The sequence below is a fragment of the Pristiophorus japonicus genome, unplaced genomic scaffold (assembly GCF_044704955.1).
Source record: "Pristiophorus japonicus isolate sPriJap1 unplaced genomic scaffold, sPriJap1.hap1 HAP1_SCAFFOLD_932, whole genome shotgun sequence".
Taxonomy (NCBI): domain Eukaryota; kingdom Metazoa; phylum Chordata; class Chondrichthyes; family Pristiophoridae; genus Pristiophorus; species Pristiophorus japonicus.
Genome location: NW_027254860.1, coordinates 20,342 through 154,536, shown reverse-complemented (window position 1 = coordinate 154,536; position 134,195 = coordinate 20,342). Strand labels below are relative to the sequence as shown.

At 48.5% G+C, this 134,195-nt stretch overlaps 2 protein-coding genes across 2 annotated transcripts; both read right to left on the bottom strand.

Annotated features, from left to right (window-relative positions):
* Window positions 1–13,412: 13,412 nt before the first annotated feature.
* On the bottom strand, window positions 13,413–99,612 carry LOC139257934 (zinc finger protein 271-like). The gene is made up of 6 exons (XM_070874680.1): window positions 99,562–99,612; window positions 95,885–96,607; window positions 76,528–77,028; window positions 57,375–57,888; window positions 21,214–21,468; window positions 13,413–13,595 (listed from the first exon to the last, which is right to left on the bottom strand). Exons 1-6 carry the CDS (start codon window positions 99,579–99,581, stop codon window positions 13,413–13,415), a joined length of 2,196 nt encoding a protein of 731 aa, XP_070730781.1. The 5' UTR covers window positions 99,582–99,612.
* Window positions 99,613–114,492: 14,880 nt separating this feature from the next.
* On the bottom strand, window positions 114,493–114,831 carry LOC139257933 (zinc finger protein 239-like). The gene has a single exon (XM_070874678.1). It carries the CDS (start codon window positions 114,829–114,831, stop codon window positions 114,493–114,495), a length of 339 nt encoding a protein of 112 aa, XP_070730779.1.
* Window positions 114,832–134,195: the final 19,364 nt, after the last annotated feature.

Sequence of the window (134,195 nt, the reverse complement as noted above, 5' to 3'; positions counted from 1 at the left end):
AACCCCTCCTTCACCCCTACTCTCCAACTCCTCACACCAACCCCTCATTCACCCCTACTCTCCAACTCCTCACCCCAACCCCTCCTTCACCCCTACTCTCCAACTCCTCAACCCTACCCCTCCTTCACCCCTACTCTCCAACCCCCCTCACCCCAAACCCTCCTTCACCACTACTCTCCAACTCCTCACCCCAACCCCTCCTTCACCTCTACTCTCCAACTCCTCACCCCAACCCCTCATTCACCCCTACTCTCCAACTCCTCACCCCAACCCCTCCTTCACCCCTACTCTCCAACTCCTCAACCCTACCCCTCCTTCACCCCTACTCTCCAACCCCCCTCACCCCAACCCCACCTTCACCCCTACTCTCTAACCCCTTCACCCCAACCCCTCCTTCACCCCTACTCTCCAACTCCTCACCCCAACCCCTCCTTCACCCCTACTCTCCAACCCCCCTCACCCCAACCCCTCCTTCACCCCTACTCTCCAACCCCCCTCACCCCAACCCCTCCTTCACCCCTACTCTCCAACACCCCTCACCCCAACCCCTCCTTCACCCCTACTCTCCAACTCCTCACCCCAACCCCTCCTTCACCCCTACTCTCCAACCCCTCACCCCAACCCCTCCTTCACCACTACTCTCCAACTCCTCACCCCAACCCCTCCTTCACCTCTACTCTCCAACTCCTCACCCCAACCCCTCCTTCACCCCTACTCTCCAACTCCTCACCCCAACCCCTCCTTCACCCTACTCTCCAACCCCTCACCCCAACCCCTCCTTCACCCCTACTCTCCAACTCCTCACCCCAACCCCTCCTTCATCCCTACTCTCCAACCCCCTCATCCCAACCCCTCCTTCACCCCCGCACCCCAACCCCTCCTTCACCCCTACTCTCCAACCCCCTCACCCCAACCCCTCCTTCACCCCTACTCCTCACCCCAACCCCTCCTTCACCCCTACTCTCCAACTCCTCACCCCAACCCCTCCTTCACCCCTACTCTCCAACTCCTCACCCCAACCCCTCCTTCACCCCTACTCTCCAACCCCCTCATCGCAAACCCTCCTTCACCCATACTTAGAAACATAGAAACATAGAAAATAGGTGCAGGAGTAGGCCATTCGGCCCTTCTAGCCAGCACCGCCATTCAATGAGTTCATGGCTGAACATTCAACTTCAGTACCCCATTCCTGCTTTCTCGCCATACCCCTTGATCCCCCTAGTAGTAAGGACCTCATCTAACACCTTTTTGAATATATTTAGTGAATTGGCCTCAACAACTTTCTGTGGTAGAGAATTCCACAGGTTCACCACTCTCTGGGTGAAGAAGTTCCTCCGCATCTCGGTCCTAAATGGCTTACCCCTTATCCTTAGACTGTGACCCCTGGTTCTGGACTTCCCCAACATTGGGAACATTCTTCCTGCATCTAACCTGTCTAACCCTGTCAGAATTTTAAACGTTTCTATGAGGTCCCCTCTCATTCTTCTGAACTCCAGTGAATACAAGCCCAGTTGATCCAGTCTTTCTTGATAGGTCAGTCCCGCCATCCCGGGAATCAGTCTGGTGAACCTTCGCTGCACTCCCTCAATAGCAAGAATGTCCTTCCTCAGGTTTGGAGACCAAAACTGTACACAATACTCCAGGTGTGGCCTCACCAATGCCCTGTACAACTGTAGCAACACCTCCCTGCCCCTGTACTCAAATCCCCTCGCTATGAAGGCCAACATGCCATTTGCTTTCTTAACCGCCTGCTGTACCTGCATGCCAATCTTCAATGACTGATGTACCATGACACCCAGGTCTCTTTGCTCCTCCCCTTTTCCTAATCTGTCACCATTCAGATAATAGTCTGTCTCTCTGTTTTTACCACCAAAGTGGATAACCTCACATTTATCCACATTATACTTCATCTGCCATGCATTTGCCCACTCACCTAACCTATCCAAGTCGCTCTGCAGCCTCACAGCATCCTCCTCGCAGCTCACACTGCCACCCAACTTAGTGTCATCCGCAAATTTGGAGATACTACATTTAATCCCCTCGTCTAAATCATTCAGGTACAATGTAAACAGCTGGGGCCCCAGCACAGAACCTTGCGGTACCCCACTAGTCACTGCCTGCCATTCTGAAAAGTACCCATTTACTCCTACTCTTTGCTTCCTGTATGACAACCAGTTCTCAATCCATGTCAGTACACTACCCCCAATCCCATGTGCTCTAACTTTGCACATCAATCGCTTGTGTGGGACCTTGTCGAACGCCTTCTGAAAGTCCAAATATACCACATCAACTGGTTCTCCCTTATCCACTCTACTGGAAACATCCTCAAAAAATTCCAGAAGATTTGTCAAGCATGATTTCCCTTTCACAAATCCATGCTGACTTGGACCTATCATGTCACCTCTTTCCAAATGCACTGCTATGACATCCTTAATAATTGATTCCATCATTTTACCCACTACCGATGTCAGGCTGACCGGTCTATAATTCCCTGTTTTCTCTCTCCCTCCTTTTTTAAAAAGTGGGGTTACATTGGCTACCCTCCACTCCATAGGAACTGATCCAGAGTCAATGGAATGTTGGAAAATGACTGTCAACGCATCCACTATTTCCAAGGCCACCTCCTTAAGTACTCTGGGATGCAGTCCATCAGGCCCTGGGGATTTATCGGCCTTCAATCCCATCAATTTCCCCAACACAATTTCCCGGCTAATAAGGATTTCCCTCAGTTCCTCCTCCTTACTAGACCCCCCGACCCCTTTTATAACCGGAAGGTTGTTCGTGTCCTCCTTCGTGAATACCGAACCAAAGTACTTGTTCAATTGGTCCGCCATTTCTTTGTTCCCCGTTATGACTTCCCCTGATTCTGACTGCAGGGGACCTACGTTTGTCTTTACTAACCTTTTTCTCTTTACATATCTACAGAAACTTTTGCAATCCGTCTTAATGTTCCCTGCAAGCTTCTTCTCATACTCCATTTTCCCTGCCCTAATCAAACCCTTTGTCCTCCTCTGCTGAGTTCTAAATTTCTCCCAGTCCCAAGGTTCGCTGCTATTTCTGGCCAATTTGTATGCCACTTCCTTGGCTTTAATACTATCCCTGATTTCCCTTGATAGCCACGGTTGAGCCACCTTCCCTTTTTTATTTTTATGCCAGACAGGAATGTACAATTGTTGTAGTTCATCCATGCGGTCTCTAAATGTCTGCCATTGCCCATCCACAGTCAACCCCTTAAGTATCATTTGCCAATCCATCCCAGCCAATTCACGCCTCATACCTTCAAAGTTAGCCTTCTTTAAGTTCTGGACCATGGTCTCTGAATTAACTGTTTCATTCTCCATCCCATTGCAGAATTCCACCATATTATGGTCACTCTTCCCCAAGGGGCCTCGCACAACGAGATTGTTAATTAATCCTCTCTCATTACATAACACCCAGTCTAAGATGGCCTCCCCCCTAGTTGGTTCCTCGACATATTGGTCTAAAAAACCATCCCTTATGCACTCCAGAAAATCCTCCTCCACCGTATTGCTTCCAGTTTGGTTAGCCCAATCTATGTGCATATTAAAGTCACCCATTATAACTGCTGCACCTTTATTGCACGCACCCCTAATTTCATGTTTGATGCCCTCCCCAACATCACTACTACTGTTTGGAGGTCTGTACACAACTCCCACTAACGTTTTTTGCCCTTTGGTGTTCTGCAGCTCTACCCATATAGATTCCACATCATCCAAGCTAATGTCCTTCCTAACTATTGCCTTAATCTCCTCCTTAGCCAGCAATGCTACCCCACCTCCTTTTCCTTTTATTCTATCCTTCCTGAATGTTGAATACCCCTGGATGTTGAGTTCCCAGCCCTGATCATCCTGGAGCCACGTCTCCGTAATCCCAATCACATCATATTTGTTAACATCTATTTGCACAGTTAATTCATCCACCTTATTGCGGATACTCCTTGCATTAAGACACAAAGCCTTTAGGCTTGTTTTTTTAACACCCTTTGTCCTTTTAGAATTTTGCTGTACAGTGGCCCTTTTTGTTCTTTGCCTTGGGTTTCTCTGCCCTCCACTTTTCCTCATCTCCTTTCTGTCTTTTGTTTTTGCCTCATTTTTGTCTCCCTCTGTCTCCCTGCATTGGTTCCCATCCCCCTGCCATATTAGTTTAACTCCTCCCCAACAGCACGAGCAAACACTCCCCCGAGGACATTGGTTCCGATTCTGCCCAGGTGCAGACCGATCAGCAGCCAATCACTTACCACGTTGGCTGTGACGTCACCTTTTGTTTTCTTTCTACTTCTTTTTTGACTTCTCTCGGCTGGAGCTGCACCGGTCCCCGGACTGCTGAGCCTTTTATAGGCCGCTGCCTCTCTCCACTCCCGCCTCACCCCAACCCCTCCTTCACCCCTACTCTCCAACTCCTCACCCCAACCCCTCCTTCACCCCTACTCTCCAACTCCTCACCCCAACCCCTCCTTCACCCCTACTCTCCAACTCCTCACCCCAACCCTTCCTTCACCCCTACTCCTCACCCCAACCCTTCCTTCACCCCTACTCCTCACCCCAACACCTCCTTCACCCCTACTCCTCACCCCAACCCCTCCTTCACCCCTACTCCTCACCCCAACCCCTCCTTCACCCCTACTCTCCAACTCCTCACCCCAACCCCTCCTTCACCCCTACTCTCCAACTCCTCACCCCAACCCCTCCTTCACCCCTACTCTCCAACCCCCTCACCCCAACGCCTCCTTCACCCCTACTCTCCAACCCCCTCACCCCAACCCCTCCTTCACCCCTACTCTCCAACCCCCTCACCCCAACGCCTCCTTCACCCCTACTCTCCAACTCCTCACCCCAACCCCTCCTTCACCCCTACTCTCTAACTCCTCACCCCAATCCCTCCATCACCCCTACTCCTCACCCCAACCCCTCCTTCACCCCCGCACCCCAACCCCTCCTTTACCCTTACTCTCCAACCCCCTCATCCCAACCCCTCCTTCACCCCTACTCCTCACCCCAACCCTTCCTTCACCCCCGCACCCCAACCCCTCCTTCACCCTTACTCTCCAACCCCCTCATCCCAACCCCTCCTTCACCCCTACTCCTCACCCCAACCCCTCCTTCACCCCCGCACCCCAACCCCTCCTTCACCCCTACTATCCAATCCCCTCATCCCAACCCCTCCTTCACCTCCGCACCCCAACCCCTCCTTCACCCCTACTCTCCAACCCCCTCACCCCAACCCCTCCTTCACCCCTACTCTCCAACCCCCTCACCCCAACCCCTCCTTCACCTCTACTCTCCAACTCCTCACCCCAACCCCTCCTTCACCCCTACTCCTCACCCCAACCCCTCCTTCACCCCTACTCTCCAACTCCTCACCCCAACCCCTCCTTCACCCCTACTCTCCAACTCCTCACCCCAACCCCTCCTTCACCCCTACTCCTCACCCCAACCCCTCCTTCACCCCTACTCTCCAACTCCTCACCCCAACCCCTCCTTCACCCCTACTCTCCAACCCCCTCACCCCAACCCCTCCTTCACCCCTACTCCTCACCCCAACCCCTCCTTCACCCCTACTCTCCAACCCCCTCACCCCAACCCCTCCTTCACCCCTACTCCTCACCCCAAGCCCTCCTTCACCCCTACTCTCAAACACCCCTCACCCCAACCCCTCCTTCACCCCTACTCTCAAACCCCCCTCACCCCAACCCCTCCTTCACCCCTACTCCCCAAACTCCTCACCCCAACCCCTCCTTCACCCATACTCTCCAACTCCTCACCCCAACCCCTCCTTCACCCCTACTCTCCAACTCCTCACCCCAACCTCTCCTTCACCCCTACTCTCCAAACTCCTCACCCCAACCCCTCCTTCACCCCTACTCTCCAACTCCTCACCACAACCCCTCCTTCACCCCTACTCTCCAACTCCTCACCCCAACCCCTCCTTCACCCCTAATCTCCAACTCCTCACCCCAACCCCTCCTTCACCCAAACTCTCGGAGCGGGTGCAGGACATTTTGAAATGGGAGGGAGAACAGCCAGTTGTCGTGGTGCACATTGGTACCAACGACATAGGCAAAAAAAGGGATGAGGTCCTACGAAACGAATTTAAGGAGCTAGGAGCTAAATTAAAAAGTAGGACCTCAAAAGTAGTAATCTCGGGATTGCTACCAGTGCCACGTGATAGTCAGAGTAGGAATCGCAGGATAGCGCAGATGAATACGTGGCTTGAGCAGTGGTGCAGCAGGGAGGGATTCAAATTCCTGGGGCATTGGGACCGGTTCTGGGGGAGGTGGGACCAGTACAAACCGGACGGTCTGCACCTGGGCAGGACTGGAACCAATGTCCTAGGGGGAGTGTTTGCTAGTGCTGTTGGGGAGGATTTAAACTAATATGGCAGGGGGATGGGAACCAATGCAGGGAGACAGAGGGAAACAAAAAGGAGCCAAAAGCAAAAGACAGAAAGGAGATGAGGAAAAGTGTAGGGCAGAGAAACCCAAGGCAAAGAACAAAAAGGGCCACTGTACAGCAAAATTCTAAAAGGACAAAGGGTGTTAATAAAACAAGCCTGAAGGCTTTGTGTCTTAATGCAAGGAGTATCCGCAATAAGGTGGATGAATTAATTGTGCAAATAGATGTTAACAAATATGATGTGATTGGGATTACGGAGACGTGGCTCCAGGATGATCAGGGCTGGGAACTCAACATTCAGGGGTATTCAACATTCAGGAAGGATAGAATAAAAGGAAAAGGAGGTGGGGTAGCATTGCTGGTTAAAGAGGAGATTAATGCAATAGTTAGGAAAGACATTAGCTTGGATGATGTGGAATCTATATGGGTAGAGCTGCAGAACACCAAAGGGCAAAAAACGTTAGTAGGAGTTGTGTACAGACCTCCAAACAGTAGTAGGGATGTTGGGGAGGGCATCAAACAGGAAATTAGGGGTGCATGCAATAAAGGTGTAGCAGTTATAATGGGTGACTTTAATATGCACATAGATTGGGCTAGCCAAACTGGAAGCAATACGGTGGAGGAGGATTTCCTGGAGTGCATAAGGGATGGTTTTCTAGACCAATATGTTGAGGAACCAACTAGGGGGGAGGCCATCTTAGACTGGGTGTTGTGTAATGAGAGAGGATTAATTAGCAATCTCATTGTGCGAGGCCCCTTGGGGAAGAGTGACCATAATATGGTGGAATTCTGCATTAGGATGGAGAATGAAACAGTAATTTCAGAGACCATGGTCCAGAACTTAAAGAAGGGTAACTTTGAAGGTATGAGGCGTGAATTGGCTAGGATAGATTGGCGAATGATACTTAGGGGGTTGACTGTGGATGGGCAATGGCAGACATTTAGAGACCGCATGGATGAAGTACAACAATTGTACATTCCTGTCTGGCGTAAAAATAAAAAGGGGAAGGTGGCTCAACCGTGGCTATCTAGGGAAATCAGGGATAGTATTAAAGCCAAGGAAGTGGCATACAAATTGGCCAGAAATAGCAGCGAACCCGGGGACTGGGAGAAATTTAGAACTCAGCAGAGGAGGACAAAGGGTTTGATTAGGACAGGGAAAATGGAGTACGAGAAGAAGCTTGCAGGGAACATTAAGGCGGATTGCAAAAGTTTCTATAGGTATGTAAAGAGAAAAAGGTTGGTGAAGACAAACGTAGGTCCCCTGCAGTCAGAATCAGGGGAAGTCATAACGGGGAACAAAGAAATGGCGGATCAATTGAACAAGTACTTTGGTTCGGTATTCACTAAGGAGGATACAAACAACCTTCCGGATATAAAAGGGGTCAGAGGGTCTAGTAAGGAAGAGGAACTGAGGGAAATCTTTATTAGTCGGGAAATTGTGTTGGGGAAATTGATGGGATTGAAGGCCGATAAATCCCCAGGGCCTGATGGCCTGCATCCTAGAGTACTTAAGGAGGTGGCCTTGGAAATAGCGGATGCATTGACAGTCATTTTCCAACATTCCATTGACTCTGGATCAGTTCCGATGGAGTGGAGGGTAGCCAATGTAACCCCACTTTTTAAAAAAGGAGGGAGAGAGAAAACAGGGAATTATAGACCGGTCAGCCTGACCTCAGTAGTGGGTAAAATGATGGAATCAATTATTAAGGATGTCATAGCAGCACATTTGGAAAGAGGTGACATGATAGGTCCAAGTCAGCATGGATTTGTGAAAGGGAAATCATGCTTGACAAATCTTCTGGAATTTTTTGAGGATGTTTCCAGTAAAGTGGACAAAGGAGAACCAGTTGATGTGGTATATTTGGACTTTCAGAAGGCTTTCGACAAGGTCCCACACAAGAGATTAATGTGCAAAGTTAAAGCACATGGGATTGGGGGTAGTGTGCTGACGTGGATTGAGAACTGGTTGTCAGACAGGAAGCAAAGAGTAGGAGTAAACGGGTACTTTTCAGAATGGCAGGCAGTGACTAGTGGAGTGCCGCAAGGTTCTGTGCTGGGGCCCCAGCTGTTTACATTGTACATTAATGATTTAGACGAGGGGATTAAATGCAGTATCTCCAAATTTGCGGATGATACTAAGTTGGGTGGCAGTGTGAGCTGCGAGGAGGATGCTATTAGGCTGCAGAGTGACTTGGATAGGTTAGGTGAGTGGGCAAATGCATGGCAGATGAAGTATAATGTGGATAAATGTGAGGTTATCCACTTTGGTGGTAAAAACAGAGAGACAGACTATTATCTGAATGGTGACAGATTAGGAAAAGGGAAGGTGCAACGAGACCTGGGTGTCATGGTACATCAGTCATTGAAGGTTGGCATGCAGGTACAGCAGGCGGTTAAGAAAGCAAATGGCATGTTGGCCTTCATAGCGAGGGGATTTGAATACAGGGGCAGGGAGGTGTTGCTACAGTTGTACAGGGCCTTGGTGAGGCCACACCTGGAGTATTGTGTACAGTTTTGGTCTCCTAACTTGAGGAAGGACATTCTTGCTATTGAGGGAGTGCAGCGAAGGTTCACCAGACTGATTCCCGGGATGGCGGGACTGACCTATCAAGAAAGATTGGATCAATTGGGCTTGTATTCACTGGAGTTCAGAAGAATGAGAGGGGACCTCATAGAAACGTTTAAAATTCTGACGGGTTTAGACAGGTTAGATGCAGAAAGAATGTTCCCAATGTTGGGGAGGTCCAGAACCAGGGGTCACAGTCTGAGGATAAGGGGTAAGCCATTTAGGACCGAGATGAGGAGAAACTTCTTCACCCAGAGAGTGGTGAACCTGTGGAATTCTCTACCACAGAAAGTAGTTGAGGCCAATTCACTAAATATATTCAAAAGGGAGTTAGATGAAGTCCTTACTACTCGGGGGATCAAGGGTTATGGCGAGAAAGCAGGAAGGGGGTACTGAAGTTTCATGTTCAGCCATGAACTCATTGAATGGCGGTGCAGGCTAGAAGGGCTGAATGGCCTGCTCCTGCACCTATTTTCTATGTTTCTATGTTTCTCCAACCCCCTCACCACAACCCCTCCTTCACCCCTACTCTCTAACCCCCTCACCACAACCCCTCCTTCACCCCTACTCTCTAACCCCCTCACCCCAACCCCTCCTTCACCCCTACTCTCCAACCCCCCTCACCCCAACCCCTCCTTCGCCCCGACTCTCCAACCCCCTTCACCCCAACCCCTCCTTCACCCCTACTCTCCAACCCCCCTCACCCCAACCCCTCCTTCACCCCTACTCTCCAACCCCTCACCCCAACTCCTCCTTCACCCCTACTCTCCAACCTCCTCACCCCTACTCTCCAACCCCCTCACCCCAACCCCTCCTTCACCCCTACTCTCCAACCCCCTCACCCCAACCCCTCCTTCACCCCTACTCTCCAACCCCCTCACCCCAACCCCTCCTTCACCCCTACTCTCCAACCCCCTCACCCCAACCCCTCCTTCACCCCTACTCTCCAGCCCCCTCACCCCAACCCCTCCTTCACCCCCTCACCCCAACCCCTCCTTCACCCCTACTCTCCAACCCCCTCACCCCAACCCCTCCTTCACCCCTACTCTCCAACCCCCTCACCCCAACCCCTTCTTCACCCCTACTCTCCAACCCCCTCACCCCAACCCCTCCTTCACCCCTACTCTCCAACCCCCTCACCCCAACCCCTCCTTCACCCCCTCACCCCAACCCCTCCTTCACCCGTACTCTCTAACCCCCCTCACCCCAACCCCTCCTTCACCCCTACTCTCCAACCCCCCTTGCCCCCAACTCCTCTTTAATCCCTACTCACAGCCCCATCTCATCTTCCATTGACTTCAATTGAAAGGAATCCAACAGTTTATACTGGTCAGAATTTGAAAGATATTTACAATTGGTTTTAGAGGTTCTTCGAGTTGAGATCTTTCTTTATTCTGTCCACTCAATGAGTTAGATAAGACTTTTCCTGTGAATATAGAGCTGGAGTATTGGGTCGTGATATGTTTACTTGATAATCTTGTTGCCTCTAAACCTTTGCCAATTATGTGTTTATCTTTTGTTAAATACATTTGCTGAGTGGATTCAAATTTAAAACCTGGTTTGCAGGTGTGATGCTCCGTTCACACATTGAAGGGGAGAGAGATGCTGTGGGGCACATGCTAAGTCCAGTAGATGAAAGTGATCAACAAGACTGTGTTTTGTATCCCAGGAGTGTTATCAATACCTTCCCTGGAAACCAAGGCTCGGAGAGGCACAGTGGAAGGTAGGGGGAGCTGGGACTTGTCCCTGAGAGTAACCAAAGGTCTGAGAACTGAAATAATCCAGAGTTAGAAAGGAAAAAAGGCCCAAAATGGAGCAGTCGGTAACAGGACATTAATTCATCTCCTCTTATCTTGAGAAATTAGGGACGCAGTGTGTTTAATGCAACGCTGATTTATTTGACACATATCAAAATATTAATCTCCAGCCCAGTTTTAGGAATTATTAACATCAGCAGAAACAAACTCCAACTGTCAGAAGGAACATGGTTCAGTCCTGGATGTGATTTATCTTCATCATGGGCAGTGCCTCAGAGTCGAGGATGACTTGCTTCCACATTAAAAATGAGGTCTCAGATGTCTGTTAAGTCCAATGCGGGAGCTACAGTCTCTGTCGCAGGTTGGACAGACGCTGGTTGAAAGTACGTTGGTTGAAGTGCCGGTTTGTTGAAGTGCTTGGGTTGTTGTGCGCTCCTTCCGCCATATACGCCTGGTCTCCACTTGCTGCAGGTGGAGAGACTCGAAGTGTTCGACGCCCTCACGGATTATTCTCTCCACTTTGAGCGATCTTGCGTGTTGGTGATGGTTTGGAGTGCATCCTCCGAGTGAGCACAGACGCAAGCATCATCTGCGTATTGTAATTCGAGGACAGAGGATGGCACCACCTTGGATCTGGTCTGAAGGTGATGGAGGTTGAACAGTTTCCTGTTTGTTCTATAGATTATCTCCACTCCAGCGGGAAGCTTACTGAGGGTGAGATGTAGCATTGCAGCAAGGAAGGTCGAGAAGAGCGTTGGTGCAATGACACAGCCTTGCTTCTCCCCGGTCTGTACATGAACTGGGTCTGTGGTGGTCCATTGGTCAGGATCACGGCTTGTCTGTTATCATGAAGCAAGAGGAGGATGGTGACACATTTGAGGACAGCCGAATTTGAAGAGTACGCTCCATAATCCCTCACGGTTAACAGTGTCAAAGGCCTTGGTCACATCAAAGATGACCATGTACATAGGTTGGTGCTGTTCCCTGCATTTCTCTTGAATCTGTCGCGCGATGAAGGTACTGTCCATTTTTCCTCATAGTGGCCAGAATCCGCATTGCGACTCTGGGAGGAGCTCTTCTGCCACAGGGAGATGACAGTTGAGGAGGATTCTTGCGATAACTTTCCCTTTGGTACAGCAGGGAAATTCTTCTGTAGTTATCGCAATCGGACTTAACTCCTTTCTTGAAGATGGTCACGATTACGGCGTCTCTGAGATCCCCTGGCATGCTCGCCTCCTTCCAAATAATAGAAATGACCTCATATATTCGCACCAATAGTGCTTCTCCGTCATGTTTTAGTGCTTCGGTGGGTATTCCATCCACTCCTGAGGCCTTGTTCCTCAATTGTCCAATGGCCTTTTCAAACCTCGTGCAAGTTTGGGGCTGTACTGAGATGGTGGCATGTAGCATGCTGTGGGATGGGGTCGAGTACACTCACATCGAAGACAGAGTCTCGGTTAAGGAGATCTTCAAAGTGCTCCTTCCAGCGAGCATTGACTGCCTCTCTGTCCTTGATGAGAACTTCTCTGTTCTTGGCCCGCAATAAGCCAGGACCTTGGGTGCTTGGGCCGTAGGTGGTCTTTACTGCACTGAAGAATCCTCGCACGTCGTGGTTGTCGGCTCATTGCTGGATCTCCTGCGCTTTCTCCACCCACCATCTGTTCTTTAGGTCGTGAGTTTTTGTTGGACCTCGGCCTTCAAACATCTATAGTGCTGCTTTTTTGCACTCGAGTTGCCTTGCTGTTTCCAATTCAAGAATGCTTTGTGCTTGCAGGGTATTAACTCCTGGATCGCCTGGTCATTCTCGACGAACCAGTCTTGGTGTTTCTTGGTCAAGTGACCGAGCGTCTCCTCACAGGTCTTAAATATGGAGGCCTTGAGGGCAGACCAGGCGCGATGAGCGCCCTGTGTCTCTGGATCACCGAGAGTTGCCAGGTTGGTAGTGAGATGCTGCCTGAATAGTACTTTCTCAGCATGGTCTCCGAGTGCTCCAGCGTTGATTTTCCTGTGGCATTGTTTCTGTTGCCGCCGTTGTATTTGGGCAACATTGATGGATATCACCGAGCGCATTGGGTGATGGTCCATCCAGCAATCATCGGCTCCTGTCAGGACACGGGTGATGCGCATGTCCTTGCAGTCCCTCGCTCAGACAATAATGTAGCCCACCCCATGGAGGCGGCATTCTTCTTCTAGTTTACCTCTCCAGAATAATATGTAACCACCACCTTGTTCCCGGAGCGGCTCTTCCCCTTCTCGCTGAGTCTCACTTACGGCTCCAACGAGCAGTGTCCTATGTATTCCAGGGAGAGAGGTTCTGTGGGAAGGAGGATGGTGGACAGTGGGAGTATGTTTGTGTTTATATGTAGGTACTAGGCTAATGCAGCAGAGCCTGGTCTCCAGTGGTCTTGGATCCCCTTGACCAAGACCTTGCTCTGTGAAGCCCGTGTGGTGGCTGATGTGCAACGGCCACCCCACGTTAAAATAATTCACGCACAGGCATCTTCCACCACTTAGAATGAAGTTCGGGACCTGGAACATCAGGACCCTCATGGACCATGGACAATCCCAACAGCAACAGACCGGAATGTCGTACTGCCATCGTTGCCCAGAAACTCAGACGCTTTGATATATGTGATTCACAGCAGCAATAACAGCAGAATCCAACCCCTGCAGTCACTTGTGAACTCGCTGGTGTGTCAGCAGGTGGGATGACCGAGTGAATCCCTTCCCACACACGGAGCAGATTAATGGCCTCTGCCCGGTGTGAGTGCGTTGGTGTGTCAGCAGATCCCTTATGCATTTAAAGCTCTTCTCGCAGTCAGAACATTTAAAAGGTCTCTCAACAGTGTGAACAAGCTGGTGTTCAGTGAGGGTGGATGACTGCCCGAATCTCATCCCGCAGTGAGAGCAACTGAACGGCCTCTCCCCAGTGTGAACTCACTGGTGTGTCAACAGGTGGGATGACTGAAACCCTTCCCACACGGAGCAGGTGAACGGCCTCTCCCCGATGTGACAGCGTCGACAAGTTTCCAGCAGGGACGGGTATGTGAATCCCTTCCCACAGTCACCACATTCCCACGGTTTCTCCATGGTGCAGTGTCCTTGTGACTCTCCATGTTGGATGATCAGCTGAAGCCTCGCCCACACACACAACACGTTTACAGTTTCTCCCCACTGTGAATGGTGTGATGTGTTTTCAGGCTGTGTAACTGGTTAAAGCTCTTTCCACAGACAGTGCACTGGAACACTCACTCGGGTGTGTGTGTCTCGGTGCTTTTCCAGTCACACTGATGTTTGAAATCTTTTCCCACAGACAGAACAGACAAACATTCCTCCTTCCACTTTCAAAGGTCAGCTCCTGTTGAATGGAGTGACTGTCACTTGAGTTTCTGATCTGTAAATCCTCCCCTTCTAACACCCTGTAAAAGGAGTTTACAAAAGTCATCAGTAAGTACAGGACAGAAGTTCAGAACAGACAATTCTAGCTTCTAGGGAACATTCTTTCCCCTCTTGTTCCCCCAAAGCCATGGTCCAATCAAAGTAAACTCAGCCAGTGGCTCAGTTCGTAGCACTGTCGCCTCTGAGTCAGAAGGTTGTGGGTTCGAGTCCCACTCGAGATTGAGCACAAAACTATAAGCTGACACACCAAGCATTGCTGAGGGAGTACTGCACTTTCAGATGTTATCCCTGGTGTCTTGGCCAATATTTATCCTTCGACCAACATAACAAAAACAGATTATCTGGTCATTATCACATTGCTGTTTGTGGGAGCTTGCTCTGCTCAAATTGGCTGCTTCGTTTCCTATGTTACAACAGTGAATTACTTCATTGGCTGTAAAGTACTTGGCTTATCCAGTTGTCATGAAAGGTGCTATATAAATGCAAGTCTTTATTTTCCTCTATCTAAAAGAATCCAAAATAAGCAACAAAAACAAAGTGCCCCTTCCCAACTAAACCAGAATGTTATTATCAGTGTCTGAGACGCTCTGTATCCCGAGGTTCCCACCGCTCATAGAAGGTATCAAACATACCGATGGACACCGCATGCTCCCTCTCCAGGGCCACCCAGGCATGGACAAGACTGTGAGAGAGAGGCAGGCAGCCAGAGTGTTCCCCCTCGTCCCCCGGGCCTGCCCTTCCTGGACCTACAACTTGCTGTTTTAGCCAGGCCCAAGAGCAGGTCCAGGAGCAGATCCTTCGACTTACCCAACCGCCTCTACACGGCCGGCCAAAGATTAGGAGCATGGGGCCAAAGTGTAACCCTTCCATTTCTGGTATCAGCCGTGTCAATCTTCTCTGCACCCTCTCCACTGCCCCTTTTATAATATGGCAACCAGAATTGTACGCAGTACTCGAAGTGTGGTCTAACCAAGGTTCAATACAGGTTTAGTATTACCTCAGTACTTTTCAATTCTATACCTCTAGAAATAAACCCGAGTGCTTGATTTACTATTTTTACGGCCTTGCTAACCTATGTCGCAACTTTTAATGATTTGTATATTTGTAGTCCGAGGTCCCTTTGCTCTTCTACCCCACCCAGACTCCACCCTCCAAGTAATGTGACCTCCGTACTCTTCCTATCAAAATGTAATACCTCACATTTACCTGTGTTGAATGTCATTTGCCCATTATATGCCCATTCTGCAAGTTTATTAATGTCCTCTTGCAATTTTTTGCAATCCTCCTCAGTATTGACTAGCCCACCCACCCAATTTAGTGACATCCGCAAATTTAGATATTGTGTTTTTGATTCCAAAGTCTAAATTGTTAATATAAATTGTGAACAACTGTGGTCCCAGCATTGATCCTTGTGGAACACCACTACCCACCTTCTGCCACTGTGAATAGTTACCCTTTACCCCCATTATCTGCTTTCTGTCTTGAAGCCAGCTAGCTATCCATTCTGCTACTTGTCCCCTGACTGTGCATTCTCTGACCTTGTTCATCAGTTTATTATGGGGTACTTTATTTAAGGCCCTTTGAAAATCTAGATAAATAATATCTACAAAGCAAGTGTTTATATCGGCTAATCACTCAATAGAAATTCCTACAAGCAAAGTTGGATGAGTTATGTCATCGGGTGTGTTAGCCTGGATTATGTGCTCAATTGTCTGGAATGGGACTTGAACTCACAACCTTCTGACTTAGAGGTGAAAGTCTGACTCATTGACACTTGCTCAAATATAAGATGGGCAGATTCTTTGTCCTTTACCGTACCTTATACTGATCCACCAATCAGAGTCAACATGCAAGTCCCGCGTGTCCACAGTAACTGACACCAGGTCAGCCCGCTGGATGGAACCTCGGGGGCCCTGAGCTTGATCTCCGGTGTCTCCAGTCCCGACTGCCCCCTTACATCAGTCTCCCCTCACTTTTATACCCTGCACTGATCCACCTCTGGCACCGGACTCCTCTTTGTCTTCTCTGCTGGGTTTGGGCAGGAAGTGAGGAAAAGACAGCTGGAACTTCTCTAATCTGTGATTTACAAGGTCACTTTCCCTGGTTCCTAGCAGTTACTTTTCTTCAATAATTTTCGCAAAATCCCTAAACTCCCCCGCCTGCTGTTAGTTGTTATTTCTTATAGTTTCACAATTATAGGTATAAACATCACACATTATAATCTAATCTATTGTGTTACTCACTCTGGTTTAAGCTTATATTGTGGTTACTAACAGACAAACCCTGTTCTTTCCCCTGATCTGATTACAGATTCCAACAGTGGGTTCAGTGAATGGAACGTCTGATCAGTGTTGCCATGGCAACCTGTCTGCAGTGAATCGATTGTTTGAGTTTCTAACTTAGACTAAACTTCTCTTTCCCATGATGCACATTATATCAGACATTAGAGATGTCACTGTGTTTTAGCCAGGTTGTGTTACTATCTCTAAAACATACAAGGGCTTCAGTTACATAAATCTTTAAAAGTAGGAGAACAAGTTGATAAAGTGGTTAAAGAAGCACATGGGGTCCTAGGTTTTATAAATAGGGGTGTGAAGTAAAAAAAAGGGACAGAGGTCATGTAACCTGAACAAATCATTGGTTAGGCTGCAGTTACATAGAAACATAGAAACATAGAAAATAGGTGCAGGAGTAGGCCATTGGGCCCTTCGAGCCTGCAACACCATTCAATAAGATCATGGCTGATCATTCCCTCAGTGCCCCTTTCCTGCTTTCTCTCCATACCCCTTGATCCCTTTAGTCGTAAGGGCCATATCTAACTCCCACTTGAATATATCCAATGAACTGGTCCCAACAACTCTCTGCGGCAGGGAATTCCACAGGTTAACGACTCTCTGAATTAAGAAGTTTCTCCTCATCTCAGTCCTAAATGGCCTACCCCTTATCCTTAGACTATGTCCCCTGGTTCTGGACTTCCCCAACATCGGGAACAATCTACCCACATCTAACCTGTCCCATCCCGTCAGGATCTTGTATGTTTCTATGAGATCCCCTCTCATCCTTCTAAACTCCAATGTATAAAGGCCCAATTGATCCAGTCTCTCCTCATATGTCAGTCCGGCCATCCCAGGAATCAGTCTGTTGAACCTTCGCTGCACTCCCTCAATAGCAAGAACATCCTACCTCAGATTAGGAGACCAAAACTGAACACAATATTCCAGGTGAGGCCTCACCAAGGCCCTGTACAACTGCAGTAAGACCTCCCTGCTCCTATACTCAAATCCCCTAGCTATGAAGGCCAACATACCATTTGCCTTCTTCACCGCCTGCTGTGCCTATATGTCAACTTTCAATGACTGATGAACCATGACACCCAGATCTCGTTGCACCTCCCCTTTTCCTAATCTGCCGCCATTCAGATAATATTCTGTCTTCGCGTTTTTGCCCCCAAAGTGGATAACCTCACATTTATCCACATTATACTGCATCTGCCATGCATTTGCCCACTCACCTAACCTGTCGAAGTTACCCTGCAGCCTCCTAGCGTCCCCCTCACAGCTCACACTGCCACCCAGCTTAGTGTCACCTACAAACTTGGAGATATTACACTCAATTCCTTCATCAAAACCATTGATGTATATTGTAAAGAGCTGGGGTCCCAGCACTGAGCCCTGCGGCACCCCACTAGTCACTACCTGCCATTCTGAAAAGGACCCATTTATCCCGACTCTCTGCTTCCTGTCTGCCAACCAGTTCTCTATCCATGTCAGTATATTACCCCCAATAACATGTGCTTTGATTTTGCACACCAATCTCTTGTGTGGGACCTTGTCAAAAGCCTTTTGAAAGTCCAAATACACCACATCCACTGGTTCTCCCTTGTCCACTCTACTAGTTACATTCTCAAAAAATTCCAGAAGATTTGTCAAGCATGATTTCCCTTTCATAAATCCATGCTGACTTGGACCGATCCTATCACTGCTTTCCAAATATGCTGCTATTTCATCCTTAATAATTGGTGCCAACATTTTCCCCACTACTGATGTCAGGCTAACCGGTCTATAATTACCCGCTTTCTCTCTCCCTCCTTTTTTAAAAATTGGTGTTACATTAGCTACCCTCCAGTCCATAGCAACTGATCCAGAGTCAATAGACTGTTGGAAAATGATCACCAATGCATCCACTATTTCTAGGACCACTTCCTTAAGTACTCTGGGATGCATATTATCAGGCCCCAGGGATTTATCGGCCTTCAATCCCATCAATTTCCCCAACACAATTTCCCACCTAATAAGGATTTCCTTCAGTTCCTCCTTCTTACTCGACTCTCGGTATCCTCGTAATTCCGGAAAGTTATTTGTGTCTTCCTTTGTGAAGACAGAACCAAAGTATTTGTTCAATTGGTCTGCCATTTCTTTGTTCCCCATTATAAATTCACCCGAATCCGACTGCAAGGGACCTACGTTTGTCTTCACTAATCTTTTTCTCTTCACATATCTATAGAAGCTTTTGCAGTCAGTTTTTATGTTCCCGGCAAGCTTCTTCTCGTACTCTATTTACCACCTCTTAATTAAACCCTTTGTTCTCCTCTGCTGAATTCTAAATTTCTCCCAGTCCTCAGGTTTGCTGCTCTTTCTGGTCAATTTATATGCCTCTTCCTTGGATTTAACACTATCCTTAATTTCCCTTGTTAGCCACGGTTGAGCCACCTTCCCTGTTTTATTTTTACTCCAGACAGGGATGTACAATTGTTGAAGTTCATCCATGTGATCTTTAAATGTTTGTCTTTGCCTATCCAACTTCAACCCTTTAAGTATCATTTTCCAGTCTATTCTAGGCAATTCACGCCTCAAACCATCGAAGTTACCTTTCCCTAAGTTCAGGACCCTCGCTTCTGAATTAAGTGTGTCACTCTCCATCTTAATAAAGAATTCTACCATGTTATGGTCACTCTTCCCCAAGGGGCCTCGCAAAACAAGATTGCTAATTAGTCTTTTCTCATTACACATCACCCAGTCTAGGATGGCCAGCTCCCTAATTGGTTCCTCGACATATTGGTCTAGAAAACCATCCCTAATACACTCCAGGAAATCCTCCTCCACCGCATTGCTACCAGTTTGGGTAGCCCAATCAATATGTAGATTAAAGTCACCCATGATAACTGCTGTACCTTTATTGTATGCATCCCTAATTTTTTTGTTTGATGCTGTCCCTAACCTTACTATTACTGTTTGGTGGTCTGTACACAACTCCCACTAGCTTTTTCTGCCCATTGGTATTCCGTAGCTCCACCCATACCAATTCCACATCGTTCAAGCTAATGTCCTTTCTTACTATTGCATTAATTTCTCTTTAACCAGCAATGCCTCCTTTTCCTTTCTGTCTATCCTTCCTAAATGTTGAATAACCCTGGATGTTGAGTTCCCAACCTTGGTCACCCTGGAGCCATATCTCAGTGATGGCAATTACATCATACCCGTTACCTGCTGTCTGTGCAGTTAATTTGTCCACCTTATTCCGATTAATCCTCGCATTGAGGCACAGAGCCTTCAGGCTTGTCTTTCTAATACACTTTTCCCCTTTAGAATTTGGCTGTAATGTGGCCCTTTTTGCTTTTTGCCTTAGGTTTCTCTGCCCTCCACTTTTACTTTTCTTCTTTCTATCTTTTGCTTCTGCCCCCATTCTACTTCCCTCTGTCACCCTGCATAGGTTCCCATCCCCCTGCCATATTAATTTAACTCCTCCCCAACAGTACTAGCAAACACTCCCCCTGGGACATTGGTTCCGATCCTGCCCAGGTTATATCGAAGGAGGAGTTTTCCCCGGTGTCCTTGCTCATAGTTATCACTCGACCAACATCATTAAAACAGATGATCTGGTCATTATCACATTGCTGTGTGTGGGAGCCTGCTGTGCGCAAATTGGTTGTTGCATTTCCTACATTACAGCAGCAACTGCAATTAAAAGGTATGTCATTGGCTGTAAAGGGCTTTGGGATATCCTGAGGTGGTGAAATGCACTTTATAAACACAAGTCATCCTTTAACAAAGGAGAAAAATGGAATAGTCATCAATTAGTCTCCTTTTGGAGACATCAAAGAATTGACTCACTGTATGTAGGAAACAACGTTGATTTATTTGACAGTTGTTTGACAGAGGGTGCAGAAAAGATTTCGAAGAATGTGTCCAGCGATGAGGGACTTCAGTTACGTGGATAGACTGGAGAAGCCGGGGTTCTCCTTCGAGCAGAGAAGGTTGAGAGGCGATTTGATAGAGGTGTTCAAAAGCATGAGAGGTCTAGACAGAGTAGATAGAGAGAGACGGTTCCCATTGGTGGAAGGGTCGTGAACCAGAGGACACAGAGTTAAGATGATTGGCAAAGGAACCAAAGGTGACATGAGGGAAAACCTTTTTGTGCAGCGAGTGGTTAGGATCTGGAATGCATAGCCTGAAAGGATGGTGGAGACCGATTCAATCGTGGCTTTCAAAAAAGGAATTGGATAAATACCTGAAGGAAAAGGATCCAGGGAAAGGGTGGGTGTGTGGGATGAGCTGAAGTGCTCTTGCAGAGCTGGCACAAGCTTGACAGGCCGAAAGGCCTCCTTCTGTGCTGTAACCATTCTATGATTCGATGATATCCAGAAAATTAAACTCCAACCCAGTTATAGGGATTAATTACACGAGCATCAACAAACCCCAACTGTCAGGGAGTGAACATTTTTCAGTCCAGGATGTGATTAACAGCAGCAATAACAGCAGAATCCCACCCCTGCAGTCACTTGTGAACTCGCTGGTGTGTCAGCAGGATGGATGAACGAGTGAATCCCTTCCCACACACGGAGCAGGTGACCGGTCTCTCCCCAGTGTGAACCCATTGATGGTTCATCAAATTATTTCTCCTATTAATGCTCTTCTCACAGTCAGAACATTTAAAGGGTCTCTTATTGGTGTGAACAAGTTGGTGTGCAGTGAGTTGGGATAAACGAGTGAATCCTGTCCCACACATGGAACAGGTGAAAGGACTCTCCCCGGTGTGAAGTCGCTGGTGAGCCAGAAGCTCGGGTGAATTAGTGAACTCGCTGGTGTTTTAGCAGGTTGGATGACTGAGTGAAGCCCTTCCCACACACAGAGCAGGTGAACGGCCTCTCCCCAGTGTGAACTCGCTGGTGTTCAGTGAGTTTGGACGACTGAGTGAATCCCTTCCCACACACAGAACAGGTAAATGGATTCTCCCCAGTGTGAACCCGCGGGTGTTGTATTAGTTCCGGAGAGGTTTTAAAGCTGTTCCCACAGTCAGAGCATTTAAATGATTTCTCCCCAGAGTGAACTCGCTGGTCTCTCAGCAGGCTGGATGCCGAAGGGAATCCCTTCCCACATACGGGGCAGGTGAACGGCCTCTCCCCGGTGTGACTGCGTTGATGAGTTTCCAGCTGGGACGGGAATGGAATCCCTTCCCACAGTCCCCACATTTCTCCATGGTGCAGATACCCTTGTGTCTCTCCATGGTTGGACGATCAGTTGAAGCCTCCTCCACCCACACAGAACACGTGTACAGTTTCTCTGCGCTGTGAATGGTGCGATGTTTTTGCAGGCTGTGTAACAGTTAAAGCTCTTTCCACAATCGGTGCACTGGAACTCACACTCGGGTGTGTGTGTGTGTCTCGGTGCTTTTCCAGTCACACTGATGTTTGAAATCTTTTCCCACAGACAGAACAGACAAACATTTCTCCTACTTTGAAAGGCCGATGATAGTCAGGTCCTGATGAATGGAATGACTCTGTCAGATCTTGACATCATGTTTGGTTCGAGTTTCCCGTCTGCAAATCCTCCTCATCTAATATCCTGTAAAATGGGTTTACAAGAACTCAGCACTGGAAGTGCAGGATAGAAATTGAGGACAGATAATTCTAGTTTCTATGGACCATCCTTTCCTCTCTTGTTCCCCCAAAGCTGTAAATCTCCATCCCACGCACTCTCCCTCCTCTCTGAGCTGAAATCCAAACCCATCGCACCATCTCCAACATTTCTTCCCTCCATCCCCAGTTTTCTCGCCCTCTCTGCTCTGGTTGTGTTCAATTCTTCTCCCGCTGTGTGCAAAGTGAGAATAAAATCAATGAGTCGATGATTTTCTCTCCTGGTCACTGGGATCCTGAAGCCCCGCCCACTCTCTGCTCTTGTAGCAAGAGGGCCACACAGGCACCCTGATCCATCCCTGTCCAAGATGGCGGTCAGTTACCCCAGGCGGCTGGGCCTATCACCACAGACCATTAACGGCTTCTTTGAACATCAATAAAGACAGACGTGCATTTATATAGCGCCTTTCAAAACCACTGGACGTACCAAAGCACTTACATCCAATTTTGAAGTGCAGTCATGGTTGTAAAATCAGAAACACGGCAGCCAATTAGCACAATGTGATAATGACCAGATAATCTGTTTTAATGATGTCCATGGAGGGATAAATATTGGCCCCAGAACACCAGAGATAACTCCCCTGCTGTTCTTCAAAATTGTGTCACGGTATCTTTTACATCCACCTGAGAGCAGACACGACCTCGGTTCAACGTCTCGTCTAAAAGACGGTACCTCTGACAGAGTGGCACTCCCTCAGTACTGCACTGGAGTGTCAGCCCAGATTTTGTGTTCAAGTCTCTGGAGTGTGTCTTCAACCCACAACATTCTGACTCAAAGAGACGAGAGTGCTACCCACTGAGCCATGGCTGACTTACACAGACATAGGAGGGGAGGAGACGGGGAAAAAGAAAAACACATTCCCATATTTGCCTGTGGGACCCACCAACTGAATCATGTCTACATACACCCATGACATTTTCTACCCTCCCACCCAAAATAATGTTGCTTTCTACAAAGTTGCTCTATTTTCATAAAAAGTATTAATTTTGGGCGGAAATTCCCAAACGACCCAGCATCAGAAACTTAAAAATATTGTCTCAAGTCGCCCTTTCCCAGCCCAGCGGCAGTGAAGCTGATTTTCAGGCCCCAGCGGCTACACAGGTTGGACCAACAGTAATGGCGGCTGCAATATCCACAAGCACCCGCGTCGCAGAAAGCGCTCCGGCCGCCGCGCTGAGTCGGGGCGGACATCGCGCACGTGCCCCTGGCCCAGCCCACAGCCGCGCGGCCCACACCCCGCCTGAGAGCCCGGATCACAGGCGGAAAGTGAGTTTAATACTGTTTTTTTTTACATAAATAGCGGAGTGAAGCGCGGGGGAAAAAATAAATACAAATAAAATAGACACCAGAGCGTCCGAGCATCCGCAGCACGGGGTCTCCTGCAGGGAGCTGGGCTGGGCCACGTGATCAACGCCACGGCAGTGACAGACATGAGCTCGGACCAATAGGGAGAGGGCAGGCAGGGCTGAGAGGGCTGAGGCGGTGTGTCCTCCAACCAATCGGGGGGCCCGAGGGGCGGGACTCAGGCACAGCATCAGGGAATACATAATACATCAGAACATAAGAATTAGGAACAGGAGGAGGCCATCTAGCCCCTGGAGCCTGCTCCGCCATTCAACAAGATCATGGCTGATCTGGCCGTGGACTCAGCTCCACTTACCCGCCCTCTCCCCGTAACCCTTAATTCCCTTATTGGTTAAAAATCTATCTGTGATATAAGAACAAGATATAAGGAATGGTGACGTCACAGAGTGGTGACATCACAGAGGGAGGTCACTGGGCCCGTGCCGGCTCCCTGCCAGAGCATCTCAGGGAGTCCCAGTCCCCACAATTGTCTCTCCTTCACTCCCTGATCCCACTCCCTCTCAACACCACAATTGTCTCTCCTTCACACCCTGATCCCACTCCCTCTCAACACCACAATTGTCTCTCCTGCACTCCCTGATCCCACTCCCTCTCAACACCACAATCGTGTCTCCTTCACACCCTGATCCCACTCCCCCTCAACACCACAATCGTCTCTCCTTCACACCCTGATCCCACTCCCTCTCAACACCACAATTGTCTCTCCTTCACACCCTGATCCCACTCCCTCTCAACACCACAATTGTCTTTCCTTCACTCCCTGATCCCACTCCCTCTCAACACCACAATTGTCTCTCCTTCACACCCTGATCCCACTCCTTCTCAACACCACAATTGTCTCTCCTTCACTCCCTGATCCCACTCCCTCTCAACACCACAATTGTCTCTCCTTCACACCCTGATCCCACTCCCTCTCAACACCACAATTGTCTCTCCTTCACACCCTGATCCCACTCCCTCTCAACACCACAATTGTCTCTCCTTCACTCCCTGATCCCACTCCCTCTCAACACCACAATTGTCCCTCCTTCACTCCCTGATCCCACTCCCTCTCAACACCACAATTGTCCCTCCTTCACACCCTGATCCCACTCCCTCTCAACACCGCAATTGTCTCTCCTTCACACCCTGATCCCACTCCTTCTCAACACCACAATTGTCTCTCCTTCACACCCTGATCCCACTCCCTCTCAACACCACAATTGTCCCTCCTTCACACCCTGATCCCACTCCCTCTCAACACCACAATTGTCTCTCCTTCACACCCTGATCCCACTCCCTCTCAACACCACAATTGTCTCTCCTTCACTCCCTGATCCCACTCCCTCTCAACACCACAATTGTCTCTCCTTCACACCCTGATCCCACTCCCTCTCAACACCACAATTGCCTCCCCTTCACACCCTGATCCCACTCCCTCTCAACACCACAATTGTCTCTCCTTCACACCCTGATCCCACTCCCTCTCAACACCACAATTGTGTCTCCTTCACACCCTGATCCCACTCCCTCTCAACACCACAATTGTCTCTCCTTCACACCCTGATCCCACTCCCTCTCAACACCACAATTGTGTCTCCTTCACACCCTGATCCCACTCCCTCTCAACACCACAATTGTCTCTCCTTCACACCCTGATCCCACTCCCTCTCAACACCACAATTGTCTCTCCTTCACACCCTGATCCCACTCCCTCTCAACACCACAATTGTCTCTCCTTCACACCCTGATCCCACTCCCTCTCAACACCACAATTGTCTCTCCTTCACACCCTGATCCCACTCCTTCTCAACACCACAATTGTCTCTCCTTCACACCCCGATCCCACTCCCTCTCAACACCACAATTGTCTCTCCTTCACACCCTGATCCCACTCCCTCTCAACACCACAATTGTCTCTCCTTCACACCCTGATCCCACTCCCTCTCAACACCACAATTGTCTCTCCTTCACACCCTGATCCCACTCCCTCTCAACACCACAATTGTCTCTCCTTCACACCCTGATCCCACTCCCTCTCAACACCACAATTGTCTCTCCTTCACACCCTGATCCCACTCCCTCTCAACACCACAATTGTCTCTCCTTTACACCCTGATCCCACTCCCTCTCAACACCACAATTGTCTCTCCTTCACACCCTGATCCCACTCCCTCTCAACACCACAATTGTCTCTCCTTCACACCCTGATCCCATTCCCTTCTCAACACCACAATTGTCTCTCCTTCACACCCTGATCCCATTCCCTTCTCAACACCACAATTGTCTCTCCTTCACACCCTGATCCCACTCCCTCTCAACACCACAATTGTCTCTCCTTCACACCCTGATCCCACTCCCTCTCAACACCACAATTGTCTCTCCTTCACACCCTGATCCCATTCCCTTCTCAACACCACAATTGTCTCTCCTTCACACCCTGATCCCACTCCCTCTCAACACCACAATTGTCTCTCCTTCACACCCTGATCCCACTCCCTCTCAACACCACAATTGTCTCTCCTTCACACCCTGATCCCACTCCCTCTCAACACCACAATTGTCTCTCCTTCACACCCTGATCCCACTCCCTCTTAACACCACAATTGTCTCTCCTTCACACCCTGATCCCACTCCCTCTCAACACCACAATTGTCTCTCCTTCACACACTGACCCCATTCCCTTCTCAACACCACAATTGTCTCTCCTTTACACCCTGATCCCACTCCTTCTCAACACCACAATTGTCTCTCCTTCACACCCTGATCCCATTCCCTCTCAACACCACAATTGTCTCTCCTTCACACCCTGATCCCATTCCCTTCTCTACACCACAATTGTCTCTCCTTTACACCCTGATCCCACTCCCTTCTCTACAACACAATTGTCTCTCCTTCACACCCTGATCCAACTCCTTCTCAACACCACATTTCAGGAGTATTTAAACTAATATGGCAGGGGGATGGGAACCTATGCAGCGAGATAGGACGAAGTAACATGGAGTCAGAAACAGATGGTAGAAAGGTAAAAAGCAATAGTGGAAGGCCGAGTAAACAAAGGCAAGAAACAAAAAGGGCCACACTACATCATAATTCTAAAAGGACAAAGGGTGTTAAAAAAACAAGCCTGTGTCTTAATGCAAGGAGTATCCTTAATAAGGTGGATGAATTAACTGTGTAAATAGATGTTAACAGATATGATGTGATTGGGATTACAGAGACGTGGCTCCAGGATGATTAGGACTGGGAAGTCAACATCCATGGGTATTCAACATTTAGGAAAGATAGAATAAAAGGAAAAGGAGGTGGGGTAGCATTGCTGGTTAAAGAGGAGATTAATGCAATAGTTAGGAAGGACATTAGCTTGGATGATGTGGAATCTATATGAGTAGAGCTGCAGAACACCAAAGGCAAAAAACGTTAGTGGGAGTTGTGTACAGACCCCCAAACAGCAGTAGTGATGTTGGGGAGGGCATCAAACAGGAAATTAGGGGTGCATGCAATAAAGGTGCATCAGTTATCATGGGTGACTTTAATATGCATATAGATTGGGCTAACCAAACTGGAAGCAATACGGTGGAGGAGGATTTCCTGGAGTGCATAAGGGATGGTTTTCTGGACCAATATTTCGAGGAAACAACTTGGGGGAGGCCATCTTAGACTGGGTGTTGTGTAATGAGAGAGGATTAATTAGCAATCTCGTTGTGCGAGGCCCCTTGGGGAAGAGTGACCATAATATGGTGGAATTCTACATTCGGATGGAGAATGAAACAGTTAATTCAGAGACCATGGTCCAGAACTTAAAGAAGGGTAACTTTGAAGGTATGAGCCGTGAATTGGCTAGGATAGATTGGCGAATGATACTTAAGGGGTTGACTGTGGATGGGCAATAGCAGACTGTAGAGACTGCATGGATGAACTACAACAATTGTACATTCCTGTCTGGCGTAAAAAATAAAAAAGGGAAGGTGGCTCAACCGTGGCTATCAAGGGAAATCAGGGATAGTATTAAAGCCAAGGAAGTGGCATACAAATTGGCTAGAAATAGCAGTGAACCCTGGGACTGGGAGACATTTAGAACTCAGCAGAGGAGGACAAAGGGTTTGATTAGGGCAGGGAAAATAAAGTACGAGAGGAAGCTTGCAGGGAACATTAAGAGGGACTGCAAAAGCTTCTATAGATATGTAAAGAGAAAAAGGTTAGTAAAGACATACGTAGGTCCCCTGCAGTCAGAATCAGGGGACATCATAACGGGGAACACAGAAATGACAGACCAATTGAACAAGTACTTTGGTTTGGTATTCACTAAGGAGGACACAAACAACCTTCCGGATATAAAAGGAGTCAGAGGGTCTAGTAAGAAGGAGGAAATGAGGGAAATCATTATTAGTCGGGAAATTGTGTTGGGGAAATTGATGGGATTGAAGGCCGATAAATCCCCAGGGCCTGATGGACTGCATCCCAGAGTATTAAGGAGGTGGCCTTGGAAATAGCGGATGCATTGACAGTCATTTTTCAACATTCCATAGACTCTGGATCAGTTCCTATGGAGTGGAGGGTAGCCAATGTAACCCCACGTTTAAGGGAGAGAGAAAATAGGGAATTATAGACCGGTCAGCCTGACATCAGTAGTGGGTAAAATGATGGAATCAATTATTAAGGATGTCATAGCAGCGCATTTGGAAAGAGGTGCCATGATAGGTCCGAGTCAGCGTAGATTTGTGAAAGGGAAATCATGCTTGACAAATCTTCTGGAATTTTTTGAGAATGTTTCCAGTAGAGTGGACAAGGGAGAACCAGTTGATGTGGTATATTTGGACTTTCAGAAGGCTTTCGACAAGGTCCCACACAAGAGATTAATGTGCAAAGTTAAAGCACGTGGGATTGGGGGTCGTGTGCTGACATGGATTGAGAACTGTTAAGCAGACAGGAAGCAAAGAGTAGGAGTAAATGGGTACTTTTCAGAATGGCAGGCAGTGACTAGTGGGGTACCGCAAGGTTCTGTGCTGGGGCCCCAGCTGTTTACATTGTACATTAATGATTTAGACGAGGGGATTAAATGTAATATCTCAAAATTTGCGGATGACACTAAGTTGGGTGGCAGTGTGAGCTGCGAGGAGGATGCTATGAGGCTGAAGAGTGACTTGGATAGGTTAGGTGAGTGGGCAAATGCATGGCAGATGAAGTATAATGTGGATAAATGTGAGGTTATCCACTTTGGTGGTAAAAACAGAGAGACAGACTATTATCTGAATGGTGACAGATTAGGAAAAGGCGAGGTGCAACGAGACCTGGGTGTCATGGTACATCAGTCATTGAAGGTTGGCATGCAGGTACAGCAGGCGGTTAAGAAAGCAAATGGCATGTTGGCCTTCATAGCGAGGGGATTTGAGTACAGGGGCAGGGAGGTGTTGCTACAGTTGTACAGGGCATTGGTGAGGCCATACATGGAGTATTGTGTACAGTTTTGGTCTCCTAACCTGAGGAAGGACATTCTTGCTATTGAGGGAGTGCAGCGAAGGTTCACCAGACTGATTCCCGGGATGGCGGGACTGACATATCAAGAAAGACTGGATCAACTGGGTTTGTATTCACTGGAGTTCAGAAGAATGAGAGGGGATCTCATAGAAACATTTAAAATCCTGATGGGTTTAGACAGGTTAGATGCAGGAAGAATGTTCCCAATGTTGGGGAAATCCAGAACCAGGGGTCACAGTCTAAGGATAAGGGGTAAGCCATTTCGGACCGAGATGAGGTGAGTGGTGAACCTGTGGAATTCTCTACCACAGAAAGTTATTGAGGCCAATTCACTAAATATATTCAAAAATGAGTTAGATGTAGTCCTTACTACTAGGGGGATCAAGGGGTATGGCGTGAAAGCAGGAATGGGGTACTGAAGTTGCATATTCAGCCTTGAACGCATTGAATGGCGGTGCAGGCTCGAAGGGCTGAATGGCCTGCTCCTGCACCTATTTTCTATGTTTCTAACACCACAATTGCCTCTCCTTCACACACTGATCCCACTCCTTCTCAACACCACAATTGTCTCTCCTTCACACACTGATCCAACTCCTTCTCAACACCACAATTGAGTCTGCCTCCACCACCCTTTCAGGTCGTGCATTCCACATCCTAACCACTCGCTGCGTAAATGTTTTTTTCTTACATTGCCTTTGGTTCCTTTGCCAATCACCTTAACTCTGTGTCCTCTGGTTCTCCACCCTTCGGCCATGGGAACAATATCTCTCTATCTACTCTGTCCAAACCCCTCATGATTTTGAACATCTCGATCAAATCTCCTCTCAGCCTTCTCTGCTCCAAGGAGAACAACCCCACCTTCTCTAATCTATCCATGTAACTGAAGTCGCTCCCCTGAAACCATTCTCCTCAGTATTTTCTGCACCCTCTCTAAGGTCTTCACTTCCTTCCTAAAATGTGGTGCCCAGAATTGGACTCCAGTTAGGCTGAACATAAGAACATCAGAAATAGGAACAGGAGTAGGCCATATGGCCCCTCGAGCCTGCTCTACCATTTAATATGATCATGGCTGATCGGATCATGGACTCAGGTCCACTTCCCTGCCCGCTCCCCATAACCCCTTAATCTCTTATCGGTTAAGAAACTGTCTATCTCTGTCTTAAATGTATTCAGTGTCCCAGCTTCCTCAGCTCCCTAAGGCAGCAAATTCTATAGATTTACAACCCTTTGAGAGAAGAAATTCCTCCTCAGCTCAGTTTTAAATTGGCGGCCCCTTATTCTAAGATTATGCCTTCTAGTTATAGTCTCCCCCATCAGTGGAAACATCCTCTCTGCATCCACCTTGTCACACCCCCTCATAATCTTATACGTTTCGATAAGATCACCTCTCATTCTTCTGAATTCCAATGAGTAGAGGCCCAACTTACTCAACCTATCCTCGTAAGTCAACCCCCTCATCCCTGGAATCAATCTAGTGAACCTTCTCTGAACTGCCTCCACAGCAAGTATATCTTTTCGTAAATATGGAAACTAAAACTGTACGCAGTATTCTAGGTGTGGCCTCACCATACCCTGTATAACTGCAGCAAGACTTCCCTTTGCAATAAAGGGCAAGATTCCATTGGCCTTCCTGATCACTTGCTGTACCTGCATACTAACCTTTTGTGTTTCATGCCCAAGTACCTCCAGGTCCCACTGTACTGCAGCACTTTGCAATTTTTCTCCATTTAAATAATAACTTGCTCTTTGATTTTTTTCTGCCAAAGTGCATGACCTCACATTTTCCAACATTATACTCCAGCTGCCAAATTTTTGCCCACTCACTGAGCCTGTCTATGTGCTTTTGCAGAATTTTTGTGTCCTCCTCACACATTGCTTTCCCACCTATCTTTGTATCATCAGCAAACTTGGCTACATTAAATTCGGTCCTTTCTTCCAAGTCATTAATATAGATTGTAAATAGTTGGGGTCCCAGCACTGATCCCTGCGGCACCCCACTAGTTACTGATTGCAAACCCGAGAATGAACCATTTATCCTAACTCTGTTTTCTATTAGTTAGCCAATCCTCTATCCATGCTAATATATTACCACCAACCCCGTGAACTTTTATCTTGTGCAGTAACCTTTTATGTGGCATCTTGTCAAGTACCTTCTGGAAGTCCAAATACTCCACATCCACTGGTTCCCCTTTATCCACCCTGTTCATTACATCCTCAAAGAATTCCAGAAAATTTGTCAATGCTTCTTTAATAATGGACTGCAACATTTTCCCAACCACAGATGTTAGGCTAACTGGTCTATAGTTTCCTGCTTTTTGTCTGCCTTCTTTTTTAATTAGGGGCATTACATTTCCAGTTTTCCAATTTGCTGGGGCCTCCCCAGAATCCAGAGAATTTTGGTAAATTACAACCAATGCATCCACTATCCCTGCCGCTACTTCTCTTAAGACCCGAGGATGCAAGCCATCAGGTCCAGGGGATTTATCCGTCTTTAGTCCCATTATCTTACTGAGTACCAACTCCTTAGTGAATATGTTTGTGGTAAGTTCCTTTCCCCCTTATAGCCCCTTGACCATCCACTGTTGAGATATTTTTAGTGTCCTCTACCGTAAAGACTGATACAAAATATTTGTTCAGAGTTTCTGCCATCTCCATGTTCCCCATTACTAATTCCCCGGTCTCGTCCTCTAAGGGACCAACATTTACTTTAGCCACTCTTTTCCTTTTTATATACCGATAGAAACTCTTGCTATCTGTTTTTATATTTTGTGCTAGTTTACTTTCATAGTCTATCTTCCCTTCCTTAATCATTTTTTTAGTCATTCTTTGCTGGCTTTTAAAATCTTCCCAATCTTCTGACCTCCCAGTAGTTTTGGCCACTTTGTATGCCCTTGTTTTTAATTGGATACCGACCTTTATTTCTTTAATTAGCCACGGATGGCTCTCTTTTCTTTTACCCTTTTCTCCTCACTGGAATATATTTTTCTTGAGAGTTGTGAAATATCTCCTTAAATGTACGCCACTGTTAGTCAACTTTCCTACACTAATCTATTTTCCCAGTCTACTTTATCCTACTCTGCCCTCATACCTTTGTAGTCTCCTTTATTAAGCTTAGTGCGCTGGTTTGAGATCCAACTTTCTCACCCTCCATCTGAATTTGAAATTCAACCATGCTATGATCACTCATTCCAAGGGAATCCTTTATAGGAGATTGTTTATTAATCCTGTCTCATTACACAGGACCAGATCTAAGATAGCCAGCACTTCAGAGGAGGAGAGGGAGAGGAAAGCAGTGATTGTAGCACCGAACCTAGCCAGAGTCTAAATCTTCAGGGGAGGAGAGGGAGGGGAACCAGTGAGTGCAGAACTGAACCAGGTGCAGACAGCGTCTTCAGGGGAGGAGAGGGGAACCAGTGAGTGTAGAACTGATCCCAGCCAGAGTCAGCACCTGCGGGGTGGAGAGGGGGGGGAACTAGTGAGTGTAGAACTGATCCCAGCCAGAGACAGCACCTACGGGAGAAGAGAGGGGGATCAATGAGTGTAGAACTGAACTCAGCCAGAATTGGTGATGAAAACTGGGAATGAAGGTGAAACAGTCCAGAAATGTGTGATGGGTTTAGATTTCAGCACAGCAGGAGGGACAATGTGTGGGACAGGGATTTACAGCTTTGGAAGAGCAAGAGAGGAAAGAATGTTCTATGATAACTAGATGTGTCCATTCTGAATTTCTGTCTTGTACTGACAGTGATGAATTTTGTTATCTCCTTTTACAGTGTATTAGAAGGGGAGATTTTCAGGCAGGAAACACAAACTAAACATCGCATCAAGATCTAACGGAGTCAATTGATTCATCAGGACCTGAATATCATCGGCCTTTGAAAGTGGAAGGAGAAATGTTTGTCTGTTCTGTCTGTGGGAAAAGATTTCAAATATCAGTGTGACTGGAAAAGCACCGAGACACACACACCCGAGTGAGAGTGTTCCAGTGCACTGTCTGTGGAAAGAGCTTTAACCAGTTACACAGCCTGAAAAAACATCGCACCATTCACAGCGGGGCCAAAGTGTAAACGTGTTGTGTGTGTGTGGGCGAGGCTTCAACTGATCGTCCAACCTGGAGAGTCACAAGGATACCCGGACCATGGAGAAACCGTGGGAATGTGGGGACTGTGTTAAGGTATTCAGATTACCGTCTGAGCTGAAAATTCATCGACGCAATCACACTGGGGAGAGGCCGTTCACCTGCTCTGAGTGTGGGAAGGGATTCACTGGGTCATCCCACCTGCTGAGACACCAGCAAGTTCACAAGTGACTGCAGGGGTTGGAACCTGCTGTTATTGCTGCTGTTAATCACATCCCGACTGAACCATGTTCATTCTGACAGTTGGGGTTTGCTTCTGCTGATGTTAATAACCCTATAACTGGGCTGGACTTTAATATTCTGGATATATTGCTGATTGTGTTCTCGGGTGCAGTGTCCATTTAAGAAACACTGTGTGTTATCTTTCCCCTTAATTCAGCGACCTTCAACAGAAATTCAGTTTGCAATAAAATTATGAATTTTTACTTTAATCCTAAATTGATCTTTGGTACAAAATCTGAGTAGTGTCAAAATTTCCACTGAATAAAATCTCCAATTAGTAAGAGTTTGCTGACAATTCTTACCGACTTGCACATTACACACAGTGGCCCCTCCACCAGAAAGAAGGGGAATGGGAATTTGTGGGGAATCAGTGTCCCCAAATGTTGCCCCTCCCGTCTGGTGTTGCAATCCCCTCGGCACGGGAATGGAGACAAGTCCAGACCAAAACTGTGTGCAGTACTCCAGGTGTGGTCTTACCAACGCCCCGTACAGTTGTAGCAGGACTTCCCTATTTTTATACTCTATCCCCCTTGCAATAAAGGCCAGCATTCCATTTACCTTCCTGATTACTTGCTGTACCTGCTTGTTAACTTTTTGAGTTTCATGTACAAGAACCCCCAGATCCCTCTGTACTACAGCATTTTGTAATAGTCCCATGTTAATAATAATTTGCTTTTTTATTTTTCCTACCAAAGAGAATAACCTGACATTTTACCACATTATAGTCCATCTGCCAGATTTCTGCCCACTCACTGAGCCTATATATATCCCTTTGTAGATTCTTTGCATCCTCCTCACAACTTACTTTCCCACCTATCTTTGTATCATCAGCAAATTTGGCTGCGTTACACTCGGTCCCTTCATCCAAGTCATTAATATAAATTGTAAATAGTTGAGGTCCCAGCACTGATCCCTGTGGCACTCCACTAGTTACAATTTGCCAACCTGAAAATGACCCATTTATCCCGACTCTCTGTTTTCTGTTAGTTAGCCAATCCTCTATCCATGTGAATATATCAGTCCCAACCCTGTGAGCTCTTAGCTTGTGCAGTAACCTTTTGTGTGGTACCTTATCGAATGCTTCCTGGAAATCCAAATATACGACATCAACTGGTTCTCCTTTATCCACTCTGCTCGTTACATCTTCAAACAACTCTAGCAAATTTGTCAAACATGATTTCCCTTTCATAAAACCATGCTGACTCTGCTTGACTGCAATATGATTTTCTAAATGTCCTGCTACTACTTTGTTAATGATTTACTCCAGTATTTTCCCAATGACAGATGGTAGGCTAACTGGTCTATAGTTTCCTGCTCTCTGTCTCCCTCCTTTCTTCAATAGGAGTGTTACATTTACAGTTTTCCAGTCCGCTGGGACCTTTCCAAAATTCAGGACATTTTGGTAGATTACATCCACTATCTCTGCAGCTACTTATTTTAAGACCCTAGGATGCATGTCATTGGGTCCAGGGGACTTGTCCACCTTTAGTCCCATTAGTTTACTTAGTACTTTATCTCTAGTGATAGTGACTGTTTTAAGGTCTCCACCCCCACCCCCCCTCCCCTCCCCTCCATGAAATAGCTCCTTGATTTTCAACTGTTGGGATGTTTTTAGTGTCCTCTATCGTGAAAACATACAAAATATTTGTTCAAAATCTCTGCCATTTCCATGTTTCCCATTATTAATTCTCCAGTCTCATCTTCTAAGGGACCAATGTTTACTTTAGCTACTCGTTTCCTTTTTATATACCTGTAGAAACTCTTACTGCCTGCTTTTATATTTCATGCTAGTTTGCTCTCATATGCTATTTTCCCTGTCTTTATCATTTTTTTTTGTCATCCTTTGCTGGTTTCTAAAAATTTCCCAATCCTCTGGCCTTCCACTGTCCTTTGCAACATTGAATGCTTTTTTTTGCCAATTTGATACCATCCTTTACTTCCTTAGTTAGCCAGGGATGGTTCATCCTTCTCTTAACATCTTTATTTCTCACTTGAATAAATCTTTGCTGAGAAGTTATGGAATATCTCCTTAAATGTTTGCCACTGCGGTTCTACAGTCTTACCCTTTTACATATTTTCCCAGTGCACTTGGTGTCAGTGACAAGGGTTGGTTGATATTCCATGGGAGGAGCTTGGTGTCAGTGACTGTGGGGTCGGCTCAACCTTCTTTGACCTGACCAAGGCCTTTGACACTGTTAACCGTGAGGGATTATGGAATGTACTCTTCAAATTCGGCTGTCCTCAAATGTGTCACCATCCTCCTCTTGCTTCATGATAACAGACAAGCCGTGATCCTGACCAATGGATCCACCACAGACCCAGTTCATGTACGGACCGGGGAGAAGCAAGGCTGTGTCATTGCACCAACGCTCTTCTCGACCTTCCTTGCTGCAATGCTACATCTCACCCTCAGTAAGCTTCCCGCTGGAGTGGAGATAATCTATAGAACAAACAGGAAACTGTTCAACCTCCATCACCTTCAGACCAGATCCAAGGTGGTGCCATCCTCTGTCCTCGAATTACAATGCGCAGATGATGCTTGCGTCTGTGCTCACTCGGAGGATGCACTCCAAACCATCATCAACACGTTCACCGTAGTGTCTGAGAGCATAGGCATTACACTAAACATCCATAAAACAAAGGTGATCTGTCAACCTGCCCCTGCCACACAGCACTGCCTCCCGATTATCAAAATCCATGATGAGGCTTTGGACAACATAGACCATTTTTCATACCTCGGGAGCCTACTGTCAACAAGGGCAGATAGTGATGACGAGATCCAGTATCGCCTTCAGTTCCCAGCGCAGCCTTTGGTTGCCTAAGGAATAGAATGTTTGAAGACCAGAACTTTAAAACTGGCACAAAGCTCATGGTCTGGAGCAGTAGTAATAGCTGCCCTCATACATGCTTCTCAGACATGGACTATATACAGCACGCACATCAAAGCATTAGAGAAGTACCATCAATGCTGCCTCTGGAAAATCCTGCAAATCCATTGGCAGGATAGGTGCACCAACGTCTGTTCTCACGCAGGCCAACATCCTCAGTATTGAAACATTGACCACGCTCGATCAGCTACAATGGACGGGCCACATTGTCCATATGCCTGATACGAGACTCCCAAAGCAAGCGATCTACTTCGAGCTTTGACATGGAAAGTGAGCCTCGGGGGGGTGCAGAGGAAACGCTTCAAGGGCACCCTCAAGGCCTCCTGGAAGAAGTTCAACAACCCCACCGACTCCTGGGAATCCCTGGCGCATGATCGCTCAAAGTGGAGAGAATAATCCGTGAGGGCGTCGAACACTTCGAGTCTCTTCACCTGCAGCAAGCGGACACCAAGCGCATACAGCAGAAGGAGCGCACAACAACCCAAGCACTTCAACAAGCCGGCACTTCAACCAACGTACTTTCAACCACCGTCTGTCCAACCTGTGACAGAGACTGTAGCTCCCGCATTGGACTTAACAGACATCTGAGACCTCATTTTTAATGAGGAAGCAAGTCATCCTCGACTCCGAGGGACTGCCTATGATGATGATGGTTAGTTTATATCAGACAGAGATTGGTATCATGGAATCGTAGCAGTTTACAACACAGAAGGAGGCCATTTGTCCCATTATAGAAACATAGAAACATAGAAAATAGGTGCAGGAGTAGGCCATTCGACCCTTCGAGCCTGCACCACCATTCAATGAGTTCATGGCTGAACATGCAACTTCAGTATCCCATTCCTGCTTTCTCGCCATACTCCTTTATCCCCCGAGTAGTAAGGACTTCATCTAACTCCTTTTTGAATATATTTAATGAATTGGCCTCAACAAATTTCTGTGGTAGAGAATTCCACAGGTTCACCACTCTCTGGGTGAAGAAGTTTCTCCTCATCTCGGTCCTAAATGGCTTACCACTTATCCTTAGACTGTGACCCCTGGTTCTGGACTTCCCCAACATTGGGAACATTCTTCCTGCATCTAACCTGTCTAAACCCATCAGAATTTTAAATGTTTCTATGAGATCCCCTCTCATTCTTCTGAACTCCAGTGAATACAAGCCCAGTTGATCCAGTCTTTCTTGATATGTCAGTCCCACCATCCCGGGAATCAGTCTGGTGAACCTTCGCTGCACTCCCTCAATAGCAAGAATGTCCTTCCTCAAGTTAGGAGACCAAAACTGTACACAATACTCCAGGTGTGGCCTCACCAAGGCCCTGTACAACTGTAGTAACACCTCCCTGCCCCTGTACTCAAATCCTTTCGCTATGAAGGCAAACATGCCATTTGCTTTCTTAACCACCTGCTGGACCTGCATGCTAATCTTCAATGACTGATGTACCATGACACCCAGGTCTCGTTGCACCTCCCCTTTTCCTAATCTGTCACCATTCAGATAATAGTCTGTCTCTCTGTTTTTACCACCAAAGTGGATAACCTCACATTTATCCACATTATACTTCATCTGCCACGCATTTGCCCACTCACCTAACCTATCCAAGTCACTCTGCAGCCTCACAGCATCCTCCTTGCAGCTCACACTGCCACCTAACTTAGTGTCATCCGCAAATTTGGAGATACTACATTTAATCCCCTCGTCTAAATCATTAATGTACAATGTAAACAGCTGGGGCCCCAGCACAGAACCTTGCGGTACCCCACTAGTCACTGCCTAGCATTCTGAAAAGTACCCATTTACTCCTACTCTTTACTTCCTGTCTGCCAACCAGTTCTCAATCCACGTCTGCACACTACCCCAAATCCCATGTGCTTTAATTTTGCACATTAATCTCTTGTGTGGGACCTTGTCGAAAGCCTTCTGAAAGTCCAAATACACCACATCAACTGGTTCTCCCTTGTCCACTCTACTGGAAACATCCTCAAAAAATTCCAGAAGATTTGTCAAGCATGATTTCCCTTTCACAAATCCATGCTGACTTGGACCTATCATGTCACCTCTTTCCAAATGCGCTGCTATGACATCCTTAATAATTGATTCCATCATTTTACCCACTACCGATGTCAGGCTGACCGGTCTATAATTACTTGTTTTCTCTCTCCCTCATTTTTAAAAAGTGGGGTTATATTGGCTCCCCTCCAATCGATAGGAACTGATCCAGAGTCTATGGAATGTTGGAAAATGACTGTCAATGCATCCGCTATTTCCAAGGCCACCTCCTTAAGTACTCTGGGATGCAGTCCATCAGGCCCTGGGGATTTATCGGCCTTCAATCCCATCAATTTCCCCAACACAATTTCCCAACTAATAACAGTTGAATCCAACTGTGAGTGACTGTGCAGCCAAAAAAGAGCTATCAAGCCTCATCCCATTTTACAGCTCTTGGTCCGTAGCCCTTTAGGTTACGGCACTTCCAGTGTATATCCAAGTACTTTTGTCAATGCAATGAGGGTTTCTGCCTCCAGTACTCTTTCAGGCAGTAAGTTCCAGACTCCCACCTCCCTCTGGAGGTTATACTAGAACTGTGTAAAACACTAGTTAGGACACAGCTGGAATACTCGCACAGTTCTGGTCATCACATCACCCTATTGGGCCAGCCCTGGGCTCACTCTATTGGGCTAGCCCAGGCCCACCCTATTGGACCAGCACAGGCTCAACCTATTGGGCCAGCCCTGGGCTCACTCTATTGGGCCAGCCCGCCCTCACCCTATTGGGCCAACACATAAGGCCCAGTGTTGAGCAGAGAAAATCAGCAACTCATTGATTTTATTCTCACTCTGTGCACAGCGGGTGTAAAACTGAACCAAACTTTAGAAGCTAGAAATGCATCATCGCAGTCACACTGGGGAGAGGCTGTTCACCCACTCTGAGTGTGGGAAGGGATTCACTCGGTCACCAGCGAGTTCACAAGTGACTGCCGGGGTTGGATTCTATTGTTATTGCTGTTAATCGCACCCTCACTGAATCGTGTTTGTTCTGTCAGTTGGGGTTTGTTTCTGCTGATATTAATAACCCCTATAACTGAGCTGGACTTTAATATGTTCATATTTCAAATAACAGAGTGTGTCGATATTTGATGTCTCCAAGATAAGGGGAGACTAATTGATGTCCTGTTAGTGACTGCTCCAGTCTTTTCTACCTCTGAATTATTTCACTTCTCATACCTTGGGTTACTCTCAGGGACAAGTCCCAGTTTCCCTTACCTTCCAGAGTGCCTCTCCTAGCCTTGGTATGGAGGGAAGGTGTCAGTAACATGCCTGGGATCACTAAACACAAAACCCAGTCTGTTAATCATTCAGATACTGGACTTAGCGTGTGTCCCACAGCATCCCTCTCACCATCGATGTGTGAATGGAGCATCATGTCTGGAAACCTGGTCTCAATTTAAATTTGAATCTACTCAGAAAATGAATTTTTTAAATATGTAACTGTAAACCAATCACATTAAATAATTATCAAAGATTTACAGTCAACAAGATGACTAAGTAAACACATCACGGCCCAATAACCCAGCTCTATATTCACAGGAGAAAGTCTGGTATCTAACTCCTCGAATATCGGTTGGCGACTGAATCACTTCCACGTGCAACAGTAGTCGGGAGAGCAGAGTCAAAGTGCGAGGTCCCATGGAGGGACAAAGCCGGGGTAAGCAGGCTGGGGCCGGCACGGAGCATCGACCGACCGCTGTCCAAATTCAGAGACAGGTGCAGCAGGCGAGGGAGGTCCAGAGGCGGTTTGAGGAGCAGGGAGTTTGAGGGGGAGCTTATTGCCGCAGGAATGAGAGTCGGGGGCAGGAAAGGAAGCTGATGGTGAAATAGAAGCAAATTGGAGGTCACCGGAGATCAAAGCGGCGGAGAAAAAGTCAAAGCAGAAGCCAGCGAGAGGAAAGCTGGAAACCGGTAGAACGAGTCAGCGGACAGCAAGTGAAAGAGCAGGAGTTATAGCTGGAGACAAGCAGTGCTGAGAGACCACAGCAACCAGTCCAGCTCACACAGCCGCACTTTCAATGATTTTAAACTTTTGTTTTTAGCAGCAGAGATAGAGACACAGCAGGAAAATCTGAGTGCAATCCAATGTCGTGCAGTGCAGACATGGAATGGAAATGTCCGCTGAAGCCCAGCAGATCGGACCAGGAGTGAGAACTGAATTCAGCAGCTGAACACATTGAAGCGACTGAACAGCAGAGCAGAGACACAGCGGCTGAGACACACAGTGTGCTCAGGACAGCAGCGCAGTCCTGTGGCGAGGAATCCAGCTGATGGAATCAGCTTTCAGCACAGTTCCTGCAGGTCAACGGCTCACTGACAACAAAGACACACAGGGTCGGGGGATGGGCGGCACACACAGCAGCGACAGCTTTAATCCCGCAGTTTGCTCTGAAATGCCTTCACCATCAGCGCCTGGATCTTAAACAACAGCAAAAAGGAGACTGGGATAAGAAAGGGCAATGGATGGAAATGGATGGCCAAACATACCGTTGAAGACAAGAGAAGCTCAGGAAGGAGCTGACATCCAAGGTGACAGCTTCAATCCATTATTAATCAATCACAGTCACTGACACCAATCCCCTCCTGTCTGATATAAACCCACCCCACAGTCACTGACACCAATCTCCTCCTGTCTGATATAAACCCACCCCACAGTCACTGACACCAATCTCCTCCTGTCTGATATAAACCAACCCCACAGTCACTGACACCAATCCCCTCCTGTCTGATATAAACCCACCCCACAGTCACTGACACCAATCCCCTCCTGTCTGATATAAACCCACCCCACAGTCACTGACACCAATCTCCTCCTGTCTGATATAAACCCACCCCACAGTCACTGACACCAATCTCCTCCTGTCTGATATAAACCCACCCCACAGTCACTGACACCAATCTCCTCCTGTCTGATATAAACCCACCCCACAGTCACTGACACCAATCTCCTCCTGTCTGATATAAACCCACCCCACAGTCACTGACACCAATCCCCTCCTGTCGCATATAAAACCCCCCCACAGTCACTGACACCAATCTCCTCCTGTCTGATATAAACCCACCCCACAGTCACTGACACCAATCTCCTCCTGTCTGATATAAACCCAACCCACAGTCACTGACACCAATCTCCTCCTGTCTGATATAAACCCACCCCACAGTCACTGACACCAATCTCCTCCTGTCTGATATAAACCCACCCCACAGTCACTGACACCAATCTCCTCCTGTCTGATATAAACCCAACCCACAGTCACTGACACCAATCTCCTCCTGTCTGATATAAACCCACCCCACAGTCACTGACACCAATCTTCTCCGATCCGATATAAACCCACCCCACAGTCACTGACACCAATCTCCTCCTGTCTGATAGAAACCCACCCCACAGTCACTGACACCAATCCCGTCCTGTCTGATATAAACCCACCCCACAGTAACTGACACCAATCCCGTCCTGTCTGATATAAACCCACCCCACAGTCACTGACACCAATCTCCTCTGATCCGACATAAACCCACCCCAAAGACACTGACACCAATCCCCTCCTGTCTGATATAAACCGACCCCACAGTCACTGACACTAATCTCCTCCTGTCTGATATAAACCCACCCCACAGTCACTGACATCAATCCCCTCCTGTCTGATATAAACCCACCCCACAGTCACTGACACCAATCTCCTCCTGTCTGAGAAAAACCCACACCACAGTCACTGAAAACAATCCACTCCTGTCTGATATAAACCCACCCCACAGTCACTGACACCAATCTCCTCCTGTCTGGAATAAACCCAACCCACAGTCACTGACATCAATCCACTCCTGTCTGATATAAACCCACCCAACAGTCACTGACACCAATCCCCTCCTGTCTGATACAAACCAACCCCACAGTCACTGACACCAATCTCCTCCTGTCTGATATAAACCAACCCCACAGTCACTGACACCAATCCCCTCCTGTCTGATATAAACCCACCCCACAGTCACTGACACCAATCCCCTCCTGTCTGATATAAACCCACCCCACAGTCACTGACACCAATCTCCTCCTGTCTGATATAAACCCACCCCACAGTCACTGACACCAATCTCCTCCTGTCTGATATTAACCCACCCCACAGTCACAGACACCAATCTCCTCCTGTCTGATATAAACCCACCCCACAGTCACTGACACCAATCTCCTCCTGTCTGATATAAACCCACCCCACAGTCACTGACACCAATCTCCTCCTGTCTGATATAAACCCACCCCACAGTCACTGACACCAATCCCCTCCTGTCTGATATAAACCCACCCCACAGTCACTGACACCAATCTCCTCCTGTCTGATATAAACCCACCCCACAGTCACTGACACCAATCCCCTCCTGTCTGATATAAACCCACCCCACAGTCACTGACACCAATCCCTTCCTGTCTGATATTAACCCACCCCACAGTCACTGACACCAATCTCCTCCTGTCTGATATAAATCCACCCCACAGTCACTGACACCAATCTCCTCCTGTCTGATATAAACCCACCCCACAGTCACTGACACCAATCCCCTCCTGTCTGATATAAACCCACCCCACAGTCACTGACACCAATCTCCTCCTGTCTGATATAAACCCACCCCACAGTCACTGACACCAATCTCCTCCTGTCTGATATAAACCCACCCCACAGTCACTGACACCAATCCCCTCCTGTCTGATATAAACCCACCCCACAGTCACTGACACCAATCTCCTCCTGTCTGATATAAACCCACCCCACAGTCACTGACACCAATCCCCACCTGTCTGAATATAAACCCACCCCACAGTCACTGACACCAATCCCCTCCTGTCTGATATAAACCCACCTCACAGTCACTGACACCAATCCCCTCCTGTCTGATATAAACCCACCCCACAGTCACTGACACCAATCCCCTCCTGTTTGATATAAACCCACCCCACAGTCACTGACACCAATCTCCTCCTGTCTGATATAAACCCACCCCACAGTCACTGACACCAATCCCCTCCTGTCTGACATAACCCCACCCCACAGGCACTGACACCAATCTCCTCCTGTCTGATATAAACCCATCCCACAGTCACTGACACCAAGCTCCTCCGATCCGATATAAATCCACCCCAAAGTCACTGACCTTAATCTCCTCCTGTCTGATATAAACCCACCCCACAGTCACTGACACCAATCTCCTCCTGTCTGATATAAACCCACCCAGTCACTGACACCAATCTCCTCCTGTCTGATATAAACCCACCCCACAGTCACTGACACCAATCCCCTCCTGTCGCATATAAAACCCCCCCACAGTCACTGACACCAATCTCCTCCTGTCTGATATAAACCCACCCCACAGTCACTGACACCAATCTCCTCCTGTCTGATATAAACCCAACCCACAGTCACTGACATCAATCTCCTCCTGTCTGATATAAACCCACCCCACAGTCACTGACACCAATCTCCTCCTGTCTGATATAAACCCAACCCACAGTCACTGACACCAATCTCCTCCTGTCTGATATAAACCCACCCCACAGTCACTGACACCAATCTTCTCCGATCCGATATAAACCCACCCCACAGTCACTGACACCAATCTCCTCCTGTCTGATAGAAACCCACCCCACAGTCACTGACACCAATCCCGTCCTGTCTGATATAAACCCACCCCACAGTAACTGACACCAATCCCGTCCTGTCTGATATAAACCCACCCCACAGTCACTGACACCAATCTCCTCTGATCCGACATAAACCCACCCCAAAGACACTGACACCAATCCCCTCCTGTCTGATATAAACCAACCCCACAGTCACTGACACTAATCTCCTCCTGTCTGATATAAACCCACCCCACAGTCACTGACATCAATCCCCTCCTGTCTGATATAAACCCACCCCACAGTCACTGACACCAATCTCCTCCTGTCTGGAATAAACCCAACCCACAGTCACTGACATCAATCCACTCCTGTCTGATATAAACCCACCCAACAGTCACTGACACCAATCCCCTCCTGTCTGATAGAAACCAACCCCACAGTCACTGACACCAATCCCCTCCTGTCTGATACAAACCAACCCCACAGTCACTGACACCAATCTCCTCCTGTCTGATATAAACTCACCCCACAGGCACTGACACCAATCTCCTGTCTGATATAAACCCACCCCAAAGTCACTGACATTAATCTCCTTCTGTCTGATATAAACCCACCACACAGTCACTGACACCAATCTCCTCCTGTCTGATATAAACCCACCCCACAGTCACTGACACCAATCTCCTCCTGTCTGATATAAACCAACCCCAAAGACAATGACACCAATCTCCTCCGCTCTGATATAAACCCACCCCACAGTCACTGACACCAATCTCCTCCTGTCTGATATAAACTCACACCACAGGCACTGACACCAATCTCCTGTCTGATATAAACCCACCCCAAAGTCACTGACATTAATCTCCTCCTGTCTGATATAAAGCCACCCCACAGTCACTGAAACCAATCTCCTCCTGTCTGATATAAACCAACCCCAAAGACAATGACACCAATCTCCTCCTTTCTTATATAAACCCACCCCACAGTCAATAACACCAATCTCATCCTCTCTGATATAAACCCAACCCAGTCACTGACACCAATCTCCTCCTGTCTGATATAAACCCACCCCACAGTCACTGACATTAAACTTCTCCTGTCTGATATAAACCCATCCCACAGTCACTGACACCAATCCACTCCTGTCTGATATAAACCCACCCCACAGTCACTGACATCAATCCCCTCCTGTCGGACATAACCCACCCCAAAGTCACTGACATTAAACCTCTCCTGTCTGATATAAACCCACCCCACAGTCACTGACACCAATCTCCTCCTGTCTGATATAAACCCACCCCACAGTCACTGACACCAATCCCCTCCTGTCTGATATAAACCCACCCCACAGTCACTGACACCAATCTCCTCCTGTCTGATATAAACCAACCCCAAAGACAATGACACCAATCTCCTCCTTTCTTATATAAACCCACATCACGGTCAATGACACCAATCTCCTCCTGTCTGATATAAACCCAACCCACAGTCACTGACACCAATCTCCTCCTGTCTGATATAAACCCACCCCACAGTCACTGACACCAATCCCCTCCTGTCTGATATAAACCCACCCCACAGTCACTGACACCAATCCCCTCCTGTCTGATATAAGCTCACCCCACAGTCACTGACACCAATCCCCTCCTGTCTGATATAAACTCACCCCACAGTCACTGACACCAATCTCCTCCTGTCTGATATAAACCCACCCCACAGTCACTGACACGAATCTCCTCCTGTCTGATATAAACCAACCCCAAAGACAATGACACCAATCTCCTCCTGTCTGATATAAACTCACCCCACAGTCACCGACACCAATCCCCTCCTGTCTGATATAAACCCACCCCACAGTCACTGACACCAATCTCCTCCTGTCTGATATAAACCAACCCCAAAGACAATGACACCAATCCCCTCCTGTCTGATATAAACCCACCCCACAGTCACTGATACCAATCTCCTCCTGTCTGAAAAAACCCACCCCACAGTCACTGACACCAATCTCCTCCTGTCTGATATAAACCCAACCCACAGTCACTGACCCCAATCTCCTCCTTTCTGATATAAACTCACCCCACAGGTACTGTCACCAATCTCCTCCTGTCTGATATAAACCCACCCCACAGTCACTGACACCAATCCCCTCCTGTCTCATATAAACCCACCCCACAGTCACTGACACCAATCTCCTCCGATCCGATATAAATCCACCCCAAAGTCACTGACCTTAATCTCCTCCTGTCTGATATAAACCCACCCCACAGTCACTGACACCAATCCCCTCCTGTCTGATATAAACTCACCCCACAGTCACTGACACCAATCTCCTCCTGTCTGATATAAACCCACCCCACAGTCACTGACACCAATCTCCTCCTGTCTGATATAAACCCACCCCACAGTCACTGACACCAATCCCCTCCTGTCTGATATAAACCCACCCCACAGTCAATGACACCAATCTCCTCCGATCCGATATAAACCTACCCCAAAGTCACTGACATTAAACTTCTCCTGTCTGATATAAACGCACCCCACAGTCACGGACACCAATCCCCTCCTGTCTGATCTAAACCCACCCCACAGTCACTGACACCAATCCCCTCCTGTCTGATATAAACGCACCCCAGAGTCACTCGCACCAATCTCCTCCTGTCTGATATAAACCGACCCCACAATCACTGACACCAATCTCCTCCTGTCTGATATAAACCCACCCCACCGTCACTGACATCAATCTCCTCCTGTCTGTTATAAACCCACCCCACAGTCACTGACACCAATCTCCTCCTGTCTGATATAAACCCACCCCACAGTCACTGACACCAATCCCCTCCTGTCCGATATAAACCCACCCCACAGTCACTGACACCAATCCCGTCCTGTCTGATATATACCAACCCCAAAAACAATGACACCAATCCCCTCCTGTCTGATATAAACCCACCCCACAGTCACTGACACCAATCTCCTCCTGTCTGATATAAAACCACCCCACAGTCACTGACACCAATCTCCTCCTGTCTGATATGAACTCACCCCACAGGCACTGACACCAATCTCCTCCTGTCTGATATAAACCAACCCCAAAGACAATGACACCAATCTCCTCCGCTCTGATATAAACCCACCCCACAGTCACTGACACCAATCCCCTCCTGTCCGATATAAACCCACCCCACAGTCACTGACACCAATCCCGTCCTGTCTGATATAAACCAACCCCAAAAACAATGACACCAATCCCCTCCTGTCTGATATAAACCCACACCACAGTCACTGACACCAATCCCCTCCTGTCTGATATAAACCCACACAACAGTCAGACACCAATCCCCTCCTGTCTGATATAAACCCACCCCACAGTCACTGACACCAATCTCCTCCTGTCTGATATAAACCCACACCATAGTCACTGACACCAATCTACTCCTGTTTGATATAAACCCACCCCACAGTCACTGACACCAATCCTCTCCTGTCTGTTATAAACCCACCCCACAGTCACTGACACCAATCTCCTCCTGTCTGATACAAACCCACACCACAGTCACTGACACCAATCCTCTCCTGTCTGTTATAAACCCACCCCACAGTCACTGACACCAATCTCCTCCTGTCTGATACAAACCCACACCACAGTCACTGACACCAATCTCCTCCTGTCTGATATGAACCCACCCCACAGTCACTGACACCAATCTCCTCCGATCCGATATAAATCCACCCCAAAGTCACTGACCTGAAACTCCTCCTGTCTGATAGAAACCCACCCCACAGTCACTGACACCAATCCCCTTCTGTTTGATATGAACCCACCCCACAGTCACTGACACCAATCTCCTCCTGTCTGATAGAAACCCACCCCACAGTCACTGACACCAATCCCCTTCTGTTTGATATGAACCCACACCACAGTCACTGACACCAATCTCCTCCTGTCTGATATCAACCCACCCCACAGTCACTGACATCAATCCCCTCCTGTCTGATATAAACCCACCCCACAGTCACTGACAACAATCCACTCCTGTCTGATGTAAACCCAACCCACAGTCACTGACACCAATCCCCTCCTGTCTGATATAAACCCACCCCACAGTCACTGACACCAATCCCCTCCTGTCTGATATAAACCCACCCCACAGTTACTGACACCAATCCCGTACTGTCTGATAGAAACCCACCCCACAGTCACTGACACGAATCTCCTCCTGTCTGATATAAACCCACCACACAGTCACTGACACCAATCCCCTCCTGTCTGATATAAACCCACCCCACAGTCACTGACACCAATCCCGTACTGTCTGATATAAACCCACCCCACAGTCACTGACACTAATCTCCTCCTGTCTGATATAAACCCACCCCACATTCACCGACACCAATCTCCTCCTGTCTGATATAAACTCACCCCACAGGCACTGACCCCAATCTCCTCCTGTCTGATATAAACCCACCCCACAGTCACTGACACCAATCCCCTCCTGTCTGATATAAACCTACCCCACAGTCACTGACACCAATCACCTCCGATCCGATATAAATCCACCCCAAAGTCACTGACCTTAATCTCCTCCTGTCTGATATAAACCCACCCCACAGTCACTGACACCAATCTCCTCCTGTCTGATATAAACCCACCCCACAGTCACTGACACCAATCCCGTCCTGTCTGATATAAACCCACCCCACAGTCACTGACACCAATCTCCTCCGATCCGATATAAATCCACCCCAAAGTCACTGACCTTAATCTCCTCCTGTCTGATATAAACCCACCCCACAGTCACTGACACCAATCCCCTCCTGTCTGATATAAACCCACCCCACAATCACCGACACCAATCTCCTCCTGTCTGATATAAACCCACCCCACCGTCACTGACATCAATCTCCTCCTGTCTGACATAAAACCACCCCACAGTCACTGACACCAATCTCCTCCTGTCTGATATGAACTCACCCCACAGGCACTGACACCAATCTCCTCCTGTCTGATATAAACCAACCCCAAAGACAATGACACCAATCTCCTCCGCTCTGATATAAACCCACACCAGTCAGACACCAATCCCCTCCTGTCTGATATAAACCCACACAACAGTCAGACACCAATCCCCTCCTGTCTGATATAAACCCACCCCACAGTCACTGACCCCAATCTCCTCCTGTCTGATATAAACCCACCACACAGTCACTGAAACCAATCCCCTCCTGTCTGATATAATCCGACCCCACAGTCACTGACACCAATCTCCTCCTGTCTGATATAAACCCACCCCACAGTCACTGAAACCAATCCCCTCCTGTCTGATACAATCCGACCCCACAGTCACTGACCCCAATCTCCTCCTGTCTGATATAAACCCACCACACAGTCACTGAAACCAATCCGCTCCTGTCTGATATAAACCCACCCCACAGTCACTGACACCAATCTCCTCCTGTCTGATATAAACCCACACCACAGTCACTGACACCAATCTACTCCTGTTTGATATAAACCCACCCCACAGTCACTGACACCAATCCCGTCTTGTCTGATATAAACCCACCCCACAGTAACTGACACCAATCCCGTCCTGTCGGATATAAACCCACCCCACAGTCACTGACACCAATCTCCTCTGATCCGATATAAACCCACCCCAAAGTCACTGACACCAATCCCCTCCTGTCTGATATAAACCGACCCCACAGTCACTGACACTAATCTCCTCCTGTCTGATATAAACCCACACCACAGTCACTGACAACAATCTCCTCCTGTCTGAGAAAAACCCACACCACAGTCACTGACAACAATCCACTCCTGTCTGATATAAACCCACCCCACAGTCACTGACACCAATCTCCTCCTGTCTGATATAAACCCACCCCACAGTCACTGACACCAATCTCCTCCTGTCTGATATAAACCCACACCATAGTCACTGACACCAATCTACTCCTGTTTGATATAAACCCACCCCACAGTCACTGACACCAATCCTCTCCTGTCTGTTATAAACCCACCCCACAGTCACTGACACCAATCTCCTCCTGTCTGATACAAACCCACACCACAGTCACTGACACCAATCCTCTCCTGTCTGTTATAAACCCACCCCACAGTCACTGACACCAATCTCCTCCTGTCTGATACAAACCCACACCACAGTCACTGACACCAATCTCCTCCTGTCTGATATGAACCCACCCCAGAGTCACTGACACCAATCTCCTCCGATCCGATATAAATCCACCCCAAAGTCACTGACCTGAAACTCCTCCTGTCTGATAGAAACCCACCCCACAGTCACTGACACCAATCCCCTTCTGTTTGATATGAACCCACCCCACAGTCACTGACACCAATCTCCTCCTGTCTGATAGAAACCCACCCCACAGTCACTGACACCAATCCCCTTCTGTTTGATATGAACCCACACCACAGTCACTGACACCAATCTCCTCCTGTCTGATATCAACCCACCCCACAGTCACTGACATCAATCCCCTCCTGTCTGATATAAACCCACCCCACAGTCACTGACACCAATCCCCTCCTGTCTGATATAAACCCACCCCACAGTTACTGACACCAATCCCGTACTGTCTGATAGAAACCCACCCCACAGTCACTGACACGAATCTCCTCCTGTCTGATATAAACCCACCACACAGTCACTGACACCAATCCCCTCCTGTCTGATATAAACCCACCCCACAGTCACTGACACCAATCCCCTCCTGTCTGATATAAACCCACCCCACAGTCACTGACACCAATCCCGTACTGTCTGATATAAACCCACCCCACAGTCACTGACACTAATCTCCTCCTGTCTGATATAAACCCACCCCACATTCACCGACACCAATCTCCTCCTGTCTGATATAAACTCACCCCACAGGCACTGACCCCAATCTCCTCCTGTCTGATATAAACCCACCCCACAGTCACTGACACCAATCCCCTCCTGTCTGATATAAACCTACCCCACAGTCACTGACACCAATCACCTCCGATCCGATATAAATCCACCCCAAAGTCACTGACCTTAATCTCCTCCTGTCTGATATAAACCCACCCCACAGTCACTGACACCAATCTCCTCCTGTCTGATATAAACCCACCCCACAGTCACTGACACCAATCTCCTCCTGTCTGATATAAACCCACCCCACAGTCACTGACACCAATCTCCTCCGATCCGATATAAATCCACCCCAAAGTCACTGACCTTAATCTCCTCCTGTCTGATATAAACCCACCCCACAGTCACTGACACCAATCCCCTCCTGTCTGATATAAACCCACCCCACAATCACCGACACCAATCTCCTCCTGTCTGATATAAACCCACCCCACCGTCACTGACATCAATCTCCTCCTGTCTGACATAAAACCACCCCACAGTCACTGACACCAATCTCCTCCTGTCTGATATGAACTCACCCCACAGGCACTGACACCAATCTCCTCCTGTCTGATATAAACCAACCCCAAAGACAATGACACCAATCTCCTCCGCTCTGATATAAACCCACACCAGTCAGACACCAATCCCCTCCTGTCTGATATAAACCCACACAACAGTCAGACACCAATCCCCTCCTGTCTGATATAAACCCACCCCACAGTCACTGACCCCAATCTCCTCCTGTCTGATATAAACCCACCATACAGTCACTGAAACCAATCCCCTCCTGTCTGATATAATCCGACCCCACAGTCACTGACACCAATCTCCTCCTGTCTGATATAAACCCACCCCACAGTCACTGAAACCAATCCCCTCCTGTCTGATACAATCCGACCCCACAGTCACTGACCCCAATCTCCTCCTGTCTGATATAAACCCACCACACAGTCACTGAAACCAATCCGCTCCTGTCTGATATAAACCCACCCCACAGTCACTGACACCAATCTCCTCCTGTCTGATATAAACCCACACCACAGTCACTGACACCAATCTACTCCTGTTTGATATAAACCCACCCCACAGTCACTGACACCAATCCCGTCTTGTCTGATATAAACCCACCCCACAGTAACTGACACCAATCCCGTCCTGTCGGATATAAACCCACCCCACAGTCACTGACACCAATCTCCTCTGATCCGATATAAACCCACCCCAAAGTCACTGACACCAATCCCCTCCTGTCTGATATAAACCGACCCCACAGTCACTGACACTAATCTCCTCCTGTCTGATATAAACCCACACCACAGTCACTGACAACAATCTCCTCCTGTCTGAGAAAAACCCACACCACAGTCACTGACAACAATCCACTCCTGTCTGATATAAACCCACCCCACAGTCACTGACACCAATCTCCTCCTGTCTGGAATAAACCCAACCCACAGTCACTGACATCAATCCAGTCCTGTCTGATATAAACCCACCCCACAGTCACTGACACCAATCCCCTCCTGTCTGATACAAACCAACCCCACAGTCACTGACACCAATCTCCTCCTGTCTGATATAAACTCACCCCACAGGCACTGACACCAATCTCCTGTCTGATATAAACCCACCCCAAAGTCACTGACATTAATCTCCTTCTGTCTGATATAAACCCACCACACAGTCACTGACACCAATCTCCTCCTGTCTGATATAAACCCACCCCACAGTCACTGACACCAATCTCCTCCTGTCTGATATAAACCAACCCCAAAGACAATGACACCAATCTCCTCCTTTCTTATATAAACCCACATCACAGTCAATGACACCAATCTCCTGTCTGATATAAACCCACCCCACAGTCACTGACATTAATCTCCTCCTGTCTGATATAAAGCCACCCCACAGTCACTGACACCAATCTCCTCCTGTCTGATATAAACCAACCCCAAAGACAATGACACCAATCTCCTCCTTTCTTCTATAAACCCACCCCACAGTCAATAACACCAATCTCCTCCTGTCTGATATAAACCCACCCCACAGTCACTGACACCAATCTCCTCCGATCCGATATAAACCTACCCCAAAGTCACTGACATTAAACTTCTCCTGTCTGATATAAACCCACCCCACAGTCACTGACACTAATCCCCTCCTGTCTGATCTAAACCCACCCCACAGTCACTGACACCAATCTCCTCCTGTCTGATATAAACCCACACCACAGTCACTGACACCAATCTACTCCTGTTTGATATAAACCCACCCCACAGTCACTGACACCAATCCCGTCTTGTCTGATATAAACCCACCCCACAGTAACTGACACCAATCCCGTCCTGTCGGATATAAACCCACCCCACAGTCACTGACACCAATCTCCTCTGATCCGATATAAACCCACCCCAAAGTCACTGACACCAATCCCCTCCTGTCTGATATAAACCGACCCCACAGTCACTGACACTAATCTCCTCCTGTCTGATATAAACCCAACCCACATTCACTGACACCAATCTCCTCCTGTCTGATATAAACTCACACCACAGGCACTGACACCAATCTCCTGTCTGATATAAACCCACCCCACAGTCACTGACATTAATCTCCTCCTGTCTGATATAAAGCCACCCCACAGTCACTGACACCAATCTCCTCCTGTCTGATATAAACCAACCCCAAAGACAATGACACCAATCTCCTCCTTTCTTCTATAAACCCACCCCACAGTCAATAACACCAATCTCCTCCTGTCTGATATAAACCCACCCCACAGTCACTGACACCAATCTCCTCCGATCCGATATAAACCTACCCCAAAGTCACTGACATTAAACTTCTCCTGTCTGATATAAACCCACCCCACAGTCACTGACACTAATCCCCTCCTGTCTGATCTAAACCCACCCCACAGTCACTGACACCAATCTCCTCCTGTCTGATATAAACCCACACCACAGTCACTGACACCAATCTACTCCTGTTTGATATAAACCCACCCCACAGTCACTGACACCAATCCCGTCTTGTCTGATATAAACCCACCCCACAGTAACTGACACCAATCCCGTCCTGTCGGATATAAACCCACCCCACAGTCACTGACACCAATCTCCTCTGATCCGATATAAACCCACCCCAAAGTCACTGACACCAATCCCCTCCTGTCTGATATAAACCGACCCCACAGTCACTGACACTAATCTCCTCCTGTCTGATATAAACCCACACCACAGTCACTGACAACAATCTCCTCCTGTCTGAGAAAAACCCACACCACAGTCACTGACAACAATCCACTCCTGTCTGATATAAACCCACCCCACAGTCACTGACACCAATCTCCTCCTGTCTGGAATAAACCCAACCCACAGTCACTGACATCAATCCAGTCCTGTCTGATATAAACCCACCCCACAGTCACTGACACCAATCCCCTCCTGTCTGATACAAACCAACCCCACAGTCACTGACACCAATCTCCTCCTGTCTGATATAAACTCACCCCACAGGCACTGACACCAATCTCCTGTCTGATATAAACCCACCCCAAAGTCACTGACATTAATCTCCTTCTGTCTGATATAAACCCACCACACAGTCACTGACACCAATCTCCTCCTGTCTGATATAAACCCACCCCACAGTCACTGACACCAATCTCCTCCTGTCTGATATAAACCAACCCCAAAGACAATGACACCAATCTCCTCCTTTCTTATATAAACCCACATCACAGTCAATGACACCAATCTCCTCCTGTCTGATATAAACCCAACCCACATTCACTGACACCAATCTCCTCCTGTCTGATATAAACTCACACCACAGGCACTGACACCAATCTCCTGTCTGATATAAACCCACCCCACAGTCACTGACATTAATCTCCTCCTGTCTGATATAAAGCCACCCCACAGTCACTGACACCAATCTCCTCCTGTCTGATATAAACCAACCCCAAAGACAATGACACCAATCTCCTCCTTTCTTCTATAAACCCACCCCACAGTCAATAACACCAATCTCCTCCTGTCTGATATAAACCCACCCCACAGTCACTGACACCAATCTCCTCCGATCCGATATAAACCTACCCCAAAGTCACTGACATTAAACTTCTCCTGTCTGATATAAACCCACCCCACAGTCACTGACACTAATCCCCTCCTGTCTGATCTAAACCCACCCCACAGTCACTGACACCAATCTCCTCCTGTCTAATATAAACGCACCCCAGAGTCACTCGCACCAATCTCCTCCTGTCTGATATAAACCGACCCCACAATCACTGACATCAATCTCCTCCTGTCTGACATAAAACCACCCCACAGTCAGACACCAATCTCCTCCTGTCTGATATGAACTCACCCCACAGGCACTGACACCAATCTCCTCCTGTCTGATATAAAGCCACCCCACAGTCACTGACACCAATCTCCTCCTGTCTGATATAAACCCACCCCACGGTCACTGAAACCAATCCCCTCCTGTCTGATATAATCCGACCCCACAGTCACTGACACCAATCCCCTCCTGTCTGATATAAACCCACGCCACAGTCACTGACACCAATCCCCTCCTGTCTGATATAAACCCACCCCACAGTCACTGACACCAATCTCCTCCTGTCTGATATAAACCAACCCCACAGTCACTGACACCAATCTCCTCCTGTCTGATATAAACTCACCCCACAGGCACTGACACCAATCTCCTCCTGTCTGATATAGACCCACCCCACAGTCACTGACACCAATCTCCTCCTGTCTGTTATAAACCCACCCCACAGTCACTGACACCAATCTCCTCCTGCCTGATATGAACCCACCCCACAGTCACTGACACCAATCCCGTCCTGTCTGATATAAACCAACCCCAAAAACAATGACACCAATCCCCTCCTGTCTGATATAAACCCACACCACAGTCACTGACACCAATCTCCTCCTGTCTGATATAAACCGACCCCACAGTCACTGACACTAATCTCCTCCGATCCGCTATAAGCCCACCCCAAAGACAATGACACCAATCTCCTCCGCTCTGATATAAACCCACCCCACAGTCACTGACACCAATCCCGTCCTGTCTGATATAAACCCACCCCAGAGTCAGACACCAATCTCCTCCTGTCTGATATAAACTCACCCCACAGGCATTGACACCAATCTACTGTCTGATATAAACCCACCCAAAGTCACTGACATTAATCTCCTCCTGTCTGATATAAACCCACCCCACAGTCACTGACACCAATCTCCTCCTGTCTGATATAAACTCACCCCACAAGCATTGACACCAATCTACTGTCTGATATAAACCCACCCCAAAGTCACTGACATTAATCTCCTCCTGTCTGATATAAACCCACCCCACAGTCACTGACACCAATCCCCTCCCGTCTGATATAAACCCACCCCACAGTCACTGACACCAATCTCCTCCTGTCTGATATAAACCCACACACCAGTCACTGACACCAATCCACTCCTGTCTGATATAAACCCACACCACAGTCACTGACACCAATCCACTCATGTCTGATATAAACCCACCCCAGTCACTGACACCAATCCCCTCCTGTCTGATATAAACCCACACCACAGTCACTGACACCAATCTCCTCCTGTCTGATATAAACCCACCCCACAGTCACGGACACTAATCTCCTCCTGTCTGATATAAACCAACCCCAAAGACAATGACACCAATCTCCTCCGCTCTGATATAAACCGACCCCACAGACACTGACACCATTCCCCTCCGATCCGATATAAACCCACTCCACAGTCACTGACACCAATCTCCTCCTGTCTGATATAAACTCACCCCAGTCACTGACACCAATCCCCTCCTGTCTGATATAAACCCACCCCACAGTCACTGACACCAATCTCCTCCTGTCTGATATAAACCCACCCCACAGTCACTGACACCAATCTCCTCCTGTCTGATATAAACCCACCCCACAGTCACTGACACCAATCCCCTCCTGTCTGATATAAACCCACCACAGTCACTGACACCAATCTCCTCCGACCCGATATAAACCCACCCCAAAGTCACTGACACCAATCCCCTCCTGTCTGATATAAACCCACACCAGTCACTGACACCAATTTCCTCCTGTCTGATATAAACCCACCCCAGTCACTGACACCAATCCCCTCCTGTCTGTGCCGAGTGGATTGTGACACCAGATGGGAGGGGCAACATTTGGGGACATTGATTCACCATCAATTCCAATTACCCTTCTTTCTCGTGGAGAATGAAGGGGCCTCTGTGTGTCACGTGCAAGTCAGTAAGAATTGTCAGCAAGCCCTTTCCAATTGGAGATTTTATTCAGTGGAAACTTTCACACATTACTGTAATTTTGTACCAACGATCAATTTAGAATTTAAGTAAAAGTCCATAATTATATTCCAAACTAAATTTCTGTTGAGAGTTGCTGAATTAAGGGGAAAGATAACACACAGCATTTCTTAAATGGACACTGCAGCCCCGAGAACACCATCAGCAATATATCCAGAATATTAAAGTCCAGCCCAGTTATCGGGTTATCAGCAGAAACAAATCCCAAATGTCATAATGAACATGGTTCAGTCGAGATGTGATTAACAGCAGCAATAACAGCAGGTTCCAACCTCTGCAGTCACTTGTGAACTCGCTGGTGTTTCAGCAGATGGGATGACTGAGTGAATCCCTTCCCGCACTCAGAGCAGGTGAACGGCCTCTCCCCAGTGTGAACTCGCTGGTGTTTCAGCAGGTCAGATGACCGAGTGAATCCCTTCCCACACTCAGAGCAGGTGAACGGTCTCTCCCCAGTGTGAACTCGCTGGTGTTCCAGCAGGTGGGATGACTGAGTGAATCCCTTCCCACAGTCAGAGCAAGTGAACGGCCTCTCCCCAGTGTGAACTCGCTGGTGTTTCAGCAGGTCGGATGACCGAATGAATCCCGTCCCACACTCAGAGCAGTTGAATGGCCTCTCCCCAGTGTGAATTCGCTGGTGTGTCAGCAGGTTGGATGACACAGTGAATCCCTTCCCACACACGGGGCAGGTGAACGGCCTCTCCCCAGTGTGACTGCGTCGATGAATTTCCAGCTCAGACGGTGCTCTGAATACCTTCTCACAGTCACCACATTCCCACGGTTTTCCCATGGTCCGGGTAACCTTGTGTCTTTCCAGGTTGGATGATCAGTTGAAGCCTCGCCCACACACACAACACGTTTACAGTTTCTCTGCGCTGTGAATGGTGCGATGTTTTTTCAGGCTGTGCAACTGGTTAAAGCTCTTTCCACAGGCAGTGCACTGGAACACTCACTCGGGTGTATGTGTCTCGGTGCTTTTCCAGTCACACTGATGTTTGAAATCTTTTCCCACAGACAGAACAGACAAACGTTTTTCCTTCCACTTTCAAAGGCCGATGATATTCAGGTCCTGATGAATCGATTCACTCCGTCAGATCTTGACGCGATGTTTGGTTTGTGTTTCCTGTCTGAAAATCTCCCCTTCTAATACGCTGTAAAAGGAGATAACAAAACTCATCACTGTCAGTACAAGACAGAAATTCAGAATAGACACATCGAGTTTCCATGGAACATTCTTTCCTCTCTTGTTCTTCCAAAGCTGTAAATCCATGTCCCACACATTGTCCCTCCTGCTGTGCTGAAATCCAAATCAACACACATTTCTAGACTGTTTCTCCTCCACTCCCAGTTATAACCACCAATTCTGGCTGGGTGCAGTTCTACACTCACTGGTTCCCCTCCCCTGAAGGTGCTGACTCTGGCTGGGTTCAGTTCTACACTCACTGGTTCCTCTCCCCTGAAGGAACTGACTCTGGCTGGGTGCAGTTCTACACTCACTGGTTCCTCTCCCCTGAAGGAACTGACTCTGGCTGGGTTCAGTTCTACACTCACTGGTTCCTCTCCCCTGAAGGAACTGACTCTGGCTGGGTGCAGTTCTGCACTCACTGGTTCCTCTCCCCTGAAGGAACTGACTCTGGCTGGGTGCAGTTCTACACTCACTGGTTCCTCTCCCCTGAAGGAACTGACTCTGGCTGGGTACAGTTCTACACTCACTGGTCCCTCTCCCCTGAAGGAACTGACTCTGGCTGGGTACAGTTCTACACTCACTGGTTCCCCTCCCCTGGAGGTACTGACTCTGGCTGGGTACAGTTCTACACTCACTGGTCCCTCTCCCCTGAAGGAACTGACTGGCTGGGTGCAGTTCTACACTCACTGGTTCCTCTCCCCTGAAGGAACTGACTCTGGCTGGGTTCAATCCCAGACAATGACATAATTCACTTTGTTCCTGCACCAAGATTGCCGCGCATCCGCTATGCTACTCACTATACCAAGACGACGGAGCGCTGAACCTGCCTTCCTGCACCAAGATGGCCGCTGTTAGCCTGGGCCTGGGACCGGGAGAAAGCCTCGAAGCTGCAACCGCCGATATTCCGGTTATTATTCCGGGTTGCGGCGGGCACCAGTTGTTTATGAAGCTTCCCCGGCTCCCCGCTGGTCCATTACTCGCCTCCGTCCCGCTGAAAAGGACACTTCTGTGGAGCTTGTTCAAAACGTGTCTCCTCCGCTATTACACGCACCACGCATGCTCCAAACACAGCCAGGGCCCGTGTCTGCGCACGGAGCTCCAACAGTCTGGGTGCGGCACATTCTCCCCCCCCCGGGGCATGCTGGGTACATCAGACCATGAGAAATAGGAGCAGGAGTGGGCCACCCGGCCCCCCCCGAGCCTGCTCCCCATTCAGTAAGATTTGATGGGACAGTTTAGAGGCAGCTTTACTCTGTATCTAACCTCGTGCTGTCCCTGCCCTGGGAGTGTTTGATGGGACAGTGTAGAGGCAGCTTTACTCTGTATCTAACCCCCTGTACCTGCCCTGGGAGTGTTTGATGGGACTGTGTAGAGGGAGCTTTACTCTGTATCTAACCCCCTGTACCTGCCCTGGGAGTGTTTGATGGGACAGTGTAGAGGGAGCTTTACTCTGTATCTAACCCCCTGTACCTGCCCTGGGAGTGTTTGATGGGACAGTGTAGATGGAGCTTTACTCTGTATCTAACCCGTGCTGTACCTACCCTGGGGATGTCCGATGGAACAATGTAGCGGGAGATTTACTCTCTATCTCACAAATGCTGAAACTGCCCTGGAATAGTTGGGACAGGGTAGAAGGAGATGTACTCCGTATCTAACCTGTGCTGTACCTGCCCTGGGAATGTCTTGTGGAACAGTACAGAGTGAGCTTTACTCTGTATTTAAACCATGTTGTACCTGCCCTGGGAGTGTTTGATGCGGCAGAGTAGAGGGAGCTTTATTCTGTGTCTAGTATCTATTTTGGAATGCTTGGGACAGGGCAGAGGGAGATATACTCTGTATCTAACCTGTGTTGTAACTGCCCTTGGAATGTCTGGTGGGACAGTGTTGAGGAAGCTTTACTGTGTATCTAAGCAAGGCAAGTATATCCTTCCTTAGATAAGGAGGGCAAAACTGTGCACAGTAGTCCAGGTGTGGTCTCACCAGGGCCCTGTACAATTGTAGAGTGAGGTTTGAGAGGGTTACCCTTGATCAAAATTATGCAGTACTTGCCCTAGGACTGTTTATTTGAAAAGTGTAGAAGGAATTTTACTCTGTATCTAACCAAAGCAGTACTTGCCTTGAGAGTTTTTGATGGAACAGTGTAGAGGGAGCTTTACTCTGTATCTAACCTGTGCTGTACCTGCCCTGGCAGTGTTTGATGAGACAGAATAGAGGGAGCTTTACTCTGTATCTAACCCGTGCTGTACCTGCCCTGGGAGTGTTTGATGGGACAGTGTAGAGGGAGCTTTACTCTGTATCTAACCTGTGCTGTAGCTGCCCTGTTTACACTGTACATTAATGATTTAGACGCGGGGATTAAATGTAGTATCTTCAAATTTGCGGATGACACTAAGTTGGGTGGCAGTGTGAGCTGCGAGGAGGATGCTATGAGGCTGCAGAGTGACTTGGATAGGTTAGGTGAGTGGGCAAATGCATGGCAGATGAAGTATAATGTGGATAAATGTGAGGTTATCCACTTTGGTGGTAAAAACAGAGAGACAGACTATTATCTGAATGGTGACACATTAGGAAAAGGGGAGGTGCAACGAGACCTGGGTGTCATGGTACATCAGTCATTGAAGGTTGGCATGCAGGTACAGCAGGCGGTGAAGAAAGCAAATGGCATGTTGGCCTTCATAGCGAGGGGATTTGAGTACAGGGGCAGGGAGGTGTTACTACAGTTGTACAGGGCCTTGGTGAGGCCACACCTGGAGTATTGTGTACAGTTCTGGTCTCCTAACTTGAAGGACATTCTTGCTATTGAGGGAGTGCAGCAAAGGTTCACCAGACTGATTCCCAGGATGGCGGGACAGACATATCAAGAAAGATTGGATCAACTGGGCTTGTATTCACTGGCGTTCAGGAGAATGAGAGGGGATCACATAGAAACGTTTAAAATTCTAGCGGGTTTCGACAGGTTAGATGCAGGAAGAATGTTCCCAATGTTGGGGAAGTCCAGAACCAGGAGTCACCGTCTCAGGATAAGGGGTAAGCCATTTAGGACCAAGATGAGGAGAAACTTCTTTACCCAGAGAGTGATGAACCTGTGGAATTCTCTACCACAGAAAGTTGTTGCGGCCAATTCACTAAATATATTCAAAAAAGGAGTTAGATGAAGTCCTTACAACTAGGGGGATCAAGGGGTATGGCGAGAAAGCAGGAATGGGGTACTGAAGTTGCATGTTCAGCCATAAACTCATTGAATGGCGGTGCAGGCTCGAACGGCCGAATGGCCTACTCCTGCACCTATTTTCTATGTTTCTATGTTTTCTATGTGTGGTCTCACCAAGGCCCTGTACAATTGTAGAGTGAGGTTAGAGAGAATTACACTGTATCTAAATTATGCTGTACCTACCCTAGGAGTGTTTATTTCGGCAGTGTGGAGGGAGCTTTACTTAGTATCTAACCCATGCTGTACCTGCCCTGGGAATGTCTGATGGGACAGTGTAGTGGGAGAAATTACTCTGTATTTAACCCGTGCTGGAGCTGCCCTCTGAATTTTGATGGGACAGTTCAGAGGGAGCTCTACTCTGTATCTGACCCATGCTGTATATGCCCTGGGAGTGTTTGATGTGACAATGTAGAGGGAGCTTTACTCTGTATCAAACCCCGTGCTCTACCTGTCCTGGGAGTGTTTGATGTGACAATGTAGAGGGAGCTTTACTCTGTATCTAACCCCGTGCTCTACCTGCCCTGGGAGTGTTTGATGGGACAGTGTAGAGGGAGCTTTACTCTGTATCTAACCCCGTGCTCTACCTGCCCTGGGAGTGTTTGATGGGACAGTGTAGAGGGAGCTTTACTCTGTATCTAACCCGTGCTGTACCTGCCCCGGGAGTGTTTGATGGGACAGTGTAGAGGGAGCTTTACTCTGTATCTAACCCCCTGTACCTGCCCTGGGAGTGTTTGATGGGACAGTGTAGAGGGAGCTTTACTCTGTATCTAACCCCCTGTACCTGCCCTGGGAGTGTTTGATGGGACAGTGTGGAGGGAGCTTTACTTTGTATCTGACCCGTGCTTTACCTGCCCTGGGATGTTTGAAATATTGCAGACTGAGATTTACTCGCTCAACCCTGGTAGTGTTTGGGACAGGATGGAGTGAGATTTATTCTGTATCCGTGCAGTACCGGTAGTCCTGACATCAGTAGTTGAGCCCGTGCCTGCTCTCTGCAAGAGCACCTCAGCTAGTCCCACTCCCCCGCCCTTACCCCACAGCCCTGCTAATGTTTTTCTTTCAGATACTTACCCAACTCCCTTTTGAAAGCCATGATTCAGTCTGCCTCCACCACCCTTTCAGGCCGTGCATTCCAGATATTAACCACTCGCTGCGCTAAAAGGTTTTTTCTTGTGTCGCCTTTGGTTCTTTTGCCAATCGCCTTAAATCTGTGTCCTCTGGTTCTCGACCCTTCAGCCAATGGGAATAGTTTATCTCTATCTACTCTGGCAAGACCCCTCATGATTTTGAACTCTATCAAATCTCCTCTCAATCTTCCCTGCTCTAAGGAGACCATAAGAAATAAGAGCAGAAGTAAGCCATTTGGCCCCTCAAGCCTGCTCCGCCATTCAATAAGATCATGGCTGGTCTGATCATGGACTCAGCTCCACTTCCCTGCCCGCTCCCCATAACCCCTTACTTCCTTATCGCTCAAAAATCTGTCTTTCTCTGCCTTAAATATATTCAATGACCCAGCCTCCACAGCACCCTGGGGCAGAGAATTCCACAGATTTACAACCCTCTGAGAGAAGAAATTCTCCCTCATCTCAATCTTATATGGGTGACCCCTTATTCTGAAACTGTGCCCTCTGGTTCTAGATTCCCCCATGAGTGGAAACATCCTCTCTGTATCTACCTTGTGAGCCCCCTCAGTATCTTATATGTTTCAAATAAGATTACCTCTCATTCTCCAATGAGTACAGGCCCAAACTACTCAACCTTTCTTCATAAGCTATCCCCTTCATCTCAGGAATCAACCAAGTGAAGTTTCTCTGAACTGCCTACAATGAAAGTATATAGTTCCTTAAATACGGAGACCAAAACTGCATGCAGTACTCCACCTGTGGCCTCACCAATACCTTGTACAGCTCTAGCAGGACTTATCTGCTTTTATACTCTATCCCCCTTGCAATCTCAGCTTCTCCAGTCTGTCCAGATAACTGAAGTCTCTCATCCAAGGAATCATTCTTGTAAATTTTTTCTGCATCTTCTCCAAGACCTTCACATCATTCCTTAAGTGTGGTGCCCAGAATTGGGCACAATACTCCTGTTGAGGCCAGATCAGTGTTTTGTACAGGTTCATCATATACTTCCACGCTTTTGTACTCTTATACCTCTATTTATAATCAGAGATAGGGTCGAGTGTAATATAAACAGAGACAGGGTCGAGTGTAATATAAACAGAGACATGGTCCAGTGTAATATAAACAGAGACAGGGTCCAGTGTAATATAAACAGAGACAGGGTCCAGTGTAATATAAACAGAGACAGGGTCCAGTGTAATATAAACAGAGACAGGGTCCAGTGTAATATAAACAGAGACAGGGTCCAGTGTAATATAAACAGAGACAGGGTCTAGTGTAATATAAACAGAGACAGGGTCTAGTGTAATATAAACAGAGACAGGGTCTAGTGTAATATAAACAGGGACAGGGTCCAGTGTAATATAAACAAAAACAGGGCCTGGTGTAATATAAACAGAGACAGGGTACAGTGTAATATAAACAGAGACAGGGTCCAGTGTAATATAAACAGAGACAGGGTCTAGTGTAATATAAACAGAGACAGGGTCTAGTGTAATATAAACAGAGACAGGGTCTAGTGTAATATAAACAGAGACAGGATCCAGTGTAATATAAACAGAGACAGGGTCTAGTGTAATATAAACAGAGACAGGGTCCAGTGTAATATAAACAGAGACAGGGTCCAGTGTAATATAAACAGAGACAGGGTCCAGTGTAATATAAACAGAGACAGGGTACAGTGTAATATAAACAGAGACAGGGTACAGTGTAATATAAACAGAGACAGGGTCCAGTGTAATATAAACAGAGACAGGGTCTAGTGTAATATAAACAGAGACAGGATCCAGTGTAATATAAAGAGAGACAGGGTCTGGTGTAATATAAACAGAGACAGGGCCTGGTGTAATATAAACAGAGACAGGGTCCAGTGTAATACAAACAGACAGGGTCTAGTGTAATGTAAACAGGGACAGGGTCCAGTGTAATATAAATAGAGACAGGGTCTAGTGTAATATAAACAGGGACAGGGTCCAGTGTAATATAAACAAAAACAGGGCCTGGTGTAATATAAACAGAGACAGGGTACAGTGTAATATAAACAGAGACAGGGTCCAGTGTAATATAAACAGAGACAGGGTCTAGTGTAATATAAACAGAGACAGGGTCTAGTGTAATATAAACAGAGACAGGGTCTAGTGTAATATAAACAGAGACAGGATCCAGTGTAATATAAACAGAGACAGGGTCTAGTGTAATATAAACAGAGACAGGGTCCAGTGTAATATAAACAGAGACAGGGTCCAGTGTAATATAAACAGAGACAGGGTCCAGTGTAATATAAACAGAGACAGGGTACAGTGTAATATAAACAGAGACAGGGTACAGTGTAATATAAACAGAGACAGGGTCCAGTGTAATATAAACAGAGACAGGGTCCAGTGTAATATAAACAGAGACAGGGTCTAGTGTAATATAAACAGAGACAGGGCCTGGTGTAATATAAACAGAGACAGGGTCTAGTGTAATATAAACAGAGACAGGGTCTAGTGTAATATAAACAGAGACAGGATCCAGTGTAATATAAACAGAGACAGGGTCTAGTGTAATATAAACAGAGACAGGGTCCAGTGTAATATAAACAGAGACAGGGTCTAGTGTAATATAAACAGAGACAGGGTACAGTGTAATATAAACAGAGACAGGGTACAGTGTAATATAAACAGAGACAGGGTCCAGTGTAATATAAACAGAGACAGGGTCCAGTGTAATATAAACAGAGACAGGGTCTAGTGTAATATAAACAGAGACAGGGTCTAGTGTAATATAAACAGAGACAGGATCCAGTGTAATATAAAGAGAGACAGGGTCTAGTGTAATATAAACAGAGACAGGGCCTGGTGTAATATAAACAGAGACAGGGTCCAGTGTAATACAAACAGACAGGGTCTAGTGTAATGTAAACAGGGACAGGGTCCAGTGTAATATAAACAGAGACAGGGTCTGGTGTAATATAAACAGAGACAGGGTCTGGTGTAATATAAACAGAGACAGGGTCTAGTGTAATATAAACAGAGACAGGGTCCAGTGTAATATAAACAGAGACAGGGTCTCGTGTAATATAAACAGAGACAGGGTCCAGTGTAATATAAACAGAGACAGGGTCTAGTGTAATATAAACAGAGACAGGGTCCAGTGTAATATAAACAGAGACAGGGTCTAGTGTAATATAAACAGAGACAGGGTCCAGTGTAATATAAACAGAGACAGGGTCTAGTGTAATATAAACAGAGACAGGGTCCAGTGTAATATAAACACAGACAGGGTCTAGTGTAATATAAACAGAGACAGGGTCTGTTGTAATATAAACAGAGACAGGGTCTAGTGTAATATAAACAGAGACAGGGTCCAGTGTAATATAAACAGAGACAGGGTCTAGTGTAATATAAACAGAGACAGGGTCTAGTGTAATATAAACAGAGACAGGGTCCAGTGTAATATAAACAGAGACAGGGCCTCGTGTAATATAAACAGAGACAGGGTCTAGTGTAATATAAACAGGGACAGGGTCCAGTGTAATATAAACAGAGACAGGGTCTAGTGTAATATAAACAGAGACAGGGTCCAGTGTAATATAAACAGAGACAGGGTCTAGTGTAATATAAACAGAGACAGGGTCTAGTGTAATATAAACAGAGACAGGGTCTAGTGTAATATAAACAGAGACAGGGTCGAGTGTAATATAAACAGAGACAGGGTCCAGTGTAATATAAACAGAGACAGGGTCGAGTGTAATATAAACAGAGACAGGGTCCAGTGTAATATAAACAGAGACAGGGTCCAGTGTAATATAAACAGAGACAGGGCCTCGTGTAATATAAACAGAGACAGGGTCCAGTGTAATATAAACAGAGACAGGGCCTGGTGTAATATAAACAGAGACAGGGTCTAGTGCAATATAAACAGAGACAGGGTCTAGTGTAATATAAACAGGGACAGGGTCCAGTGTAATATAAACAGAGACAGGGTCTAGTGTAATATAAACAGAGACAGGGTCCAGTGTAATATAAACAGAGACAGGGTCGAGTGTAATTTAAACAGAGACAGGGTCTAGTGTAATATAAACAGAGACAGGGTCTAGTGTAATATAAACAGAGACAGGGTCCAGTGTAATATAAACAGAGACAGGGTCCAGTGTAATATAAACAGAGACAGGGTCTAGTGTAATATAAACAGAGACAGGGCCTAGTGTAATATAAACAGGGACAGGGTCTAGTGTAATATAAACAGAGACAGGGTCTAGTGTAATATAAACAGAGACAGGGTCTAGTGTAATATAAACAGGGACAGGGTCCAGTGTAATATAAACAGAGACAGGGTCTAGTGTAATATAAACAGAGACAGGGTCTAGTGTAATATAAACAGAGACAGGGTCTAGTGTAATATAAACAGGGACAGGGTCCAGTGTAATATAAACAGAGACAGGGTCTAGTGTAATATAAACAGAGACAGGGTCTAGTGTAATATAAACAGAGACAGGGTCTAGTGTAATATAAACAGGGACAGGGTCCAGTGTAATATAAACAGAGACAGGGTCTAGTGTAATATAAACAGAGACAGGGTCTAGTGTAATATAAACAGAGACAGGGTCTAGTGTAATATAAACAGAGACAGGGCCGAGTGTAATATAAACAGAGACAGGGTCTAGTGTAATATAAACAGAGACAGGGTCCAGTGTAATATAAACAGAGACAGGGTCTAGTGTAATATAAACAGAGACAGGGTCCAGTGTAATATAAACAGAGACAGGGTCTAGTGTAATATAAACAGAGACAGGGTCCAGTGTAATATAAACAGAGACAGGGTCCAGTGTAATATAAACAGAGACAGGGTCTGGTGTAATATAAACAGAGACAGGGTCCAGTGTAATATAAACAGAGACAGGGTCTGGTGTAATACGGTGCGAACTGGTTTAAAAGCTCTGCAGATCTGATTCAACACCAGTGAGTTCACACTGATGGGAAACAGTTCAGTCGCTCTCACTGTGGGAAGAGGTTCAGTCATTCACCCTCACTGCACACCGACACACTCACACTGGGGAGAGACCATTTACCTGCTCCGTGTGTGGGAAGGGATTCACTTGCTCATCCATGCTGCTGAATAAGGGATCAGACATTTAGGACTGAGATGAGGAGAAATTTCCTCACTCAGAGGATGGTGAATCTTTGGAAATCTCTGCTCCAGAGAGCTGTAGGTGCTCAGCCGTTGAGTAGATTCAAGACAGAGGGTGATCATTTTTTGGAAACTAAGGGAATTAAGGGATATAGGGATAGTGCGGGAAGATGGAGTTGAGGTAGAAGATCAGCCATGATCTTGTTGAATGGCAGAGCAGGCCTGAAGGGGCAAAATGGCCGACTCTGGCTCCTATCTGTTATGTTCTTTTATACCGGTGGACACGGCCTGCTCCTGCTCCAGGGCCACCCGGCACAGACCAGACCGCAGGAAGAGAGGCAGGCAGCCAGAGTGACCCCCCCGGGCCCTGTCCATCCTGGGCCTACAAATTGCTGTTCTAGCCAGGCCCAAGAGATGATCATCTGACTTACCCACACCCTCCACACCAAAGATTAGGAACATGGGGCTAAATTGTAACCAAACATCGAAGAGCAAGTTATTATTTAAATGGAGAAAAATTGACAAGTGCTGCAGTACAGCAGGACCTGGGGGTCTGGTGCATGAAACACAAGGTTAGTATGCAGGTACAGCAAGTGATCAGGGAGGCCAATGGAATCTTGGCCTTTATTGCAAAGGGGATAAAGTATAAAAAGCAGGGAAGTCTTGCTCCAGTTATACAGGGTATTGGTGAGGCCACACCTGGAGTACTGCGTGCAGTTTTGGTTTCCATATTTAAGAAAGGATATACTTGCTTTGGAGGCAGTTCAGAGAAGGTTCACTAGGTTGATTCCGGAGATGAGGGGGTTGACTTATGAGGAAAGGTTGAGGAGGTTGGGCCTCTACTCATTGGAATTCAGAAGAATGAGAGGTGATCTTATCGAAACGTATCAGATTATGAGGGGGCTTGACAAGGTGGATGCAGAGAGGATGTTTCCACTGATCGGGGAGATTAGAACTAGAGGCATAATCTTAGAATAAGGGGCCGCCCATTTAAAACAGAAATGAGGAGAAATTTCTTCTCTGAGAGGGTTGTAAATCTGTGGAACTCGCTGCCTCAGAGAGCTGTGGAAGCCGGGTCATTGAATAAATTTAAGAGAGATCGACAGTTTCTTAACCGATAAGGGAATAAGGGGAGCGGGCGGGGAAGTGGACCCGAGTCCATGATCGGATCAGCCATGATCGTATTAAATGGCGGAGCAGGCTCGAGGTGCCGTATGGTCTACTCCTGCTCCTATTTCTTATGACCTTATGTAAAATACTGACAAATGTTAAACTGTTTTGCTGACAAAAGAAATCTCGATTTAACTTTTAAAAGATGAATTGTTTAACAAGGGTTCACACAGACTCACCTGATTGGCCGACTCAGGATTCACCCCTCAAGCACCGCGATTGGTTGCAGAACACGCTGCTCCCTGGGCCCTCCGGCCTCTGAGCTCTCTTCCTGTTGGTTCCCAGAGCAATCAATCATCACTCGCCAACATTACGCTGTTAGATGTAGTTGAGGGGCTCAGAGGAAGAAATAAAATGAGGCCGTGAATCTGAGTTAAGTAAAATTAGAGAAGCATGAGTAAATTTATAAACAAAACTATTTAAAGTCAAATCAAATGAATTGTTGCATTTAATATATTCCTTTTGGGCCAAGTGGGAAACAAGTGATGTGTGGGCTGTGCAGTGTCTGTGCCCGGTTACACAGCGTGTCCCTGGCTCTCCGCTCCAAGTGCACATGTTTCAGCTCACATCCAACTGACTGGATAAACCTCGGCCGTCTAAACCCATCACACAAATATCAGCATTTGATGTAAGTTATGCTAAACCTTTATAAACACTGGTTAGGCCTCAGCTGGCACATTGTGTTCAATTCTGGGCACCACACTTTCAGAAGGATGTCTACACCTTAGAGAGGGTGCAGAAGAGATTTACTAGAATGGTACGAAGGATGAGGGACTTCAGTTATGGGGAGATACTGGAGAAGCTGCAGTTATTCTCCTTGGAGCAGAAAAGGTATAGAGGAGATTTGATAGAGTGTTCAAATTCATGTTTTAATAGACTAAATAAGGAGAAACACTTTCCAGTGGCAGAAGGGTCGGTAACCAGAGGACACAGAGTTCAGGTGATTGGCAAAAGAAGCAGAGGCGACATGAGGGAACATTCTATAAGCAGCAAGTTGTTGTAATCTGGAACGCACTGCCTGATAGGGCGGTGGAAGCAGATTCAATAGTAACTTTCAAACGTGAATTGGATAAATACTAAAGGGACAATATTTGCAGAGCTATGGGGAAAGATCAGGGGAGTGGAATTAACTGGATAACTCTACCATAGAGGTAACAAGGAGGATCGATGAGGGGAGTGCATTTGATGTAGTGGATATGGATTTTAGCAAGGCTTTTGATAAGGTCCCACCTAAGAACAGAAGAAATAGGAGCAGGAGTAGGCCATACGGCCCCTCGAGCCTGCTCCACCATTTAATATGATCTTGGCTGATCCAATCATGGACTCAGGTCCACTTCCCTGCCCGCTCCCCATAACCCCTTATTCCCTTATTGGTTAGGGCAGACTGTTCACAAAAACAAAAGCCCATAGGATCCAAGGCAAAGTAGCAAGTTGGATCCAAAATTGTCTGAGAGGCAGGAAGCAAAGTGTAATGGTTGATGGGTGTTTTTGTGACTGGAAGGCTGTTTCTAGTGGGGTTCCGCAGGGCTCAGTAGTAGGTCCCTGGCTTTTTGTGGTATATATCAATGATTTTGACCTGAGTGTAGGGTATGATTAAGAAGTTTGCAAATTATTAAAAAATTGGCCATGTGGGTTGATAATGAAGAAGAAAGCTGCAGACTGCAGGAAGATATCAATGCACTGGTCAGGTGGGCAGAACAGTGGCAAATGGAATTCAACCCAGTGTGAGGTAATGCATTTGGGGAGGGTGAACAAGGCAAGGGAATACACAATAAATGGTAGGGCACTGAGAAGTGTAGAGGAACAGAGCGACCTTGGAGTGCTTGTCCACAGATCCCTGAAGGGAGCAGGAGAGGTAGATAAGGTGGTTATGAAAGCATTTGGGATACTTGCCTTTATTAGCTGAGGCATAGAATATAAGAGCTTGACACTAAAACACTAGTTAGGCCACAGCTAGAGTACTGTGTGCAGTTGTGGTCACCACATTACAGGAAATATGTGATTACACTAGACAGGGTACAGAGATTTACGAGGTATTGCGTGGACTGGAGAATTTTAACGAAGAGGAAAGATTGAATAGGTGGGGTTGTTTTCTTAGGAAAAGAGACACTGAGGGGAGACCTGATTGAGGTGTATAAAATTATGAGGGGCCCAGATAGAGTGGATGGGAAGGATCTATTTCCTTTAACCGAGGGGTCAATAACTGGAGGGCATAGGTTTAAAGTCATTGGAAGAAGGTTTAGAGGGGAGACCTAATTGAGATATATAAAATTATGAGGGCTCTGGATAGAGTGGATAGCAAGGACCTATTTCTCTTAGCAGAGGGGTCAGCTGTGGCTCAGTGGGTAGCACTCTCGCCTCGGAGACAGAAGGTTGTGGGTTCAAGTCCCACTCCAGGGACTTGAGCACAGAAAGTGTAGGCTGACACTGCAGTGCAGTGCTGAGGGAGTGCTGCATTGTCGGATGAGACGTTAAACCGAGGCTCTGTCTGCTCTCTCCCTCTGATGGCTGTAAAAGATCCCATGGCACTAATTCGACGAAGAGCAGGGGAGTTATCCCCTGTGTCCTGGCCAATATTTATCCCTCAACCACATGGCTGTCTGTGGGATCTTGCTGTGCACAGATTGGCTGCCACATTTCCCACATTACAACAGTGACTATGCTCCAACAGAACTTCATTCTCTGTAAAGAGCTTTGCGACGTCTGGTGGCGGTGAGAGGCGCTATATAAATGTAAGTCTTATATCAATGTAAGCCGAGAGCTGTGCAGTGGGATCAGGCTGGAGAGCTCTGTGCCGGCCGGCAGGGACACGATGGGCCGAATGGCCTCCTTCTGTGATGTCACTGTCTGGGCTTCTATGATGTCACACATCACACCAGCAGCCGCACTGCCTGATGGGTGATTGACAGGCCAGAGTCCGCGCCTGCGGAACGGGAACAGCGCCCCCTCTAGGGCGCCATGGGTAATAACCGCGCATGCCCAGAAGACACAGACCGCCCCCTCCCCCCACACTTGGAGCTGCGCCTGCGCGATCATAAGAACATAAGAATTAGGAACAGGAGTAGGCCATCTAGCCCCTCGAGCCTGATCCGCCATTCAATAAGATCATGGCTGATCTGGCCGTGAACTCAGCTCCACTTACCCACCCTCTCCCCGTAACCCTTACTTCCCTTATTGGTTAAAAATCTATCCATCTGTGACTTGAATACATTCAATGAGCTAGCTTCAACTGCTTCCTTGGGCAGAGAATTCCACAGATTCACAACCCTCTGGGAGAAGAAATTCCTTCTCAACTCGGTTTTAAATTGGCTCCCCCGTATTTTGAGGCTGTGCCCCCTAGTTCTAGTCTCCCCGACCAGTGGAAACAACCTCTCTGCCTCTATCTTGTCGATCCCTTTCATGATTTTAAATGTTTCTATAAGATCACCCCTCATCCTTCTGAACTCCAACGCGTAAAAACCCAGTCTACTCAATCTATCATCATAAGGTAACCCCCTCATCTCCGGAATCAGCCTAGTGAATCGTCTCTGTACCCCCTCCAAAGCCAGTATATCCTTCCTTAAGTAAGGTGACCAAAACTGCATGCAGTACTCCAGGTGTGGCCTCACCAATACCCTATACAGTTGCAGCAGGACCTCCCTGCTTTTGTACTCCATCCCTCTCGCAATGAAGGCCAACATTCCATTCGCCTTCCTGATTACCTGCAAACTAACTTTTTGGATCATACACAAGGACCCCCAGGTCCCTCTGCACCACAGCATGTTGTAATTTCTCCCCATTCAAATAATATTCCCTTTTACTGTTTTTTTCCCCAAGGTGGATGACCTCACACTTTCCGACATTGTATTCCATCTGCCAAACCTTAGCCCATTTGCTTAACCTATCTAAATCTCTTTGCAGCCTCTCTGTGTCCTCTACACAACCAGCTTTCCCACTAATCTTTGTGTCATCTGCAAATTTTGTTACACTGCACTCTGTCCCCTCCTCCAGGTCATCTATGTATATTGTAAACAGTTGTGGTCCCAGCACTGATCCCTGTGGCACACCACTAACCACCGATTTCCAACCGGAAAAGGACCCATTTATCCCGACTCTCTGCTTTCTGTTCGCCAGCCAATTCTCTATCCATGCTAATACATTTCCTCTGACTCCGCGTACCTTTATCTTCTGCAGTAACCTTTTGTGTGGCACCTTATCGAATGCCTTTTGGAAATCTAAATACACCACATCCATCGGTACACCTCTATCCACCATGCTCGTTATACCCTCAAAGAATTCCAGTAAATTAGTTAAACATGATTTCCCCTTCATGAATCCATGCTGCGTCTGTTTGATTGCACTATTCCTATCTCGATGTCCCGCTATTTCTTCCTTAATGATAGTTTCAAGCATTTTCCCCACCACAGATGTTAAACTAACCGGCCTATGGTTACCTGCCTTTTGTCCGACCCCTTTTTTAAACAGAGGCGTTACATTCGCTGCTCTCCAATCCTCAGGTACCTCCCCAGAGTCCAGAGACCGGGTCCTGTGGCCCAGAGAGAGACCGGGTCCTGTGGCCCAGAGAGAGACCGGGTCCTGTGGCCCAGAGACCGGGTCCTGTGGCCCAGAGACCGGGTCCTGTGGTCCGGAGAGAGACCAGGTCCTGTGGCCCAGAGAGAGACCGGGTCTTGTGGTCCGGAGAGAGACCGGGTCCTGTGGCCCGGAGACCGGGTCCTGTGGCCCAGAGAGAGACCGGGTCCTGTGGCCCAGAGAGAGACCGGGTCCTGTGGCCCAGAGAGAGACCGGGTCCTGTGGCCCAGAGAGAGACCGGGTCCTGTGGTCCGGAGAGAGACCGGGTCCTGTGGCCCAGAGAGAGACCGGGTCCTGTGGTCCGGAGAGAGACCGGGTCCTGTGGTCCAGAGAGAGACCGGGTCCTGTGGCCCGGAGACCGGGTCCTGTGGCCCAGAGAGAGACCGGGTCCTGTGGTCCGGAGAGAGACCGGGTCCTGTGGCCCGGAGACCGGGTCCTGTGGCCCAGAGACCGGGTCCTGTGGCCCAGAGACCGGGTCCTGTGGCCCAGAGAGAGACCGGGTCCTGTGGTCCGGAGAGAGACCGGGTCCTGTGGCCCAGAGAGAGACCGGGTCCTGTGGTCCGGAGAGAGACCGGGTCCTGTGGTCCGGAGAGAGACCGGGTCCTGTGGCCCGGAGACCGGGTCCTGTGGCCCAGAGAGAGACCGGGTCCTGTGGTCCGGAGAGAGACCGGGTCCTGTGGCCCGGAGACCGGGTCCTGTGGCCCAGAGACCGGGTCCTGTGGCCCAGAGACCGGGTCCTGTGGCCCAGAGAGAGACCGGGTCCTGTGGCCCAGAGAGAGACCGGGTCCTGTGGTCCGGAGAGAGACCGGGTCCTGTGGCCCGGAGACCGGGTCCTGTGGCCCGGAGAGAGACCGGGTCCTGTGGCCCGGAGAGAGACCGGGTCCTGTGGTCCGGAGAGAGACCGGGTCCTGTGGTCCGGAGAGAGACCGGGTCCTGTGGTCCGGAGAGAGACCGGGTCCTGTGGCCCGGAGACCGGGTCCTGTGGTCCGGAGAGAGACCGGGTCCTGTGGCCCGGAGACCGGGTCCTGTGGTCCGGAGACCGGGTCCTGTGGTCCGGAGACCGGGTCCTGTGGTCCGGAGACCGGGTCCTGTGGCCCGGAGACCGGGTCCTGTGGTCCGGAGACCGGGTCCTGTGGTCCGGAGAGAGACCGGGTCCTGTGGTCCGGAGACCGGGTCCTGTGGCCCAGAGACCGGGTCCTGTGGCCCAGAGACCGGGTCCTGTGGCCCAGAGAGAGACCGGGTCCTGTGGTCCGGAGAGAGACCGGGTCCTGTGGTCCAGAGAGAGACCGGGTCCTGTGGTCCGGAGACCGGGTCCTGTGGTCCGGAGAGAGACCGGGTCCTGTGGCCCGGAGAGAGACCGGGTCCTGTGGTCCGGAGAGAGACCGGGTCCTGTGGTCCGGAGACCGGGTCCTGTGGTCCGGAGAGAGACCGGGTCCTGTGGTCCGGAGACCGGGTCCTGTGGTCCGGAGAGAGACCGGGTCCTGTGGTCCGGAGTCGGGTCCTGTGGCGCGGGGCCTTCCGGGGAAAGGTGTTTGTGTCCGTTAAAGAGCCGCGATCGGTGACGTAAAGTGAGTTTTCTCCGCTCCGATTGGGTAGAGAATGGCGCGGGGGGGGAGGGGGAGAATAAAGGCAAATCCAAACCTGAGAGTCCGCACATCCGGGTCCCCGACACACGTCACACAGTCTGGCGGAGCGCGCTCGAGGGACACGTGACCCGGGCCCACGGCCTGATTGACGGGAGCTTCCGACCAATGGGGAGCGAGCGGGGCGGGGCTGGAGGAGCGAGCTGGCGGCGGGTCCTCCAACCAATCGGGGAGCCAGAGGGGCGGGACCTGTGCCGCTGATTGGCTGAGCCGCAACAACAACAACTGGTATTTACACACGTCACAAAAGGCGGGAAGGCGCTTCCCAGCGCGCGGTGTGAGAGTGTTCCAGGACAAACACATTGGGCCCCGAGACACAACAATCAGTGAAGGCCGGGGAGCGACAGGCCGCTCACAGAGGCGGCTTTTAAACAGCGGCTTGTCGGGGGACACAGAGGGAGAGCTTCAGGGAGGGACTTCCCGAGCCTGGGGCCCAGGCAGCTCAAGGCACGGCCACCGCTGGTGGAGCCATTCTAATCCGGGATGGTCAAGGCCAGAGTTAGAGGCTGTCTCAGGGGGAGGGATGGTCAAGGCCAGAGTTAGAGGCTGTCTCAGGGGGAGGGAGGGTCAAGGCCAGAGTTAGAGGCTGTCTCAGGGGGAGGGAGGGTCAAGGCCAGAGTTAGAGGCTGTCTCAGGGGGAGGGAGGGTCAAGGCCAGAGTTAGAGGCTGTCTCAGGGGGAGGGAGGGTCAAGGCCAGAGTTAGAGGCTGTCTCAGGGGGAGGGAGGGTCAAGGCCAGAGTTAGAGGCTGTCTCAGGGGGAGGAGGTCACAGAGATAGGGAGGGTCAAGGCCAGAGTTAGAGGCTGTCTCAGGGGGAGGGGGGTCACAGAGATAGGGAGGGTCAAGGCCAGAGTTAGAGGCTGTCTCAGGGGGAGGGAGGTCACAGAGATAGGGAGGGTCAAGGCCAGAGTTAGAGGCTGTCTCAGGGGGAGGGAGGGTCAAGGCCAGAGTTAGAGGCTGTCTCAGGGGGAGGGGGGTCACAGAGATAGGGAGGGGCGAGGCCGTGGAGGGATTTGTAAACCAGGAGGAGAATTTTGAAATCGAGGCGTTGCTTAACCGGGAGCCAATGTCGGTCAGTGAGCACAGGGGTGGTGGGTGATCCTGACCAACGGATCCATTACAGACACCCTCAAAGCCTCCCTGATAACCTGCAACATCCCCACCGACACCTGGGAGTCCCTGGCCAAAGACCGCCCTAAGTGGAGGAAGTGCATCCGGGAGGGCGCTGAGCACCTCGAGTCTCATCGCCGAGAGCATGCAGAGACCAAGCGCAGGCAGCGGAAGGAGCGTGCGGTAAACCTGTCCCACCCTCCCTTTCCCTCAATGACTATCTGTCCCACCTGTGACAGGGACTGTGGTTCCCCTGTTGGACTGTTCAGCCACCTAAAGACTCATTTATAGAGTGGAAGCAAGTCCTCCTCGATTGCGAGGGACTGCCTGTGATGCTCCTTCAGGATCTGTCCTTTCCCAACACTCTCCAGTTGTGACCAACCATTAACTGTGTTGCTGCCCACAGATGTTGCTTGAGCCGCGGACACTTGCAGCATCTTGTGTTTGTGTGGCCACAGACACTTTCCCTTCAGCACCGCGCGCCCTGGATTGTTCACTGATTGATTGATTGGTGCCGCGGCCCCGGCCCCCGCCGCTGATTGGTGCGGAGCAGCGTGCGCTGGTGCCCCGTGCCGCCCCGCCATTGGCTGCGGGCTGAGTGTTGCGCGGGTTGGAGGTTTGTTGGCGGCTCCGCTCGTGGCCTTTGAGCTCGGTGGCCCGGGTGAGGCGGGGCGGAGTTGTGTGCAGGCGCGGGGCCAGCCTATTGTGGGAGATGACCCGCGGAGGATGGAGGAGCGGCCCGGGCAGCGCGCCCAGCCTCCCTGCGGACTCACGTACACGCGCGGGCGGCCAGATTCCGTCGCCGAGTCGGCAGCGGCCGTGGGACACCTTTGGGCGGGGACGGGACTTGGTTACTGTCGGGGGTTGCGGGCGTTCGGCCGCCATCTTTGGGCAGCACGGGTCCGCCCACCGCGGGGAGCAGGGAGCGACAGGGGCGGGGCTTCCCCCACGTCACAATGTGTTCCATTGTCCCGCTGCAGGATGGAGGCCAGTGACATGAACACATGAGAACATCAGAAATAGGAGATGAGTCGCCATTTGGCCCCTCGGGCCTGCCGCCATTCAATAAGATGATGGCTGCAGCATCTGGGGTGGTTCTCCTTGGAGCAGTGAAGGTGCAGGGCAGGTTTAACAGGTGCTCACTGTCAGGAAGGCTTTAGATTGAGTCAGGGAACAGAGTGGTTCTGCTCACACAATCAGAGAATGGTTACAGCACGGAAGGCCATTCGGCCCCTCGAGCCCTTGCCGGCTCCCAGTGAGTCCCACTGCCCCGCCCTTTCCCCCAGCCCAGATACTTATCCAATTCCCTTTTGAAAGCTGTGATTGAGTCTGCCTCCAACTCCCTTTCAGGCCGTGCATTCCAGATCCTAACCACTCGCTGCGTAAAATAGATTTTTCTCATGCAGCTTTTGGTTCTTTTGCCAATCACCTTAAATCCGTCTCCTCTGGTTCTCGACCCTTCCACCAATGGGAACAGTATCTCTCTATCTACTCTGTCCGGACCCCTCCTGATTTTGAACACTTCTCTGCTCCAAGGAGAACAACCCCAACTTCTCCAGTCAATGCACGGAACAAGTCCCTCATCTCGTGAATCATCCTTGTAAATATTTTCTGCACCCTCTTTGAGGCATCACATCCTAATGTGTGGTGCCCAGAATTGGACACAATGCTCCAGTTGAGGCCGAGCCAGTGTTTTACAAAGGTTCATCATAACCTCCTTGCTTTTGTACGCCACGCCTCTGATGCCCAGGATCTGCAAGCTTTTTAAACTGCTTTCTCAACCTGTCCTGCCACCTTCAGCGATTTGTGCCCCTAAACCCGCAGGTCTCACTGTTCATGCACCCGCTTTAGGAATATGCCCTTTAGTTTATGCTTCTCTAATTTTATTTCGTAATTCAGATTCACAGCCTCATTTTATTTCTTCCTCTGAGCCTCTCAACTTCATCTGGCAGCGTAATGTTGGCGAGTGGTGATTGATTGTCCTGGGAACCAACAGGAAGAGAGCTCAGAGGCCGGAGGGCCCAGGGAACAGCGTGTTCTGCAACCAATCGCGGTGCTTGTGGGGTGGATCCTGAGTCGGCCAATCAGGTGAGTTTGTGCTTTTAACAATTAATTTTTTTAAAGTTAAGTCGAGATTCCTTTTGTCAACAAAACAGTTTAACATTTGTCAGTATTTTATTTCCCTGGAGTTCCTATTATGAGTTTCAGACACTTCAGTGCCAAGTGGACCAGGTGTTTAAAGGTCATTCATTTCCCTCTTTCCATGTTGCTGTTAGTTAAAGGGACAGAGATTGATTTCCCCTCATTATGTATTTGTAGAAGTTAAAGTAACATCCTTCCTGTTGGTACTGAGTCACATTCTGTGCTGGGCGCGATGGCTGGTGGCATCAGCCTTTAAAATACTCAATCCTTTTGTTCAGATGGAATACAATGTCGGAAAGTGTGAGGTCATCCACCTTGGGAAAAAAAACAGTAAAAGGGAATATTATTTGAATGGGGAGAAATTACAACATGCTGTGGTGCAGAGGGACCTGGGGGTCCTTGTGCATGAAACTCTTTTTGAGTTTATCTATAAAAAACATTAAACCGTGCCACCCGGCCTGGATGACACACCAGACATTTACAAGGCCCCTTTTTATCCTTTTTTTGGTTTTTCTTTGTGTTTTTTCTTTTTTTTGTTTTTCTTTTGCGCACTAAAATCACATTTTTCCCCAGTGCCCCCTATAAAAGGGAAGGGGGACACTAAAAGCACTGGCAATTAAAACAAATTAAACTTTAAAACGTAAAATCAAATTAAAATTTGGTTGCCGGGCGTGATGATGCACTCCAGTCCCTCCGGTGCCCACCTCTCGCGGAAGGCCGCGAGCGTACCGGTGGACACCGCGTGCTCCATCTCCAAGGACACCCTGGACCGGATGTAAGAGCGGAAGAGAGGCAGGCAGTCAGGTTGAACGACCCCCTCGACCGCCCGCTGCCTGGACCGGCTGATGGCACCCTTGGCCGTGCCCAGGAGCAGTCCTACGAGGAGGCCTTCGGACCTACCCGCTCCCCTCCGCACAGGGTGCCCAAAGATCAGGAGAGTGGGACTGAAGTGCAGCCAGAATTTCAGGAGCAGCCCCTTTAAATAATGGAACAGGGGCTGCAACCTCGTGCACTCAATAAAAACATGGAACACGGACTCTTCCAGACCGCAGAAATTGCAGGCGGCCTGGGAGTCCGTGAACCAGCTTAAAAATTTGTTGCTCGGCACTGCTCCGTGCACCACCCTCCAGGCCAAGTCCCCGATGAATAGTGGGAGGACCCCTGCGTAGAGTGCCCTCCATCGGGGACCACCGCCTCCTCCGGACGGCAAGATGGTACGCCATGGCGTGTCCGGACGGCCGGCGAGGATGGCAAAGTTGAGAGTGTGCAGGAGCAGCCCGTACAGGAAACCCCTCCGCGCGGAACTGAAAGGCACGGAGGGGACTTCCTCGAGGCGGCTCAAGTTGTGAGGCGCAGGCCCCCGAGGGAGGTTCCGTGATTTGGCGCCGATGAGGAATTCCGTCCGGACGGGGGTCAGTTCGGACGGGATCTCCCCACGTGCTTGAGCCTCCTCGATGCACCTAACGGAGTCAGGGCCCAGAGCTGTTTTTAGCGACTCGATGGCATCGGCCGCGTGACGGACGTTGGCAGAGTTTAGGCGCCGCGCCAGCGTGCCTGGCGCCATCCAGCCCGCTCCTCCGCCATCGAGCAGGTCCCTGACCCTAGTCACCTCACCAGCCACAGCCCTCTCTTACGACCACCACATAAAACCTCGGTCGTGGAGGTACGGATTCCCGAGCAGCGGCTCCTGCAGGACGGCCGCCACTCCAGCCGGCGGAGAGCTGCGCTTGGTGGAGACTTTGTTCCAGACCCTGATGAGGTCCCTGTAAAAGACAGGCAGCTCCCGGAGGGTGGTCCTGACACCCCCCAAGTTCACAAACAGGAGCTGCGTGTCGTAGTTGAGGTCGCGCTGCTGGCGGAAGAAATACGTCGCCAGAGCACACCACCTAGGAGGGGGCTCGACGTAAAGGTATCTCTGCAGGGTCTGAAGACGGAAAGTCGCGAGCTGGGCGCTGACGCACACCAACGACTGACCGCCCTCCTCAAGCGGGAGACTCAAGACCGCGGCAGAGACCCAGTACTTCCTGTTGTTCCAGAAAAAGTCCACCAGCTTCTTCTGTATCTTGGCGACAAACGCAGGGGGAGGGGTCAAAGTGACCAGCCGGTACCACAACATTGCGGCCACCAGCTGGTTTATGACTAGCGCTCGACCCCTGTAGGACAGCACTCTGAGCAGTCCTGTCCAGCGCCCTAGGCGAGCAGCGACCTTGGCCTCCAGCTCCTGCCAGTTCGCCGGCCAGGCTCCCTCGTTGGGGCTAAGGTAGACTCCCAGATAGAGGAGATGGGTCGTGCTCCAGGCAAAAGGCCTGAGCTCCTCTGGTGGGTCAGTGGCGGGTGGACTCCCTGCCGGGAGTCCGGAACATTTCTCCCAGTTGATCCTGGCGGAGGACGCGGCCGAGTAAATCTCCTGGCACTCACGCATCCTCCGCAGGTCAGCGGGATCCTCTACCGCGAGGAGCACGTCATCGGCGTAAGCCGAGAGGACGACCTCCACGCCCGGCCCTTGCAGAGCCAGTCCCGTCAACCTCGTCCGCAAGAGGCGCAGGAAAGGCTCCACGCAAACGGCGTATAACTGGCCGGACATGGGGCATCCCTGGCGCACCCCTCTCCTAAAGCGAAGGGGCGCCGTCAAGGACCCGTTAACCTTAATCAGACACTCCGCGGCGGCGTACAAAAGTCGGATCCGGGCGACGAAATGCGTCCCGAACCCGAAAGCGCGCAGAGTTCCGAGCAGATAGTCGTGATCCACCCTGTCGAACGCCTTCTCTTGGTCGAGGGATAGGAAGGCGACCGACAGACCAGCCTCCTGGGAACAATGGATGAGGTCCCGGACCAGATGGATGTTATCGTGGATTGTCCGGCCCGGGACCGTGTAGGACTGGTCGGGGTGGATCATGTGGTCCAGCACGGCACCAAGGCGAGCAGACATCGCCCTGGCGAAGATTTTGTAGTCCGTGCTGAGGAGGGAGAATGGGCGCCAGTTCTTAAGGAGGCGGAGATCGCCCTTCTTAGGCAGCAGGACGATGACTGCCCTGCGCCAAGAGAGGGGCATCTCCCCGGTCGCCAGACTTTCCCCCAGGACCCGCGCGTAGTCGCTCCCCAGGACGTCCCAGAATGCCCTGTGGAACTCCACGGTCAGCCCGTCCAGCCCCGAGGCTTTTCCCCTTGAGAGCCGGGCGAGGGCACCGGTCAGCTCCGCCAGGCTTAGCGGAGCTTCCAGATTTTCGTCGCCCTCCGGGCTGACCTTCGGCAGGTCCTCCCACAAAACTCTACACGCTTCCTCGCTGGACGGATCCGGAGAGAACAGAGCCCCGTAATATTCACGGGCCCTGTTGTTGACGCCCTCCGGATCCGAGACGAGAGAGCCGTCGTCGGCCAGCAGCGTCAAGAGCTGCTTACGGACACTCTGTCTTTTTTCCAGCGAGTAGAAGAAGGGGGAGCCGCGGTCCAGATCCCGCAGGAACCGGATCCGCGACCTCACGAACGCACCTCGGGACCCGACGAGCTGCAGGTCCTTCAGCGCGGCCTTCTTCGCTTCGTACACCGTCCGCAGGGCCGGGTCCTGGACGACTTGACCGAGACGGGACTCTAGGTCGACCCCCTCACGTACTCTTGACAGAAGACGCGGACGTGAGCCTTGCCCACGTCCCACCATAGCCTCAAGGAGGGGAAGCCCCCCTGCTTCCTTCTCCAGTCGGACCAGAATCGACGGAACGAGTCCTGGAACCGCACGTCCTCCAGCAGCCGGTTGTTAAAGTGCCAGTACGCGAACCCCGTCCTCGCGCGGAGCGAAGCGAGCTCCGCCCACACCAGGTGGTGGTCCGAACACGGCACCGGCCGCATGGAGGCCGCCGGGACGCAGGAAACATACGCCCGAGACACGTAAAGGCGGTCGACTCTGGACCATCCTACTCCAGGCCTCACCCAAGTAAAGGCGCTGGAGTCGGGGTGGAGATTTCGCCAGACGTCCACCAAGTCGAAGGACCCGACCAGGTCCCTCAACTTCTCCATCGCCGTCATGCTCTGCGGGGCACCGGAGTGGTCCCTCGCCTCGAGGGTGCAGTTAAAATCCCCCCCGAGGACAATGCAGTCGCCGACGTCAACGGAGCCAAGAAGAGCGGACACTTCTTCGAAGAAGCGCGTTTGCTGCGGGCCGGGATGAGGGGCGTACACGTTCACGAGATGGAGCAGCACGTCCCCCAGGCGAACCGTTACGTGCAGCAAGCGGCCTGGCACGGGCTCCTCGACCCCCAAGATCTCCGGCTGAAAATGCGGGGCCAACAAGATGGCCACCCCACTAGAAATGGCGGTGAGGTGGCTCATGCGGACCTCTCCTTGCCATTCCAGGAGCCACGTGGCTTCGTCTCCCGGAACGGTGTGGGTTTCTTGCAGGAAGCACACCGCATATTTCCCCTCCACCAGGAGCGAAAAATTGTTAAATCTACGGTGTGCCCCTCTGCCGCCGTTGATGTTGAGGCTGGCTCTGGTTATCTTCATGGCAAAAGCATAGTGCAACCTCTACCTAACCTATTGTGGGGGAGGGAGTGGAGTCGTTTGTTGACCTCCACTCCATCAGCAGCCCAGCGAGGAACCTTTTGAGCCGGCGCAGCTCAAGACCTTGCGCCTTTGATAAGGGCCCGCCCGCGGCCATGGTTTTAGCGGCGGTGCGGACGGACGCGATGAGCAGCCCCGGCTCGGACCATCTTTCCCGGGCCAGATGGGCTCAGTTGCGGCGACCCTGGCTCTGGACCAAAAAGTCCCGGAGTTCCTTTGCAGGAATGAGGGGGGACTCAGCGGCGGGCACGAGGAGATCCACTGCCTCACTGGCGATGGACTCGAGATCTTCTCCCGAGTCCCCCACCGAGTCCCCGTCCCCCTCCGGGAGGTCGCCGCCAGCAGCCGGCCCGTCGACCGCACGAGGTACGGCAAACGGCCCGGCCGCTCCATCCGACCCTGGCTCTGCCCCGATCCCACCCCCAGGATCGTCGGCAGAGGAGTCCCCACTGGGCTCTTTTAAAACCGGTGCTGCGTCAGGAAGCGACAGCGGAAGGGGTTCCTCCTCCGCCCCAGGAGCCGGGGAACACGGAGAGACCTGGTCAAAGAAATGTTCCAGGTCCTCCAAGTACCTCAGCTCCAAAGTAGGGGGCGAGGGTTGTTGTTCTTCCCCCTCCCCGCTGCCACCCCCCGGCCCAGCGTGTACAGAATCATTAAAATTGCTAATACTTTCTGCCGGGCCGAGCGACTCCCGGGGGAAGTTGGTTAATAGCTGGGCGGGCTCAGGTTCGGCCTTTTCGGCCCCACCCGCCTCAGTCCCCGGGACGCTCGACCCGGCGGCAACGCATTCCTCCACTGGCCCCACGCCCCCCACGACAGGCAGATCTTCCACGCCATCCCCGGGAGGCAGAGGCTGGGCAGCCTCGACTGTCTCACCCTCCCCGGGGACAGACTCCTCTCGCCTACGGCGCAGTTTGGGGGCACTGGTGGGGGACGCGGGACACGCGGCGGGCACCGACTCCTCCGCGGAGGGATGTTGTTCCCCCTCCGCCTCATTGGAGCGGCGCCTCCTTTTGTTCCTGGGGGGGCGCGGAGGCAGGGAGACCTCCATGTCTGCCGAGGCCTCCCGCTCCACTCCCCCCTTTTTCTTATCTTGCCCGCGCCCGAGCCCCTCTGCGGTATTGGTCAAGGGCACGGGCTCAGGGCACCCCGCGCTCGTCGGTGACAGGGTTGGGCCGAGTGCAGTGATTGGGCTGTCTGGCGCACTGAGGGAACCCGCCTCTAGATGTTTCACCTTGTTCCGCGCCTTCCTTCCGATCGGACGCTCTCCCTCCCCCCCCGCTGAAGGCCGTGAAAACAAAGGCCTCCGACGATGCCCGCGCACCTACGGCTCCCGGCACGCGGACGCAAATAGGGGGAGGGGTGGCGGCGGCGCCAGCCTTGGCCGCCCTCGGTGGTTTGTCGGCCCTGGAGGCGGGGCAGTTTTTACGAACATGCCCCACCTCCCTGCAGGCATGGCACCGCACGACGTCCGACGTCCAGAAGACGCGGTAGGCAGTCCCCTCGTGCACCACATTAAATGATCCCTCCGTCGTCTCCTCCCGCGCCAGCCGGACAAAGAGCTGGCGGCGGAAGGAGAACACGTGGCGCAGGCTGTTCTCCCTGAGGCCGAGCGGTATGGGGTTGATCCCCGACCTTACCTCCCCCAGTTGGTGTAGGTGAGGGAGGAGGAGCTCAGCGGGAACAAAGGGCGGGACGTTTGAAAGGATGACCCTCTGCGCGGCGGCCTCGAGAGGGTCCACCGGCAGGAACGTCCCGCCCACCGTGAGCCCCTTTTCAAGGGGCAGGGACACCGCCCGCTCTGACCCCAGGAAGAATACACCCTTCCCAGACATCTTGGAGGCTGCGACAATGGCCGAGGGGCCGACTACCCCAGCCATCGCCCGCACGCACTCCTCAATGCTCATTGTGGGGTGAGTGTAGCTCTTGACCCTGTGTTTCTTTGTTATAAGTGTAAAAGGTGGCAGGGCAGCAGGAGACGCAGGAGGCGCCGTGGATGTGGACGCTGCCTGCGCATATGTCTTTGCTGGCCCTGCCACCGGCGTGGATGGGGTCACCATCACAGGGTCCCTTTAAGGGCTACACCCACCCCAAAGTCACAGGCCTTAATGGTCTTTAATTGGCCTCGTTTGTGTTTTGAGCAGAGGGAGCTCTTAATGGGGCACACCTCTCCACTAGTTGGCAATTGGGGAGGGGCCTTGCTCCCTCTACTCAGTTGTCTTAATTGTTTTACAATTAGGAGGAAAGGGGCTCTCAGAGAGAGAGGGAAGAGGCAGAGAGAGAAAGAGTGGGGCCGGGTGGGAAAGAGGGAAGCTGTGAGGGCAGGTCTCCCCTCACAGCGATGGGTGGGTGTTTCTTGGTGTGCACTCCCCAGATGGCAAAAAACACAGTCTTTGTTGATGGTCTTCGGGTGGGGGGAGAAAATGTCTTCACCTGGGGTAGCTGGAGCCACCCAGGCACACACTCCCAACGATGTGTAATAGGGTGATTAAAGATTCTTCAGCCAGGTCGCTCCAGCTATCCCAGGCTAGGCAATGGGGGAGGGGTGCTTCAGTGGTGTGTGGGGCCTAGCTGTAAGCAAGACCCCCACACACCCCCCCCCCTCCGCGATGTTCCGGCCCTTGAAAGGTCTTCTTTCCTCCCCCCACCGATACAACAAAGTCTTTCAGGGAATGCACCAAAACACACCCACCTGTCGAAGATTGTAGAAATGGCTCTCCCTCCTTCCACACTGGATGGTGTTTTCTCAGGTTGTTCTTTTCCCCCTCTCTCCAACTCTCTGTAGCAGTAATAAATGATACATTTTCTGCTCTCCTCCTCTCCCTCTGGACGTTGAATTGTAGTAAGCCCCCTCCTCTTCTTCCTGGGCTGGTCTTAGGGCTCACTCTTGGCCTTCCAGGCAGGAGCAAAGCAGGGAGTTCCTTTTCTCACCACAGCACAGCTCCAACTGAATAGGCCACGCCTCCAAAGCTCCACCATTGGTCCACAGAACTCTTTTTGTGAGAAAATTAAAACATTAAATCGTTAAATCATGTCCCCCCTGATCTGGGGGGGCGCACCAAACATTTCCAAAGCCCTTTTTTTGTGTTTTTTTTGGGGGGGGGGTTTTGTGTTTTTGTTTTTTTTTAAGTTTTTTTTTGGGCACTAACATCATTTTTTTCCTCCAAGTGCCCCCTATAAAAGCGGAGGGGGACACTTAAAAAAAACACCGGCAATTAAAACAAATTAAACTTTAAAATATAAAATCAAATTAAAATTTGGTTGCCGGGCGTGATGATGCACTCCAGTCCCTCCGGTGCCCACCTCTCGCGGAAGGCCGCGAGCGTACCGGTGGACACCGCGTGCTCCATCTCCAAGGACACCCTGGACCGGATGTAAGAGCGGAAGAGAGGCAGGCAGTCAGGTTGAACGACCCCCTCGACCGCCCGCTGCCTGGACCGGCTGATGGCACCCTTGGCCGTGCCCAGGAGCAGTCCTACGAGGAGGCCCTCGGACCTACCCGCTCCCCTCCGCACAGGGTGCCCAAAGATCAGGAGAGTTGGACTGAAGTGCAGCCAGAATTTCAGGAGCAGCCCCTTTAAATAATAAAACAGGGCCATTGGTCCACAGATCCCCTGAAAGTTGCAGGCCAGGTAGATAAGGTGGTTAAGAAGGCATGTGGAATACTTGCCTTTATTAGTCGAGGCATGGAATACAAGAGCAAGGAGGTTATGCTTGAAATGTATAAAACACTGGTCAGGCTGCAGCTGGAATACTGTGTGCAGTTCTGGTCACCACATTACAGGAAAGATGTGATTGCACTGGAACGGTGCAGAGGAGATGTACAAGAATGTTACAATAATTTTGGCTATGAGGAAAGATAGTCGATGCTGGGTCTGTTTTCTTTGAGACAGAGGAGGCCGAGGGGAGACCTGATTGAGGCGTATCAGGTTATGAGGGCCTGTATAGAATGGATAGGAAGCCCTGTTTTCTTTGGCGGAGGGGTCAACAATCAGGGGACATAGATTTAAAGTAATTTAGATGAGATATGAGGGCAAATTTCTTCACCCAGAGAGAGATAGGGGTCTGTAACTCCCTGTGTGAAAGTGTGGTAGAGGCAGCAAGCCTCGTCACATTTAAAAAAATACTTCGATGTGCAATTGAAGTGCTGAAACCTACAGGGCTACGGACCAAGAGCTGGAAAGTGGGATTCGGCTGGATAGCTCTTTGTCGGCCGGCACGGATACAATGCGCCGAAATGGCCTCTTGCTGTGCTGTAAATTTCTATGATTCTATGAAATGCTCCCAGAGCAGGTACAGCACGGGTTAGGTACAGAGTAACGCTCTCTCTACACTGTCCCATCAAACACTCCCAGGGCAGGTACAGCACGGGTTAGATACAGAGTAAAGCTCCCTCTACACTGTCCCATCAAACACTCCCAGGGCAGGTACAGGGGGTTAGATACAGAGTAAAGCTCCCTCTACACTGTCCCATCAAACACTCCCAGGGCAGGTACAGCACGGGTTAGATACAGAGTAAAACTACCTCTACACTGTCCCATCAAACACTCCCAGGGCAGGTACAGCACGGGTTAGATACAGAGTAAAACTACCTCTACACTGTCCCATCAAACACTCCCAAGGTATGTGCGACACTGATGCTGAGTGAAGCGAGGAATGGATGAGGGTTTCAGCAGAGGCTGAGCTGAGGCAGGGGTGGAGACGGGCGATGTTACGGAGGTGGAAATAGGCGGTCTTGGTTATGCTGGGGATATGTGGTCAGGGCATTCTGGGTAAGATCGTCCGTCAGTTTCATAGAATGAAACAACACAGAAGGAGGCCGTTCGGCCCATCATACCCATGCTGACTCTATGGTAGAGCTATCCAGTTAATTCCACTCCCCTGCTCTTTCCCCATAACTCTGCAAATATTGTCCCTTTAGTATTTATCCAATTCACGTTTGAAAGTTACTATTGAATCTGCTTCCACCGCCCTATCAGGCAGTGCGTTCCAGATTGCAACAACTCGCTGTTTTCTGCCCTTTACCCAACTTCCTCTCCACACTGCCCCACTCCCTTTAACACCGTGAGCCTTAATTTGATCAACAAGCCTCCTGTCCGGTACCTGATCAAACACCTTTTAACAATCCATCCTCACAACATCCCCTGCATTTCCTTTCTCACTGCACTGTGTTACTTCCTGAAATAATCCCTGCTGTGTGTCCTGAATGAATCCATTTCACTACCAAACGTTGCAATGTTTGCTCCAGCCCACAGGGTTCCATCTGTTTAAAGCCACAACACAAAGCTCCAGTTTCCTCCTGGAGTTTAGAGAAATCAGCTTCAACAATGGGGCAGAGTTTCAGCCAATGAGGGAGATCCGGGCTCAGCCCCGCCCACTGGGTCTCACAAGTCCCGCCCCTCACACACTCTGATTGGTTGGAGGACCATCCGACTACGAGCTCCAGCCCCGCCTCGCTCTTCCGAACCCCTGGGGGGGGGTCTTCACACACACAGCGAGTGTGGGCCCAGGCCCGAGAGACAACACTCCGCATTATCCGCTCCCCACAACTACCCACCAGTTTCAGACACAAACTCCGGGACAACCCGGAAGTGCTGGGAAATCCCCAGCGAGTCAGGGAGCGTCTGTAAATGGAGGAGAAATGGGGACCGGTCAGGGAGCGTCTGTAAATGGAGGAGAAATGGGGACCGGTCAGGGAGCGTCTGTAAATGGAGGAGAATTGGTGACTGGTCAGGGAGTGTCTAGAAATGGGGACTGTCAGGGAGTGTCTGTAAATGGATAAATGGGGACTGGTCAGGGAGTGTCTGTAAATGGAGGAGAAATGGGGACAGGTCAGGGAGCATCTGTAAATGGAGGAGAAATGGGGACCGGTCAGGGAGTGTCTGTAAATGGAGGAGAAATGGTGACTGGTCAGGGAGTGTCTGTAAATGGGGGAGAAATGGGGACCGGTCAGGGAGTGTCTGTAAATGGAGAAATGGGGACTGGTCAGGGAGTGTCTGTAAATGGAGAAATGGTGACTGGTCAGGGAGTGTCTGTAAATGGAGGAGAAATGGGGACCGGTCAGGGAGTGTCTGTAAATGGAGGAGAAATGGGGACTGGTCAGGGAGTGTCTGTAAATGGAGGAGAAATGGGGACAGGTCAGGGAGTGTCTGTATATGGAGGAGAAATGGGGACCGGTCAGGGAGCGTCTGTAAATGGAGGAGAAATGGTGACTGGTCAGGGAGTGTCTGGAAATGGGGGAGAAATGGGGACCGGTCAGGGAGTGTCTATAAATGGGGGAGAAATGGGGACTGGTCAGAGAGTGTCTGTAAATGGGGGAGAAATGGGGACCGGTCAGGGAGTGTCTGTAAATGGAGGAGAAATGGGGACTGGTCAGGGAGTGTCTGTAAATGGGGACTGGTCAGGGAGTGTCTGTAAATGGGGACTGGTCAGGGAGTGTCTGTAAATGGGGACCGGTCAGAGAGTGTCTGTAAATGGGGACCGGTCAGGGAGTGTCTGTAAATGGGGGAGAAATGGGGACCGGTCAGGGAGTGTCTGTAAATGGAGGAGAAATAGGGACTGGTCAGGGAGTGTCTGTAAATGGGGACTGGTCAGGGAGTGTCTGTAAATGGGGGAGAAATGGTGACTGGTCAGGGAGTGTCTGTAAATGGGGATTGGTCAGAGAGTGTCTGCAAATGGAGGAGAAATGGGGACCGGTCAGGGAGTGTCTGTAAATGGAGGAGAAATGGGGACTGGTCAGGGAGTGTCTGTAAATGGGGGAGAAATGGGGACTGGTCAGGGAGTGTCTGTAAATGGGGGAGAAATAGGGACTGGTCAGGGAGTGTCTGTAAATGGAGGAGAAATGGGGACTGGTCAGGGAGTGTCTGTAAATGGAGGAGAAATAGGGACTGGTCAGGGAGTGTCTGTAAATGGAGAAATGGGGACTGGTCAGGGAGTGTCTGTAAATGGAGGAGAAATGGGGACCGGTCAGGGAGTGTCTGTAAATGGGGACTGGTCAGAGAGTGTCGGTAAATGGAGGAGAAATGGGGACCGGTCAGGGAGTGTCTGTAAATGGGGGAGAAATGGGGATTGGTCAGGGAGTGTCTGTAAATGGGGGAGAAATGGGGACTGGTCAGGGAGTGTCTGTAAATGGAGGAGAAATGGGGACTGGTCAGGGAGTGTCTGTAAATGGAGGAGAAATGGGGACTGGTCAGGGAGTGTCTGTAAATAGAGGAGAAATTGGGACCGGTCAGGGAGTGTCTGTAAATGGGGGAGAAATGGGGACTGGTCAGGGAGTGTCTGTAAATGGAGGAGAAATAGGGACTGGTCAGGGAGTGTCTGTAAATGGGGGAGAAATGGGGACTGGTCAGGGAGTGTCTGTAAATGGAGGAGAAATAGGGACTGGTCAGGGAGTGTCTGTAAATGGAGGAGAAATGGGGACTGGTCAGGGAGTGTCTGTAAATGGAGGAGAAATGGGGACTGGTCAGGGAGTGTCTAAATGGAGGAGAAATGGGGACTGGTCAGGGAGTGTCTGTAAATGGAGGAGAAATGGGGACTGGTCAGGGAGTGTCTGTAAATGGAGACTGGTCAGGCAGCGTCTGTAAATGGGGGAGAAATGGGGACCGGTCAGGGAGTGTCTGTAAATGGAGGAGAAATGGGGACCGGTCAGGGAGTGTCTGTAAATGGGGGAGAAATGGGGACTGGTCAGGGAGTGTCTGGAAATGGAGAAATAGGGACAGGTCAGGGAGTGTCTGTAAATGGGGGAGAAATGGGGACTGGTCAGGGAGTGTCTGGAAATGGAGAAATAGGGACTGGTCAGGGAGTGTCTAAATGGAGGAGAAATGGGGACTGGTCAGGGAGTGTCTGTAAATGGAGGAGAAATGGGGACTGGTCAGGGAGTGTCTGTAAATGGAGACTGGTCAGGCAGCGTCTGTAAATGGGGGAGAAATGGGGACCGGTCAGGGAGTGTCTGTAAATGGAGGAGAAATGGGGACCGGTCAGGGAGTGTCTGTAAATGGGGGAGAAATGGGGACTGGTCAGGGAGTGTCTGGAAATGGAGAAATAGGGACAGGTCAGGGAGTGTCTGTAAATGGAGGAGAAATGGGGACTGGTCAGGGAGTGTCTGTAAATGGAGAAATAGGGACAGGTCAGGGAGTGTCTGTAAATGGAGGAGAAATGGGGACTGGTCAGGCAGCGTCTGTAAATGGAGGAGAAATGGGGACCGGTCAGGGAGTGTCTGTAAATGGAGGAGAAATGGGGACTGGTCAGGGAGTGTCTGTAAATGGGGACTGGTCAGGGAGTGTCTGTAAATGGGGACTGGTCAGGGAGTGTCTGTAAATGGAGAAGAAATGGTGACTGGTCAGGGAGTGTCTATAAATGGAGGAGAAATGGGGACCGGTCAGGGAGTGTCTGTAAATGGAGGAGAAATAGGGACTGGTCAGGGAGTGTCTGTAAATGGAGGAGAAATGGGGACCGGTCAGGGAGTGTCTGTAAATGGAGGAGAAATGGGGACCGGTCAGGGAGTGTCTGTAAATGGAGGAGAAATGGGGACTGGTCAGGGAGTGTCTGTAAATGGAGGAGAAATGGGGACTGGTCAGGGAGTGTCTGTAAATGGAGGAGAAATGGGGACTGGTCAGGGAGTGTCTATAAATGGAGGAGAAATGGGGACTGGTCAGGGAGTGTCTGTAAATGGAGAAATGGGGACTGGTCAGGGAGTGTCTGTAAATGGGGGAGAAATAGGGACCGGTCAGGGAGTGTCTGTAAATGGAGGAGAAATAGGGACTGGTCAGGGAGTGTCTGTAAATGGAGGAGAAATGGGGACAGGTCAGGGAGTGTCTGTAAATGGAGGAGAAATGGGGACTGGTCAGGGAGTGTCTGTAAATGGAGAAATGGGGACTGGTCAGGGAGTGTCTGTAAATTAAGGCAAAATTACTATTTTTAGTTAACAAATGAATCACTGATTTTAATTAAACGCTTCCCGTGTCCCAGCTCCTGTAATAATAACTTATTTATATAGCGCCTTTGACATAGCAAACGTTAATACTGGCTGTAAAGGGATCGACTTCTCAGGAGACTCTACCGGGCTGGTTGCTCATCAGTCAGTGATCTCCAATCGCATTAATGTGCTTCTGCTGTGTGTGTTTAATAAAGTGCCAGGAGCACTTCACAAACAGTGGGGAACCAGTGAGTGTAGAACTGAACCCAGCCAGAGTCAGCACCTTCAGGGGAGGGGAACCAGTGAGTGTAGAACTGAACCCAGCCAGGGTCAGCACCTTCAGGGGAGGAGAGGGAGGGGAACCAGTGAATGTGGAACTGAACCCAGCCAGAGTCAGCACCTTCAGGGGAGGAGAGGGAGGGGAACCAGTGAGTGTAGAACTGAACCCAGCCAGAGTCAGCACCTTTAGGGGAGGGGAACCAGTGAGTGTAGAACTGAACCCAGCCAGAGTCAGCACCTTTAGGGGAGGGGAACCAGTGAGTGTAGAACTGAACCCAGCCAGAGTCAGCACCTTCAGGGGAGGAGAGGGAGGGGAACCAGTGAGTGTAGAACTGAACCCAGCCAGAGTCAGCACCTTTAGGGGAGGGGAACCAGTGAATGTAGAACTGAACCCAGCCAGAGTCAGCACCTTCAGGGGAGGAGAGGGAGGAGAACCAGTGAGTGTAGAACTGAACCCAGCCAGAGTCAGCACCTTCAGGGGAGGGGAACCAGTGAGTGTAGAACTGAACCCAGCCAGAGTCAGCACCTTCAGGGGAGGGAGAGACGTCGAACGAAAGGGAAAACATTGGAGATATCGGGTTTGGACTTCTGTACAGGCAGGAAGGAGAGTGTGTGGGACGGGGATTTACAGTTTTGTGGGAACAAGACAGGAAAGAATGTTCCATAAAACTAGAATTGTCTCTTCTGAATTTATATCCTATTCTTAGCGATGACTTTTGTAAACTCCTTTTACAGGGTATTAGAAGAGGAGAATTTACAGACAGAAAACTCAAACCAAACATATAATCAAGATCTGACTGAGTCACTCGCTCAGGACCTGACTATCATCAGTCTTTGAATGTGGAAGGAGAAATGTTTGTCTGTTCTGTCCGTGGGAAAAGATTTCAAACATCAGTGTGACTGGAAAAGCACCGAGACACACACACCCGAGTGAGTGTTCCAGTGCACTGCCTGTGGAAAGAGCTTTAACCAGTTACACAGCCTGAAAAAACATCGCACCATTCACAGCGGGGAGAAACCGAACACGTGTTGTGTGTGTGGACGAGGCTTCAACTGATCGTCCAACATGGAGAGTCACAAGGACACTGCACCATGGAGAAACCGTGGGAATGTGGGGACTGTGGGAAAGGATTCCGTTCCCCATCCCAGCTGGAAATTCATCGATGCAGTCACACTGGGGAAAGGCCGTTCACCTGATCCGTGTGTGGGAAGGGATTCATTCATTTATCACATCTTCTGAGACACCAGCAGGTTCACACTGATGGGACACCTTTTAAATAATCCAACGGTGTGAACTGCTTTAAAAGCTCTGCAGATCTGATTCAACACCAGCGAGTTCACACTGACGAGAAACAGTTCAGTCGCTCTCGCTGTGGGAAGAGGTTCAGTCATTCACCCTCATTGCACACCAGCGCACTCACACTGGGGCGAGGCCATTTACCTGCTCCATGTGTGGGAAGGGATTCGCTTGCTCATCCATGCTGCTGACACACCGAGTTCACGCTGGAGAGTCCGTTCACCTGCTCTGTGTGGAAATTGATTTGCTTGCTCATTCATACTGCAGAATAAGGTCTCAGACATTTAGGACTGAGATGAGGAGACATTTCCTCACTCAGAGGATGGAGAATTTTTGGAAAACTCCTGCTCCAGAGAGCTGTAGGTGCTCAGTCATTGAGTAGACAGAATGCAATCTTTTTTTGGAAACTAAGGGAATTAAGGGATATGGAGATAGTGCAGGTAGATGGAGTTGAGGTAGAAGATCAGCCATGATCTTGTTGAATGGCAGAGCAGGCCCAAAGGGGCAAAATGGCCTACTCCGGCTCCTATCTGTTATGTTCTTATGTACCGGTGGACACGGCCTGCTCCCTCTCCAGGGCCACCCGGACACAGACAAGACCGCAGGAAGAGAGGCAGGCAGCCACAGCGACTCCCCGGGCCCCGTCCATCCTGGACCTACAAATTGCTGTTCTGGCCAGGCCCAAGAGCAGGTCCAGAAGATCCTGTGACTTACCCACACCACCCCCCTCCCCCACCCCCACCCCCACACGGGAGGCAAAAGATTAGGAATATGGGGCTAAATTGTAATGAAAAATTGAGGAGCACCCATTCAGGTAACTATACAGGGACTGCAACCTCCCACATTGATTATAGACATGGGCCATGGACTCCGCTAGGCTGCAAAAAACAAAACTGGCCCTGGAGTCTGGACGGACGTTAAGAACGGCTCTCTTGCTGCTGAAACTCTCATCCACGCCCTTGTTACCTCCAGACATGACTACTCCAACTCACTCCTGGCTGGCCTCCCACATTCTACATTATGTAAACTTGAGGTCATCGATACTCAGCAGCCCGTGTCCTAACTCGCACCAAGTCACGATCACCCATCACCCCTGTCCTCAACTCCAACAAATGATTTCTGTTTTGCAGCCATCTTTCCATCCATTCTGCTGCCTGGCCCTTCACTCCACACGGCCTGACCTTGGTCATCTTGTAGATCTTGTGGGTAGCAAGCTGGTTACAAAACAGGAAACAGAGAGTAGGGGTTAAGAGTAGCTACTCAGACTGGCAATAGGTGGGAGGTGATGTTACACAGTGATCAGTGCTCGGACCACTGTTCTGGCAATAGGTGGGAGATGGTGTTCCCCAGGGATCGGTGCTGGGACCACTGTTCTGGCAATAGGTGGGAGATGGTGTTCCCCAGGGATCGGTGCTGGGACCACTGTTCTGGCAATAGGTGGGAGGTGGTGTTCCACAGGGATCGGTGCTGGGACCACTGTTCTGGCAATAGGTGGGAGATGGTGTTCCCCAGGGATCGGTGCTGGGACCACTGTTCTGGCAATAGGTGGGAGGTGGTGTTCCCCAGGGATCGGTGCTGGGACCACTGTTCTGGCAATAGGTGGGAGGTGGTGTTCCACAGGGATCGGTGCTGGGACCACTGTTCTGGCAATAGGTGGGAGATGGTGTTCCCCAGGGATCGGTGCTGGGACCATTGTTGTTCATCATTTACATAAAGGATTTGGACTCGGGAATCAGAAGTACAATTTCCACATTTTTAGATGACACAAATTGGGAGATAGAGTTAATACTGAGGAAGACTGTGACAAAATGCAAGACATTAATAAGTTGCAGAATGCGTGTGTAATTGGGAAATGAATTTCAGTATAGATCAGTGAGAGGTGGTGCGTCTTGGTAGGAAGAATAAGGAGGCCACATTTTATTTGTAAAATAAGGGTCTAAATAGGGCAGAGGAGCAAAGGGATCGAGGGGTACAGATACACAAATCATTAAAAGTAGCGACGTGCGTTAATACGGCCATTTAAAAAAGCAAACAAAGCTCTGGGGATAATTTCTAAAGGAGCCTTCTGTTCCATGCCCAGGAGCTCTGAACCATGGAAGAGTGGGACACATTTCTTACACACCTCAAGATTAACCCACACGGTGACTTTGCTGTCCGTGCAGAGAGGAGAGAGACCAAAGTGCTGTTTGGCCCGCTCAGTGTGGCCCTGAAGGATTGTGTCCAGGCTGAAGTTCTGTTCCCACCGTACGATACCCCTCAGATTGTCCTCTCTGAGCTCCAGCTGGGTGATGCTAAACACTCCGGTGGGAAAGACAAAAATCCACAGCAATATGTTGAAAGCAAAGCTGATTTATTTCCCATTCATCCAGAATATTAAACTCCAGCCCAGTTACAGGAGTTATCAGCAGAAACAAACCCCAAATGTCAGAATGAACATGGTTCAGTCCTGGATGTGATTAACAGCAGCAATACCAGCAGAATCCATGCCCTACAGTCACTTGTGAACTCGCTGGTGTGTCAGCAGGTTGCATGACTGAGTGAATCCCTTCCCACACTCGGAGCAGGTGAACGGCCTCTCCCCAGTGTGAATGCGCTGGTGTATAGTAAGTCCAGATGATCGCGTGAACCCAGTCCCGCAGCGAGAGCACCTGAACGGTCTCTCCCCAGTGTGAATACGTTGATGGCACATCAGTTGCCCGGGACTTTTATAGCACTTCCTGCAGTCCGGGCATTTAAAAGGTCTTTCGTCAGTGTGAACTCGCTGGTGTGTCAGCAGGCTGGATGACTGAGTGAATCCCTTCCCACACTCGGAGCAGATAAACGGCCTCTCCCCAGTGTGAACTCGCTGGTGATTCAGCAGGTTGGATGACGAAGTGAATCCCTTCCCACACTCGGAGCAGGTGAACGGCCTCTCCCCAGTGTGAACTCGCTGGTGTATCAGAAGGTGGGATGACTGAATGAATCCCTTCCCACACTCTGAACAGGTAAACGGCCTCTCCCCAGTGTGACTGCGCTTGTGTCTCGATAGGCCAGAGATTCGGCTGAAGCCTTGTCCACACACAGAACACGTGTACACTTTCTCCCCACTGTCAACGGTGCTTTTTGCTTCCATATTGAGGGGCTGATGATATACCGGTCCCAATGAATCGAGTGACACCGTCAGATCTTGATGCGGCATGCAATTTGAGTTTCCCGTCTGCAAATCCTCCCCTTCTAATACCCTGTCAAATTAATTTATAACAGGAAAAAGAGAGTGTGAGAGAGAACCCACAAAGAGGCTGGTTAGTAATAGACAAGACAAATTTGTGAAACATGACTCTGCCTGACTGAATTCTGCTTTTCCAAATGTCCTGCTACTGCTTCTTTAATAAGAGGCAGGTTAGTAATTTGAACTGAATGAATCTGCTGAATTGTGGGACTGGCATTACAACAAAGTGACCATGACAGCAACCGGATTGTCGTAAAAACCCAACTGGTTCACTAATGTCTGACTCTGGCTGGGTTCAGTTCTACACTCACTGGTTCCCCTCCCTCTCCTCCCCTGAAGGTGCTGACTCTGGCTGGGTTCAGTTCTACACTCACTGGTTCCCCTCCCTCTCCTCCCCTGAAGGTGCTGACTCTGGCTGGGTTCAGTTCAACACTCATCCGTTTCTCTCCAATACGTGACCCATGTGCCAATGTCCATGTGTGAACCTCAACAGTGAGTGTCGACAAGCTATTCTCACCTGAGGCCTCACACGTGCATTTTCCAGCAGGGTCACTGGAACTTTCTCTCAATGGCTCAGTAGCTGCAGGCACCGACCAGTGTGACTGAGTCATCGGAACAGGAGGGGCCCAGGTTTAATCCCCTCTGCATATCCTCCCCTTCTAAACCCCTGTAAAAGCGGTTTACAAAAGTCATCACTGTAAGTAGTGTGGAAGTACAGGCCATAAGGTCACCGGACTGGGCAGCCAAAGCAGAGCCAATTTCCCCCAACACAAAGACCAAGTATGCACTATCAATTTCAGCAGGAAAGAAGCTAATTACCTTAGACTTACTGACCTGATCACTCAGACTTACTGGCACCAACTCGACGAGTTAGGACAGGAATATTGCATGAAAAGGAGGGAATAAAGATAGACAGGTTCGGACAGTCCAAAGTAAGGATCTAGGAGTAACACTCGGCAGAAGTAGGCACCAGGGAAGAAGCCCTTGATGGTACAGTGTTAGGATGGACTGATCATCCAGGGACCTACTGGATAACTATAAAGTATAAGTGGTGAGTCTTGTTCTCCAAAGCTGTAAATACCCATCCCACACACTGTCCCCTCCTCCCTGTGCAGAAATCCAAACCCATCGCACCATCTCCAACTATTTTTTCTTGCTTCCCTGAAGGTGCTGACTGTGTCTGGGTTCAGTTCTACACTCACTGGTTCCCCTCCCTCTCCTCCCCTGAAGGTGCTGACTCTGGCTGGGTTCAGTTCTACACTCACTGGTTCCCCTCCCTCTCCTCCCCTGAAGGTGCTGACTCTGTCTGGGTTCAGTTCCACACTCACTGGTTCCCCTCCCTCTCCTGAAGGTGCTGACTCTGGCTGGGTTCAGTTCCACATTCACTGGTTCCCCTCCCTCTCCTCCCCTGAAGGTGCTGACTCTGTCTGGGTGCCTGTGCTCTCGTCACCTCTTTATACACTCTGACCGTCCCTCTCTATCTGTAATATCTCCCTGTTTTGGTGATGGGCTCTCCCTGTCCACTCTCCATTTCACCTTCGGAGACAGATGCTCCCAGACGGTCACCATTTCAGGGAACCATACAGCACAGAAGACATAGAAACATAGAAAATAGATGCAGGAGTAGGCCATTCGGCCCTTCGAGCCTGCACCGCCATTCAATGAGTTCATGGCTGAACATGCAACTTCAGTACCCCATTCCTGCTTTCTCACCATACCCCTTGATCCCCCGAGTAGTAAGGACTACATCTAACTCCTTTTTGAATATATTTAGTGAATTGGCCTCAACAACTTTCTGTGGTGGAGAATTCCACAGGTTCACCACTCTCTGGGTGAAGAAGTTTCTCCTCATCTCAGTCCTAAATGGCTTACCCCTTATCCTTAGACTGTGACCCCTGGTTCTGGACTTCCCCAACATTAATAAGAACATAAGAATTAGGAACAGGAGTAGGCCATCTAGACCCTCGAGCCTGCTCCGCCACCCAACAAGATCATGGCTGATCTGGCTGTGGACTCAGCTCCACTTACCAGCCCGCTCCCCATAACCCTTAATTCCCTTATTGGTTAAAAATCTATCTGTGATTTGAATACATTCAATGAGCTAGCCTCAACTGCTTCCTTGGGCAGAGAATTCCACAGATTCACAACCGGCTGGGAGAAGAAATTCCTTCTCAACTCGGTTTTAAATTGGCTCCCCCATATTTTGAGGCTGTGACCCTTGTTCTAGTCTCCCCGACCAGTGGAAACAACCTCTCTGCCTCTATCCTGTCTATCCCCTTCATTAAATGTTTCTATAAGATCACCCCTCATCCTTCTGAACTCCAACAAGGAAAGACCCAGTCTACTCAATCTATCATCATAAGGTAACCCCCTCATCTCCGGAATCAGCCGAGTGAATCGTCTCTGTACCCCCTCCAAAGCCAGTATATCAAGGTTGTAAACAGTCTGGTTCAGTCTGACCAATCGGCCCATCGAGCCTGTCCGACTCACTGAAAGAGCCGCTCCCTGCACCTACCCCAAAACACCGGAACATTTCCCCTTTGAAACATTCATCGTTTTGAAAGTTATTATTGATGAACTTTTCAAAGTGTGGAGCCCAGAATGGGGCCCAAGCCTCAATATGTGAGGTGTAACTAGTGACTGATAAAGGTTGACCATAATCAGCTTGTTGTTGTACTCTATACTGCTATTAATCCTGGAACAGATTGATCAGCTGACCCCGCCCCTCACAGGTTTGTGGTCACCTTTAAATTGGACCATTTGCTTCAGAAAGTCTCCCATTTTTCTTGCTTCCAGAATACATTGAGTGTGGGTGTCCCTGGGAGCCTGAGGCCCTGTCCCCGCGGGCGGCCCAAAGCCGGGCCCAGCCTCTGGCCTGTTACTGGGCCCTGGGCCCTACACCAGGGGTTTATGAAGCTCACCAGCCCCACTCGCGGCTCCAATTCCTGCCCCGCGCCGACAACCCACCGTCTCGTGTCCCACATCATCCGGGACCCACCGACTGTCGCCGCCGCCGCTCCGGGCTCAGCCCCGCCCCTCGCACACTCCGATTGGTTGGAGGACCGCCCGCCCGCTCGGTCCTCCAGCCCCGCCCCCGCTCTTCCTATTGGCCCGTAGCCGCCGTCAATCACCCGGGCAGTCTGAGCTGAGCATGCGCGGTGGGCCGGCTGTGTCTGAGGCAGCGGCTGAGAGATGGGCGGAGGGAGCGGGTTAATAAACCCCGGGGGGACGCGGGCTTCACACACACCGAGTGCGGGCCCAGGCCCCGCCCGCCCGAGACACCACACTCCGCATTACCCGCTTCACACACACCCGCTGTGGGCCTCAGGCCCCGAACAACAACCTGCGGCTCCGGCCTTTCCCCGAGCGGGGCCCCCGGGGGGCAGCTGCGGGGCTTTCTCCCGGTGACAGGCCCCCGGCAACGGCCGCTCTGTCCCGGGGTGGGCGCTGGGTGCGGGGGGGAGGCGCTCCCGGGCCTCCTGTGGGGCTCTGTGTGTTGCAGCAGTTTGAGCGGCAGTGGGGATGGAGGAGAAGCTGCTGGGTCCCCCCCAGTACTTCTGGGCCCAGTGGGACCAACAATTGCCCATGTGGGGCTGTCCGGGGAGGTGGGCCCTGGGCCCAGTGGGACCAACAATTGCCCATGTGGGGCTGTCCGGGGAGGTGGGCCCTGGGCCCAGTGGGACCAACAATTGCCCATGTGGGGCTGTCCGGGGAGGTGGGCTCTGGGCCCAGTGGGACCAACAATTGCCCATGTGGGGCTGTCCGGGGAGGTGGGCTCTGGGCCCAGTGGGACCAACAATTGCCCATGTGGGGCTGTCCGGGGAGGTGGGCCCAGTGGGACCAACAATTGCCCATGTGGGGCTGTCCGGGGAGGTGGGCCCTGGGCCCAGTGGGACCAACAATTGCCCATGTGGGGCTGTCCGGGGAGGTGGGCCCTGGGCCCAGTGGGACCAACAATTGCCCATGTGGGGCTGTCCGGGGAGGTGGGCCCAGTGGGACCAACAATTGCCCATGTGGGGCTGTCCGGGGAGGTGGGCTCTGGGGGAGATTAGATTGTTAAACAGACTCTGTGCACAATATAAAAGAGTTTTAGGATTCAGTATTTCTGCAGAGGCTTTACGTCCCTCTTACATACACAGATTTGTTTTAATCCATTCTTTGGATGCAATATATTGCCAATCCCTAATTTCCCGTTGAACTGCTGCACTTGCTCCCACAGTTAGGTCGGGAGTACCTGGAATGGCGATATATATCTGATTCAGGATGGTGTGTGACTTAGAGGGGAACTTGGAGATGTTAGAATCATGGAATGGTTACAGCGCGGAGGAGACCATTCGGCCCGTCGAGCCCGTGCTGACTCCCTGCAAGAGCACCTCAGCCAGTCCCACTCATCTGTCCTGTCCCCGTAGCCCTGCAAATAGTTTTCTTTTCGGTACTTATCCAACTCCCTTTTGAAAGCCATTGTTGAGTCTGCCTCTACCACCCTTTCAGGCCGTTCATTCCAGACCATTCACTGTGTAAAAATGTTTTTTCTTATGTCACCTTTGGTTATTTTGCCAATCACCTTGAATCTATGTCCTCCGGTTCTCGACCTTCCGCCAATGGTGGTCACTTTTTTAAAGTGCGGCCCCATAAATGACCAGATTCACGAAGCTCAGTTTCACAACCTGCCTTTAGTTTTTTCTTTCTCATGCTCCCTTTTTCCTGTTTTATGTTCATTTCACAGGGCATTAGAAGGGGAGGATTTGCAGCCACGAAGCTCAAACCAAACATCGCATCGAGATCTGACAGTCACTCGTGTCATCATGACCTAACTATCACTCACCTTTAAACATGGAATCAAAAAGCAGCGTTGACAGCGGGGAGAAACCGTGCACGTGTTTGTTGTGTGGATGTAGCTTCAGTCGATCCTCTGGCCTTGCGAAACACAAATGCAGTCACACCGGGGAGAATCTGTGTAAATGTGGGGTCTGTGGGAAGCGATTCAATTCCCGGTCTGAGCTGGAAAATCATCGGCGAGTTCACACTGGGAGAGACCTTTTAAATGCTCGGACTGGGGGAAGTGTTATAAAAGTTCCAGGGAACTGAGCTGTCATCAATGTGTTCACACTGACGAGAGTCCGTTCAGGTGCTCTCACTTCGGGACTGGATTCAGGTGATCATCTGGACTCACTGTACACCAGCGCACTGACCCTGGGGAGAGGCCGTTCACCTGCTCAGAGTGTGGTCATCCCACCTGCTGACACACCAGCGAGTTGACAAGTGACTGCAGGGGTTGGATTCTGCTATTATTGCTGCTGTGAATCACTTTCAGGACTGAACCATGTTCATTCTGATAGTTGGGCTTTGTTTCTACTAATGTTAATAACTCCTGTAACTGGGCTGGAGTTTAATCATAGAATCCTTACAGCACACTAGGAGGCCATTTGGCCCATCAAGCCCGTACCTGTGCAGGAGCACTTCAGCCCGTCCCACTCCCTCGCCCTGCACATATATTTCTTTCAGGTACTTATCCAATTTCCTTTTGAAAGCCACGATTGAATCTGCGTCCAGCACCCTTTCAGGCCAGATCTGAACCAATTGCTGTATTAAAAGGTTTTTCCTCCTGTCGCCTTTGGTTCCTCTGCCCAATCATCTTAAATCTGTGTCCTCTGGTTCTCGATTCTTCGGCCAATGGGAACAGTTTCTCTCTCTCCACTCTGTCCAGACCCCTCATGGTTTTGAACACCTCCATCAAATCTCCTCTCAACCTTCTCTGCTCCAAGGAGAACAACCCCAGCTTCACCAGTCTAGCCACGTAACTGAAGTCACTCTTCCCTGGAACCATTCTTGTAAATCTTTTCTGCATCTTCTCCAAAGCTTTCACATCCTCCTAAAGTGCGGTGCCCAGAATTGGACACAATATTCCAGTTGTGGCTGAACCAGTGTTTTATAAAAATTCATCATAACTTCCTTGCTTTTATACTCGATGCCTCAATTTATAAAGCCCCGGATCCCCTATGCTTTGGAAACTGCTTTCTCATCTTGCCCTGTCACCTTCAATATTTTGTGCACATATACCAGCAGATCTCCCTGTTCCTGCACCCCGTCCCCCCTCTCAAAATATACCTTTTCATTTATATTGCCTCTCCTCATTCTTCCTCCCAAAATGTATCATTTTGCATTTTTCTGTGTTAAATTTCATCTGCTATGTGTCCACCCATTCCACCAGCCTGTCTATGACCTCTTGAAGTCTATCACTATCCTCCGCACTCTTCACTATACTTCCAAGTTTTGAGTCATCCGCAAATTTTGAAATACTGCTCTCTACACCAAAGTCCAAATCATTAATATATATCAGGAAAAGCAGTGGTCCTAGTACCGACCCATGGGATACACCACTGTATACTATCCTCCAGTCCGAAAAACAACTGTTCACCACTACTCTCTATTTCCTGTCTCTTAACCAATTTCGTATCTGTGCTGCCACTGTGCCTTTTATTCCATGGGTTTCAACTTTGCTGGCAAGCCTATAATGTGGAACTTTAACAAGCACCTTTTGGAAGTCCATGTACAGATCATCAATCACTTTACCCTGATCAGCCGTCTCCATTACCTCATCAAAAATCTCAATCAAGTTATTTGAACACGATTTGCTTTGAACAAATCCGTGTTGGCTTTCCTTAATTAATCCACATTTGTCCAAACCATCTCTTTAATAGGCATTCCATTGTTCAATTAGTTTTGCCTGCCAATCTTTGATTCAAATTTACCTGGGCCAGATCCATTCTCATCCCACTGAAATTGGCTTTCCTACAATTAATTATTTTGACTATAGATTGCTCTTTGTTCTTTTTCATAGCTAACCTAAACATTAGGATACTATGATCACTATTCACTAAATGTTCCCCTAGTGAAACATGCTCCACCTGACCCACCTCATTCTCCAGGACCAGATCCAGCAATGCCTCCTTCCTCATTGGGCCGGAAACATACTGATCAAGAAAGTTCACCTGAACACACTTTTGAAATTCTTCCCCCTTTACATTATTACTATCCCAGTCTATATTCGGATAATTTAAGTCCCTGTTATCACTACTCTATAGTTCTTGCACCTCTCTGTAATTTCCCTGAAAATTTGCTCCTCTCTATCCTTTCCACTGCCATCAGAGGAAATTCACAGACAGCCTACAAGATATCCACACTGATACACAGGAAGCTTTGGCCTGGATATCCAACTTAGATATTGACATTTGATTTGCTTTGCTACTACTATACTAAAGAAGAAGATGATGAGTAGGTGACCAGGATATTCTGGATAGAAGTTAAATAGATCAGCTTTGCTTTTAACACAGTGCTGTGGATTTTTGTCTTTCCCACCGGAGTGTTTAGCATCACCTGGCTGGAGCTCAGCGAGGACAATCTGGGGGGAGGATTGTACGGCGGGAACAGAACTTCAGCCTGGACACAGTCCTTCAGGGCCACACTGAGAGGGCCAAACGACACTTTGGTCTTTCTCATCTCTCTGCACTGACAGCACAGTCACCGTGCGGGTTAATCTTGAGGTGTGTAAGAAATGTGTCCCAGCCGCTCCCTTCCATGATTCAGAGTTCCTGGGCACGGAGCAGAAGGCTCCTTTACAACAGTGTTTCGAGTGGAGAAAAACAACGGTGAATGCTGGGAAGGTGCTGTCCAATCAGAGATTGGTGTAAAACTGCGATCTGATCCTGACTGAAAGTGGAACGGCAGGTTTATGTTTCCAGTATAAAAATGACTGTGGTAATTATTCTATGAAGATTTAAAGTGTTTGTGTGACAATCCTGAATCTACCATTTTAAGGCAGGCTTTAACACATTTAAATAAATCCGTTTAAAATAAATTGGTTAAAGTCTGCATTAAAATAGCAGACGGAGGAGTTCACAGGAGCCTGATAACTGCTGGTACAATTATACAACAGACAAGTGATCTCCAGATAAAGAAGGACCTGCAGCGTGTTTCCAGGAATTCCCTCTTTTATTGATGTGTGTGTGTTAGACACAAGGATAATTAAAACTACAGGACCCGGAACATCCACGGGGGTGTGATCCTGACAGTTACTCTGGGATCACTCCCGCTGTGGAACTCCACCACTGACCCAGCTGAAGGTTGTCGGCTCAGGGAGTGGGGCCTCCAGGAGTTAGCCCCTTTCCTGTATCTTCAACAGCTCAATAGAGTCAGGGATTGTTGCCTAAGATTGGAAGGTAGCTCACGTAGTTCCCATTTTCAAAAATGGGGACAAATCAGAGCCAGATAAATAACAAAATAGTAAAATATTTTACAGGCACATCAATAAAATAAGGAAGGCTTGGATGGGAATAGGGCCATTAAGGGATAGACAGGGTAATACATAGGTAACGGTGGAGAGATGGCAGAAATAGTCAATCATTATTTCGCTTCAGTATTTACCAGGGAGATAGATCAGGTGGACATGACATTGGATGATGAGATTAGAAATTAGATAAGTGCATTTAAATTTAAAAAGAGGATATATTAAATAAACTAATCAAGCTCAAAGAGGACAAAACCCCATGTCCAGATGGATAGCAACCATGCATTTAAAAATAATCTAGGGAACAGATAGAAAAGGCTTTACTATACATGTTTAGTAATTCGTTAGAAAAAGGTGCAGTGACAGAGGACTGGCGGATAGCTAAGGTAATAGCTATATTTAAGAAAGGGGACAGATAATTATAGACCAGCAGCTTAACATCGGTGGTAGTAAAAATAATATAATCCCTGCTAAAGGAAAAAATAGAAGAACATCAGTCATTGAAAGTTGGCATGGAGGTACAGCAGGCAGTGAAGAAGGCAGCAAATGGTATGTTGGCCTTCATAGCTAGGGGATTTGAGTATAGGAGCAGGGATGTCTTACTGTAGTTGTACAGGGCCTTGGTGAGGCCTCACCTGGAATATTGTGTTCAGTTTTGGTCTCCTAACCTGAGGAAGTACGTTTTTGCTATAGAGGGAGTGCAGCGAAGGTTCACCAGACTGATTCCCGGGATGACAGGACTGACATACGAGGAGAGACTGGATTGTCTGGGCCTGTATTCACTTGAGTTTAGAAGCATAAGAGGGAATCTCATAGAAACATAAAAATTCTGATGGGACTGGACAGGTTAGATGCAGGAAAAATATTCCCAATGTTGGGGAAGTCCAGAACCAGGGTACACAGTCTAAGGATAAGGGGTAAGCCATTTAGGACTGAGATGAGGAGAAACTTCTTCACTCAGAGAGTTGTTAACCTGTGGAATTCCCTGCCGCAGAGAGTTGTTGATGCCAGTTTATTGGATATATTCAAGAGGGAGTTAGATATGGCCCTTGTGGCTAAAGGGATCAAGGGGTATGGAGAGAAAGCAGGAAAGGGGTACTGAGGTGAATGATCAGCCATGATCTTATTTAATGGTGGTGCAGGCTCGAAGGGCCGAACGGCCTACTTCTGCACCTATTTTTCTATGTCTATGTTTCTAAAAATATAATAATGAATAGTCAGCATGGATTTCAAAAGGGAAAGTCTTGCTTGACCAACATTGAATTTTTTGAAGAGGTAAGAGAGTAGACAATGGTAATGTAGTTGATGTAATTTATCTAGAATTTGTACACCATAATGTACACCATAATAGACTGATGAACAAGGTCAGAGAATGCAGAGTCAGGGGACAAGCAGCAGAATGGATAGCTATCTGGCTTCAAGACAGAAAGCGGAGAGTAGGGGTAAAGGGTAGCTATTCACAGTGGCAGAATGGGGTAGTGATGTCCCACAAGGATCAATGCTGTGACCACTGCTGTCCACAATTTACAATAACAATTTATATTTGAAATCAAAAACACAATTTCCAAATCTGCGGATGACACCAAATTGGGGCAGATAGGAGGACTGCAGCAAATTACAGGACATTACTAAACTTGCAGAATGGGCATATATTTGGCAAATGAAGTTTAGCACAGATAAATGTGAGGTACAGGTACAATGTCCCGAATCCGAAATTCTGAAAACAAAGCACTCAGGTTTATTACTGGAGGTATAGAATTGAAAAATAGGGAAATTATGTTAAACCTGTATCGAACTTTGGTTAAACCACACACAGTACTGTGTGCAGTTCTGGCTGCCATATTATAGAAAGGATATCGAGGCACTGGAGAGGGTGCAGAGAAGATTTAAAAGGATGATACCAGAAATGCGAGGGTATACACATCAGGAAAGGTTGGACAGGCTGGGTCTCTTTTCTCTTGGAAAAAAAGAAGGCTGAGGGGTGACTTAATAAAGGTATTTAAAATGATTAACATTTTTCATTGGTGGATAGAGAGAGAATGTTTCCACTTGTTGGGAAGAGCATAACTAGAGGCCATCAATATAAGATAGTCACCAGGAAATCCATTAGGAAATTCGGAAAAAAATCCTTTCCCCAGAGAATGGTGAGAATGTGGAACTCACTGCCACAGGGGGTGGTTGAAACAAATAATACAGATGCATTTAAGGGGAGGCTAGACAAGTATATGGGGGAGAAGGGAATAGAGGGTTATGCTGATAGATTTAGATGAGGAAAGATGGGAGTGGAGCATAAACAGTGGCATGGTCTGCTGGGGTTGAATGGTCTGTTTCTGTGCCGTATATCCGATATAATCCTATGCATCGTGATCACGAATACAGAATACTAAATTGCAAAAAGTACAAGAAAATCACTGTTTCACCTGGAAGGAGTGTTTGGGGGCCCTGGATAGGGAGAAGGGAGGAAGTAAAAGGGCAGGTGTTGCATCTGCTGTGCTTGCACGGGAAGGTGCCGTGGGAAGGGGAGGGGGTGTTGGGGGTGATTGTGGAGTGGACCAGAGTGTTGCGGAGGGAGCGGTCCCTTCAGAATGCTGAGAGGGGAGGGGAAGATGTGATTGGTGGTGGGATCACGCTGGAGGTGACAGAAATGGCAGAGGATGATCTGTTGAATGTGGAGGCTGGTGGGGTGAAAGGTGAGGACAAGTTGAATCCTGTCGTAGTTCTGAGAGGGAGGGGAAGGGGGTGAGAGCAGAGGTGTGGGAAATAAAATGGACACGGTCGAGGGAATCCTCGGTTGAGGAAAAAGGAAAACATCGGAAACACTAATATGGAAGGTGCCATCATCCGAACAGATGCGACGGAGACAAGAGAAACTGGGAGAATGGAATGGAGTCCTTACAGGAAGCAGGGTGGGAGGAAGTGTCGTCCAGGTAGCTTATAGTGGATGTTTGTCGATAGCCTGTCCCAGAAATGGAGACAGAAGTCGAGGAAGGGAAGGGAAGAGTCAGAGATGGACCATGTGAAGGTGAGCATGTGCGGCACCGAGAAAGTTCCATCGATAATGGCACATTTGTGTTGTCAGCGACAACTTAGCATGGCGGCTGGAGCACGGGGGCTTGTGGGTATTGCAGCCGCCATTACTGTTGATACTTTCAACCAACCTATGCAGCAGCTGGGGCCTGAAAATCAGCTTCACTGCCCCTGGACTGGGAAAGGGGGACATGAGGTAACATTTTCCCTGTTCTCCTTTCTAAACTTACCACAGGGTTTTAGAAGTGGAGCATTTGTAGACAGGAAGTACAAACCAAACATCATGTAAAGGGTAGTTACACTGCTGGGACCCTCAAAGAGACAGAGGGAGATAGACAAGCAAATATGTAGGCATATTTCTGAGAAGGTTAAAAACAATAGGGCAATAATAGTAGGGCATTTCAACTACCCTAACATTAACTGGGATGGAATCAGTGTAAAAGGTATAGCGGGAGCAGAATTCTTAAAATGCATTCAGGAGAACTTTTTTAGCCAGTACCTAGCAAGCCCAACAAGTGAGGGATTTAGTTTTAGGGGATGATGCTGGGCAGGTGGAGAGAGTATTGTGGTGCTAGTGATCATAATTCAGTTACATTTCGGGTAGTTATGGAAAAGGACAAAGGTAGACAAGGATTCAAAGTTCTCGATCGGGGAAAAGCCAATTTTAATAAGCTGAGATGTGATTTAGCAAAAGTGGACTGGAAACAACTTCTTGAAGTGTCAGAGCAGTGGGAGGCATTCAAGGAGGAGATCCTGAGGGTTCAGACCAAATATGTTCCCACAAACACAAAGGGTGGGACTCCCAAATCTCGAGTCCCCCGGATATCAAGGGGCATAAAGGTTTGATAAGGCAACAAAGGGAAACTTATGTCAGATACCGAGAGCTCAATACTGCAGAAACTCTCGACGAGTATAGAAAGTGCAGGGGTGAAACTAAAAAGGAAATTAGGAGAGCATGAAAAAATATTGGCAAGTAAAATCAAGGAAAACCCAAAGATGTTTTATGAATACATTAAGAGCAAGAGAATAACTAAAGAAAGAGTAGGAGACCAAAAAGGAAGGTGAAATGTGAAGACGGAAGACGTGGGAATGGTTCTTAATGAATATATTGTGTCTGTCTTCACAAAAGAGGATCAATGCAGACATTGTAGTTAAGGAGGAGTGTGAAATATCAGATGAGATAAATATAGTGGGAGAGATAGAATGAGGGTAGCATCTTTTGAAAGTGGATAAATCCACAGGCCCGGATGAAGTGTATCCCAAGCAGTTAAGAGAAGCAAGGGAGGAAATAGCAGAGGTTCTAACCATCATTTTCAATCCTCTCTGGCTACAGGTGTGGTGCTGAGGATTGCTCATGTTGTACTGTTATTTAAAAAGGGAGAAACCGAGAGACCGAGTAATTACAGGCCAGTCAGCCTAACCTCGGTGGTGGGAAAGTTGATGGAAGAATTTCTGAGGGACAGTATTAATTGTCATTTAGAAAGGCATCGATTAATCAAGAACAGTCAGCATGGATTTGTTATGGGAAGGTCGTGTCTAACTGGATTGAATGTTTTAAGGAGGTAACAAGGAATGTCGATGAGAGCATTTGATGTAGTCTACAAGGATCTTACCATAGAATCAGAGAATGGTTACAGCACGGAAGAGGGCTATGCGGCCTGTTGAGCCTGTGCCAGCTCTCTGCAAGAGCACCTCAGCAAGTCCCACTCCCTGCCCTTGGCCAAGGCCTTTGACCAAGTTCCCACATGGCAGACTGGTCAGAAAAGTAAACGGCCTGGGATCCAAGGGAAGGTGGCATGTTGGATCCAAAATTGACTCATGGACAGGAAGCAAAGGGTAATGGTCGACTGGAGTTTTTGTGATTGGAAGGCTGTTTCCAGTGGGGTTCCACAGGGCTCAGTACTGGGTCTCTTGCTGTTTGTGGTATACATCAATGATTTAGGCTTGGATGTCGGGGGGCATGATTAAAAAGTTTACAGACGACACAAAAATTGGACTTGTGGTTAATGACGAGGAAGAAAGCTGCAGACTGCAGGAAGATATCAATGGACTGGTCAGGTGGGCAGAACAGTGGCAAATGGAATTCAATCTGGAGAAGTGTGAGGTAATGCATTTGGGGAGGGCTAACAAGGCAAGGGAATACACTTTAAATGGTAGGACACTGAGAAGTGTAGAGGAACAAAAGGACCTTGGAGTGCACAGATTCCTGAAGGTAGCAGGCCAAGTGGTTAAGGCGGCATACGGAATTCTTACCTTTATTCGCCACAGAATATAGTAGTGGGGAGGTTATGCTTGAACTGTATAAAGCACTAGTTAGGTCACAGCTAGAGTACTGCAAGCAGTTCTGGTCACCACATTAGAGGAAAGTTGTGATTGCACTAGACAGGGTACAGAGGAGATTTACAAGGATGTTGCCAGGACTAGGAAATTTTAGCTATGAGGAAAGATTGTTTAGGCTGGAGTTGTTTTCTGTGGAACAGAGGTGGCTGAAGAGAGATTTAACTGTATAAAATTATGAGAGGCCTAGATAGAGTGGCTAGGAAGGACGTATTTCCCTTAGAAGAGGGGTCAACAACCAGGGGCACATGCTCTGACTTTAGTCATGAGTCCACTATGTGGTATCTTATCGAAAGTCTTTTGAAAATCCAAGTATATTACCGTTTCTGTTTCCTCTTCAAAGAATTCACTGAGGTTGGTCAAGCATGAACTTCCCTTTTGTAATCCATGCTGACTGCATTAAGCGAGTCTGTGGTTTACTGCACTTGTTGTGTCTCCCTTCTTAAATAAGGATAACGTTAGATATAACAATTATATATCTTTTCCAAATGTCATTAGTTTATCTTGTCTGATAGAAACCAACCCCACAGTCACTGACACCAATCTCCTCCTGTCTGATATAAACCCACCCCACAGTCACTGACACCAATCCCCTCCTGTCTGATATAAACCCACCCCACAGTCACTGACACCAATCCCCTCCTGTCTGATATAAACCCACCCTACAGTCACTGACACCAATCCCCTCCTGTCTGATATAAACCCACCCCACAGTCACTGACACCAATCTCCTCCTGTCTGATATAAACCCACAGTCACTGACACCAATCTCCTCCTGACTAGCAGCAGTTAGACAGATGTGGTTGCTTTGTTGGATCAGAAGAGATAATCAGTAATTTGGCTTCAGTCACTTGTTATTTTTATATAATTTCAGCTGGTTTTCTGTTGGACTCCTTTAAAAAGATATTTGCCCACAGATCTTCCTTGCTTTCACAGAACTTTCAAACTGCAGATTATGAACAAATCTATGCCAGAACTATATTATTCGCACTTTCCTGAAGGCCTCACAACCAGATGTTTTCAAAAGCTCCAAAAATTTATATTAATAGATTTATTAACGAGAAATGATAAAATGTTACATATTGGGTTGCAGTGCATATGTTGATCTTGAATGTTTATAGAAATTGCAGTGCATGGTTTACTTATGTCAAGTTGAATTTCCCTTTGTGATAACGCATGTTCTCTCTTGAGGACTGGGAGAAATTTAGAATTCAGCAGAGGAGGACTAAGGGTTTAATGAGGAGGGGGAAAATAGAGTATGAGAGTAAACTTGCAGGGAACATAAAAACTGACTGCAAAAACTTCTATAGATATGTGAAGAGAAAAAAATTAGTGAAGACTAATGTAGGTCCCTTGCAGTCAGAATCCGATGAATTCATAATGGGGAACAAGGAAATGGCTGACCAATTGAACAAATACTTTGGTTCTGTCTTCACTAAGGAACACATGAATAACCTCCCGAAAATATGAGGGGACTGAGAGTCTAGCGAGAAGGGGGAACTGAGGGAAATCCTTATTGGTCAGGAAAGGGTGTTAGGGAAATTGATGAGATTGAAGGCAGATAAATCCCCAGGGCCTGATAGTCTTCATCCCAGAGTATTTTAGGCAGTGGCCCTAGAAATAGTAGATGCATTGGTGATCATTTTCCAACATTCCATGGACTCTGGATCAGTTCCTATGGATTGGAGGGTAGCTAATGTAACCCCACTTTTTTTTAAAAAAAGGAGGTGGGGGGGGGGTGGGGGGAGAGAAAACAGGGAATTGTAGACCGGTTAGCCTGACATCGGTAGTGGGGAAAATGCTGGAATCAATTATTAACGATGTAATAGCAGCGCATTTGGAAAGCACTGACAGGATCGGTCCAAGTCAGCATGGATTTAGGAAAGGAAAATCATGCTTGACAAATCTTCTAGAATTTTTTGAGGATGTAACTAGTAGAGTGGACAAGGGAGAACCAATGGATGTGGTGTATTTGGACTTTCAAAAGATCCCACACAAGAGATTAGTGTGTAAGATTAAGGCACATGGTATTGGGGGTAATGTATTGACGTGGATAGAGAACTGGTTGGCAGACAGGAAGCAAAGAGTGGGAATAAACGGGTCCTTTTTAGAATGGCAGGCAGTGACAAGTGGGGTACCATAAGGTTCAGTGCTGGGACCCCAGCTATTTACAATATAAATGATTTAGACGAAGAAATTGAATGTAATATCTCCAAGTTTACATATGACATTAAGCTGGGTGGCAGTGTGAGCTGTGAGGAGGATGCTAAGAGGCTGCAGGGTGACTTGGACAGATTAGGTGAGTGGGCAAATGCATGGCAGATGCAGTATAATGTGGATAAGTGTAGGTTATCCACTTTGGTGGCAAAAACAGGAAGGCAGATTATTATCTGAATGGCGACAGATTAGTAAAAGGGAAGGTGCAACAAGACCTGGATGTCATAGTACATCAGTCATTGAAAGTAGGCATGCAGGTAGGTACAGCAGGCAAAGAAAGCAAATGGCATGTTGGCCTTCATAGCAAGAGGATTTGAGTATAGGAGCAGGGAAATCAGTTGTACAGGGCCTTGGTGAGACCACACCTTGAGTATTGTGTGCAGTTTTTGTCTCCTAATCTGAGGAAGGACATTTTTGCTATTGAGGGAGTGCAGCGAAGGTTCACCAGACTGATTCCTGGGATGGCAGGACTGACATATGAAAAAAGACTTGATCGACTCGGCTTATATTCACTGGAATTTAGAAGAATGAGAGGGGATCTCATAGAAGCATATAAAATTCTGATGGGATTGGGCAGGTTAGATGCAGGAAGAATGTTCCCGATGTTGGGGAAGTCCAGAACCAAGGGTCACAGTCTAAGGATAAGAGGTAAGCCATCTAGGACCGAGATGAGGAGAAACTTTTTCACCCAGAGAATTGTGAACCTATGGAATTCTCTAGCACAGAAAGTTGTTGAGTCCAGTTCGTTAGATATATTCAAAAGGGAATTGGATGTGACCCTTATGGCTAAAGGGATCAGTGGGTATGGGGAGAAGGTAGTAGTGGGGTACTGAAGTTGCATGATCAGCCATGATCATATTGAATGGTGGTGCAGGCTTGAAGGGCCGAATGGCCTGCTCCTGCACCTATTTTCTATATCTATATTTCTATATAAACCCACCCCACAGTCACTGACACCAATCCCCTCCTGTCTGATATAAACCCACCCCAAAGTCACTGACACCAATCCCCTCCTGTCTGATATAAACCCACCCCACAGTCACTGACACCAATCTCCTCCTGTCTGATATAAACCCACCCCACAGTCACTGACACCAATCTCCTCCTGTCTGATATAAACCCACCCCACAGTCACTGACACCAATCCCCTCCTGTCTGATATAAACCCACCCCACAGTCACTGACACCAATCTCCTCCTGTCTGATATAAACCCACCCCACAGTCACTGACACCAATCTCCTCCTGTCTGATATAAACTAACCCCACAGTCACTGACACCAATCCCCTCCTGTCTGATATAAACCCACCCCACAGTCACTGACACCAATCCCCTCCTGTCTGATATAAACCCACCCCACAGTCACTGACACCAATCTCCTCCTGTCTGATATAAACTAACCCCACAGTCACTGATATCAATAATCTCCTGTCTGATATAAAGCAACCCCACAGTCACTGACACCAATCTCCTCTGGTCTGATATAAACTAAGCCCACAGGCCCGGAAAGATTAAACTCAGCCGTTACTTGGTCTGAACTTGTCTCCATTCCCGTGCCGAGGGAATTGCTGTACCAGATGGAGGAGCAACATTTGGGGCTCTCGATTCCCCACCAATTCCCATCTTTCTGGTGGATACTGGAGGGGCCACAGTGTGTAATGTGCAAGTCAGTAAGAATTGTCAGCAATGATTAATCAGCACTTTCTAATTGGAGATGTTAATCAGTGAAATCTTTCAGACTGTGAATTCTAGATTTTGTACCAAACATCAATTTAGGATTGAAGTAAAAGTTCATAATTTTATTTTAAATTAATTTCTGACGAGCGTCCCTAAATTAAGGGGATAGATCACAGATAGTGGATCCTAGATGGACATTGCAGCCCCGAGAACATAATCAGCAATATATCGAAAATCCAGCCAAATTATAGGGTTGTTAACACCAGCAGAAACAAACCCCAACTATCAGAATGAACATGGTTCAGTCGGGATGTGATTAACAGCAGCAATAACAGCAGGTTCCAACCCCTGCAGTCACTTGTGAATGCACTGGTGTTTCAGCAGTTTGGATTTCTGAGTGAATCCCTTCCCACACTCAGAGCAGGTGAATGGCTTCTCCCCAGTGTGAACTCGCTGGTGTGCCAGGAGGCCAGATAACTGAGCAAATCCCTTCTCACACACAGGACAGGCGAACAGCCTCTCTCCAGTGTGAACTCGCTGGTGTGCCAGTAGGCCAGATAACTGAGTGAATCCCTTCTCACACACAGGGCAGGTGAACGGTTTCTTCCCGGTGTGATTGTGTCGATGAGTTTCCAGCAGAGATGGGTAATTAAATCCTATCCCACAGACCCCACATTTCCACTGTATCTCCATGGTGCGGGTGTCCTGGTGTCTCTCCAGGTTGGATGATCAGTTGAAGCTTCTCCTGCACACAGAACACGTGTACAGTTTCTCCCCACTATGAATGGTGCGATGTATTTCAGGCTGTGTAACTGGTTAAAAGATTTCTCCTTCTACATTCAAACACCGATGATACTAAGGTTCAGATGTATTGAGTGATTCTGTGAGATCTTGACATGATGTTAGGTTTGAGTTTCCCGTCTGTAAATCCTCCTCTTCTAATACCCTGTAAAAGGAGTTTACAAAACTCATCACTGTAAGTACAGGATATGAATTCAGAAAAGATCATTCTAGTTTCTATTCAAGAGAGAACATTCTTTCCTCTCTTGTTCCCCCAAAGCTGTAAATCCCTCCACCCTGTGCAGTCATCCCAACATTTTTCTTTTAAGTTGACTGTTCTCCCTGTCCTGAAGGTGCTGACTCTTTCTGGGTTTAGTTCAAATCATCACCAAAAGGCTCAGACCCAGGGGTGAACTATCCAGCACACTGTACAACAATGTTTGGGACACTCACTGTCCCTCTGCATCTGTGTCCAGGGGAGGAACTTTGGGTTAAATATTATTCTCACCGAGGTGATGGAGGTCAGCATCGGGGAATGGAGTATTCTGAGCACTTAATGTCTGCCATAAACACTCTCCAGTCAGGTACAGCACGGGTTAGATACAGAGTAAAGCTTCCTCTACACTGTCTCATCAAACACTCCCAGGGCAGGTACAGGGGGTTAGATACAGAGTAAAGCTCCCTCTACACTGTCCCATCAATCACTCCCAGGGCAGGTACAGGGGGTTAGATACAGAGTAAAGCTCCCTCTACACTGTCCCATCAAACACTCCCAGGGCAGGTACAGCACGGGGTTAGATACAGAGTAAAGCTCCCTCTACACTGTCCCATCAAACACTCCCAGGGCAGGTACAGGGGGTTAGATACAGAGTAAAGCTCCCTCTACACTGTCCCATCAAACACTCCCAGGGCAGGTACAGCACGGGGTTAGATACAGAGTAAAGCTCCCTCTACACTGTCCCATCAAACACTCCCAGGGCAGGTACAGGGGTTAGATACAGAGTAAAGCTCCCTGTCCAGCCCCGCCCCGCTCGCTCCCCATTGGTCGGAAGCTCCCGTCAATCAGGCCGTGGGCCCGGGTCACGTGTCCCTCGAGCGCGCTCCGCCAGACTGTGTGACGTGTGTCGGGGACCCGGATGTGCGGACTCTCAGGTTTGGATTTGCCTTTATTCTCCCCCTCCCCCCCGCGCCATTCTCTACCCAATCGGAGCGGAGAAAACTCACTTTACGTCACCGATCGCGGCTCTTTAACGGACACAAACACCTTTCCCCAGAAGGCATCGCGTCACAGGATCTGAGTGCGCAGGCCCCGCTCTGAGTGTGGGGGGGAGGGGGCGGTCTGTGTCCTCTGGGCATGCGCGGTTATTACCGATGATGACCGGGAGGGGCGCTGTGCCAGGGGCGCGGTTCCCGGTGCGCAGGCGCGGACTCTCGGCTGTCAATCACCCATCAGGCAGTGCGGCTGCTGGTGAGACCTGTGACGTCATAGAACCCCAGGCGGTGACATCACAGAAGGAGGCCATTCGGCCCATCGTGTCCCTGCCGGCCGGCACAGAGCTCTCCAGCCTGATCCCACTGTACAGCTCTCGGCTTACATTGATATAAGACTTACATTTATATAGCGCCTCTCACCGCCACCAGACGTCTCAAAGCTCTTCACAGAGAATGAAGTTCTGTTGGAGCGTAGTCACTGTTGTAATGTGGGAAATGTGGCAGTCAATCTGTGCACAGCAAGATCCCACAGACAGCCATGTGATAATGACCAGATAAACTGTTTTTCTTATTTAGATTGAGGGATAAATATTGTCCAGAACGCCGGGGATACATCCGCTGCTCTTATTCGAAATAGTGCCATGGGATCTTTTACCAGACACCAGAGAGAGAGCAGACAGAGCCTCGGTTTTACGTCTCATCCGAAAGTCGGCTCCTCCGACAGTGCAGCACTCCCTCAGCACTACACTGGCATGTCAGCCTAGATTTTTTGTGCTCAAGTCCCTGGAGTGGGACTTGAACCCACAACAATTCTGACTCAGAGATGAGAGTGCTACTCACTGAGCCACAGCTGACCATCTGCAAATGGAAATTGGTCCATGCTATCCACTCTATCCAGGCCCTCATAATTTTATATACTTCAATTAGGTCTTCCCTCTAATCCTTCTACGAATTACTTTAATTCTATGCACTCCGAGTTATTGACCATTCTGCTAAGGCAAATAGGTTCTTCCTATCCATTCTATCTGGGCCCCTCAAGTGCATATCCAGGTATTTTTAAATGCTATGAGGGGTTCTGCCTCTACCCCCCTTTCAGGCAGTGAGTTCCAGACTCCCACCATCCTCTGGGTGAAAAAACTTCTCAAATCCCATCTAAACCTTTGACCAATTACTTTAAATCTATGCCCCCCAGGTATGGATCCCTCTACTAAGGAAAATAGGTCCTTACTGTCCACTCTATCTAGGCCCCTCATAATTTTATACACCGCAATGAGGTCTCCCCTCTTCCTCCTCTGTGACTTTGTACCCTCTCTGGTGCAATCACATCTTTCCTGTAATGTGGTGACCAGAACTGCACACATACTCTAGCTGTGGCCTAACTAGAACCCAACCAGAGTCAGTACTTCAGGGGAAGAGAGGGAGGGGAACCAGTGAGTGTAGAACTGAACCCAGCCAGAGTCAGCACCTTCAGCAAGAAAGAAAAAATGTTGGCGATGATGTAATGGGTTTGGATTTCAGCACGGGGTGTAAGGATAGTGTGTGGGACAGGGATTTACAGCTGTGGGGACACCAGAGAGGAATGTGCGTACCATAGAAACCAGAATTGACTGTTCTGAATGTCCATCCTTTCCTTACAGTGATGACTTTTGTAAACTCAGTTTACAGGGCATTAGAAGGGGAGGATATGCAGACGGGAAACTCGAACCAACATCACCAAGATCTGACAGTCACTCGATCCACCGCAACATGAATATCATCGGCCTTTTACTGTGAAAGGAGAAATGTTTGTCTGTTCTGTCTGTGGGAAAAGATTTCAAACATCAGTGTGACTGGAAAAGCACCGAGACACACACACCCGAGTGAGAGTGTTCCAGTGCACTGCCTGTGGAAAGAGCTTTAACCAGTTACACAGCCTGAAAAAACATCGCACCATTCACTGCAGGGAGAAACCGTACATGTGTTCTGTGTGACGAGGCTTCAACTGATTGTCCAACCTGGAGAGACACAAGGACACCCACACCATGGAGAATCCATGGAAATGTGGTGACTGTGGAAAGGGATTCAATTTCCCGTCCCTGCTGGAAACTCATTGACGCAGTCACACTGGGGAGAGGCCGTTCACCTGCTCCGTGTGTGCGAAGAAATTCACTTGTTCATGTCACCTCACTGATCACAAGCGAGTTCACTCTGGAGACCGTTCATATGCTGTGTGTGTGGGAAACGATTCATGAAATCTTCTCACCATCTGAGACACCTGCAGTTTCATGCTGATGAGAAGCCACTCACCTGCTCCGTGTGTGGGAAGGGATTCACAAATTCATCCCACCTTCTGGCTCACCAGTGTATCCACACTGGGGAGAAGCCGTATACCTGCTCTGAGTGTGAGAGGGATTCACTTGTTCATCCAGCCTCACTGCACACCAAGTTAATCATACCAATAGACCATTTAAATGTTCTGACTGTGGGAAGAGCTTTAAAAGCAGAAGTGATCTGAGGAAACACAGGGAGTTCACATTGGGGAGAGGCTGTTCACCTGCTCTGAATGTAGGAAGGGTTTCACTCGTTCATCCACTCTGCTGACACACCAGCGAGTTCACAAGTGACTGCAGGGTTGGATTCTGCTATGAATCACATCTGAACTGAATCATGTTCATTTTGACAATTGGGCTGTGTTTTCCCTGTAACTGGGCTGGAGTTTAATTTTCTGGATATCTAACAAATAAATCAGCGTTGGTTCCAACACAGTGTGTCGATTCCTAGATTTCTCCAATATAAGAGGAGACTAATTGATTCCCTGTTACTGACTGTTCCTTTTTTGGAACTTTTCTCCTTCATTTAACAAAGACCTGCCTTTATGCAGCACCTCACATGACCTCAGGATGTCCCAAAGTGCTTTACAGCCAATGAAATACAACAAGATCATTCACTGTTGTCGTATAGGAAATGTGGCAAAATAATTTTACTTGAGCAAGAGGGTGGCTGCTCTGAGACACCACCTGGGAGTAACGTCAAGTTATTGACACAGTCATGGGAGCATTTGGTGACTGCTGCTATTGATTAAAGGATGGGGGGTGGTTGATGAAGCATCTAAATTTCTATTTTCTTTTGATACATCGGAAAAAAATAATAGAATTGAAAAGTAGGGAAGTTATGCTAAACCTGTATCGAACCTTGGTTAGACCACATAGAGGACTATGTCATCTTTCAATTATCATTGTGCCAAATATTGTTTCTATTATCACAAAAACTCATTTCTTCCTCGTCCCGGTCCCAGTTATTACTGCACTCGACCATTCCCACAAATGTTAGAAGAGGTTGAGGAGGAGACAGTGAAGGGAACAGTCAAAAGAAAGAAGACTGTGGAAACAGAAATAGTGCACAATTCTCTGGAGAGTAACAAGTGTTTCATTCTTTTCAAATGAGGGAAATAGTCAGTCAGAGAATTACAGGTTTATTAACCTCATGCCGGGTCCAGGTAGTTTTATTTTTACCATCACTTGCACCAATAATCACACACTCCAGGTGTATATCAGGGGATTGTGTGTGATGGTGAGGTGATCACTGGACAATAAAGCTCAGAGACTGGTGGGGGGCTGCTCATTACCCTCGGTGTGGTTTAATCCCCTTTCCCACTGAATACTCCGGACAGACATGGTCACCTTGGTAACGGAATGGTCAGTGTGATGTCACTTTCTGACCAAGAGCAGGCAAGACAATGGGTTATCAATAAATGGTAGTGTTATTAAACACTCTGCAATTACGTTTTGAATAAAGGTTATAAAATGGTGAAAGATAACTGGTGAGTTAAATCATTTATTTTTGAAGAATGCACTTGCAAATATTAAGAATGTTGAACTTTATGCACCCACAAATCACACATATATAGAGCGAAGCGTGTGCTTTTTTTCCAGTTGTTCCTCTTTACCAGATGAGAATTATAAAATAAGGCGGACATTAGGACCCTGCGGCTGCCCAGCCGGTGGTGCTGTGAGGTCACGGTTCCAGGCTCTGTCTGACACAATCAGTGGGTCAGGCAAAGCTCAATGGGAAATACTGCAGGAAAAACAATCCTTAGCATTAAAATCTGTGAGCAGTTAGCACAGGACAACACAAGTGTGAATTAGTGACCTTTAACACACACAATGTCACTAAGTAGTGCAAAGTGCAGTGAATTGCTCCTTCAGTCCTGTCCCTCAATCCCAGTCCATCTCTGGGAGATTGTTACAAGATTCACCCCATCCTCTCAACACAAGTATTACCCACACAATACCAGATCAATTGCCTGCTGCTGCTGATAGCTATTAACAAGAATAAACCTGCTTCTCTAAGTTAAAAAAATGATTGCATCCATTCTCACAGACAAATATATATCTTTACGATTATCAATATTTATCTATTCCTCTATCTATCATCTATGTCTCGATCTTACAGACGCAAGGTCTAGTGCAGTATTAGTGGAGATAGTTTCTATTGTAATATAAAGTGAGAAAGGGGATTGTGTCAAGTAAACAGAGTCAGGGCCTCGTGTAATATAAACAGAGACAGGGTCTAGTGTAATATAAACAGAGACAGGGTCTAGTGTAATATAAACAGAGACAGGGTCTAGTGTAATATAAACAGAGACAGGGTCGAGTGTAATATAAACAGAGACAGGGTCAAGTGTAATATAAAAAGAAAGGCAGGGTGTAGTGTAATATAAACAGAGACATGGTCTAGTGTAATATAAACACAGACAGGGTCTAGTGTAATATAAGCACAGACAGGGTCTAGTGTAATATAAACAGTGACAGGGTCTAGTGTAATATAAACACAGACAGGGCCTAGTGTAATATAAACAGAGACAGGGCCTTGTGTAAAATAAACACAGACAGGGTCTAGTGTAATATAAACAGTGACAGGGCTGAGTGTAATATAAACAGAGACAGGGTCTGGTGTAATATAAACAGAGACAGGTCCCGGTGTAATATAAACAGAGACAGAGTCGAGTGTAATATAAAGAGAGACAGGGTCTAGTGTAACAAAAACAGAGACATGATCGGGTGTAATATAAACAGAGACAGGGTCTAGTGTAATATAAACAGAGACAGGGTCCAGTGTAATATAAACAGGGACAGGGTCTAGTGTAATATAAACAGAGACAGGATCTAGTGTAATATAAACAGAGACAGGGTCTCATGTAATATAAAAAGAAAGACAGGGTCCAGTGTAATATAAACAGAGACATGATCTAGTGTAATATAAACAGAGACAGGGTCTAGTGTAATATAAACAGAGACAGTGTCCAGTGTAATATAAACAGGGACAGGGTCTAGTGTAATATAAAGAGAGACAGGGTCTAGTGTAATATAAAAAGAAAGACAGGGTCCAGTGTAATATAAACAGGGACAGGGTCTAATGTAATATAAACAGAGACAGGGTACAGTGTAATATAAACAGGGACAGGGTCTAGTGTAATATAAAGAGAGACAGGGTCTAGTGTAATATAAAAAGAAAGACAGGGTCCAGTGTAATATAAACAGGGACAGGGTCTAATGTAATATAAACAGAGACAGTGTCCAGTGTAATATAAACAGGGACAGGGTCTAGTGTAATATAAAGAGAGACAGGGTCTAGTGTAATATAAAAAGAAAGACAGGGTCCAGTGTAATATAAACAGGGACAGGGTCTAATGTAATATAAACAGAGACAGGGTCGAGTGTAATATAAACAGAGATAGGGTCTAGTGTAATATAAACAGGGGCAGGGTCTCGTGTAATATAAACAGGGACAGGGTCTAGTGTAATATAAACAGAGATATGGTCTCGTGTAATATAAACAGAGACAGGGTCTAGTGTAATTTAAACAGAGACAGGGTCTAGTGTAATATAAACAGAGACAGGGTCTAGTGTAATATAAACAGAGACAGGGCCTCGTGTAATATAAACAGAGACAGGGTCTAGTGTAATATAAACAGAGAAAGGGTCTAGTGTTATATAAACAGGGACAGGGTCTAGTGCAATATAAACAGAGACAGGGTCTAGTGTAATATAAACAGAGACAGGGTCTAGTGTAATATAAACAGAGACAGGGTCTAGTGTAATATAAACAGAGACAGGGTCTAGTGTTATATAAACAGACAAGGTCTACGTTATATAAACAGTGACATGGTCTTGGATAATTTTTAAAATTACTCCCAGTGCCATGAGCCAGTGAGTACAGAAATAGGAAGATAGAGCAGTTGACTGCATGATTGGAGAGATGGTGCAGGAGAGGGGGCTTGAGATTCCTGACGCATTGGGACCACTTCTGGGGGAGGTGGGACCTGTACAAGCCGGACGGGTTGTACCTCAACAGACCCCGGACCAATATCCTCGCGGTGGCTTTTGCTCGTGCTGTTGGGGAGGGATTAAACTAGCTTGGCAGGAGGATGGGAACCTGAGAATAGATTCATTCGGGAAGGAAATAAAGCTGGAATTGGAAAGCAAAAATGTAGAAAGTGAGTTTGAAGGACAGAAGAAAAAAAGCAGGAAAAAAGGGTAAAAAAACAAATTTAAAAGCTCTTTATCTCAATGCACATAACATTCGTAACAAAATTAATGAGTTGTCTGCACAAATAGATACAAATGGGTGTGATCTGATAGCCATTCCAGAGACGTGGTTGCAAGTTGACCAAGACTGGGAACTGAATATTCAGGGGTATTTGACAATTCGGAAGCACAGACAGAAAGGAAAAGGAAGTGGGGTAGCACTGTTAATAAAGGATGAGATCAGTGCGTTAGTGAGAAACGATATTTGCTCAGAGGATCAAGATGTTGAATCAGTTTGGGTGGAGATAAGGAATAATAAAGGGAAAAAGTTGCTGGTGGGCGTCGTCTATAGGCCCCCTAACAGAAGCTACACTGTTGGACGGAGTATAAATCAAGAAATAATGAGGCTTGCAATAAAGGAACAGCAATAATTATGATTTATTTTAAACTTCATGTTGATTGGACAAAGCAAATTGGTCAGGGTAGCCTTGAGGAGGTGTTCATAGAGTGTATCCAGGATAGTTTCCTTGAACAGTACATTGCGGAACCAACCAGGGATCAGGCTATCTTAGATCTAGTAATGAGGCAGGATTAATAAATGATCTCGTAGGAATGAGTGACCACAATATGGTTTGTTGTAGGGCGCTTCCAAAGGCAAAGGCACCTGCTGAATATGTGTATGTATGTTTGTGTAAAATAGCAGCCACATATAAAATGGCTGCCAGGGATTCCGCAATGCATTTGGTGAATTCAGCGAACCAGCTTGACTACATTTCTGGGTCGCTGATGACATTGCAGTCCCTTGTACAGGAACACTGGAAAGGGCGAGCTCAGCAGAATGTCTCTAATCAGCAACCCCCAGACAAGATATCCTACTGGAATACTGAACAAAGGAATTCATGTAACTGGGTTAAGATAAGAAGGTTAGGCGCAGGCAGAACCCAAGGGCAGTAGAGATAAGGGGGTCTGGAGAATATCACGAGGCCATGAGTAAGCTCCAGCTAAACATGAGATGATCACGCAGTGCCCTGGTGCCTGGGGGCCAATCCCATTAGCCCAAAGAAACTGATTTGTAATCTATAATCATTATGATTGGATTGTGTCCAGCCGACATGGGTTGAGTAATTTTAATGAACTGTTGTAAAACATATAAATATTGATGAATTACTTTGTTTGGCGGAGAGCAGTGCCTGAAGTAACCCAGAGGCTTTCTCCCCGCCAGCGTAATAAAGACCATTTTGATGTTTGGAACCTACCCAGAGTGACGAGTATTTCTTCCAGGATTTCGCTCGCGCTAACAGGTTGAATTTCAAATTCAGTTGGAAGTTGAGAAATTGGATCTCAAACCAGGGTCCTAAGCTTAAATAAAGGAGACTACAAAGGTATGAAGGCAGAGTTGGCTAAAGTGGACTGGGAAAATAGACTAAACTTTGGGATGGTTGATGAGCAGTGGCAGACATTTAAGGAGATATTTCATACCCTGCAACAGAAATCTATCCCAATGAGAAGGAAAGACTATAAGAAAAGGGATAACCATCCGTGGCTAACTAAGGAAATAAGGGAGGGTGTCAAATTGAAAACAAAGGTATACAATGTGGCCAAGACTAGTGGGAGGCTAGAGATTTATAAAATTTTTAAAAGCCAGCAGAGAACAACTAAAAAAATGATTGAGAGGGAAGATAGATTATGAAAGTAAACTAGCACAAAATATAAAAACAGATAGTAAGAGTATTTCGTGGTAGAAGACACTAGGGGCTATAGGTCGGGAGGAACGTAATACAATCACTATCACTAATGACGTAGTACTAGATAAAATAATGGGATTAAAGGCGGACAAGTCCCCTGGACCTGATGGCTTGCATCCTAGGGTCTTAAGAGAAGTGGCTGTAGAGATAGTGAATGCATTGGTTGTAATAAACGGGTCCTTTTCAGAATGGCAGGCAGTGACCAGTGGGGTGCCACAGGATTCAGTGCTGGGACCCCAGCTATTTACAATATACATCAATGATTTAGATGAAGGAGTTGAATGTAATATCTCCAAGTTTGCAGATGACACTAAGCTGGGTGGCAGTGTGAGCTGTGAGGAGGATGCTAAGATGCTGCAGGGTGACTTGGACAGGTCAGGTGAGTGGGGAAATGCACGGCAGATGCAGTATAATGTGGATAAATGTGAGGTTATCCACTTTGGTGGCAAAAACAGGAAGACAGAATATTATCTGAATGATGACAGATTAGAAAAACGGGAGGTGCAACGAGACCTGGGTGTCATGGTACATCAGTCATTGAAAGTTGGCATGCAGGTACAGCAGGCGGTGAAGAAGGCAAATGGTATGTTGGCCTTCATACCGAGATGATTTGAGTATAGGAGCAGGGAGGTCTTACTGAAGTTGTACAGAGCCTTGTTGAGGCCACACCTTGAATATTGTGTTCAGTTTTGGTCTACTAATCTTAGGAAGTACGTTCTTGCTATTGAGGGAGTGCAGCGAAGGTTCACCAGATTGATTCCTGGGATGGCAGGACTGACATATGAGGAGAAACTGGATCAATTGGGCTTGTATCCACTGGAGTTTAAAAGAATGAGAGGGGATCTCATAGAAACATATAAAATTCTGACCAGATTGGACAGGTTAGAGGCAGGAAGAATGTTCCTGTTGCTGGGGAGTTCCAGAACCAGGGGTCACAGTCTAAGAATAAGGGGTAAGCCATTTAGGACTGAGATGAGGAGAAACTTCTTCACTCAGAGAGCGGTTAACCTGTGGAATTCTCTACCGCAGAAAGTAGTTGAGGCTAGTTCATTAGATATATTCAAAAGGAAGTTAGATATGGCCCTTACGGCCAAAGGGATCAAGGGGTATGGAGAGAAAGCAGGAAAGGGGTACTGAGGTTGAATGATCAGCCATGATCTTATTGAAAGGCGGTGCAGGCTCGAAGGGCCGAAAGGCCTGCTCCTGCATCTAATTTCTATGTTTCTATGTTTAATCTACCAAAATTTCCTGGATTCTAGGGCAGTCCCAACAGATTGGAAAACCGCAAATGTAACGCCCCTATTTGAAAAAGGAGGCAGACAAAAAGCAGGACACTATCTACCAGTTAACCCAACATCCATCATTGGGAAAATGCTGCAGTCCATTATTAAGGAAGCAGTAGCAGGACATCTGGAAAAGCATGATTCAGTCAAGCAGATTCAGCATGGTTTTATGAAAGGGAAATCCTGTTTGACAAATATGCTGGAGTTCTTTGAGGATGTAACGAGCAGGATGGATAAGGGGGAAGCAGTGGGTATGGTGTATTTGGATTTCCAGAAGGCATTCGATAAGGTGCCACATAAGAGGTTACTGCACAAGATAAAAGCTCACTGGGTTGGGGGTAATATATTAGCATGGATAGAGGATTGGCTAAACAGGGAGTCAGGATAAATGGGCAATTTTCCAGTTGGCAAACATGACTAGTGGAGTGTCGTAGGGATCAGTGCTGGGTCCTCAACTATTTACAATCAATATTAATGACTTGGATGAATGGACCAAGTTTGCTGTTAATACACAAATTGAGAGGACACAAAGGGATCTCGACAGGTTAAGTGAGTGGGCAAACATTTGGCAGATGGAGTATAATGTGGGAAAATGTGAGGTTATCCACTTTGGCAGAAATAATAGAAAAGCAAATTATAATTTAAATGGAGAAAAAATGCAAAAAGCTGTATTAGAGAGAGACCTGGGGGTCCTTGTGCATGAAACACAAAAAGTTAGTTTGCAGGTACAGCAAGTAATCAGGAAGGCAAATGGAATGTTGGCCTTTATTGCAAGGGGAATCGAGTATAAAAGCAGGGAATTCCTGCTACAACTGTACAGGGTATTGGTAAGTTCACACCTGGAGTACTGTGTACAGTTTCGATCTCCATATTTAAGAAAGGATATAGTTTCATTGGAGGCAGTTCAGAGAAGGTTCACTAGGTTGATTCAGGAGATGAGGGGGTTGACTTATGAAGATAGGTTGAATGGGTTGGGCCTCTACACATTGGAGTTCAGAAGAATGAGAGGTGATCTTATTGAAACTTAATGATAATGAGGGGGCTCGACAAGGTGGATGCAGAGAGAATATTTCCACTCATAGGGGAAACTAAAACTAGAGGACATCATCTTAGAATAAGGGGCTGGCCATTTAAAACTGAGATGTGGAGGAATTTCTTCTCTCAGAGGGTTGTAAATCTGTGGAATTCTCTGCCTCAGAGAGTTGTGGAGGCCGGGACATTGAATATATTTAAGGTGGAGATAGACAGATTTTTGAGTGATAAGGGAGTAAAGGGTTATGGGGAGCGGGCAGGGAAGTGGAGCTGAGTCCATGATCAGATCAGCCATGATCTTATTGAATGGCAGAGTGGACTCAAAGGGCAAAATGACTGACTGCTGCTCCTATTTCTCATGTTCTTATGTAGTTGTGTGGACATAAACCGTAAACTCAGAACTGAGCGTCGCCTTTCGGGGAGACGGTGAGAAATCCGAGGGGTGCAGACACTAGGACCCGGTTGGAACAGGCTGTGACGTCACTCAGTGTTCCTGCACCAAGATGGCCGCCGTTAGCCTGGGCCTGTGACCGGGAGAAAGCCCCGAAGCTGCAACCGCCGATATTCCGGTTAGTACCACGGCCTTCCGGCGGGCACTAGTTGTTTATGAAGCCTCCCCGGCTCCCCGCTGGTCCATTAATCCCCTCCGACCCGCTGAAAATTACAATTCTGAGCAGCCTATCCAAAACGTGTGTCCTCCGCCATTATACGGACTGCGCATGCTCCAAACCCAGCCAGGACCTGCGCCTGCGCACTGCGCTCCTGTAGTCTGGGTACGGTACATTCACCCCGCTAGGAATGCTGGGTACCCATACCGCCATTGAAAGCCTGAATTTGTGAATGGAACAGGATTTATTGTGATTGCATTGGGCACTGAACCATGCTCATTCTGGCAGTTATTGTTTGTTTCTGATGATTTTTATGAGCTGGAGATTAATATTGTGTATCAATATTGAACAAATCAGCTTTGTTTCAAACACAGTGTGTCGAATATTTGATTTCTCCATGATCAGCAGAGAGTAATTAGTTTCGATGATGTGGAATCGGTCTGGGTGGAGCTGCGGAATACCAAAGGGCAGAAAATGCTAGTGGGAGTTGTGTACAGACCACCAAGCAGTAGTAGTGAGGTTGGGGACAGCATCAAACAGGAAATTAGGGATGAGTGCAATAAAGTACAGCAGTTATCATGGGCGACTTTAATCTACATATAGATTGGGCAAACAAAACTGGCAGCAATACGGTGGAGGAGATTTTCTGGAGTGTATTAGGGATGGTTTTCCAGACCAATATGTCAAGAAACCAACTAGGGGGTTGGCCATACTAGACTGGGTGATGTGTAATGAGAAAGGACTAATTAGCAATCTTGTTGTGCGAGACCCCTTGGGGAAGAGTGACCATAACATGGTAGAAATCTTTATTAAGCTGGAGAGTGACACAGTTAATTCAGACACGAGGGTCCTGAACTTAAGGAAATATAGCTTTGATCGTATGAGATGTGAATTGGCAAAAATAGACTGGCAAATAATACTTAAAGGGTTGGTGGCAGATAGGCAATGGCAAACATTTAAAGATCACATGGATGAACTTCAACAATTGTACATTCCTGTCTGGAGTAAAAATAAAATGGGGAAGGTGGCTCAACCATGGCTAACAAAGGAAATTAAGGATCTTTTAAATCCAGAGAAGAGGCATATAAATTGGCCAAAAAAAGCAGCAAAACTGAGGACTGGCAGTAATTTAGAATTCAGCAGAGGAAGACAAATTAGGAGGGGGGAAACAGAGTATGAGAGGAAGCTTGCTGGGAACATAAAAACTGACTGCAAAAGCTTCTGTAGATATGTGAAGAGAAAAAGATTCGTGAAGACAAATGTAGGACCCTTGCAGTCAGATTCAGGTGAATTTATAATGGGGAACAAAGAAATGGCAGACCAATTGGACAAATACTTTGGGTCTGTCTTCACAAAGGAAGGCACAAATAACCTTCCGGAAATACTAGGGGGCCGAGCGATTAGAGAGAAGGAGGAACTGAAGGAAATCCTTCTTATGTGCAGAATTGTGTTAGGGAAATTGATGGGATTGAAGGCCAATAAATCCCCGGGGCCTGATAGTCTGCATTGCAGAGTACTTAATGAAGTGGCCCTAGAAATAGTGGATGCATTGGTGATCATTTTCCAACAGTTTATCGATTCTGAATCAGTTCCTATGGGCTGGAGGGTAGCTAATGTAACAACACTTTTTAAAAAAGGAGGGAGAGAGAAAACGGGTAATTATAGACCGGTTAGCCTGACATCAATAGTGGGGAAAATGTTGGAATCAATTATTAAAGATGAAATACCAGCGCATTTGGAAAGCAGTGACAGGTGTGGTCCAAGTCAGCATGGATTTATGAAAGGGAAATCATACTTGACAAATCTTCTGGAATTTTTTGAGGATGTAACTAGTAGAGTAGACAAGGGAGAACCAGTGGATGTGGTGTATTTGGATTTACAAAAGGCTTTTGACAAGGTCCCACACAAGAGATTGGTGTGCAAAATTAAAACACATGATATTGGGGGAAATGTACTGACGTGGATAGAGAACTGGTTGGCAGACAGGAAGCAGAGAGTCGGGATAAACGGGTCCTTTTCAGAATGGCAGGCAGTGACTAGTGGGGTGCCGCAGGGCTCAGTGCTGGGACCCCAGCTATTTACAATATTCATTAATGATTTAGATGAATGATTGGGTGTAATATCTCCAAGTTTGCAGATGACACTAAGCTGGGTCACGGTGTGAGCTGTGAGGAGGATGCTAAGAGGCTGCAGGGTGACTTGGACAGGTTAGGTGAGTCGGCAAATGCATGGCAGATGTAGTATAATGTGGATAAATGTGAGTTTATCCACTTTGGGGGAAAAAACACGAAGGCAGAATATTATCTGAATGGCGGCAGATTAGGAAAAGGGGAGGTGCAACGAGACCTGGGTGTCATGGTACATCAGTCATTGAAAGTTGGCATGCAGGTACAGCAGGCGGTGAAGAAGGCAAATGGTATGTTGGTCTTCATAGCTAGGGGATTTGAGTATAGGAGCAGGGAGGTCTTACTGCAGTTGTACAGGGCCTTAGTGAGGCCTCACCTGGAATATTGTGTTCAGTTTGGTCTCCTAATCTGAGGAAAGAGGTTTTTGCTATTGAGGGAGTGCAGCGAAGGTTCACCAGACTGATTCCAGGGATGGCAGGACTGACATATGAGGAGAGACTTGATCAACTGGGCCTGTATTCACTGGAGTTTAGATGGATGAGAGGGGATCTCATAGAAACATATTAAATTCTGACTGGACTGGACAGGCTAGATGCAGGAAGAATGTTTCCGATGTTGGGGAAGTCCAGAACCAGGGGACACAGTCTATGGATAAGGGGTAATCCATTTAGGACTGAGATGAGGAGAAACTTCTTCACTCAGAGAGTTGTTAACCTGTGGAATGATCTACCACAGAGAGTTGTTGATGCCAGTTCATTGGATATATTCAAGAGGAAGACAGATATGGCTCCTACGGCTAAATTGATCAAGGGGTATGGAGGGAAAGCAGGAAAAGGGTACTGAGGTGAATGATCGACCATGATCTTATTGAATAGTGGTGCAGGCTCAAAGGGCCGAATGGCCTACTCCTGCACCTATTTTCTGTGTTTCTATGTCTTTCTGGCTCTCGCTCTCTCTCGCTCTCTGTCTCTTTCTCTCTCTGTCTCTCTCTCTCTCTCTCTGCTTCTCTCTTTCTCTGTCTCTCTCTTTGTCTCTCTCTCTCTCTCTGTGTCTGTCTCTCTATCTGTCTCTCTCTCTCTCTCTTTCTCTGACTCTGTCTCTCTCTCTGTCTCTCTCTCTCAGTCTGTCTGTCTCTCTCTCTCGCCCTCTGCCTCCCTCTTTTGCTCTCTCTTTCTCTGTCTCCCTCTCTCCCGCTCTTGCTCTCTCTCTGTCTCTCTCGCTCTCTTTCCATCTGTCTGTCTCTCACTGTCTCTCTCTTTCTCTCTCTGTCTCTTTCTCTCTCTCACTCTGTCTCCGTCTCTCTCTCTGTCTCTATCTCTATCTCTCTCTGTCTCTCGGTCTGTGTCTCGCTCTGTGTCTCCCTCTGTTGCTCTCTCTCTCTCTCTCTGTCTCCCGCTTTCTCTCTGCCTCTTTCTCTCTCTGTTTCTCTCTCTAACTCTCTTCCTCTCTCTCGCTCTGCCTCTCTCTCTCTCCCTGTCTCCCTCTCTTGCTCTCGCTCTCTGTGTGTCTCTGTCTCTCTCTCTTTGTCCGTCAGTCTCTATCACCGTCTCACTCTCTGTGTATCTCTCTCTCTCCATTTCTCTGTCTCTCCGTCTCTCTCTCTCTCTGTCTCTTTCTCTCTCTCACTCTGTCTCCGTCTCTCTCTCTGTCTCTATCTCTGTCTCTCTCTGTCTCTCGGTCTATGTCTTGCTCTGTGTCTCCCTCTGTTGCTCTCTCTCTCTCTCTCTCTCTGTCTCCCGCTTTCTCTCTGCCTCTCTCTCTGCCTCTTTCTCTCTCTGTTTCTCTCTCTAACTCTCTGCCTCTCTCTCGCTCTGCCGCTCTCTCTCTCCCTGTCTCCCTCTCTTGCTCTCGCTCTCATAGAAAACATAGAAACATAGAAAATAGGTGCAGGAGTAGGCCATTCGGCCCTTCTAGCCTGCACCGCCATTCAATGAGTTCATGGCTGAACATTCAACTTCAGTACCCCATTCCTGCTTTCTCGCCATACCCCTTGATCCCCCTAGCAGTAAGGACCTCATCTAACTCCTTTTTGAATATATTTAGTGTGTCTCTGTCTCTCTCTCTTTGTCCGTCAGTCTCTATCACCGTCTCACTCTCTGTGTGTCTCTCTCTCTCCATTTCTCTGTCTCTCCGTCTCTCCGTCTCTCCATCTCTCTCTCTCTCTCTCTCTCTCTGTCTCTCTCCTTCTCTTTCTGCTTGTCCTGTCATTCAGGACACATTTTAAACTGTGACCATTATATTCTCAGGGTTCGGAATGGAATGCTTCAAACCTGGATGAATTGTAATGAAATGGGTAAATTTATACCTCTGTGTGTGAGTGTGTGTGTGGTGTGTGTGTGTATGTGTGAAAGTGTGTGAGCGTGTGCAAGAGTATGTGTGTGCGAGAGTGTGTGTGAGTGTGTGTGAGTGTGTGTGAGAGTGTGTGCGTGAGTATCTCTGTCTGTATGTCTGCATGAGTGTCTCTATGAATCTGTGTGAGTCTCTCTGTGAGTGGGTGTGAGAGTGTGCGAGTGCATGTGGGAGTGGGAGTGTGTGTGTGTCAGAGTGTGTGTGTCAGAGTGTGTGTGTGAGTGTGTAAGATTGTGTGTGTGTGAGTGTCTGTGTCTGTGAGAGTGCGTGTGTGAGAGTGTGTCTCTGTGAGAGAGTGTGTCTCTGTCTGTGTGTGAGTGTGTATGTGAGTGTGTTTGTAAGAGCGTGTGTGAGAGCGTGTGTAAGAGTGTGTGTGTGTTTGTGTCTCTGTCTGTGAGTGTGTCTGTGTTTGAGTGTCTGTATGTCTGTGTGAGTGTGTGTGTGAGAGTGTCTGTGACTGTGTGTGTGAGAGAGTGTGTGTGTGAGAGTGTGTGTGTTAGGGTGTGAGAGAGTGAGTGTGTGAGAGTGTGTGTGAGTGAGTGCGTGTGTGAGAGACTGTGTGAGAGCGTGAGAGTGTATGTGTATATGTGTGTCTGTGTGTGAATGAGAATGTATGTGTGTGTGAGTGAGAGTGTATGTGTGTGTGTGTGTGTGAGAGAGAGAGTGTGTGTGTGTGAGTGTGCGTGTGTGTGTGTGTGAGAGAGAGTGTGTGTGTGTGTGAGAGAGAGAGTGTGTGTGAGTGTGAGAGAGAGAGTGTGTGTGAGTGTGTGTGTGAAATACCTGGGATAATCCACCACGATTAAAGCTGCTGTATCCAGGGCCGTTGTCGAGGTTCTGAGGTTTATCTGTTTCTTGTTGCCGTATTTCAGAGTGAGGTTCATCTTGAACGGGACACGGGAAGTCGATAATTTCTTCCACGACTGATTTGAGTATCTGATCATTCGGCTTTACGATGAGGAGCTGACAGATCTCCTGTTTCACTGGGAACAGAGCGACAGATTTATCTCCACTGCACGCTGAGTGGCCAAGGTCGGGACTGTCCAGCAAGGTAGAATATATCTGCACACAATCCACGTGTGGATCATAGAATCAGAGAAATTTACAGCATGGAAGGAGGCCATTTCAGCCCATCGTGCACACGCCGGCCAAACAAGAGCTACCCAGCCTAATCCCACTTTCTAGCTCTGGGTCCGTAGCCCTGCAGGTTACGGCACTTCAAGTGCACATCCAAGTACTTTTTAAAGTGGTGAGGGTTTCTACCTCTACCACCCTTTCGGCCGTGAGTTCTGCCCCAGACCCCCACCACCCTCTGGGTGAAAACATTTCCCCTCAAATCCCCTCTAAACCTCCCCCCAATTACTTTAAGTCTGTGCCCCCTGGTTGTTGATCCATCTGTCAAGGGAAACAGGTCCTTCCTATCCACTCGATTCAGGCCCCTCATCATTTTATACACCTCAATCAGGTCTCCCCTCAGCCTCCTCTGTTCCAGAGAAACAACCCCAGCCTATCCAAACTTTCCTCATCGCTTAAATTCTCCAGTCCTGGCAACATCCTGGTAAATCTCCTATGTACCCTCTGTAGTGCAATCACATCCTTCCTGGAATGTGGTGACCAGAACAGCACGCAGTACAGTTATCCGAAAGATGGCACCTGTGACAGTGCGGCACTCCCTCAGTACTGCCCCTCCGACAATGCAGTGCTCCCTTAGTACTGCCCCTCCAACAGTGCGGCACTCCCTCAGTACTGCCCCTCCGACAGTGCAGCACTCCCTCAGTACTGCCCCTCCGACAGTGCGGCGCTCCCTCAGTACTGCCCCTCCGACAGTGCGGCGCTCCCTCAGTACTGCCCCTCCGACAGTGCAGTACTCCCTTATTACTGCCCCTCCGACAGTGCGGCACTCCCTCAGTACTGTCCCTCCGACAGTGCAGCACTCCCTCAGTACTGCCCCTCCGACAGTGCGGCGCTCCCTCAGTACTGCCCCTCCGACAGTGCAGTACTCCCTTATTACTGCCCCTCCGACAGTGCGGCACTCCCTCAGTACTGTCCCTCCGACAGTGCAGCACTCCCTCAGTACTGCCCCTCCGACAGTGCGGCACTCCCTCAGTACTGTCCCTCCGACAGTGCGGCACTCCCTCAGTACTGCCCCTCCGACAGTGCGGCACTCCCTCAGTACTGCCCCTCCGACAGTGCGGCACTCCCTCAGTACTGCCCCTCCGACAGTACGGCACTCCCTCAGTACTGGGTAACGGGAACACCAGCCTGGGATTAAGGGACTCAATCCCATGGCCTTCTGACTCCGAGGCGAGAGAGAGCGAGAGAGAGAGAGAGAAAGACTGACTATGGTACAGCTGACACCTGATGTCGGATGAGAATGTATTGTGTTGGATACAGGCTAATAAGGACATAAGAAATAGGA

Excerpts from the sequence above, each read along its gene's own strand:
- LOC139257934 (XM_070874680.1), bottom strand. The coding sequence starts at position 99,581 with ATGATGTGGGACACGAGACG. Across the intron at positions 96,608-99,561 it reads ATGATGTGGGACACGAGACG|GGTATTAGAAGGGGAGGATT; the intron begins GTGGGTTGTCGG and ends TTAATTTGACAG. Across the intron at positions 57,889-76,527 it reads ATCCTGAAGGAGCATCACAG|ACACAAGGTTACCCGGACCA; the intron begins GCAGTCCCTCGC and ends CAACCTGGAAAG.
- LOC139257933 (XM_070874678.1), bottom strand. The coding sequence starts at position 114,831 with ATGGAGATACAGTGGAAATGTGGGGTCTGTGGGATAGGATTTAATTAC.